Raw genomic sequence first — 142,516 nt, 5'->3', positions numbered from 1 at the left:
TCTTTATTGTGCTTCAGTTAGCCTTGTTTATTTTCAGGTAGCTATATAGCGCTTCAGTTAGCCTTGTTTATTTTTCAGGTAGTCTATAAGTGCTTCAGTTAGACTTGTTTGTTTTTCAGTAGTCTATATAGTGCTTCAGTTAGACTTGTTTATTTTCAGCTTATATTAATTGTGCTTCAGTTACTTGTTTATTTTTAGCTAGTCTTTACAGTCCTTCAAAGTAACTTTTTTTTTTCAGCTAGTATTTGTTGTGCTTCAGTTAGCCTTGTTTATTTTTCAGCTAGTCTATATAGTGCTTCAGTTAGACTTGTTTGTTTTTCAGGTAGTCTATATAGTGCTTCAGTTAGACTTGTTTGTTTCTCTAGTAGTCTTTACAGTCCTTCAAAGTAACTTCTTTTTGTGCTTCACTTAGACTTGTTTGTTTATCAGCTAGTCCTTATTATTTCATTTAGTATAATTATTCTTTCATTTCATTCTATTCCAATTACACTTAAAATTTTCATTGAAAATTTACATTGCTTCAGTTAGACTTGTTTGTTTTTCAGGTAGTCTATATAGTGCTTCAGTTAAACATGTTTGTTTTTAGCTAGTCATATAGTGCTTCAGATAGACTTGTTCGTTTTTCAGCTAGTTATATAGTGCTTCAGATGACTTGTTCGTTTTTCAGCTAGTCTTATAGTGCTTCAGATAGACTTGTTTGTTTTTCAGATAGACTTTTCGTTTTTCAGCTAGTCTATATAGTGCTTCAGATAGACTTGTTGTTTTTCAGATAGTCTATATAGTGTTCAGTTAGACTTCTTTATTTTTCAGTTAGACTTCTTTATTTTTCAGTTGGTCTTCTTACTATTTCATTTAGTATAATGACTCTTTATTTCATTGTTTTCCAATGAGACTAAAAATATTCAGTTACAATTTACATTGTTTTTCAGTTTTACAACTTCTTCATTTTTCATTACACATCTTTATTTTTTTAAAAAAAGGAAAGAAAAACAAATGAAAAACACCAAAGGAAAGGTAGAAATGTCTAAATGAAACAAAAACAACATTAACTGAAAGAATATAAGAAGCAACTGAAACAATACTAGAATCAACTGAAACAATACAAGAATCAACTGAAGAATATAAATATCAACTGAAAAACAACATCAACTGAAAGAATACAAGTAGCAACTGAAAGAATACTATAATCAACTGAAAGAATATAAATATCAACTGAAAAACAACAACAACTGAAAACATATGTGTATAAACAACAAAAACTGAAACACAAACCCTAACAACATGAAATAAATACACTAATAAACTGAAAACATCCAAAAATAGAAAAAAAAATAAATATCTCAATACACTAAGAACTTGAAATCTACCTTGGATCATAATCACCATCTTTCTCTTTCTTCTTCCCAGCAGTAGACAGTGCCAAAATTTTTCCTGAAGATGCGACACTCTTCACCTTCTTCGACTTCGGGCTACATTACAATTACAACAACAAAAACGCTAAAATTTGAAAACAAAAAAAAAATTTGCAGCAAAAATCAAACGAAATTATACCTAGAATCATCATCTCTGATCCTCTTCACCATATTTGCGATGCAACAGTAATGAATTACGAACAAAAAAAACAAGCTAAGTTTCAACAGCAGAAGCAGAGAACAGAAAAAATTTAGAAATAATCAGTAATAATATATCGGTTTCTTTGAAAAGAAGAAGAATCAGTTTTAAAACTAGCGAGAATCAAGCAGATATCAAAAAACAGTTTCAAACTCGAAAAAGATAATGACCTAATAACCGTTAAATGTTTTTTTAAAAATAAACAAACTGCTGATCAACAAAAAGAAAGAAAACAAATATGAAAAAAAAGCCTGCGCGTTTTTGATGGGCTAAGCCCGTCCGACGGAAGGTATTGGGTCAGATGGTCTGACCCAATACTTTCACTAATCTTAAAGTTAACAAAAAGTGGGTTTTTAGCTTTCTAACTTCATAATTTGATATTATTTTTAACCTTTAAACTATTTTTTTTTTTTACAAAAAGTACAGAAATTCCGATCACCAGTCCGAATCGTAATTTTCCAAGTTGGGATGGGGGATTGGACCGAAATCTTCGATCCGGTCCAAATTCCGACCCATCCCTACCCTTTACACACTCCTACTTATAACAACCTTGATCTAGGTCACAAAATGAAATTTCATTAAGAACTTTTCGCTCTTCTGATATATAAATTTGCTCAGCCATTTCTTCCATAATTTTTATAACTTTGTAACCTACTAAATACAAACGTGAAAAAGAAAATGAAATTTTCAACCTAGTATTATGGAGTAGTAAAAAGAAAGTATATATGCATAGCCACATCAGATGTGGCATATTGAATTGGTTAAAATGACATCTTAGTTGACGTTTTGTTTTGGGAATGAAGGAAGCATAGTGCTGTCCTAATAGACAATCGACTTGCATGCTATTTTACACTATTTTTGTTGGTTCTAGTGGAATCTTTCCGACCGACCCGGCCAAAAACTACATTGCTGAAATAGGCTGCTTGTCATCTTTGTTGTTGCATATTACATTCAGTTTATTTTTCTATAGTGGATTATGGACTATGGTTGGTTTATTTTCTCGCCCTTTCGTGCAAGGAGGCAATACAAAGAGGACGACGACATTTTCGTGCCTCGTAGAAGACCATGATATCAAATATGTGTGATTTCTTCCTCGGCTCTTTTTTCTTCAAAGCATTTTCACTATCAAATATGACTATAAGTGTATCATAATGTTACACGAACATTCCCCTCAAAAAAAAAAAAAAAAATGTTACACGAACATTTTTCAGAGTAATACATAAATACAAAACACTATTAGTTACGTAATTTTGGAATTACAATTATAGAACAATCGGTGAAACTTGTACTCGATCGAATACTTTTTCCCGCTTAAGTAGACAACATAAATTTCATTTAGAGGTGATCAAATATCGGATCGGGCTGTCACAAGAGAAAAAATCTCCACTTATCAGGTTTAGTTGGGATAGGGCAAATTTCGGATCAATTTGTCTAAGCAAAATTTTGAACTAAAAAACTATTCTAAGGTTGCTCAAAGTCCAACCTAAACAAGAAATTTGGGTCGGCTCAGGCCCATAATTGGACCCAAAAATTACCCAAGCTCGAGCATTTTTCGGGTCAAGGCTTTTGATCAACTGTAGTTTTATTACATACAAATTGAAACAAAATATATAAAACGTCATCACATTTATTTATTTTTATCTATATGAGCCACGAAGGCAGTACAAAGTACAAAAAAGGGAGAGGGGGAGGGATTCAAATATATGACCTATCATTCACAACACCTCAATCTTAACCAGTAGGCAAAAACATTCTTGATTAACCCATTTATAAATATTGGTTAGAACACATATTAAAATCATTAAGTGTGGACCTTTAACTCTTCCTCCATATTCTTATCAAAGCTTGATAATTATATTATAATTAAGGCATTTGTCCAATAAACAAAAGGATAAACATATTTATGTTAATTAGTTTTCAGTTCTATCAATAGGACGATTATAATATAATGATTCAGGGAAGATTCCGGCCAACAACTTTGGTGATGAAAGCAACCTTCATATTATATGGATTTTGCTAAGCTTAATTTATGTAAAGAAATCTTTTATTTGATTTAGACCACACATTAATATGATATCAAACCTGCTACACTCTAATCCCCTAAAGTATTATTTCCTTTATAATTTAGACTATTTTCTTGGAGCTTTAATTTAGCTTTGAAGTCAAAACCCTCTTTTTTTCGCCTCCTTCTTAAATTCCTTTATTGCCCTTTCTTCAAGTCAAAAGCAAAAATTGTATCTTCTATGTTAGGAGTACATCTTATATATATATATATATATATATACCTCATTTAGTGAAGTAGTCACCCTACTTTCCTCCTTCCCTCTATTTTGAATGGTGGTTAGTTCTTCTTCTTCATGCTTAGATAATTAAGTAGCTTTGGGAGTGATTACTTGGTTCACAACTGAAGTTATACATAAAGGAGTTCCTTTGTTTTTCTTCTCGTGCTATGGTAAGTACATTCATCGACTTATGTCATTAGGTAGCTATTTGCTCGGATTGTTGTATATAAGACAAGTCTAACTGTCTATTTGTCTAAGAGTTTTTACACATTTAATTGTCGTATATGACAACTATTCAGTTGGTTTGCTGTTAGACCGTCGAATCACTTAACTTTTGATGTATTATTCATATATTTGTAAAAAATTTGAACTCTTAAACTTTTTGTACAACTTTTTCATAAGCTAAATTTTAACTAAAACCTAGTTTAACCAAACCATTTAATGATTTAATACAAGAATTTGCCAATAAACATTTACCATGACTTACTTGAAGTTTTCAATATCATAATAATTCTAAACTTGGACTTTCACTCAATATTCCTAACATTTAAACCTAGGAGCAAAATTTAATGAGTTTTCTAGTAAATACTGTTAAGGGTAATGCTATATACAACCCTTAGGTTTGCATATAAGCATTAAATACATTTCCTAAAATGGTATAAATTCTGATATTTATGATAAAATCACACATAAATCGATGTAATCAATGCATTATTTTTCAAAAACTTTCCCTTTTAAGCCTCTTATAAAGACTGCATATAGCTTTTTTCATAAATTATAATATTTTTACTACTATTGTTGCAGTCTTTTAGGCCAGTATTATTGAGGCAAATGGCAAGGGTGTTAAAAAAACTAGTGCAGCAACCAACAGCCATGATCACAACTTTGCTGTACTACAGTGATTTACTGCCACAAAACGCTGCGTTGGAGAGGATGGTACAGCATGAGATGCTACTTCATCAAGAGAATTACTTTTTCATGATCATCACCAACTTCTTGAAATGCTTCTTGTAGATAAGTTTAAATTAATGGGAAATTTCCATATTTTGATGATGAGGGAATTTTTTTTGTCTCCTTATTAAAATTTCATCATTGTATTTTGATTTTGATGGAATGAGGAAATATGGTCTTTCATGTTTTTTACCCTTCTGATTTTTACCTGCTTTAATTTCTGGGCTTTGTTTCTTTTTCTTTTTACCATGAAAATTTGTTTTGATTACTTCAATTTAAGTGGTAAAAAATATGGTGGACTGAGTAATTAGAGCATTAACAAAGATAATTAAGCGAGTTTTGTTCTTAGTCACCATAGTATTAATTTTGATATTTGAATATAATAATCGCATAATTGTCAACTTGGCATATTTTATTGAGAGCCATTTTTGTAGAAGTATTAGGTAACCACCTCTATACTATTTTCATCACTCAATTATATAACACTCCCTATGTTTTTTTATTTGAATATTTACATATAATCGAATGTATGTACAAATCAAAACATATATTGGGAAATTAAAAACATGTAAAACAATTATTAGAAACTAAAGGAGTAACATGCTAGAGACACTGCTTTTAGAGTTTGTTGAACTATGCCTTGAATGAATTATCTGTCGCTAGGATTAATCAAGCACAGGGGTATTATTATATAAACTCTATAATTAACTTTTGCCTCCATATTATGTAATATGTATTATTTCCTAAACCAGTTCTTCCTGCTGTGTAGATATATCTAACACATTAATAATAAATCATGTTAATTGCTTGTGTCAATTATTCATTAATTATTTGCTTCGTTAATTACATCTGTCACAAAAGAGTCTAATTCTAAGCCACTTGATTTCGAATTAGAGGCAATGTTTATGTTGTGGTAAATGAAAAGGATGGGGATGCATTCCAAGTACAACTAGTACAATTTAATTTCCTTTATCATTAGGTTGCTAGATCAAATTCACATAGAGGACATACATAACTCATAAGTATATAATAATTTGAAAGGTCCGCAATATTGGTGACTCTTATAAGGTGATCTTTACTTATCTTGAAAAGGACATATAATAAAGGAAACAAAAATTTGAAGGAACACACTTAAACTAACATATCTTTATTGAGCTAGTCTTGTGTGGAAATGATCGACCCTAATGTTATTATGGACCAAAGTCACTTATTTAACATAGTGATCTTGTTTCCATATAATAATCTTTTAAAAATCTTAAGTTACACTAGACAATTATTTTCTATCATAGTGGCTGTTTTTTTTTTTGATATAGTCACTCTTTCTTACATTACTTTATCATGATGAAATTTTCAGTTTGTGACATAGTAACCTTTTTTTTTCACATAGTCAAACTTTAGAATCTATATCTACTCATTTTATATATCTATTTTTTTATATATAGTGATCCATTTTTTTTATTTTTTTATAAGGTAAGGAGAAACCTTGACAAGTTTGGGAGGGGGATAAAAGGAATCCGAACTTGCTAAGGGTGAAAATCGATCCCAGGATCTCCTAGAACCGGGAGAGAAGCTCGAACCACTAGGCTATCCCTCATTCTCAACCCCTTGTCTTTCATAAATCACATGAATTATCATTAGGTCCATATAAGATTTATTCCTTATGTATAAATTACATATAATGGTAACATACGTAAAATATGTCAAAGTACAACACGTATAGATTAAAAAGAAACGAAGAGCGATATTAGCCTAGCAGTGTTTATTATTAGTGTGCTACCATGATTAAGTGAATGCCTGGTTCTATTCATGAACATTAGACAGATAACTAGACTACTAGAGGCCAGTGTCACAACTCACAAGTTCACTGTAAACTTGACCTGACTCCTTAACAAGTTGAAGAGACAAGAAGACATGTTTCGAATTCATTGACTATGATATACGGCTAAAAATGTATCCTTTTTATTTTAGCTTGTATAGTGAAGAATTTACTCAAGATTTGTTATTGGTTCTTGTTTGGGGGACGGTTCTTTTTCATTTCCATGGCAACTTTACAAATCACTCTCAGCCAAACAAAGCCGCCAGTAAAACAAGGTCCACCTACTCCACCCTTTTTGCTAGAAAACTTTGCATATTTTCAACTCCAAATACTTTTCAATTTTCATTACTGAATTGAAATGTTGTTGAAAGTTATCTTTTTATGTTCCACTTATACTTTTGTTTTGTTTGGTAATCATATTGTTATGCTCTGTTGGTAGAAACTCGAAAGATGTTAAATGCTTCTTTTAATATAGGGCATTTTACTTGGCTAATATGACTAGCTATTTGTACGTATTGATGGTTTGTATTAACTGCTTGATTCTATTGATTGTTATTAATAATAGGAAAAATTGATTCAATCATTCTTAATTACAGGGTTAACTGACAAAAACAGTCCCACTTATGGTTTTTTATTGTTCAGTCTCACATTTGAAGGGTATTTTACAATAGTAGTCCCAACAGGCTGTAACAGGTGATTTGTTTTTTTTTTTTCTATCTTCTTCCTCCCTTCCTCCTTCCTTCACTGCTCCCTCCTCTTCTCCACTGCCACCCAACCCTCTCCCCTTCCACCCCATTACCCCCTCCCCACCCTCCCTAAGCCCTAACCCATCGCCGACCAACCCTCCTCCAAGCCCCCGCCACCCATCCCTTTCCCCAGCCAACCCTCCCCCCTAAAACTCCATGCCCCTGAAACCCCTAGAGATGAAGGCGAGAGAGATATAGGGAGGATGCAGGGGATTGGGGTTGGGGGTTGGAGGGTGGGCGACAATAGTAGGGGCGTTTTAGGACTGTGGGGTAGGCGCTGGGAGAAGGTTGTGCGGGGGCGGAGGGCTAGGGGTGGTGGCAGTGGTGGCTGTATGGTGGTGGGGTGGCAGGGGAAGGGGAGGAAATAAGAAGGAGAGAGAAACACTAAAGAGGGATACAAAAAATTGGTGAAAAAAATAAAAATAAGGGTTAATTTGTTTTTTACCGGTTTAGAAAGTCACTAATCCACTCGAACCACCAGTGTAAAGGCGGGGTTAAAGTTGGGACTGAACAATAAAAAATGATAGTTGAGACTGTTTTTGTCAGGACTCCAAAATCAATTTTTCCTTAATAACATGTTAGTAAAATTTGTGATTGGTGTTAACTAATTTACGCATAGTGGAAATATTGAAAGCCAATATGATAAAGTTAGAAGTACTCAAAAGTTGGCCTTTTAACTGTTTTAAAGTCATCTATCAAACATTAATTAGTTGTTTGATCCCATAAAGAAGCTAAAGCCAAGTAAATACGATTACAAAGTCAATTAGCAAACGCTCCTATATTTGTGGTCTCTAATTCTCCAATCAGGACATTGTTTGTGCAATCTTAAAGGTCCAATACGATATTTGGGCTCAAAGGCTTGAGGGGGATTTTGGGTTCAAGGTTTGAGGTTCGAAACTCGTAGAGGAAAGCAAGATGATTGAGTTATATGTTGGTGTGCACAATGACACATCCCTATGGAGGAAGTTAAAGTTAGTGTGAAGCAGGTAATTTCTTCTGATTGAGTCTAAAAAGGACTAACATGTAACATGTTCATGTGTTGATTAACTTGCTATAACTTATAACATTTCATAGGTGAATGCCAAAAAGAAATCATTTTGTTTTACATTTGTTTCAAACTTATATAGAACCATAACTCTCACATAGAGCCGAGAGTGACACACATACTTTTACTCAAAACTATTCTTGGATGACTTATTCGTTGTCATTTTATGTACTTCTATTCAATTAAAAAAGATTTAGATTATTTCAATCCCAACTCTCGTCACTTAATAACATTGAAATTTTCGACAACATGGAGAGAATAAAATAGGGAATACTTTCGGGAAGGTGGCAAAAAAAAATTCTAGTGTAAAGACTCAATTGCTACTTTTTTTTTTTGGTAAACAAAGACCTTCATTCATTAGCTAATGCCAATAGTGTTAAAACTATTACAATCGAAAGATAATTGTTCAATACAATAACTAAGGGGTAGGGATATTTCTAGTTACAATACAAGCCGAATCCACTGCCCTACACGCCTTAGCCATACTGTCCGCAACATGATTGAACTGACGATTGCAATGCTTAATCAGAATCCTCGGGAACACCTTGAGCCATTGCATGCAACAATTCAATATATTTAGACAATATCAAATATATTCCTTCGAATGAGTTACACCACGTTCTTACAAATGGAATAATCATAGCATTATCGAAATTTCGATTCATCAAACAATACATAGCTTCCAAGATGACAAGAAGCTTCGTTGCAAGAGATAATGTTAGGGCATGTCTGGAATATAGGAAATCATTAAGGGTGGGTGTATTTAGGGGGCAATAATTTCAAGAAGAATATTTTGAGGGAGAATATTTTTCATTTGGTATAAATAGGGGAGCAGTCTTTCATGCTCTGTTTATTGCCCCTGTGTCAACTCCATCCCTTCCTTCCACACTCATAAGTAAGAATATAAAAAAGCAACATATACAATCAATCACCACTAGCAGGCAGCAACACATTAGAGAAAAATAGTTGGGGTGGAAAATTATCCAGAGGTGGGGGTGGGTAATTGGTGTCCTTGATTTGGGAGTAATAGATTACCCCATGTAATCTTTACTCTCATTCCAACCCCCAAAATTACTCAATTTTTATCCTGTTAAAATTTTCCCTTTGATCTCCGTCAATCCAGGTGACCTCTTAGTGTAGACACGTTTCCCAAACTCCAAGAGCCAATTGCCTCTACTATCTCTGATCACGCCCTCAATCCCAACAATCTTTCTAGTATCAACAAAGAAAGCATCAACATAAATAGTAAGACAACTCGAAGAATGGTCAAATCTCGAATTAAATGGGGAAAATTGTGGATCATTCCTAAAAGAGGTGAGAATCGAATCCTATCGCAGAAGTGGAAGGAGGACCTTATAAATTACAACTACTAGGCCAATCTTACTTCTTGAGAGGCGATAACCAATTAGTACTTCATCATAGACTTGTGAGTTGTGAATATTGAATTCCTCCTTGAAAACTAGGCTAATAAAGGTAAACAAACGTCGTCGTTCCTAACCCTATATTTCACTCATATCTTCTTCATCGCAAGAAATTAATTAACTCTACAAAAGAGCAACAATGGCGCGAGGAGTAGTTACCTTTCTCTCTCCTCAAATCAGAACTACAGCTGCCTCTACCATTCTCACAACTTCAATTTCAATGGTGTACCCATGTAACTTAAGAAACGGTGTCGTTTCCCTCTTCTTCCGCCGTCCATCTTCTAGATTCTTCTGCAAATGCTCCCAACTTCCTGTAGAATACACTGAAGCTTTCTCAAGAAGGATGGAAATGGCGGCCCTTAAACCCCATCATCGCATTGGTCAGTTTTAGCACTAATTTTCCTCTTTTGTGTAGCAGCAAATTTTGGGATTTGTATAAAGTTTGGTACTTTATTTTATTGGGAGATTTTAGTTATAGAATTGTTCGTTTAATTGCATGATTACACCATTCAGTGTAGGGAATTTTGTATAATGCTGTATTGTTTAATTATGTTTACATATGTGGTAATGTTAGAAAGATTGAAAGACTGAATTATTTTGTTAAGGTGTATTTTCTGTTAAATTTGAATTTGATTTAGAATTAGAATTAGAATTAGCTTAGATGTGTTGTAAATGAGTGGCTTAAGCTGAGTGTAGGTAAGTTCGGATAAGGCCTTGTTCTTTTGGACTTATTTTCAGTTGCGTTCATTTCAGTTAACTCTCTGCATTTCAGTTTCTCTCAGTTCAGTTCAGTTTCTGTGAGTTTAAAAGAATGGGGTTTAAGTTTAGATATGTTCAGATAAGTCAAATTTAGTTGCATAGAACCCGTCCTTAGGAAACAAGAAATATGGGAAGCTTGGTATTTTAAGTACTTGAAGATGTTAAGCTTGATGCTTGTGTTGATTCGGTTTTAGTGTAGAACTGAGTCGAGCTTAGGAGTATACATCTTTTCTCTTACATGCAGTTAAACTATTGGGACACGTTTCAAACTTTGCCAAAATGGTGAAAGGAAGGAATTCTTATAGTTTGAAATATACTTTAGCAATGTCGCTCAAGTGCCAAATTTTTGGTCGTAAGGACAATGATGATGATTTATACTTTTGACTGACGGTCTATTGTATTGGTCCTTTTGGTTTGATGGAAAATGATTTTTCATGGAAAAACATTTTCTAGTGGAAAACACAATTGTAGATTAATTTTCCATTTTCTGGTTGCTTGTGTGAAGAGTTAGAGAGAATAGGAAGGATTTCAAAGAAAGGAGGGGTGGAGAGAAAAGAAAGAGGAAGGTGAAGAATAAGCAGGAAAATGTGGCATTTCTTCCTTGAAGAAGGAAATTGTTTGTAAGTTGCAATACTTGGAAGAACTATTCTTCATTATTTGTATTTTCCACCCTTTAGAAACCAAACATGCATAATGGGACAACCACTTTTAAGAGAATTTGTTTTTCACCGAACCGAATGCTCTATTATAGACTATAGTAGTAAGGAGAAAAACAATGTCGACCGATGGAGTTGTGGATAAATGGGAATGAACTGAAATTAGCAGTATATAAAAACTTCCAATAAGAATTCTCTCTGCACCTAAATTCGCATAATCGGAGTCTTTTCCTTTCACTTTCGTGAAAAATTTCTTCTTATCGGAAACTTAATCAAATATAAAGTGATAAGCAAAGAAAGCAAGCCTTTTGTTGATATATGTTCAATTACTCTCTCTGTGCCCCTTTTCACGAAACAACACATGGTTTTTGAACTTCTACTTTACAAATATTATAGAAGTTGTACAATTATAGTATCCGTTATAAGTTGTGCTTCATGATTTTATATTTTCAACTTCTACTATTTTAGTTTATTAAGAGTTATCAACAATCAAAGTTCCACCTCGAATTTGTGCCATACTAAAAAGAAGGAAGGAGTGTTACATTTTGTTGTTTCTGCTGACCTTTTGTTCTTTCTTGATACTTCTTTTTCTAGCTATGGGAGTCTCTGGTGGTGCTGACAGTATGGCCTTATGTGCTCTGATGGCACATTGGAAGACTTTTCCCAATGGTGGTTGTTTTGACAGTTCTGGCTTTGTAGATGGCTTACTTGCTATTATTGTTGACCATGGGCTCCGGTTGGAGAGTAAAGAAGAGGCGGTGACTGTTTCTCGCTGGGTTTCTGACATGGGTATTAATCAGTTTTGTTTGCCTCTTAAGGGATATTTGTTGGATTCCCATGAATTGTTATGGTTTGAGGATCTTTTTTGGGCGGATTGTTTTCTTATGTGGACTCCTTTTAGGAATCAGATACAAGATTGTGCGTTGTGATTGGCCTGATGGTCACCCAAAGGTGGGGCACTTGGAAGAAAAAGCTCGTGATATGAGGTGAGGTATTTAGTTCCTCCAAAATTATTGAAAGATATAGCAGATTTTTTCAAATCCCAACGTCTATTTTACAACACGAGACTATGAGAATGATGATGATCTCTCTTCTGATTGTGTAGGTATAATATTTTTCAAGATGTTTGCTTCCAAAATGAGATTGGTGTACTACTTACTGCACACCATGCAGATGATCAGGTGCAGACTCCTGTAATATATTATATATCTAGCTCTGCAAGCATTTTACTGTCTGAATTTCAGTGTGTGTTTTGGCTGCCTTGCAAGACTAGAAACACTAAAATATCTATTTTTCAATATTAAGATTTTCAAGTGGCAATACTTATTTTTGGGCACTTGGTAGTACAGCAATGTGATCAAATGTATCAGTTCTATACTAATTTCGTTAGTATTAAATTGATTTATAGGTTGATTACATGTGTAAAGTTTATTAACTTGATTAGACAATTATGCAGGCTGAGTTGTTTATCCTGAGGCTATCTCGCAATAGTGGAGTGCTTGGACTTGCAGGAATGGCATTTACTTCTCAGTTATTCTGTAAATTTCCATGTTTTGTTAGTGGTTCATTAGACTATCAAGGCATTCTATTGGTACGGCCCCTCATGGAATTTACAAAAGAAGATCTATACAAGGTTAGTGACAGCTTACATGAATGCAAGAGATTTCTTCTGCATTAGCTTCTTTGACTGTCTTATGTAGTATTTCATCCTCTTTCCTGGACCTTGAAGCTTCCCTGGCTAGTCCCTTTGAAAATTGTGGATGAAGCAAACAAGAGGAACTGGTAATAAATTTTGTCTGGAAAGTAATGAAACTTGGAAATGGCATGTAAAATATATGATGATCAATGTATACAACGAAAGGGCGTTCTTGTTTGTGGACGTTGCTGATGAATAACTATTAATAGGTCTTGTTCTAATATGTATTTCTGCTTTTCAATTAACCTTAGTCGTTATCTCTGCTGTAGTCTTTTTTAATTTCTACATAGCAGGTAACACTTTACTTCTGCAGATATGCACTACCGAGGATCAAAAGTGGGTCGAAGATCCCACAAACCGAAGCTCATTATTTGCTCGAAATAGGATTCGTATGGAATTACAAGATACGAAAACCTGTAAGCTTTGGATGAAGTGCTGTTATGTAGTTATTTATATGACCTGCTATCATATCTGATTCGTTATGTTTATGACAATTGATGATTGTTTTGACCCTCTGACTTGTATGGTTTGATCATATGCCCTCATTATGTGACCTAATTTTAATTTATGAATTTTCGGTATCTGCATTATGGTTCGTTTTGCTGTCTGGATTTACATTGTCTTAGAAGGTCAACATACTTCTTCCGCTTCCCTTGACTCTGCTTCTGCCTGAAACTTGGTGGGATTGTTATATATGCTGTCTAAATTTTTTTATGGTAATACATCTGTGTTTGTAATCTCAATCATTGGTTGTAGTAAGTAATGACTCGAGTTCTCTTGCAGGTAGATTCAGATCTGAACTACAAGGAGTAATTGCTGTTTGCAGGTGTACACGAATGTATGTTGATCACATTTGTCGGGTTCTGTTGGATGAGGTTGTGACCATAATGCCTGTAAGTAAAGCAACCAATCATATACCCGAAATATTTTTTCATCACCATTTTGGCTTTTACTCAGGCTCGTGTAGTTTTGAAAATCTACCATCTAAATCTGAAAGTAACAACAATATATTTCATTTTCAGATGTGTAATTGATTGTTCAATGACTTTTACTTCTATGCATTCATAAGAATCCAACCCTTATCTCCCTAATAAATGCTTGTTTATGGCCCTTATCTATTAAATAAAAAGTTATGTCTACACACTGTGGCGTTTCATTGGTCCAGGCATCCAGCTTCGTCTTCTTAGTGCAAAAGCCTTTCTATGTGCTACGAACTGACATATCTGAGAAGATGCTGAAGAGATGAAATTGGGGATACTGATACATAAAGCTGTAGATTCAGAAGTTAAGAGTAATTCTCAAGCACTTGAAAACCTTGGATCTCTCCCAAATAAAACTACAACTTCACATTGTATTTTCTGCTCCCTCTTATTCTCTCCTCTCATAAGGTCCTTCTTTTTTTCTCTTTTCCCTTCCTACTACCTATTGATAACATCTAACAGACTAATGATGATATTCTTAGAGTGCCCCCCATCAAGTCTGGCCGTTTTTCTTTACTGATGGATGTTATTGTTACTTTATAGTGTAGGATGCCGAAGTGCCATCTAAATTGAGGAATTTAAGTGTTTAGAAGTTTCATACCAGCTTACTTACATGTTTGTGATCATTCCATATAAGATTATCTTTTGTTGTTGATTGCAGCATGGCTATGCTGTCATTGACCTGGAGAGTTTGAACCCAATGGAAAGAGAGGATATCTATCTGTCTAGATTTTTGGCTCTAGTTTTGCAGGTAATATGCTAGCAAAGTTGCCTATCTGACATGTTCACAACAAGCTTTTTATGTGCAGAAGCCTTTTTGAACTGATTGCATTCCGAAAATAGTGAAATTTCATACTAATTGAAGTGTATTCTTCGACCTTGCTATTTTAGTTCATCTCGCAGAGGCATAGGCCAGTACGTGGAAGTGCTTCAAGGCTGCTGCTCGACTATATACAAACTTTTCCTTGCAAGGTGCATGTACTTTGGAAGCTTCTACTTCCTGCAATGTTTTCTTGGCAGTTGCTCAGTTTTCTTGTTCTTTTACTCATTATAAGAAAAAGTTCATACATTTTGCAATGCTACTTCCTTGTCCACCTTGCTTAATATCAAACACCACTCATGATTTTCGATGTTGCTGCCCTCGATGAAAGTTGAATTGTTCCCACTTAACTTGTTTCATTACAAAGGTTAGTATTGGATATCTAGGTCTTCCCTGTAATGAATTAGCCTAATGTGGAAGGGTAGTAAAGGTATTGCATATTAGTTTGCTAGGAGTAGCTTGAGGAAGAAGGAAGGGGAGTTAGCTAGAGGACAGAGAGAGAGGACAGAGAATCAGAATTCTATAAATAAGGAGAGCAAGGAGAGGGAGAGGTATGCTGAAAATTCTTAGAGGTATTTTTAGTTAGTTGTTGGGAGTGTTCAAGCCACTCGAATGCTTGATTTATCCTTTTAATTTTCTGTAATTTCCTTCTAATCAATACATATCCATCTTCAATGTTTAATCTCCTCTCAATTCTGATTTAGCTAGTCAGTTCATAGCCTTCTCCTAATGTGGACTATCGATTAATATCATGCAGAATCAATAAGTCATGGATGTTGTAAGAAAGAATAGCTTTTTATCTATCAACACTAGATTTGGCTTAGTTTAGTAGATAGCTTTTCCTGTGAGTTGTAAAACAAAAGGGCATGTGATTGAAGTGGAGAGACCAGCTTTCAAGTTCAATAATATAACATCTGAGCTCTTGTGGAAAAGCTTTCGAAGAAATTCACTTAAAATAACACACCTCATTTGGGTTGTAATAGTCTGTAAACACGGTTTTAATTTAGCAAAGTCTGAATAATAGTTAGTTTGTACAGGAAATTTTGGAGGGAAAGGAAGAGAAGGGAAAGCGAGTGACACATTTTCCCTTGTTTGGATACAACATGAAGGAAGGCTAGGTAAGGGAATTGAAGGAAAACACAAGCTCACTCTTCCCTCCTGCACCTTTCCCTTTATCATTGCTATCCATAAGAAGTGTTAAGTATTACAATTAATGTCCTTATATAGGCATTTCATTTACCTGCGAGAGTTGAGAAAGGACATGCCCCTAACATATTTTTAACAAAAACTCTTACCTTAAAAACAGCCATGCCTTGGCGCTCAAGCAGCCTGCTACACGTGTAATGAGTTTAGGAAGCGAATGGCGCTCTCATATCCTAACTAATCTAATTAAGCATAAAACACCTAAAACCCAACCTAGGTAGGATGGTAAAATTGTCTAAGGAAATATCACTAAAACGAGCAATCCTAAAGATAGTAACTTAATACTACTTTAATTCTATGTCCACTTGGAAATAATTCTTAATCACCAAAATGGACATATGTACATGCTTGTAGATTTAGGCTCTGTTTGGTTGAGAACACAAATTCAATGGAGAACACAAATTCAAAATTAGTATTCCGTTGTTTGGTTTCATGTAAGAAAAATGATGACATGAAAGGAAAACGAAAGGGAAAGTAAGGAGGTATTTAGAGGAGTGTACAAGAGAGACAAGGAAAAGGAAGGAAAATAGTTTTCCTTTCGTTTTGAGTGGAAAATGTTTTTCCATAATTGGGAGAGCAATTTTACTCCAATGGAAAATAGAGGAAAACAGTTTTCCAGGATAGTGTTTTACGCCCTACCAAATGGAGCCTAAGTACTAACTCTATTTATTAACTTTGCAGACCTCTCTCACAGCAGCTGGTTGTTATCTCTGTGCAGCTCCTGGCAGCAAAGGAACCAAAGTCCTTGTTTGCTGCTCCGTTCAATCTGCTCTTCCTGCAAAAACAGAATTATATTCCACATATTCTGGCCAAGGGAGGAAGCAATGCTTTTCATATGATGTGGAGCAAATAGTCGTAGATCAAAAATCTCTACTAGAGCACATGGTTCCAGATGCTTCACATGTTCATTTTCTAGATGCGGTGTCTTCTGACTCTGTTCTGGCTGAATCCCAGCAGCTCAAAATTCTTAGCGAGTCAACCTCCGAGTACATCTCACAGTTGCAGATGAAAGAGAAACAAATATTTAAGTCTAAGTCAGAAATTAGATCTAGCAGTGATTCGAAGAATGAAGTAGAATTGGTGCCTATTAAAGAACCTTTTCAACCAGGGCAAACATGTTACTTTATGAACAGGTTCTTTGTGACATGGATATCAAATGATGAAATTGATTCATGTTATAATTCCTTAGAAGATGGTGACCAAACAAGGCATCAGGATTGCAGTGTGTGCAAGATGGGTGACATGGTAGCTTATGTTCGTCACATGATTGATAAAGACTGGCTGTTTCTTGCAAAATTGTCAAAGGCTCAGGATTCCTACAATTTTAAACAGCAGCAGTTCCTACTTAATAATGCAATGGAGCAAGTGAATGGGAATATGAGCTTATTTTGCAACTATGCAAGGTCATCAGCTCAACAGGCCCTAAGAAACTTGAAATCTATTCCTGTTGCTGCTCGAAGAGGTTTACCTGTCGTAGTTAGCGTGGAGGGTATCCTGTTAAGCATTCCAGTAAGCAGTTTTTTTTATGATTCTAATTATAGTTTTCATTTGAATCGATCGTTATAAATTGATTTGTACATCACTTTACCTGATGTTTAATGAACTGGAATTTCTTTTCATGATTAACCTGATATAAACTAATTAAAACTTTATTTTACCTTTTTACTGTATTAAAACTTTGTTTTGCTGATCCTCTTTGTCTGTCTCTTATATAATTTACTGATTAAAACTGAATCTTACTGATTTAAAGTGACTTTGCTGATGGAAACTGATCTTTGCTAATGAAAGCGGATATTTACTTATCATAAAAATGAACAAGGCTTTGGTCATCAATTCTAGGCTTTGAGTCTTTGACCAAATAAATACTTTCCAGGATGTCGGCTTTCTTTTTCTTGTCGATATTTCTGTTGCTTAGTAGATTCAGTCACTAATATGCTTTTAATTTTGTCCCAGAGCATCGGTTTCAAGCGATGTCCGTCCTTGTTGATATCTGCAGAATTCAGTCCCAGAGTACCACTTGGTGGAGGACATAGTTCTTTCATTTAGTTCGCTAATCTTCAGTTTATGTGACGACAGGATCATTTCAACAGTTGCTCCAGCGTAAGAGCTGTAAGTACTCCAATATTAATACTATGAATTATCTTAACTACTGCATGCTTATTATCATATGAGGTTCCAATAAATATTGATCTCTCCTCATAAACTGAAGATTTTGGCCTTGGCTTATTTAATCGCTACAAGCCTACAATATGCAAGATTGCCAAAGTTGAAATTTGCTTTGTATTTCATTGGATTTTGTGGAAGGTTGCATGACATTAGTGTGAAGGAGTGCACTATGAGTGTTTGCTCCCGTTAAGACGAAGCATCCACTCAAGGTCTTCTGAGGCTGTGAATAGCATTTAAGCGCCCGCTTGCAGTTTGATGTGGTTTTTCGACTTATTAACTTGCCCAATTGCAACCCTAAGATAAACCATGTTTAGGTGGTTGAGACTTGAGAATTAATTCTCAATTCTAAGATTAGAGAGGTTTAGAGGATGCTAAGAGATGTAATTCGCTTGTATCATCCTCTTATAATGCACTAATGTCCTAGTGCAATATGGTGGTTTTTCATCCCAAACTTGGGTTTTCATGTACATATTCTTTGTGTTATTTATTGCTTGTACTTTATTCTTTGAATTTTACATATTATACTTCAATTGAAGAGTTATTTCACCTTTATCTCCCACAGATTTACGGATTTATTACTCCTTGCACTGCTTAATCTGAACAACATATTTTATAAATCAGCTTCATCTAAACAACATATTCTAAATTAGCTTCATTCTAGGACACCACCAAATTTGTCCTTAAAATGACTCCAAAAGTAAGTCCACTACTCCACAAACCACATCATGTTTATTCTCTACTAGAAGTCTAGGAATATAGTAACTATTATTGAATTTGGACGGATCAGATTCCATGTAAATCATATATTCTCTGGACGATTGATCAGAGTTATGGAAAGAGAAACACAATATATTCTTCTTCCACCCCTATGTTGATTATAATCTCACACCAAAAAAACAGCGAGAATAATAATAATTACTCCCTCCGTTTCAAATATAGTTCCCGATTCTAATTTTTAACGAAAACTAAGTTGAGTAGAATTTAAGAGTGATAGTAAAGATTTTTTGTTTATTTAAATAATTGTTGTATGGAAAAAAATAATTTTAGGTGAGAGAATATAGATAATTGGTGAAAGAGATATTATATAATTAAATTATGACACTTGGGTTGAATAAACAAAGCAAAATACTAATTTCAAGACGCAAATAAATTATGGGAACAAGGTTTTCCTAAACAAATTATGGAAAACGTGGAACTAAATATAGAAACAAAAATAATATTTTGGGACACTTAAAATGAAAATAGGAAATATATTTTAGAACGGAGGGAGTATAATAGGTGAACAGAATTTTCACCAAGTCAAACGCGTCTACATGATAGCATTTAAGGTTGCGTTTTTGCTAATGGCTTTTTCTCTTAAATAAATATTGAGGAATTGTTTTTATATTCATTACATTTTCGTAAAAAAAAAAATATAATTCTTCTATTATGAAATAAATGTAACGCTTCTCTCTTTCATGTAAGAGCTTTTTCTAAAAGCTAAAAGCTTACAACGAGCAACAATTTTTTTTAAAAGCTAAAAGTCTAACTACTAGTACGCTAACAATAGTAGCTAGTTATAACAATATACATCAAGTTAAGTTTGTCTAAGTGAGAACAATTGTACCTTTCAACATTAAGGTTTAGGGTTCAAACCCCGCCATTAAGAGAGGACATTGGGTGAAATGGTTCCCCTTTACCTTCCTCCCCTCCCTTCCAAAGTAACTAGTCTACTAACCGGGTTGCTTCGACTTGTAAGAGATTCCTTCTTAATAGGACTCTTCATCAGTATATAACTTCTTACTATTATAAATTTTTCATTATAAACCCAAATATTACATCCAAATTTTTACAACTATATTTGTAATTTTCTTTAAAATAGTGGGATAGAACAATAATTTCAAAAAAAAAACAACTACTCTCTATGCAAGTAGTTTCTCCGTTTAGAAATAGTTGCACCATTTCATGTTTTCACGCTTGTCAATGTATGTTTTCAACCACTAATATTTTTGATTATCAATACGAAAAAATTGTAAAAAGTAGTTAATATAAAAAAGATATATGTCGAGACACATCTAACAAAATCCCACATGACCATAATTTTTCTACCATATAAATCACTAAAAACAATTAAAGTGTAACATACATGTGAATAATAAATATTATTCAAACGGTGAAACTATTTCTAAACAGATAAAGGATATCATAATTATTGTTTTCTTAACTGAAACGAGAACTATAAAATGAAACCGGGAGTCGAACTTAAGTCCAACTTCCAAGTGCTTTATTGAGAAATAACGGCTCGCAAGCAAAAAGAAATTAGCTCCACCAGCTTTTGCGCACCAGCTCAGCACTACTTTGTACTTTCAACGATTCCTATTTCTTTCTTTCTTTCTTTCTTCTTCATATTGCAGCAGCGCCAACATCCTTTATCCGCTCCACTGTAATTGTAGTACTAATCATATTCTATGCTTCCCAATTCAACGGCCGTGATCTTATCTACCGCATTATAATTCGCCTTACCAAACGCATTATTGCCTTGTCTTTTCTCTTTTCCTAATATACCCTCCTTTCTTTTTATTTTTCTTTCATAAACAAAGTGGACATTTAACTCATAATAAGACATGCACTTTAAGTCTTCTGCCGCGAATAAATATACATCTTTATGAATTTTTGTACTCCATTGTTACAATTATTAATCATTCATGACATTCCTTATTAATTGTCATTTATGGTTATGCACATGTGAGTATGTGACAAAATTGTATAGATATCAGTTTAGTTAAAGCTTGTTCGTTGTCGTTTTTGTTTTTAGTAGGGTTCGTTTGTTAATGTTATCATTTTTTATTTTTAGTTTTCATTTTTTTAATCCAAAAACAAAAATATAGAAAATAGAAAAAGTAGTTTTCAGTTTTCTAATTGTTAGATTTCAATATTAACATGTTTAGTATAAATTAACATGTTTAGTATAAAATAACATGTTTATATTCATGAAATCAAAAATCGTAAATTTTGGTTTCATGAATATATCTCTTATATCATATAACTCTTACATTCATGAAACCAAAAATTGAAAATTTACAGTGATGCCAAATAGGGAGGTAATTCCATTTTTTTTTTTTTGTAAGTCTTTAAAAGTGACATGTTTGCTATAAGTATGACTAATTTTAAGTATATTCATAGCACCAAAAAGTGAAAATTGATAGTGATGCTTAACGAGCACATAATTTATTTATTTTTTTGATAGGAACGAGCACTTAATTAATAGAGTTCTATGTGGGTGGTACCCAAAATATGCGATTTTTTAGATGAACAAATTATAATTCAATTTATGCATTAGATGATACTACCTCCGGTTTTTATTTACCCGTATTTTTTTGGAATGTCCCTTATTGGTTTTTCCATTTATTTTTTTTCTATTTTTGGAATGGGATCACTAACTTTACATCATACTTATATTCAACTTTAATATAAAATAATAGTTTTTCTTTCTATGTCTCACAACATTGATCTCCGAAAACTTTGTGCAAAAAAAATGGGTAAACTAATAAAAACCGGAAGGAGTATAATCCACAATTCTACACCACACTCCTAAAGACCACGCCAATGCTATGAACCAATATAACCTCATGCGTGCCTTGCCTACTATCCAAATATATCAATTGTTGGTAACAGTGGGTATAATCCAATCCGATTCGAATAAAATTTGGATTTCAATTTTTCAATTTGAATCCGAACCAATTTGAATTTTAATCCGATCCAATCCAATATGATTTTTCATACTTGATACTAGATTTGATCCGAAAATCCGATTTTTTAAAAACTCTAGTTTTTTGATGAAATAAATCAAGCACAACAGCAGTCTAGTAAATTTAGGAAATGAAAAATTAAGTGCAATTAATGTTTTAGGGGAAGGGTTGAAGTGCTATGTATATTGGGTTATGGGGTAGGTTTTTTTATATAAAAAAATCAGTTAAGCACTTAAGCCCAATCCAAATACATAATACAAGGCTATTTGTATCATACATCTGGTAAGAAAAGAGAAGATCAATTGTTCACCTAATCTCTCTTTACAACAAAAACCTACACCATATACTGGGGTGTATATTATGCGTTAAATACGTTCTCAAAAATATTATTATTTAAGAAATATATGTCACAATTACGCGTCAATCGAAATAATTAATGCTTACTTATTCTTTAAATTGTCCATTTTTAGCTTCTTATAGGTAGCCCCTAAGACTGCATATATCATTTTTCAATATGAACTTTAGGAAAAATTGATAAAACAGTCCCAACTATTGAACATCTTCCTTAATCAGTCCCAACTTTTAATTATTTTATCCTTCTCACAACAAATCGAGATTAATTAATACCAATAATTAATATCTCTTGCCATATAGCTAAAATTTAGGAGTAAACGTATCATTATAAGCTACTTTACGGTGCTAATCACATATTCACGTGGGATGATGGGAAGTTGAGAAATCACTTAATAATTTCTTTTAATAGATTGACTCAAATATATTCAGAGAATTTCCTAATACCGGAAAAACCGATTTAAGAAAAAAAACAAAAAAACAGAGGACAGGTGAATAACATAAAGGGCAAATTCGGAATTGACCAAAAGAATAAAACCTCATTAGTAAACGCAACTTCTTCCAAAAGCGTCATTAGTCTAAATTCTACTGTCTTCCACGCAATCTAGAGAGAGAAAGAGAGAGAAAGAGAGAGAAAATAGAGTGAAGAAAGCGAGTGAAATATCATCAAATTTCTTCCATTTTTCGACCTTCAATTGCTTATTATTCACGAACTTTTCTCTATTTCTCTCTCTTCAACTTCATCGATAAACACCAATTCCATTTCCAAAGAAGCGATCGGAAATTGAAGATGTTAGACGGCTTGCTTGGAAAAAGTGGATTCTACTCTAAATGGTTTGTTGCTCAATCTCTCTCTTCGATTTAAATTCATTTTTCTGGATTTTCGATTCATACAATTTTATAGATTTTTAATTTTTTTTGTGAAATTGCAGTAAATCGTTGATTAAGCAGACGAGAACTCGAATCGAGGTTGTGCGAAGGAAGCGAAATGCAACGCAGAAGTTTCTGAGAAAAGACATTGCTGATCTATTAGCTAATGGACTCGAGAAGAATGCTCTTGGAAGAGTAAGTTTATATTTTATTTTTTCAGCTCGAAAATTTGAATTTGAGTTAGATTTAATATTATTATATTATTTCGAAATGTTTATTTGATTTTCTGTTTTGAAATCTGAGTGGAGAAGATAGTGTTATACTGTTAGTGTGATTATCTGCTGTTATGTTTGGATGCTGAGAATTTGTCGGTGCTTTAGATTTTTAGAGAGTTTTTTAATTTTAATTTTATGAATTTTGTCGACTAATGTTGATGGATGAGTAGTATTGCTAGCGACACTTTTTGATTGTTTTATTTGTTTGTAAATTCTGTCAATTTTGTAGGTTTAAATGAATTGAAGTTAAAATTAGAGAAATTCATAAAAATAGCGTTTCTATTTGTTTTGCCAAAAGAAATTGTGCACCACATGAATACATTTTGGTTAAATAATGGATTTAACAATAATTTGAGGTGAATCTATCTTGTTCTGACTGTTTGTTCCTATAATAAGTTCTTTGGCATTCCGATAATAGCATACAGTACTTGACTGATTGAGTAGTAGAATTATATCTTAAAATAGCAATGACTCTTGAAAATGGATGACTCTGGCCGTCTGATTTATGATACTTGATATGGCACTCGGCTCATCTTTAAGTTTTAAAAGGTATAAGTTGTTAGCGTTGTTGATATGTTGCCTTGTGATGTTTTTGCTCCATATATGATTATCTCGAAAACAGTTTATAATTAATACATTAATGTTACATTGTTCTCTTCACCTTAAAAGAATAAGTTACACGGCAGATTAGGTCTAGTAAAGGCTCATGAGGTGCAATCTGATCCAGTCAGGTGTAAGTGTGAGGTGAAATCAAGGCTTATCAAGTCTAATCAAGTTAATAGTTCACTTGAGATGAAGAGAACACACCTTTAGAGGGGATATAGTGGCAAGCGGAAAAAAATGTGATGCCTCTTTAAGATATTGTTTGCAGTTTCTCCTTGGTTGTATTAAATCGTCCTGAAATTTAGAAGTAAGACATAGAATAACTTATTTACGTTGGAGTGCTTCAATTTCTTTGGCTCTCCAAGAAATTGGAGGCGTTCTCTTATTTGAGATGTTGTGCTACAATTTGTCTGCATGTCATTATCTTGCCTTTTTTATGATCGCAGGCTGATGGATTGATATCGGAGCTGATTCTTTCTTCGTGCTATGATTTTATTGATCATGTTTGTGAACTCATTTTGAAGCATCTTCCAGTTTTGCAAAAACTCAGGTACAAGTTGTTTGATTTTTTGCTTTTGTTATGCTTTATCACTAATCTGTTGTGATAGAACTTAGAAACTGCTGTTCCACTTTGCTCTTTGCATGATATGCTGTGTGTCTTGATGTAGCTTGGTTGGTTGGACAAACTAACTTCAGGCTATTCTGACGCTAGGCTGCTTTAGTGATGTATTCCTAGTTTGGTCAAATTTCATCTCTTCCTCAAATCAAAATGACACAATCTAGAGTTCATTAGTTAGCTAATGCTATCATTTATTATGCTCTTGGGATAGAAGTAATTTCTGATCCTGGATTAACAAATGAGGGTGTATAACTGAGAACTTGATAAGATAGCAACTGTTGCAAAACCATGTTGCCTTGACACCCTTTTTTGTAATTAGAGTGTCTGAGCTGTTCTTTTTGTGGCGTTACTATTTTTCTTTGGATCATTTTGGTATCCTTTCTTTCTGCTACTTGCGGTATTTCTTCCTGTACAGTGTGCTGTGCTGTTAATCTATTGAATGCTGCTCATATTGGTTCACCATGTGATGATTTCCTCATCACAAGTTAATGCATAGATGTCAAGCATTTTCCAGCATGAACAGTATGTGGTAATATTGGTAAATCTGGGGATCTTCCCTCCAACCTTGGACACTGGAATGTTGCTACCCTGTGTAGTCAAAAGTCACTGCGGTGTAACTTCAGTAGGCTTTAAAATATTGTTAGACATTTACAAATTCATGTACGGATGTACCTTCAAGCTGTCTAGGAGAGTGGAAATTTAAAAGGAACATCCTGTGTGTTGGTCTATATGCAAATCATGATTCAAAGTTCTCTTTCCCTTCAAAATGATTCGCTGCTTTGCTACTGAAGGTTATTATATTATTTGATGAATACTGTTAATAATTTCCATGTTTCAGTGGACCTTATAGTAACCACCTGTTCCATCCATTTTAGGAACTTGTCATTGTTGATAGATTAAACTTATTGTTTTAACTTCCCTGCGGATGACAGGCAATGCCCAGAGGACTGTAGGGAGGCTGTAGGATCCTTAATTTTTGCTGCTGCCAGATTATCAGAATTACCCGAGCTTCGTGAACTCAGAGACTTGTTCCAGGAAAGATATGGAAGCTCCCTGGAGTACTATGTAAATCAAAAGGTATTCATGATCAGACCGAATTAATACATGCTCATCTTGCTCAAGTTTTGCAAATAATATGTTTTATTACTGCAGCTGGTCGAGAATATAACTCCTAGACCACCATCTATGGAAAAAAACATCCAACTATTAGAAGAGATAGCATCTGAATTTTCATTGAGGTGGGACAGTAGGGGATTTGAAGAGAGAATGGCTAAAGCTTCCGTCTCCGAGCAGGTAATTTTCTCTTTCAATGTTCATTCAAACCCAGATATTTGTTTCCGATGTCCTTAATGTTCTGAGATATTATGTACCATGAATTCCCTTTTTTTTTTTTGAAATATAAATTAAAATTTATGACTTTAAGAGAACTTCTGCTGTAAATTTTTTTTTTCTGTTAAAAATCCTGCAATCTTTTTGCTCCTCAAAATTTTTTATGTATGATTTTTCTATGCAGAAGCACCAGCGAAGTCCTGAGACTCTCTATGCTGCTCAGAGTAATATTTCAACACCTCTCGCTAAAGATACTGTTCAGAGGACAGTCAAAGCTGAAGTTTTGCCAAAGAAAAGGAGTGAAGCTACTTACCAAAGTAGAGAAAGACAAGTTGATAGCAGACATCAAACTGAAACCAGCAGAGACGGTAATTTTGACAGAAAAGATGAACTGAGGTATGATGTTGCACCAGAACTCACCAAAAACAGGTACAAGCCACCTTCTGTTAAGGAAGAGAGTCATCAGAAGAAAGAGGACTACAACAATAATTTTCAACGGAGAATACAGAAGACTGATAGATATGTTTCTGAAGAGAATAATGCTGAAGAAGTTATTCAAGTCGGCAATACATCTCACGGGAAAAGATCGGAATCTCTTGATAAGCTGGGTAGACATAGGCAGGATGATGAGTTAGAGATAGATCTTTTAAAGATATTATCACAACAAAAACCTGATCCACGACCAGCCAATAATGGATTAAGATCCCCATCTTCGGTCCATAATTATCCTGCTGAAAACATTCATGTAAGATCCATGAGCAAGAAGCAAGAGGATGTGACAGATGGATTGAAATCCAATTTCAGGGGTGGTGTTCCGCCTCCATATCTGAAACCAAGAAAAAGCAAGCATAAAGTTGATGTAGAAGAGAATGACACTTTGACCTTTATTCCAGCAGGCAACAGCAACAGGTTAGGAAACCCCCCAACAAAACCTGATTTACCTGATGCCCATGAAAATGTGGATGGGGTAGAACGTGTCACAGAAATTTACTACAAGGATGAAAGTGGTGTTGAATCCACTCCTAGACGAAGATCACATAGGAGGAGACACTCACGATCTGCATCGTCCCAAGATGCTAAAGTGAATGGTGAGGTGGGAAATGAAGAAAGGGTTGTCCGGCGTGTTTCAACTAGCAGGAGGAGACACGAATCAAAAAAAGGTCTCCAAATTCTGTTTGATGATGACCATGAACAGAAGGATGATGAAGAGAAGATGATTGACAAGTTGTTGCTTCACTACAGCAAGAAGCCTTCTTCCAGTGATCCTGGAAAGCCGAGGAAAGAGACTAAAAACAGAAAGAATGATGCAATTAAATCTCCTCTTCATAAAGCTGCAGTTGGCACTAGCATGGATGAGGAGGATTCAACACCGAGGAAAGAGACATCTAGGTCGATGTCCTTTCCTTCTCGACCAGTGACCCAATCTGAGCCACAGAAGGTATTTGCTCGTGCTGCTTCCTTCCAGCAGGAGGCTCCTGCAAAGCATGTGCACCCAAAGCTTCCTGACTATGATGATTTAGCTGCAAGGTTTGCTGCCCTCAGATCAAGTAAAGACTAAAAGCTCCAAATTTTGGTAACAATCTCAAATCATTCCTTGATTACTACACTATCTGCCTATTGCATTCACTAAGCATTCCTGCTGCAAGAGATCTTAGAAGTTCTATGTCGAATTACCAAGGTCGAGAAATGTTCTTCGAATTATATGCAGACTCGAACCCAGCAGGGAGCGTTTTGGTTTCCTGGGAAATGGCGGTATCATTGTACCATATTCAAGAGTAACAAATTGTTGACCATGTAACTACTATACTGTAAAATTGATGTTACCAATTGCATGTTACCATATTCAAAAAAGAAAAAAAAAGAACTCTTTAACACGGTTTAAGCTTCATGATTTAATACAATAGTAGTAGTTCAATTTTTATTTCATATGGAATTAGAGTATCACATTTATATTCACATCTAGATGTTTGTAATTATAACGTAGTGATAATGGTAGTATAGTAAGTATTAGTAAGTCCAGTAGCGGTCAAACCAAAGTATGCTTACTGTTTAGTTTCAGAACAAAAAGGGGTATCGAAGTATCTTGCAGATGAGAATGACCATTATACCCTTCGCTGTCCTCCATAGACCATAAGCCATTTTGGCTAACGAGTCCTTCTATATGACTCGCCTTCCAAAGTTTCCAGTCCTTTTACCTGCCATATGCTAAGTACTCTTTCCCGCCAAAAAAAAAGGTATCCCATGAAAAACCCACCATTTATAGTGTTTCTTTTAATCTTTGTTACTATTTCTCATTTGGTCATTCCACAACGGTACTCTAGAGAGAGAAAAAGAGAGATATGAAAGGGTCATCTAAGGTGATAATGGGAGCAACAATGGCAATTGTAATTATCCTTGCCATTGTTTTAGGCTTAGTTTTGGTACTTCTAGCTGAACTTTATTGTTCTCTTCTACTCCGGCGACGAAAGCTCAAGGCCGAAAAACCCGGTTCGATACCCGAAAATCCTCCGATTTCTCAACCTCAACAACCTCAAGAGCTTTTGGTCCCTTCTCCTCTTAGTAGCTTTTATGCTCAAGGAGTTTTAGATGCTCCTAGAAGCTTCCTCTTTCCTAAACTCCCTAGTAAGAGAGAACAACGAGCTGATTTTGATGACATTGAGAGGCCAAAACATGGGAAACTTCACCAGTTTCTTAGAGTTCAATCCCCACATCAAATTGGCCTTACTTCATCTTCATCTCCCTCTCCTTCTGTAATGCCAGTTATACAACAACCTCAACAACCACCACCTAACAAAAACCCCGGAATCAAACTTGAAGGTGGTTGTCCTATTGATGATGAAGCATGCTGTAATGGGAAGGGGAAGGATTTCATGTACATTTCAAACCCTATCTACGACAACGATGTTGCCCGTCCTAGCCACATCGCAACCCCGTTCGAGACTCCAGACAGCTCGCCGTCTCAATTGAATCGAAGCGGGTCATCAGGGAGCGAGGAAGAGGAAGAGGAAGAGGAAGAGGAAGAGGAAGAGGAAGAGATAGGAAATGAAAATAGGGAGACTTCAAGCCCATCTTCATTGCCATTAAGTCCTATAAAAGAACTCCCTACTAAGGCTGCTTCTGTTTCTTTAAGGGATGCAAGGTCTTTAGGCCCTTCTGCTAGTGAATCAAATAGTCATATTGGGCGTTCTTCTACATCTTCAGATTCACCTCGCACATCACCTTCTTGGTAAAACATTAGTAACAATTTTTACGTGCCAATCTTGATTATTCTCTGGGAATTTTACATGAATTTGGTAAAAAATGAAGTACATTTAAGGTAAAATGATGCAAGGGCCAAATTCTATGAAATGTTCTATGTAACATAGTAGGTACATCATCCAAATTGTCCCACTAATTTCGGGGTAAAAATATTTCCCCCATTTTTCTCTCTCCTAGTACTAGGTAGATAGTAGTAGTTTTGTAGTAAAAGATTAGTTAGCAACTTAGCATAGTTGTGGAGGAACTTGTGCTTTTGAGAATGGCACGTGAACCCATGCCACGCTTCACCTAACTTTAGCTCTTTTATCTGTCTTGAGGTCTTTTGTTGTTTTGGATAAAGTTTTCTTCAATTAATATTATGTAAACTCTTAATAGAAAAATGTTCTTTTTTTAATTCTTTTGCTTGTCTTGGTGTTTTTTTGTGAAACAGATGTTTTTGTCTGTTTAAGATTCTAGGAAACAAAGCCTCTTGTCTTTTTTTTTGTTTTTTGGGTGTTATTTCGTTTTGGGATTGTGAAGATTGCATGTGACTTGTGAGGTGCAAGAGGTTCTGGAAATTTACATAAAAAAAGATGAGGAAGAATGAAGGAAATGAAAAACATGAAAAAAAAAGATCTGATTTTTAATGGGGTGGCTAATTAAATGGTGATTTCGAGGGCATAGAAGCTCATAAACAAAGCAAATGTTTCCTACAAATTCAAAGCATTTTGTCTATGTGCCCAACAAAGAAGCTTCAGATCCTTCTAGCCACATAATTCTACCAATATTAGTAAATAAATTAAGGTAGTACTTCCTCCGTTTCATATTACTTGCTATACTTTTCAATTCAGGATTCCTAGACAATTTTTGGAGATCAGAGAGGTAGAGAGTAAAAAGATAAGGGATCCATGTGAAATGAGAGAGATAGGGAGAGTTTATTATCCAAAAAGGAAGTGTAGCAAGTAATGTGAAACTTCCCACAATGAAAAGTGTAGCGAGTATTATGAAACGGAGGAAGTATAATTGTTTGAAGGAAATGTAATTACTAACCTTTTGTTAATTAGGTTACGTTACTCGACAGTATAAAAAAATTACAGCCATTTTCAAGCCGATTGAACTTGCAGTCTTGTGCGTGTTATTTTGTACTTCCTCCGTTAAATAGTTGCACCATTTGTATAGTATTTACTATTCACATCTTGCACTTTGATTATCTTTGGTGATTTATATTTTAGGAAAAATGTAGGCATATGAGATCTTGTTAGATTCGTTTCAATATATATTATTTTAACATCAACTTTTTATAATTTTTTACTTATTGATAATTAGAGATTAATGTTTGAAATAGTGTATTGGCAAACGTGAAAACATGAAAGGGTGTTTCTAAACGGAGGAAGTAACTTTTAGATAACGTGATAACGATTTGGACATAGATTCAATAATCCAACTCAAAAATTTTAACAGTAGGAGAGAATTTGCTTTCATTAATAACATAAGAAAGAGCACAGCTGCACAACATAATGCAGTTTGTAAGAGAACTAGATTCAGAATTTACACAATATAGTTACACAAATATCAGCTTATGTAATCACATCTGGGTTATGTTCCAGCCTCTGACTTTGGCATGTTCTAGCATCTACCCATGGAGGCAATGTCATTCAGCATATCCTGAAATTTTTTTAAAAAAATTACAGAAATTCAATTATCATACTACCATTTTAACATCAAGAAAAAGCAATGGAAACATGAATTAAAGGTCTTAAAGCTTCCGACGATAAAAAGATAACTTTCAAAGTGGATCAATTACATACAGTGAACATGAGCATTGTATCAATTGAAGCAACAAAATGTTGTTCTTCCTTCGCGTCTGTTCTGCAATTTCATTCCACTTGTACGTGGTGGGCAAGTTTTTGCCAATGTCGTTGCTGCAAGACAGAACATTTTTATTAACATACGGATAGTAAAACATTCGTATAATCATTCTTCCGCCCTTCTCTCTCAAGGTGCATTCTCTTCACTTGAACTTATTTGAATTAAACTTATTAGAGAATTCGACTTAATTAGTCCTAATAATTTACCTCATATTTACATCTAATTAGCCTTGAATTAAGTTGAAGAGTACGCACCCTGAATTTTCTGTCTGGTTAAAGAGTGTAGAGAAGTAACCTGTTTCATAAAACAGTTCATTGACATTCTGTGCAGTTTTAGCAGATGTTTCAAAGAAATGCAACCCATTTTCTTTAGCATATTGTTCAGCTACCTGCAAGAGTTATTAGTCTCATTAACATCCTTCTGCTATATCATTAATTACAAATGTATTGGGTATTGTCTCAATCTCACTGCAGTTGCAAGTACAGGTTTCTTAAGAGAAAGGTCAGTGTTACAACATTCTGACTTGTCTTAATAAGGCTTTGAGAAAGAGAAGTGTCATTTTATGATGATTCTTGTGTTGGCACGGAAAATCCAGCGGTCTAGACTTCAATATTTTTAGATTTTCATGGTTATATAATTGATATGATCCACCAAAGAATCATCCACGATTTATATAAACGTTTAAGACATTAATGCAACTGATTAATTAGAGGATCTTATTTCATACAGTTGCCATTTGTTTCACCAAAGCAACTTTTATATAATTTTCGCTCTCGGAATAGTATCTTCTAAATAAGAACTTTCCCATAGCTTGATGAAGTACATTCCTATAGAAGCGCAAATTAGATGGTAGACACGAGTCTACCACCTAAATGGCGTGCATCATTCAATACAATGAACAAAATAACATCCTCAATGAACAAACTAAGCAAAAGAACAACACACGAGACTCAATGAACATCTAAATCAGCAATGAACATAAGAGGAAATATCTGATGAACATAAGAGGAAATATCTGATGAACAACTACTCAACTTAATGAACAGACAAAGAAACACAATAAATAAAGAATTATCTGCAATAAACAACATAAAGATATACGTTATCAAAGGAGAATCGTCGAAATCGATGTTCATTGGAGAATAGTTGATGTACATTAGTTTCACATGTTCATTGAAGAGCAGTTGATATACATTAGTTTCACGCGTTTTATGTTTTTTGGGCTGTATTTTGGCCCGTATCTAGACACTAATCCATCAACTACCAATTACTATAGAAGTTGGTTTTACGTGATCCCTCCATCCTGGGATATGCATAATATCACTACAAATTTTCAAGTATTGTCAAAATACATATACCTCGTTATCGACTTCCCTCTTCTCATCAAGGTCTGCCTTATTCCCAACCAATGCAGTGAACATATGAGGGCTTGCTGGTTGTGTGGAAAAGAAAACAAATTGTTAAAATGAACTAATCAAAATGCTTATAAATAATCAGCATTTGTAGCAAAGCAGTTTCTTCATCTAAGTGTGGTAGTGATAATTCATTATTCAAAATGTGCAGCCTTTGTAAGTTGAAAATGTGTAATTAAATGGCATATATGTTGTTACCTTGCCTCTGCAATTCCTGTGTCCATCTTTTCGCTTTCTCAAATGATTCCTACACCAATAACCAGGTTTCATGCAAGTCAGTTTTGGTCTTAAAATTCATTATCACATCAGCTCATGTAATTTAACTGGCTGGCAATGGAGCTTCTTTCTCTATGAATCTATGTATTGAAAAACCGAGTAAAAGGTTACTTAATAAACAGGATTAGCAATATATAATGAAGCATTAACCATGAAAGAGTTAATGTGTTAAGCGATTATCCATTATTCGTCCATCAGGGCCATCTTAATGCCAATAATCGGTGACCACAAAAATGAAAAATGACTTAAATGGAAGAGAAAAATAATGGGTTTTGCTGTTCTGCATTGATCACTCTTTAGATGATCCTGCTACTGTATCCTACAATTACCGCGCTAGTAATGTCATAGACGACAACAGCTGCAGCTGCACCACGGTAGTACATAGGAGCTAAGCTGTGGTATCGTTCTTGTCCAGCAGTGTCCCATATATCAAGCTTAACAATTGTGTTATCTAAGGACAACACCTCAGTGAAAAATGCTGCACCAATTGTTGATTCCTGAAGGTTATGCAATCACCAAATTAGTAATCATTTGTAAACAACTAGCACGAACAAGATTGCTACTCGATATCAAGTGTGAGAAGTTGTTTAAGAGGGTAACCTGATAATCAAAGAATTGGCCTTTGACAAATCTCAAAACTAAGCTTGTTTTTCCTGTTCCCATATCCCCAAGAAGCACCTGAAGATAATCAACCAATTAGCCTTTGATCAACAACAATATTCTTATTCTATCGTGTCTTCTCCACTTATTAAAGTAAGCGCATATTAGAAATTTAATCATAAACCATTACTATTTTAAGAAAGGTGACAACTTTTTCGAGATTACTTAAATAATGTAATGATACATATGACAATGTACGAGTTCACTTCTCACTTCTGTGTACCCAAACGACGATCAACGGTGGCGGTACTAGAAAGCAATTAGATTGACTTGTACAATTGTACTACTACTTGGATTTACTTGTTATACTACTTTTAATTTCGGATGGTGGGAGTATTACAACTTTACAACATTGCTACCTTTAAAGACGCAAGAATGGAAGAATGTGCTCATTCACCAAAGGAGCAATGAAATGATTATCTAATGGAGAAAGCTTGCCAGTTAGCATAAGCATTGGTAAAAGAAATTTGTACTTAAAAGTCACATGGTAACCTATATTGCTCGGACTTTCATTTCACCTCAAGTATCAGCGTCGGATCCTCAATACTCGAACATGAGTGGGACACTTAGGCTATGTTCGGTTCATGCTTATATTTAAAAATCAATTACTATTAAATATCTTTCATTACATATTAGTAAAAATTATAATAATTAAATATTAATAAAGTACTCATTGAGACGAATCAAACAAGACCCTACATGACTATATTTTTTCTTATATATTGAGAAAAATCTAAAAGATAAGATCTTGTAAATCAGATCAGAAAAAATAAGTTCAGATCAGAAAAATTCAGGTGAACTAAACGTAGCCTTAGACATTTCATTTTGGGTTAAGAATATTGAAAAAGTTCCAAAAAATACCCGAGTCGGACACTTGAACATATATCCGTGTCAGATACGAGTCCGAGCAACATAGATGGTAATCATATAAATAATCAACCAAATATCATGAGATCTAGCTAGGAATATACTAAAATAATGCAAGATAAAACTTAATTACTAAGGTTTTATTATATACAACTAGTTTAGTCATCTCAAATCACAAAAAATGTTGCTCATTTAAGAAGACTACATTTTATACTTGTTTAATATGTACTTTGAACTTAAATATTTTATGTTCAAAATGACAACAGAAAAAAAAAACTAGAGATGCAAGATTATAATTTAAAGATTGTGACAAATTAGAGAGCTTAAAAACTATGTTACATTACAATTGATTTAACAATTTAATTAGTAAGAAGAGAAAACATACCCACCAGCTTGGCTTGTATGTTCTTGTTACCCATGTTGGTTAGATCAAAATTTGATCAAATCTAGAAAGTGTTGGTAATTTGAGAGCCTGAAAGAAGATTAGTATAATCCAAGATAAAAATGATAACAGTCAGAAAAATAATATGGGAGAAAAGGGAAGAAATTAGACTGGTAGGTTTGACTGGTAAGTTAAACACTTGTAGATTGAGTTTTTTTTGCTGTTTGTTTTTACCTTTTCAGGTGTTATTGGCAATTTGGGCTTTGGTGAATGATTATCTTAGATATCAAATTTTCATGTACAATTTCTTTGGCGATAAGTGGAGCTACCAAGTTTGTTTGGCAAAACTAGCGGTTTTAGTAGCTGTTAGTTGTTGCAGTAGCTGTAGTAGCGGTTGGGGTAGCTGCTAGCTATCTACTAGTAGTTGTTAGAGATTAGCGTTTACAGTAATTGTTTAATTGGAAGTTTTTGGCAAAAGTAGCTGATGAGATTCTAAAATACAATAAATGACATTTATTATATATTGTTTATTCGCTAACCGCTACTTATAAATCTCAAACGTGACTTGTATTAACGTTGTACAACCGCTACCCATAATCTACTTCAATCGCTACCCGCTAATACAACCACTATCTCGCAAACACTCATCTTTTTCTTAAATAGCGTTTTGACCTTGTCCAATCGCTATCCTCTACCTAAAACGCTATTGCCAAACAGGACCTAAATGTAAAATCAACATTATACCCACTATTCCTTTGAATAAAAAAGAAAGAAGATAATATCAACTACTATAAGCAAAGCATCTCAATAGAAGCATCAGTATCTCAAAACGGCCACCTGTTATAAAGGGTTCGAAAATAAACTCTTTCTACACTTTTGAGCGATCATAACTCATACAACACCACTTGAATCTCACCAAACGCTAGTTTTGCTGGTATTATATAACATTGAAAATAGATTTTCCTAAGAAGTAATAAAGAAAAGTGAAATTATTTGATTGACAATATATAAGAAAAGAAACTTTATGCGCTTGCTAAAAAATATTGCTAAGTACAAAAATTGATTTTCAAGATAGCATGAAATCTTAAATAATTTATTTCTTCACTTAAACTTATGTAATGAAGTTTCCTATTCGACCTTGGCCAATGTTTAGTACTTCCTCCATTTCGAATTAAATGCAACAATTCCACTTTTTTACTATTCATATTTTTCACTTTGACTAAGATTTGTGATTTATATACAATGAAAAACATAGTCAAGTGAGATCTTATTAGATTCATCTCTTGACGTACTTTCGTAAAACGTAATTTTTATAATTTTTACTTATATGTAATTATAGATATTTGTAGTCAAAATAATGTCTCGGCATGCATAAAAGTGGATTTGTTGCATTTAATTCGAGACGGAGGAAGTATGAAGTTTTGCATTACTTCAAAGTTCAGTTCTTTTAGGTGGTGTTTCATTATAGAGACACCTCATAGTTTTCTTTCCTGATAAAAAAAAAAAGTTCAGTTCTTTTAGATACAGTTTCAGTTTAATTTAGATAAGTTAAGCTCAAAACACAGGAGGGGTGTTTGGCAATTCGAGTTTTGGAGCGAAAAAAGAGGTTTGGATCACTTTTAGAGTTTTGACTAGTCAAAAACTCTAAAAGGGGTGTTTGGTAAAAGAGAGTTTTAAAGAGTGTTTTGGAATAAAAACTCTCAAAATAAAAAAGCTCTTATTAGGAGCTTTTTCTTTAGAAGGTTAGGTAGAAATATGTTTAATGACTTTTTTGCCTCTAATAATAATACTACACATATGTATTAAAATGTCTATAAATGTCATTTTACACAAACAAATGACAATAAGCTTTAAGTAATCAGTTAATTTTTCCAAACACATTTATAAAAAAAAATTGTCAAATTTGCTGAACAAAAAGTTAAAACTCTAACAGCAAACTCTAAACTCTAACAGCTAAACTCTAAACTCTATTTACCAATCAGGATCAGAATCTAAAGAGAGATTCATATATCTTTACTAAAAAAAAAAGTAAAACCTACTCATCCTCAATCCTCATCCTATGTGACTTTGATTCGACCCATTGATGATATAAGATTCACAACTGAATATGGCTTCATTGGGAAAACGATTGCATAGATATTAATGGGCTCTATCTCTTAACGGGATCGGGCTTGGGCTTATGAAATTGGTTGATATCCTATTCCCAAATCCCAATGATATTGCATTATCCCCAACGAGCTTGTCTTGGCAACCAACCGTTTGAGTCTTTTAGGAGACTCAAACGGGGGTAATTTGGTCATTTTATGCGTTGGAAGATTTCACGTGCGTGTGGCTGACATTTGCTTGGTACCAATGCTAGGTTATAATAGTACCATTCTCCGAAAATATTGATACCTTGGTACCAGTCCTGATAACAATTTGATACCAATGTCAGGTTATAATGGTACCATTGTGTTTTATTTTGGGTGTTTGAGTCTTTTTTGGACTCAAACCGTTGGTTACCAAGCCTTTCTCTATCCCCAACCGCATAACTGAAAAAGTTTAATTAGTTGGTCAACCGACTCAAACTGAAAGTTAGCCATCAATTTCATTGTCACTTGTTCCTGGCTTGCAGCACATAAGATAAGTTGCAAGCCCCCATGCATCACGAATGATGATGATGATGGAGATGGTCGGAGATTTCAATACATTTATTCACTTGATAGACTATGGCTATGTTTAGTTCACCTGAAATTTTCTGATCTGAACTTATCTGAACTTATCTGATTTGATCTGAACTTATTTTTTCTGATCTGATCTGATCTGATCTGAACTTATTTTTTCTGAACTGATCTGATTACAAGATCTTATCTTTTAGATTTCTCTCAATATATAAGAAAAAATATAGTCATGTGGGATCTTATTTGATTCGTCTCAATGAGTACTTTATTAATATTCAATTATTATAATTTTTACTAATATGTAATGAAAGATATTTAATAGTAAAAATAAGTTTTAAAACTGACAGATCTGATCTGATCTGATCTGAACTTATTTTTTCTGATCTGATCTGATCTGATCTGATTAGATCTGAAATAAGCAAAAATAAGGTGAATTGAACATAGCCTATATAGAAATAGATATTTAAAAAATGGAAAAAACTAAATGCAGTCCTAAGGGCTGCATATAAAAAGCTAAAAATGAAAAAAATAAGCATTAATTGATCATTTATTATATAAGGTAATGCAAACTTTTGTCATGAATTTACAATTAAATTTCTTTTTAAGCAATGTATTTATGTCTTATATGCAGCCCTCTGCATATAGCATAACCCTTAAAAAATAACTAATTTTGTTGAGTTGAATTTCGTTATTTATTAATATCTATATTTAATGGGTGGATTAGCCATTAAGCAGGTAAAATATTTTCCATAAATGGACTAATGGGTATTTTAGTTTAGGCAAAAGCTAACGGATGCCCGGGGTACTAGATAAGAAATTTATTATTCTATTTAATTACTCATATTTATGTAAAATAATATAATAATATATAATTGCATTTAAATACTTTGCATTTGAATTAAATGTTTTTCCCTTTCTTTTTGAAAAACGTTAAATGATTTGCATTGGAATTATACATTATTCTATTATTTTGTATAAATATGAGTAATTAAATACTCCCTCCGTTTCACAATATAAGGCACGCACGATATTCGAGGTCGAACTTTGACCGTTAATTACTCTCAATTTATGTTGATATAAAATTTTAAAAAATAATATTATTATAGTATTTTTCAAGACGAATCCAACGGTATAATTTTTATAATTTTTACTTATCATATTTGAGAGATATTTGTGGTCAAAGCAAATTTTCGTAAAGCGTAAATGACTTATATTTTGAAACAGAGGGAGTACAACAATATATTTCTTATCTAGCGCCCCGGGGCGTGGTGTCCGTTAGCAAGATCTGTTTAATTTATTAGACTTACGAGTATCTCTTGGGATTTGGGACATACTTATTCATGGCAGGTTTGTAGTTTATTTGGTTTCCCCTTTAATCTTGTGGCATGTAGTCATGCTTTGGCTTAATTGGCACGCGTTTGATCAAGTAATTCTAATTGTTTACAAAAGTACTCCCTTTTTATTATATGAGTAATTCCATTTTTATTATACGAACAACTCAATTAATTCATACTAGTAATGTCGTTTAATCTATGAGTAATCTCATTTAATCTTATAAGTAGCTCAATTAATTCATACTAGTAACCTCATTTATTTATACAAGTATTCAATAAATCATACGAGTAACCTCATCATACGAGTAACTCCAAAGGTTCACAAAATTAACCGCATTTGCTTATAAGAGTAACCACATTTCTTTATAAGAATGATACTCTTTTATTGTTAAAAGTAACCACATATTCATACAAGTAACTTCATTTGGTCATAAGAGTAACTTCATCTGTTCATAAGAGTAACTCCATTTGTTTATAAGTGTTTGTGCATGAGGGTCAATTTCAAAAGGTCATATCTCACAGCACACTTAATATTTTGGGAAGATTCAAGTTGGAGATGAAAATTTGGCTTGATAGCTTTCCAACGCCTAGTCAAAAGCTCGATTTCGATGAAAAATGAGTGAGATATGACCATTTGAAATGAGCTGACGGGCTAACAGCGTGTCGCGCGCGCGGCCTATTTTAGAACTATAGATTAACAATAATCTAACAAGATTCCACTTGATCATATTTTTTTTTTTATAAAATACAAAGAAGGGGAGGAGGATTCGAACATGTGACCTATCGTTCACAGCACCTCAATCTTAATCACAATCTTAATCATTATGCCAAGACATCCTTGGTAGGTAAAGGCTCCATGTTGGTAATGGTAGATGTTACAGGTTAGTTATAAGTCGCGTAATTTGAAGAATCTAATCAGTGAGTAGACTAAACCACATGTATATTGTATGTTCCCACATGAAAACATCATCTAATCTTTTCATGCAACCACTCACGTCGCTTTGTCATTCTGTGTCATCTTTTGGTTGCTTCCATCTTTACATTTCTTGTTTTTTCAGGCTACATCTTTTGTTTCTTTCTTAATTATGTAATTACGTCTTTTCTTTGGCAAAATTATTCTACTATCGTGCTACAAAATTTGTGGAAAAAGAAAAGATAGTATTGGTATTTCTTTGGAGATGTACTTACTGAAAAAGAAAGGATTAGATTAGGACCTTTGCATAATAACAGTGTTCAGAAGAATATCTTTAGATCAAATCTAACAACATAAAGATTGATTATTCCCACAATATAGTGTCAGATGCACACCATGTATATCGATGAGTTATAGGGGGCGAAGCCAGGAAATTTTTATGCGGGGCCAAAACTTGGGAATTCAAAACAATAAACAAGTTAACAAAAGAATGAAATATCCACAAAACACAAACGCTATAATGAGATTTGAACTCAAGACCTCTCCAAACAACTAAACATATTCAAAGTGCAACCAATTGACTGAATTCGGCCATATTAATTATATGATTTAAAGTAGGAGACTAGGAGGTTTATTATTAATAGGATTTTTAAGCTAAGGGGGAGGCCGTGGCCCCCGCACGCCCCCCATTAGCTTCGCCCCTGATGAGTTAAGAGGGTAATTTATGTGAAGTAGTGGCGGATCTAGAAATAATATTTAGTCGGTTCAAAGACAATGTGATAAAATTTATTGAAGTTAAGTGGTCAAATGTTAAGAACAAATTGAAAAATCCAAAATTTTATAAAATAAAATTTTCATTTTTCATATTTAAGTTGGGTCAAGGGACCCCACTTGGTCTAATATGGCTCTGCCGCTAATGTGAAGGTCATTAACTTAATATTGCTAGATTTATAACGAATAATATGTTTTTTTATGATAACACATGTTATCTTGATATATCAAAGTTTAATTAGTCATAGATGAACACATTGTTAATAGAGATGAGTTAACTCAAATTTGTACGTACTAGAACTTCGCGGCTTGATTAATCTCCTAAAAGCAATTATGGATAGAGAAGAAAGATTAGCTAGATTGTACACAGGGCCGTCTTGAAAAATTTGGGGTCCCAGTTCTAACATGAAAATTGGGCCCCTAAATTTATAGAAAATAAAGATGGAAGGTTAGAGTTCTAAAGATAGAAAGTTGAAAGGCTAAAGATAAAATCATTGATAAATTTATTCAGAGTGGAAAACAAGGGTGATTTCTTCAAATATGAAGTAAAATTATCAAAATAATATATATATTTTGGGACCTTTATAATTTTGGGGGCCCTGTGTTGTTGGGCTCCTTGCACACCCTCATCTACTCTTCTGATTGTACAGATAACAAATTATATTGATAATCTTCTAAGGAATATGCCATAAACATCTAATAGAGTTGACGAACAAGCTAAGGGAAAGAAGATTCTTAATACCAAGGCGAAGAATCCGATCCAACATCATTCATATATGACATCTAATTGAATCGTATTGATATTTACAGATATTGAAGGACTCAAATATCGACTCATTAAGAGTATTGCCATTGGACTCATAACTACATATATTATTCTGCCACGCCCACTTATATTATACTTTTATGTTCCACATTTTGTGTATTGCATTAGTCTAGTAGTAGTCAAATTGAACCAAATTAAAATTTTAGGAGATCATAGTTTGAACCCCAACCTATATTTTCAAAGTTGCATGTATGTATAATTTATTTATTTTAGTCAATATATCTATCACACCACCCTAAAGAAAAAATTGGGGATCAATTGACTCATCCTAACCAAGATCCATTTATGCAAGTACCTTATAAATAGAGCTGATCATTTTGGCTCGGCTCGACCCTCTTTTTTGGCAGGTTTTGGGCAGATTTTTTGGCCCGCGACTAGACCCGACCCGATTTTTTTAAAAAAACTTTTGGCGGGCTTTGGACAAGCCAAAAATGACTTTTTAGTCTATTTTTTTGCCCGAAAAGCCCACTCATTTTGGTTCGAAATAGCGAACTTTGAATACAAAAATTTGGCCCCGCCTGGCCCATAATCACCTCTACTTATAATAAAAGCATAAACTCCTAGTTATTGCACCCAAAGACAAATAGAACAAAAACCCAATTATTGTTCAAACTAAGCTTTATGGGAATATATTAATTATATATATGTATATCTCTTTAATATAGTTGTTGATATCAAAAAATTTCTGGTGGTGGCCATTACAATACCTATAATGACCTCAGAATATACCCACATAGATAAAACCTCCCCTACTATAACCCCCACCCCTTAACCACGCACATCATATCCCATACTACTACATAAACAACTTGCTTCTACATATTTTTAGTGTCAAAGAGAGTATCTTACCTTAGTATCTTCAACTAAAAACCTCACCCTTTCCCCCCAATAATAAGATGCCTATAACATCTCCAAAGAGTGTTGATGGAGAAAGTGTTACAACAATCAATAGCAACAAAGGAGGTCATTGCTTATGCTCTCCTACAACACATCAAGGCTCGTTTCGATGTCGATTTCATCGATCGAATTCTTCAACTTGGACGATGAAGCGTTCAAATTCCATGCCTATTACAAGACCTTCAAAGAGTACTATTGCTACTACTATTGATCGTACTCATCCTAGTCACTTTACATCTTACTCTCCTAAATCTACTGACTCTCAACCTCTTGAGTCATGATACATTATATTATACTTTCTTAGTTTCATAATCCTGGCTACTCCAGAAATCGTCTAGAGTCTGTTAATTGAGAAGTGTAGCGAGTAATGTGAAACGGAAGAAGGATGAGGATTGATAATCCAATCTCTAAGAGTGGACGTACAAACTAATCCACTCTATAAGTATTTTGATTTTTTGATCAATAGTTAAAAATTGGAAAAACAAACAATTTTTAACTAGTGATTTTTTAATCAAAACTTCCTTATGAGTGTATTACGTTTCTCTATTACAAATTGAGAAGTACTTCCTTGATTGGTATATTTTGTTGTATGCAACTTTACCATAGTGTAATGTGTAGTTACTTGGCTGTATATCAACTAAAGAGATAGTACAGTTTATGATTTCTCTTAGAACCAAACATTAGTTGTAAACTTAATTAATTAATTATAAGCATAGTACTCAATCAATAGTTTAATTATAATGTTTATCCTTTCCCTTTTTTTTATTTGTTGGCTATGGATAAATATATGATGTATGACCACTATATTGTTAATTTTTAGGTGCGTAGAGAGCCATAAAATATTGTGGTATAAACATGATTCAATATTTCAAGTTCACCTATCATTCTAAAACTTTATCAATTAAATTAGTTGACATTTTAAATCTTATTTTATGTATATAAAGCTGAGTGAATAATAAAAGTAAATATTTATGTAATTCATATACATTAATGTTATTTTTTAATTTATAATTACTTTCTCCAAAGAGCGCGATTCAAACGGCATACACGGACTACTTAATAGTCAATAGAAATAAGAACCTTTCTTTTATCGGCCCTTGTACATCTTTTCTTCCATAAATCCATCATGCTCTATCTTGCAACTTGCGAGTTGTATTCCACATTAGTGTAGGTAAGGGTTTATTAGTAACTTCCAAGATTCGAAAAGCTATCAAGAAATGTGGCACTTTCTTGATTTTTTCAAGCTATCTCATATCCTTGACTATCATAGAATAAAAGCATAAAATATAAAGTAATAAGACCGACTTAAATTAATTTATTGTAATAGCTAAAAAAAATTAGTCCTTTATTAATCAATAATGTAACAAGTAAACTTTTGAATCAGAAGAGCAATACGTGACTGAGTTCGTTGATGCAAGACACTAAATGGTTACATGCCAAAAAAGTACTAGTGCTTATTAGGGTAATGGATCATGTTTGTGTCGGATTTCATGTCAAATTAGAATTGTTTATAAAATATATCAAAATTATACGTCAAATAGGGTAATTGTATGATATGACAAATTGACTAAATTGGTTTGAGTTTAGGTTGATTTCATGTTTGTGTCGTATCGGTTTTGTGTTAATCACCGTAACTTCGTGTTCAAATGATGTAGGTTTAAGTCGTGTCGTCGTCTAAAGTTTGAAATTGACAGGCTCTAAAGTAAAATTAAAAAAAAAAAAGCCTATTAATAAGTATATGTACAGTACAACGTTTTATAATAAATTTTGGTGAATCTTCTACATATAAGATATTAAATGCCTAAAAACAACTATTATTGTACTCCGTACTTTTGATAATAATATACAATATATATTCTGTTGTGTAATTGCCTCATACAAGAAACTTACTAAAATAATATGTTTATTTATCACCTATATTACTCATTAATTTGAGACCTAATTGACGTAATTTCAATTACATGAATTAGTAAAATTTTGAAGGTGGTACTCAATACGTTAACCTAAGATGAAATTCCAATAATACTACAACTTCTTGTAGCTCTCTCTAATCATAAAAAAAGATAGAGGAACATTAGTGCTTCATTTACTGATAACAGGATCAGAGAATGTTACGCATGATGCTTTGATAACCTTCAAACACATTTGATCACCCTGAAAATAAAAAATGCATCAACGGTGATTTATACTCCCCCGTCCCATAATATAGTGCTGGTTTCTTTTTTACACAGTCTTCAAGACGTAACTTTGACCTTTAATATCTTCAATTCCGTATTAATAAAAAATATAAAAAGTTGATATTATTAAACTATACATTGAGACGAATCTAACAAGATCCCACATGAACATGTTTTTTTATATATACAAATGAGAATATTTGGTCAAAAATTTTAAAGTTTGACCCATAAAAAATGAAATAGGCACTATATTATGGGACGGAGGGAGTACTCATATTTCTAAGGACACCTATGTGTGATTGAAAATAGTGTTTAAGGGAAGATGAGCCACAAAAGCTCACTTTAAGGTCAGATATTCGGATGCTTCAATGTGCAATTGTGCTTCTTTGTGATGCTCATGCATTCTTGTCTCCCTACATTATTCTTTTGGTCTCCACATCCTCTTACTATACTTTTTTATCTGACATAATAAATTGGATAAAAGGGGGAAGTTGAGAATGTAATTGATTTGTTAGTAAATTGATTATAATCAATTTGATCGTCATCAATATTAGAACTTACTATATAGAGACAGAGTTTACTACTCTTTCTTTAGAAATTTTTGTCATACACCAGAGTATAACGTGAGCATGGTACATTTAATGTTATTCTTTTATTTATTATTTTTTATTGCAAATGAGTAAAAAGTAATAAAAAGGAATTTCAAATAAGCATAAATTAGTCTTGGATGTACCATGCATGATACATCCGAGTATATGATGAATGAACTCCTTTATCTTAGTCCTACTTTCATTACCTCAAACATTTCTTACACAAGTCAAAAAGAAGAGAAAAAATTTAGGTGAATATAATATATATGAGACAAAGAAAGTACTAATTTACAATATTTCATCATTTTCCAAGATTACCTTTTATTTCATTTTGTCCTCCTAAAATGAGTGAACGGAGCCACGACTACTATAGCATTTGGTCTACTATATATTGATGATGTACCTATTTTTGTTGCTTTTAGGGCAAGATATTTGCTTATAATGGAGGTGATCAACATAGGCCCCGCTTAAAAATGGGCGAGTTTTGAGCACAAAGCGGCCCGCGGTGGGCCTGACCCGATCTTTTGGCAAAAACATTCGGACCACGGGCAACATACATAAATATGAAAAACCAGGCTAATTTTTTACCCAATCCGAATTATCGAATTTTGACGGGGGAATTTTGGCGCGGGGCCTGGCCCGATCCGAGGCTTCAGCCCGAAACATGACACTTTTTTTTTTTTGCCAAAGCCCAGCCCGACCCATGATCACCTCCATATATGAACAAAATGGAAAAAAGTTTACTTTAGATGTTGCTAAGCACACCCGAGTATAAGTAACAAATCCTAAGGATGGAAATGGGACCATTAAGGCTCTTCAAGAAATGTAAGATACTAAGGTTAGTATGGATGGTTCAACTAGGCTCCGTTTGGTAGGGTGTAAAACGTTTTCTCGGAAAATTATTTTCCTCTATTTTCAGTTTTACATTGTTTGGTTGACAAAAGAGTGTAAAACCATATTCCCTTGAGGTAAAATTACTCTCCCAATGATGGAAAACCATTTTCCTTTCAAAATGAAGGGAAAACTATTTTCGTTATCTATCTTGTACACTCCTCTCATTACCTCCTTACTTTCCCTTTCATTTCATCATTTTTTTACATGAAACCAAACAACGGAAAACTAATTTTGGAATTATGTTTTTCATTGTAAATTGTTTTCCATGAAAATCATTTTACACTGAAAATATTTTACGCCCTACCAAACGGAGCCCTAATACAATTTGGAGTGCAGATGTCCGCCAATGCATGATAAAATCAACAGCTCGAACAATCCACTCAAAGAAGAAGAAGACAGAATAAATGCTACGAGCGAAGAGGAAAATAACTCGTTTGTAAGGCGAACAAGATCGGTTGCACGAGTCAACGTCATGCCAAGCTCGAGTTGCTGAAGAAGGTTTAGAAAAGGATAAACAAACGTGATGTCTCTCAAGTAGGATCCAAGCAAAGGAGTATCACTTCATCCTCGTCGGATATCTCTTTTCATATTAGTAAAAAAACATGTTAGTTTAGTCTATTATTGTTCTAATACCTGTATCTTTACGTGTTGTAACTAAGTCAAACATTCGCTAAATCTAGCAAGTGGCACTACCATTATTTGAATCATGAATAAATATTTGTATCCTATAATACAAATTTCCCGATGTCAAAAAAATATACCCACCCAAATACATAGATCCATTTAACTCAATCCACAATCAAATACAACGAAGATAACCTCAACCGAACTCAAACCAATCCAACTAATGAGTCGAGCCAACCCAACCCAACCTGAATATCCAAATCAAGTCATCTCCAAACTTCTTAGACTTAATAGACGCAGATCACACGAACCTCCATTATCAAAAAAATGATCCCCAAACCAAACCCAAGCCTCTACACACCCCTACCACCCGAACCAACTTACGTCGTCCTACAATTCTACCACCCTCCAAACCACCACCCTTACCTCCGTCGTACCCTAATCTCAATCTCTCTCCTCCTTCTCATCTTTACCATCGTCTTCCTCCTCTTTCCCTCCGATCCACACCTCCAACTCGTCCGAGTTAAGCTCAATCACGTCCGAGTCAACTCGTCCCCTCACCTTTCCCTCGACCTTTCTCTCTCTCTCCTCGTAAAAGTTTTCAACCCTGATTTATTCTCCCTTAATTTCGACTCACTCGCTGTTACGATCGCGTATCGAGGGCGAGAATTAGGGTTTGTTGAATCTAATGGTGGGAGAGTGAAAGCGAGAGGTTCTTCGTATGTTAATGCGACGGTTGTTGTTGATGGATTTGAGGTTTTGCATGATTTTTTTTATTTGGTTGAAGATGTTGCTGCTGGTAAAGTTCCGTTTGATACTGTTTCGTTGATTCGTGGTGAGATTGGTCTTTTCTTTGTGAAGATTCCAATTCAGGTATGAATTTGATTTGATTTTTAGAGAATTTTGGAAGTATGTATGAAATTGAAGTTTTGTAATTGAATTGTTGGAGTTTGTTCAATTTGTGGTGAACTTTGAATTAGTTTTGGAATTTTCAGGATTTAGGATATTGTTGTTTATCACTATTATTGGTCCATTACTTGTTCGTTTTCAGCTGGTATTTTTGTCAATTCAGACAAAATTTGGTAATGCAGATCAATTTTTTTCAATTTTTGGACTTTGGTGGTGGTTGTTATTTGGCATTTCTGGAAGAATTGGATGTAATATTATGTATACATGAGTACATGACAATGAAACTTGGTAATTTGGTGCTGAGTGTGATTTGAGCTGTTTTCTTTGTTTAGTGGGATAGAAATTGCGAGTGCGATTTTGGTCTTTTTATAGTTTTGGACTTTGTGGTAGTCGTTGCTCTAAGTGTTGATCATGTAAAGAGCGATGTTTGGAAGAGAATGGAGAGTTGGGACTAGGGTGTATGGGAATTTAAAAGAAGTCAAGGGAGGCTAAAGGTGACTTCTATGGAGGTGAAGAAGGATATGAACGGAATTGGATTGCTTGAGCATATAACATTAGATAGAAGTGAATGAAAGAAGAGGATATTTGTGTAGCACATAGCACTTGATAGAAGCGAAAAAAGAAGAGGATATTTGTGGACGATCATACTAGATAGACTCTTGGTCTCTTGTTCATAGAGCTGACTTCATCATTTGGGATAAAGTTTTGACATGTTGTTGGAGGGGAGGCCATCTTTACATTGTCTAGGCTAAGGTGATATTTTTTTTGTGTTCCTTGAAAATATCAACTCCCATCAGCAGCCATTATATTTATTTCAGGCTATCCTGAGTTCTTGACTCTAATTTTTCGTGTGTTCCTTGAATCAATGTCGATCAACAACCATTATATCTCTTTCAGGCGATCTTGAGTTCTTGACTGTTACTTGTAGGTGTGGTTTTCCTGCCATGCTTATGAACAACCCTTTCTAACGACTGAAAAAATGTTCTAGCAAGTGTGTGGCCCTGCTCCTGTCATAGGCTGACAAATGGCAAAATGTTACCCCTCCCACCAGTCCCCCGCACCAGCCAAGATGAAAATTGATCAGGGAAATGCCCCTGGTAGGTAGGTGCAGCTCTGAATGAGCTCACCTTATCCTTCATCAAGAATTGCAAAACGTGAATTGGAAAAAGGGTGAAAAACTGCTTTTTATTTGCATACTTGGTTGTGTTTAATGTAAATTTTTACATGGCATGGACTTTTGAATATGTGAATTCTATGCTTATGCTATGACAAACTCTTGCAGTTGCTTTTTATCTTGAGGTATGCTTAAAATGATGTAAGAATATTTTGTTGTTGATGTTAAAGCGATGTTAGTAAGACTTGCTTTAAAGAATTAGGTGTAGATCCAAGGGTTACACTTGGAGATTTTCAGGGGTTATTCTTGGTGTGCGTTGTACCCGGATCACCTTTTTTGGCATGGGACACAATTAGGGTATTTAGATTAGAGTAGTGTGATTAATACAGGTGGTATTGATGTTTTACTTTGTGACTTGCTGTGGTGTACCGGATCACCATTTTTGGCATGGGACACAATCTGTGTATCATGTCTTCTCTAAATTTCTTTTTATCTAAATTTGTTGGATCTTGTTAGACAATACAAAATGTTAGAGAGCGGTCTTAACAAGAGTCACCCCCTGTGACATGTAAGAGAGAATCCTCAATAGGCACCTACGTTTGAGGATGGACATTACTTCACAGCTATCAATAACGTGACCCAAGTTAATCATTGAATATATTTCTTGTCCTATTGGTGTGTGATGGAGGGCCTCTTTACCGTCAAGACCTTTTGAAAGCTTGAATCCGGTTTCAGTAAAGCCTCGGATGTAACATACCAGTACTGCAGTAATAGCTTAAAAGTTATGTTAGCTATGCACCTTATGGAAAAATGATTCTCTCCTCTAATGTACCCAACTTGTGGTAAATCATCCTTTGCTATGTTTTCAGAGTTAATAACTAGGTGAGAGCCTCATCGAGTCACCGGATTGCTGTTGTTGATGTGTTATTTCATGCTAGAGAGAATTCATTGTGCCTATTTACTGGACTGGGTCTTTGAGGACATTTCTGGAAAAAAAACTACTTGGTTTTGTCAGTGATTGACGTTGAAGATTTTTTGTGCTATACCGCTCCAATACTTGCAAAGAGGTGTTGCTTTTTGAATTGTTAATATGCACCATAGAAATAGAGATCACCAAGGTTTTTCTACAGTTCGATTACCCATTCTTATGATGTGCTGTCTTAAGTTGATTTTTTCTTGGGTATTTATCATGCATGTGTTCTTTGCGAATGATTATGTACTAAGTACGCCGTCACCTTTCAGGCTAAAGTATCATGTGAGGTAGATGTAAATCCGAAAGACCAGACGATTGTTCATCAAAATTGTTATCCTGAGGTGAGTCATTGAGTTACATATGTCTTGTTTTATTTATGCTCACCTTATGCTATAACAACTGCATTCACCTATTAATTTGCTTATTGTTTTATCTAGCAAATATGACATAAATTACCTAAGAGTTAATTGCTTCACTAACTTCTAGTTACATTTTGCAGTGACACAGGTGGTTATACAAGAAGTTGCAGTTATTCAATCACTAGATGGTGATGGCGTGATGCTGCCTGCTTAGTAATCTTCAGGTGCACATCATTGCATTTTGAAAGGTTATTTTGTGGTTATCAATTTGCTGGATTTTTCGCCAAAGCGTATCATGTAAATTATAAACTACTTATATTAGATACTACTGTACAGGAGTTCCCGACATAATTCGAGAATTTGGAGAATTTCTTCTCTCTTTTTACCCTCTCTTGCCATGCTCTCGAGTTTTAGATTGAATGTTCTTGGAAGAGGTTTCTAAAAATACCCAAAGTTTAACAGTGTAATGTTATTTACCCAATAAAAACAAAAGCGTGCCTATACTGAATTTTCATTCTTTTTGGGTTTAAAAATTATTAAAAAAGACGGTCTAATTGTAACATAAAAGTAGACCTAGTCACTAAATGTGTCAAACTAGTCCTCGAAAGTAATTAACCTAATCATTATTGGACTAATTCTCTTTATAATATTGGGCTTACCATTGCTTAATTTTAATTTAAAAGTAGACGGTCTCTCTCAAGACAAACTCTTTTGGGTTTATAGTGTCATACCACAAAGGCTAATATTCAATCCCTGATCTTATGTATTATTCTCACTAGACATTACAAACTATCTGAGTTGGCATCTATAGCATGAATCACTATGACTTTATGAGTAATCCTTTTTAGGTATCTAACAGGATTAAATTGATCAAAATATCATTTGAAAGAATTAAATTAGAGATAAAAATTACTCTTAAATCAGGGAAAAAGAACTTTCAACTATTTACCTAACTCCTTAGGCAAGAATTTAGTAATTAGCCCCAGTTTTGGTAAAAAAAAAATTGTAAACATTCAAGGGTTAGATACTTAGATGTCTTAAAGGTTGGAAAAATGTCCACTTAACTTTACTAATATGGTACTCCCTCCGTTTTTTTAATCTACGCACTTTCTACTTTCTGCTCTTTTTTCACCCATATCATTCACTTTTTACTATTTTAACCAATATTTTTATTTCTCTCTCTCTTTCAGTTTCTCTCTTCACCTTTTCAGTTTATCTATCATACTTTTACATTTCCTCCTTGATTCTCCCAAAGTAAAGTAAGTAAATTAAAACGAAACAGAGGGAGTAATTTGCATTTACTCGTACTATCTACCTTGATTCATAAATCATAGTAGCAATAAAAACATTTCATATGTTCTGTAAAGTACTTCATCTCATCATATGTTTTGTTAGTCATCAAGGAGTAAGTGGACCTCTATTTATAAACCAAATAATACGAAATTTTTTCGTGTAAAAAATCTTGAAAATAGAAGGGCATCCTTTATCCACGCTGTCTTTTTTCAAGCAGCCATCTGTCTTCACTTCAGCCGAAATCAGGCAAATGGATATTAACATCGGCAGCTGCATTAATTTCTGCCAGTTTTATAGTTATCCACTTTTATATTCTTCAAGAAACTAAGCTATTTGTGTTTCATATGCATGGAAAACAAATTACAGATGAAATAGATTGACTCCATAATAGTTAGTACCACTACACTACAGCTTTCTTTTGATTCTCTTCCCTTTTTTCTTTCAGAATTATTTGCTAAGATGATCAGAGGAGTAGTTATGAACCCTGTAGACCATCCCCATGGCGATAAAGGGCATGACTCGGTTTAGCCGAATCCGGGCTGAGGTTAAACAGCCATGTCCTGACCATGAATCAACCCGAAGCCTTAGACACAGCCTCGGTTTAAAGTGGACCTTTTCAAGCCTGGTTCATGAACTTTCTAAATTTTTTTTAGTTATTCTGTTTGGAAATAAGTGAAACGTTACTTCCAAAAAAACTCTCATATAAAGGAGAGAAGCGTTTCATTTATTTCAGAACGTATTAAAAAGTAAAGAGAATAGACTTTTGCAATCAGAATTTAGACTAAAAACACTATATCTTGATCACAAATAAGAAACATACAATATTACAATTGCACAGGTTTTCCTAGTAAACTCTAATTCTTGAGCTACTTTTAAAGCTGAAATCGGGGACTTAGCTGCTTCATGGTGCACCATACATAATCTCGATGATGATACCGGCATCGAAACGAACCTGGATGCCTAGTTGGTGAACATAGACAAACCTTTTTATTCCTCACACCACCACCATCCACACTAGTATCCACCGTTGGCTGCGGATTTCTGGTAAGCTCCACTGCCAGCCGCGGCGGTCGGAAGGGATACGTACGAGTCCTGGTTGCCAGCCCCTCAAGGCTAGGTAAAGGAAACCCTGCTTTGAGACACATGATGATATGTTGTTCTTCTTCTGCTCCTTTCTTTGTTACAAGAATTTCTTTTTTGGCAAAGGAATATGTTCTCTTTGTGGTTTTGTTACTTTGATAGTATATATATAATGCACCACAAAGGTTAGAAAGAAGAGTAGTAGGCTAAGAAAAGTTGGGTATCAAAAGAGGACAAAGAAAGAAGTGGCTTTAATTTGATTCTTAGAGGAAAAGGATCGCTTTTTATTAGGGGGATTTCTCGTTGTTATGCTTCCATGATGTGTACATCTTGTGTTGAGTGTTCGTGTGTTTTATCAGGAAGTTAAGAGAAAGAAAGAGGATGACTGTGAAGTTTGTCATTCACTTTGGCTTTTTCCACTTTTTGGGTCCTTAAATCATGAGGTTTAGACTTTAGAGCGCCTAGTAAAGATAAAAGTAACCACATTGATCATTTAGCTAAATGTTATCCAAACTTTTGCCAAGGCAGTCATACAATTCTATAATCAAGTACTTGTAATTTACAACACATGTTTAGCTCAACTGGTAAGGGAGTTGTTCTAGCTTAATCAGAGGTCTCGGGTTCGAACCCTGAGAACACAACAGTGTGTGTTGGGAGAGCTTTCCCCCCAATTGGGGCCTGACCTGGCTCGAATCCTAATTAGTCGGATCCAAAATGGATTCGAAAACTGGATAGGGTTCACCGAAAGAAAGTACTTGTAATTTTGTAAAGTTGTTTTTGTTCATGTGCTTGTTTGAGAGGTTCCAAATACTTCATTTTTTTTAAATGTTACATTTTTAAAATCATAGATTCATATACAATTTTTGGAGAGGAGAGAGAGAAAGAAAATAAAAAGATTCCATGTGAATATATGATAGGAGAGAGATAGAGAGAAGTTATTACTCAAAATGAAAGTATAATATCTAGTTTGAAACTTCATGAAATAGAAAGTGTAACATGTAAAAAGAAACGGAAGAAGTAAGAAAATTTTAGCATGACGGGGAAATTCAAATGAGCAAATTTTATAAGTGTAACATATTAATGTGTACATTCGGGTGAACAATGGGAGATCAAGATTCAAATCTTGGTGGAAGCAAAAATTTTAATGTTGTGGGGTGGGAGATCGAGGCTTATTAGGCTTTTGGATGAGTATACCATGTAGGAGGGAGTCTAGAGGAAATTTTTCTTACCACTAGGTTTTCGAAAGGAGGCCTGAAAAAAATATGTCGAAGCGTTATTGTCGATCGGTATTTATAAGATAATAACTACATGGATATTGGATACATTCACAATTACAATTTTTACAGAATTGTCTGATGTTTTAATGTCCATGCAATCCTCCTAAAAATTTCCTTGGAATTGGAATATTATTGTTAAAAAATAGTCTTCCAAAAAGCCTATAAGATTATTTATTAGTGCTCGTCTCTTAAGAAGAAAGAGTTATATAGCAACCCAACCCGGCCTGATAAATACAACATATTTTTTGTCCAAACTGTTGGCTGGGTCATATTTTGGTCGTGGCCCAACCCAAGTAAACATTCTAGACTTTAATATTCTTTTCAATTTTCAATGGTAATCAAATAAAATTAAAGCGGAGTGGTTACGAATAAGGATCTTGTTAGAATATTGGTTACGTAGTAACATATGTTAATTAGCTCTCAAATAGGAAATAATACATACATATCTCTAATCTCCATAATATTCGATATTCTAGAATCTAGATTTCTATCACATAATCTGTCATCTCAAAACTCCATGCATATCAACACCACAAATATAAAATATTATTATTAATAATACTAGCAGTGAATACAAGTAATCTATGTTAGATGTATGATCAACAAGGGAACGGGATATACCACTTTAAGGCAAAATCGTATTATTTTAACCGTCAAGTACGTGTGTTGTGTGTTGCATGTTCCTACCATATATCAGTCTATTGCCATATTCACATAGTTTAGATTCCTAAGCTTTCAAAGATCCAGCTTGTTTATATTACTGTCCATTATAGCGTCTTATGGACTAAAAAATATCTTTGAATGTATTGGAATACATACTAAGAAGAATATTAAACAATATATGTATGTTGATGTGTTGATTTTTGTATTTCGAGGAGTCTAGGTCAAGACTTTCTAATTTATATCACAAAAGTCAAATTATCCAATTGAAAGGAAAAAAAAGGGAGTACATCACTATTTTGACCTTCTAGCTTGATGTAATGTTGAACTTTTATTTCTTATTGGTGTATAAATTCACAAAAGAGATGACGATTTAAGACTTGATATATGTCTTGGGTCCTATTATAACTTTACCAATAACATTACATAGCGTTCATCTCAAGTACATGTGTGCCGGTGTATCATCTCATAGACATACTATTATGCATCTTCATCACATTTGCCGACATAAGTAGGCTAAACTTCCTAAGAATTTAGAAAATAAATCTACACTTCGACTTTCAAGTTTGACAAGAATGTACCATTATTTTTTTCACCTGAAAACTCTGAATGTGAACTTACTAACTTACCTTTAGATGTACATATGTTGACTTATACTATGGCTCCGTTTGGTAGGGCGTAAAAACGTTTTTCCGGAAAACTGTTTTACTCTATGTTCAGTTTTACATTGTTTGGTTGGCAAAAGAGTGTAAAACCATTTTCCCTTGGGGTAAAATTACTCTCCCAATGATGGAAAACCATTTTCCTTTCAAAATGAAGGGAAAACTATTTTCCTTATCTATCTTGTATACTCCTCTCACTACCTCCTTACTTTCATTTTCATTTTTGTTTCATTTCATCATTTTTCTTACATCGAACCAAACAACGGAAAACTAATTTTGGAATTGTGTTTTCCATTGTAAATTGTTTTCCATGAAAATCATTTTACACTGAAAATATTTTACGCCCTACCAAACGGAGCCTATATGTGAATCTTATATGAAAAGAACAAGGCATCAAAGCTGGAATGGAATATTGGATTTGGTATGTCTAAGGTACAATTTTTTTTATAGTGCGTTTGTTATGTATGTGCATTTGTTCTTAAAAAGTTAAATCTTAACTTTGCATCTTTGTATGGCTGAATAAAGCTAAATGACCGCGTATAAGAAAGCATTAATGCAAAGTGACTTTGCAATTTGCAGATGCGTGAAAGCCATGCTAAATTGCTAATGTGAAAATGTGGAACCTCGTCGATATTCATCTTTGCTAACTACTCTTCTATGTTTAATGGATCGGAGTATCATTTAAGCACTTCCAACGTCAAATATTTTTTTCTTCCCTTTTATTCTTAAGCTTTTCCTCCCTTTTTGCGATTCGATGATTAACAAAAGTCGGACATAAGATGATACATGGATGATAGATTACTCTCTCGGTTCATCTCAATGTGTATTTAAAGCACTGATTTTTCAAATACGATCTTCATCTATATTTAATTAAACATAATTGATCCTCATGCGTGTTAGAAATGATAAAAGTCATATTTTGTAAACAAGAAGTAGTCCATTTGGATGCTTGTTTTACCAAAAGAAAAAACGAACACCAAGGATGTCTTGGTCTAGTGGTTAAGATTGAGGTGTTGTGAACGATAGGTCATAAATTCGAATCTTCCATCCTTTTTTTTTGTACTGCCTTCGTGACTCATAGATAAAAAAAACGAATGGATAGACTCTTAATTGCAAATTTAAGGCTTTTCAACGCCTGTATGTAACATGTGACACATTATACTACACTTAAAATGTATGTGATCTTAGAATTTAGATGCTCCATATATTCCTTAATATTCATCTCTCTTTCCATTTTAATACGTTTCACAAAGTTCTTTACTGTTTAACTTTATTTCTTATTTCATAAATGATTAATTATTCCAAGGTGTTTCTCCGCTTCTTTTAGGGGTTATCTACTAGATGGATCCACGTAATGGTGCAGTCTCTTTGTTGTTCAAAGGGCAAAAAGGTTCCTCTTTCAGATTGTCTCTCCACTATGTGAGTTTGTACTTAGGACAAAGAAAAATATTGAATAAAGAAATTGTGATAATATTCGAATATATGATCACATGTATATACAAGCATGTAAAATATGTTGTTTCAGATGAACAACTACTAAAGTGGGGAGGGATAGTACTAGAACGAACTCAATGACTACTTTTTGTGAAATGAAAAACAATAAAAAAACGAAGAAAATAAATATTTATACAAGGAAAACTTAATTTCCTAGATCCACTAGCAAGGGATTATCAATCATGTGGTATTGTGACTCAATTATTATATTATATAGGACAAATGACTTTGTTACAACCAGCCGTTAACTAAAGCCATATCTATTATCTAAGTTGTCTTATTAATCAATAAACCTTATATACACCATTATCAATCAATGAAATATTATACACATAGTTTATATAACAAAATTATATTGGATCAACACTCAATTCTTGTATTGCATATATCCAAACGGCAAAAGATTGAGGGAACACGTGAGTTCTTAACAACAAATTAATCTGTTAATCTGTCATGTTTAATAATTAGAAGGAAGTCTAATAATGATGGATAGCTTTTGACAATATAATTTGGTAGCCGTCAACTCTGCCATGACGAAAAATCTATGATTCCCTTAATAAAGAATAGTAGTATTAGTGGTTGATTGATCTCTAATTCATGACTACATTTGTTAATTTTGGGGGGGCAATCAATCCACAACAACATGATACATGATTATATATGTTACGTATGCCGTTTTTTTTTCATTGCTACAAGTCACATCTAATTAAGCATTACTGCATGCATTAGCATATATGATCTGGCTGGTAATGCACAATATCTCATCTAATGCAACAACCACGGTTGATATAAACTGGGGTTTTTTTTTTCAAAAGAAATGACAAAATTAGTTTACAATCAACAAATTACCCAATTTTTGTTTTGTAGAAAATAACTTGAATGATATGAAATTAATGATATATGAGATTCATGTAATAATTATATATAGTTCACTTCATTCTGATTGAAGTGTATGTCATTACATATGTTAAACAATAAGTTATGGTATAACATGTGATTTAAGTGCTCGCCTGGGTTCAAAGACTGCCATTGAAGCAGGATACGTGCACCTGATCTTGGAAGTGGACAACATACAGTTGTTTACTCATCTGAAGAGCCGACGATCCGAGCCTACACCTTTTGGGAAAATCGTCCAAGATATTCTGAATTTTGCAAGTCAAGGTGTCCATGTTTCTTTTAGTCATGTAAAGAGGAAAGGTAATGAAGTTGCACATAGTCTAGCAAAATTATGTAAAGCTAAGGAGGGTTTTAATGTGTGGCTGGAGGATTTTCCTTCAGAAATAGCTAGTACTGTAAGTGCAGACATGCGTTTGGGCCGGGGTAATAATATTTTCCTCTTTCCCGTCAAAAAAACATGTTACACATCCAAGACACACTCATTAGTTTGTGCAATGATTTGAAGACAATATTATCGAAATTTATAGACTCTTGTGTTTAAGGTATGTCTTAATAAGAGGGTCAAAGTAAAACCTAGAAGTTTTATTTTAAAAAAAAAAAATAATATTTGGAGATTGTTTTTTTAAAAGAAGGTTTTTGTGGATTTCGACAGTAAAAGTTGTGATGAATACTTTTTTTCCTTCTAGCAACTTTTGACAATATCATTGACTTTTTATTAACTATTCCTAATGGGTTAAAACTTATACTATCAAAGATAGTTATTTTTTTTAAAGAAAAGGGATTTCATTAATATTTCGCCAAACGGCACTTACAAGTCATTTCTGAAAAACATAAAATTCTAATAGAAATACATATCACCCTAGAAATATAAACATCGCAGATTTGACTTAATTTTGCCTTAATAAAAATCTTCATCTGAAGCAATGCAATCTGTGAGTTCGCTCTGGTTCGGCATACGATCTGTAGATGCGGAAATTTTGGGATGAACATACTCCAATAGTCTTCCATAATTTTACAGAAGTTGTGAAACCCTAATTCTTCATGTTGAGTCTCGAACTTCAACAAATGAGAATACTTTCTCATACCTAAAAACAAAAGAATCATACTCACTACTCCCATAGGGGAGAAGGAGATTTCCAAAACATAAACTAAAAACCCCATAAAAGGGTTTGAGAAAATCTCATAAAGAGATACTAATTTATTGAACAAAACAAGAAAATGAACTAAAAACTGAAAATAAAAGGGAAAGAGGGGCTTACCATGGATGAAAACATCCATGGCAGCCCCCTAATTGATGAAGAAGGGGTAAGGGAGACTAGGGTTTTAGAGAGAGAAAAGGAGAGGGGAGGCTAGCACTTTTTTTTTTTTTTTTTTTGAGGGGAGGGGAGGCTAGCACTTAGTTGAATAGTTGATGAGTATATCAAAGATAGTTATTAACTTGAGAGCGAGGGATAGCTTAATTCGTTAACGCTTCTTGATTCTAGGAGATTCTAAATAGATAAGAAAATTATATAATAGTTAATGTTAAAATAAATAAAATAACTAGAAAGTCAATGATGTTTTTTTTTCCTTTTTACTAACCTTACTCCAACCACTATTTCATTTTTCTAGAATATTTTTCAATTCAATATAATTGTCAAATAATTGACATCTTAATTTTTCTAATTAAATCTTTTCTGTCATATACAGACATATAACTCCATATCCTCATCTGGACTGATCAATTTGCATTCCAACTTTTGTATTGTTTATGCACAAAACAACAACTTGCACATGGCAGAGACCAATATGGTCCTCTTCTATTATTCCTATTTTTATCTCCCCCTCTTTTCAATTTCTTCATTCCATGTGGTTAAGTCCTGCTCACTTGCTCGCTCAGATTTTTGCAGAAAAAATCTAGCTAGGTGTCACACTTCATTATATATTTTTTAAAATAAAGATAAAAATTGGTAATAAAAAATCTTCTGGATTACCCTCGCACAGGTTCCTCATTCAAAGGTCCATTACAAGTCAAACATTTCCAATCCCCCTTTCTCTTAAATCCCATTGCTTGGGGAAAGAATTGAACCCTAGACCTTTCTAGGGAAGATGAAAAAGTTCACCACTTGAGCCAATTCCAATTCCTGTCACAATTCATTATATATTTTTTTTAAAAAAAAATTGGTAAGAAGAAATCTTCTTAGCTGTCCTCGCATAGGTTCTCCATCCAGAGACTCATGACAAGCCAGACACTCCCCATTCCCCCTCTTCTTTAAATTCCAAGCAAATGCTTGGGATAAGAATTGAACCTTAGATCTTGATAGAGTATAAATCTATTTTTGGGGCCGCCTCAACCATTAGCTTAAGCTTTCGGTTGAGTTGGTCCTTTGACATGGTATCAAGAGCCAGCGTGACAAAAAGGTCACGGGTTCGAATCTCATCCACCCCTCTTTTCTCAGTGGAATATCTAGCGCTAGGTATGAGGGAGACCTGTGCTGCATCCACACTTCGAGCCCAAAGGGCTCTTGAGTGAAGGGGCGTGATAGAGTATAAATCTATTCCTGGGGCCTCAACCATTAGCTTAAGCTTTTGGTTGAGTTGGTCCTTTAACAGATCTTTCTAGGAAAGATGAAAAAGCTCACCACTTAAGCCAATCCCATTTCCTGTCACAATTCCTTATATACACAAGTTTTTTTATCTTTACTTTTTCTTGGGTATTTCCATAGCGAAACAAATTTGACAAGTCAATATGCAACTAAAAGTCTTGCCCTTATTATTTGGGTCATACATGATGCAAGATAATGGTAAGGCTTGTAGAATTCACAATTAATTATAATATGGTTAACGTATAAAAATAGTGACATGAAAACAACTTTCTCCGTCTACCTTTTATTTTTAATCAACTAAAAGTGACATGTATAGTTCGTATGTTTAGTTTCAAATTTTGTACGTAGAACTCAAAATTTCTAGATGATGATTTTATTATAGTCAACATAAACATGATAATCGCGTGTACAATGAAGTACATTGTTATGACTTATGGTTAGTGATATTGATACAAATCAAACTAGGAAAAATATGTATTGAAAAAATATCTTATTTAAATTTTGTAGATAAAGTAGTTTCTAAAATTTAATAAAAAGATGTATTTGAAATTTCCTATCCTCCCTTAGTTATCTAATTTTATTCTTTGTATATGAAATTATTTTGAAAATAAATAAAGTTAACTAGGAAGAACAAAAGAGAACAAAGGGAGTACTAGCAATCTTATCTAGAATTCCAATTAAATATTGTAGAAGTTTTTTCTTTTGATAGGAAAATAGTGTAGAAGTATTATATTGAAGGAGAAGTACAATTGACATAAAAGTATAAAATAATTATTGAATTAATAAGAAATTATTCAAGCAGATAATATTATCGATCAATTGTGATGATTTTCTCATAATAATCTTAATTATGGGCTATTCAGTCGTAATTCCAACTACATACGGAGTGACTTTACAATATGATTTGGTGACTAGAATATAAAACTCGTTTGAAATATAAAATAAGAATATGTCAAATTCTAACTACATAGGGGAGGGAACATGAGAAAGGAAGGAAAAGAAAAGACAATATATTAGAAAAGTTTGTTATTGAGAGTAATGGATATCTCATTTGGTTCGAGCTTCTCTTTCGATTTCAAAAGATCCTAAAATCGATTATTATGGGGTTGTTTGACAATCGGTTGTTGGCTGTTGGCTTTTGGCTGGTTTGGTTGGCTTGTTTGACTGGCTGGAAGCATTGGCTGTATGTATTGGCTTTTAAAGTTGGTTGTTTAAGCCAGCTGTTTGCAAAAGTGTTTGGCAAATTTAATTGTGGTTGTTGGCTATTTATTAGAGAGTTTGTGGGCCAACAAGCCAAAAACCAATCCAAAAAGCTGCTCCAGACAACTTTTTTATTTTGGATTAAAAGCCAGCTTTTCAGCCAACCAAAAAGCCAATAATCAAACACTTTTTTTGGCTGTTTGACCAAATTGAAAAGCCAAAAGCCAATGAAAAAGCCATTTACCAAACATGGCCTATAACTTACCTTTGTGGCCTTTCTAAACACCCAAAAAAGCCACAAGTATCTTAGACTAAAAAAAAAACCATTTATAAGATAGTTAATAGGTGAAACATTATAAGAACACACATGATTAGAATCATCCGACTATTCAGAATTCAGTCTAACCTTTTTTTATTTTTTTTTAAATTTTTTTAAAAATAAGCAAAAATAAGTTGACGAGAATAGTTAAACTTATAATAGAATTCAAATCATTCATTTACTATTGCTAACAAGAGTAACACCCTTGTGTAGTTGTGTAGATTTGTAGTTATGTTCTAGATATTCTAGTCCAAGTCAACTAGCCGCCTACAATTACAATTTCCTCCTTCAGTCACCAGTCAAATTTCTTACACTACCCGAAAACAAAAGAAAATTAAAAGATAAAAAATAAAAATAAAATCCAAAACAAATCCTTTTTAGGTTCCAATTTTTTTACGCGTTCTTTCCATCCTACTCTTAACTTTCCTCTCCTAAAAAGAATCGGAAGTTCCACATTAAATTTCCTGCTCAAAAACTTGTATATATATACACCTTCACATCACTTATTTGCCTCATCTATTTCAACATTATTCAACATTCTTTGTATTCACCAAAACAAAGAATTTTTATTCCCTTACAAATTCATAAAAAAAACAATATGAATTCCAACGCTCCATTGATGAGATTTTATGCATTACCCATAATTGGAATTTTAATTATGGCAATTCTTAAGGTTGCTCAAGGTCAGATGATGGTTCCTTCTCCTGCTCCTCTTCCTCCTTCTAATGATGGTAATTTTATTCCTCTTTTCTTCATCAATTTTTTTAGTTTCTGATTGTTGTTCTTAGTTTTTCATTGAAATTAAAACAATAGTGTTTGATTGTTTGATCTATAAAATCATCAACAAGACTTTATATTTAACTCGATACCCTATATGGATCGGGATGCTGTAAGCATATCGATGTAGACGAGATTCGATTTCATGTCTTGGTATCAGTTTCACACGACTTTACCAACTAAACTAGATGATATCAGATGAATGGAGTTAGAACACCCTTCTCTCAATATTGTACTACAATGTCATTACACTTTTATTCTACACTTCTATTATGAGGATAGTTATAAAAATTCAAAACCCGAAATAAACCCTTTTAAATAATTGATCCGAAAACCAACTCAATTTGAACGCCATTAAAGCTCTAAATATCTAATTAGGATCATTATGGGGTGTGATTTGCTGTAATATATCTTGAATTTTTATTATAAAAGATGGGATTTTTCTTGATTATTATTAATTGGGAATTTTTTTATTGTGCAGGCGCAGCAATTGATCAAGGGATTGCTTACTTTCTATTACTGCTGGCGCTAGCTGTTACTTATCTTTTTCATTAAATTTTAATGCTTTGGAATTTACTTTTTCTCTATTTTTTGTTTAATTTGTTCTATGTGATGTGAACAATTTTAGGTAATAGATTAAATCAATTCTTTAGCTATTTTTCTCCCAGGATATAATTAATATTCAATGGAGAGGAATTGCTGTATTCTTTCAGGTTTCTTATAGTAGTAAATAAATAAAAGTTTTGTTTTTGGCAAAAGTATATGGTTAATTACAATATAATTGAATGAGTATATGATTATATGATTGAGATTATCATGTCACGTCGTCTGATTCACTAAGAGTAATTACATTCGATTCTCTTTTATGCAAAGTTATTAATTTGATTGAGTCAGACGGTCTGATACAAGATATTGCGAGGATTTGCAAATTGAGATTGTCATTGTGATTACAATTGTTTTAAGAATTGGTTGGCGAAGTAAAGTTTAACACATTCACGTTGGTTGGACTTTGGAGTAGGTATTTGTCCACACCATCTGGAATGTATATGTTTTGGTATTCCTATGTTGCTCTTGGTCTGTAAATTGAGTAATTTCCACTTGCCAACTGGAAGAGTGGATGTTATGTAATTATCGGTACCAAGCCCACATTGCGACTTGTAAGCCAGCGTTACATAGGTGTCAATGATAGATAAGTTTTACTATGTGTTTTTTGGTCTTACTATGAGGAGTTTTCCACGGCCTTCGGCGAGTGGACTAATCTCCTGCGGAAATTTGCATGGGTACTTCAAAGGGCAACATTCCTTCCAACAGGAATTTTTTTCATACCCAAGACTCCCGAGACCTTGGTTAAGGAACGAGATGCTCTTAACCACTCACGCCAATCCCAATTAGTTTAAATTTTACTGTGTGATAATATGAAACGGGATTTTTTTAGGCTGACATAATTTTTTCGGAAACGGGTCATGCTTGGACCACACATTTGTATCATTGTGGGGCTAGTCATACCCCAACTGCTTAATTACATAATAAGTTATTAATCCCACAATTGTGCAATAATTGATTCCTAAAACGGAGTATAGTAAGTGTATAGCTGTACATCTTTGTTTAAGTGTGTGATTTTAAATTTTAATCAGTATATGTCTCCCCTCTTTCTGTGTCACGTTGTGTTAAGGTTGTTATGTTGATAGACATGATAGTCAATATCAATAAGTAAATATAAATCAACTCATGTTAGATATGTTGCCTTTATAGGTTTTTCTTAAAAGACAAAAAAAAGTTCTTACTGGTCGTAACATGTTTAGTGAAGAAAGTAGTTGAAAATAACGAGTTACAATTTGATGTGATACTTTACATATAGTGATGTTGGTTGGTTACTACGTAACTACTAGTTGGGAAATAGGGGAAGATAATGCTTTGGAAGAGTTGGGAGTGTTTGAGCTTGATGACTTCATATGCTCTTGTAGACGTAGGTTGGATTAGGCCTCTTTGGACCTACATGCTAAGTGAAATGAGTGACAAATAAAATTGTCTTTTTAAGACGACATATCTTTATAAGAGTCCAATTTGTATATAAGATAGTTATCGAGTAGTTTATAATCATCAAACATCATCAATATACATTTATTTTTGTGAAAGTATTGGGTCAGACCGTCTGACGTACTGTTTACCGTCAGACGGGCTGAGCCCAATACATCTCATTGCGAGAACGTATTAGGTCACCATAATGTGTCCGTCTTCAGTGCTCACATACAAGCACATCATAACACAAACAGAGTAATCATAAGAACCCAGTAACTACTTCCTCTCCACAACTGAAAGTCCTAAACTCTAAAGTCTAAAGTATAAGTTTACCTTAACCATTAATGCGCAAACTCTAAAGTATATCGTTAACCATAACTTTACCTTAGTACTATATCGTTATTTTCCCCAAACTCTAAAGTATAAGTTGGTGGTCTAGTTTGTTTCAATAATGCGCAGTGTGCATCTGACTGTAATTGGAAGATTTTTCATGAAAGAAGAAGAAGGAGAAAGTGAGAGGAAAGCAGAGGTTAGTGTTTTGTTTTTCAGTTGGACTTTGTTTTGTTTCAGTTGGACTTTGTTTTGTTTCAGTTGGTTTTCTTTCAGTTGGACTTTCTTTTCTTTCAGTTGGACTTCCTTTTCTTTCAGTTGGACTTCCTTTTCTTTCAGTTGGACTTCCTTTTCTTTCAGTTGGACTTCCTTTTCTTTCAGTTGGACTTTCTTTTCTTTCAGTTAGACTTTCTTTTCTTTCAGTTGGACCAACTGAAAGAAATAATGGGCCAACTGAAAGAAATAATGGACTAACTGAAGAAAAATGTAGACTACCTGAAGAAAAATGTAGACTACCTGAAAAAGAATAAAGACCAACTGAAACCCAAGTAAGTCTAACTGAAGCACAAAAACCCACTGAAAAACAAAGAAGACTAACTGAAAACAAAAAAGAAGCTACCTGAAAAAAAATTGGAACCACCTGAAAAAAAAAATGAAGACTACCTGAAAAAAAATTGGAACCACCTGAAAGTCGTCCGACCAAGATTATGGTCGGACGAGTCCGACACAATACGTTCTCTTTATTTTTTAGGGAATCATGCAATATATACATCACAAGCAGGGGCGAAATCAGACTTAGTTTATGGAGGCCAGGGGGCAAATTTAACAAAAAATTCTAAACATGATTGTTAAGAGAGGTCAATTTACCTATAAAACAAGATATAACTATTGATTTTCTTCAAACTTATGTTGGGGCTGCAGGGGCCATGGCCCTCTTAGGCCCCAAAATAGCTTCGCCCTTGATCACAACCTCTTTATATTAAAGTTCAAACTCGTGAGTCATCACATTGAATCCCAAGGTAGCTAAAGTAGTATTCCTCAAACTTATTTCATTTCCAGAAACACTATCACAACATCTATTTAACACAATCACCAAACATACTTGTAAATTCAAAAAAAAACATATCAATCACAAAGACATTCATGAATACTCATAAGGTATAGGAACTAAATGCAATTCACATTTCCTCCTGACTGTTATCCCAAACAATTCATCCATGTTTAAATCTTCATGCCTAATTCCATTAGGTAACTTCCAATCAAAATGGTATAGCAACATAGCTAGAGGGAGCTGAATATTTGCAACACCTAATGCCATACCAGGGCACATTCTCCTTCCTGCACCAAATGGAATGAACTCGAAATCGTTACCCTTATAATCTATTGAACACCCCTCAAATCGTTCAGGCTTGAATGTATTAGGCTCCCACCAATACTCAGGATCTCTTCCGATTGCTCGTACATTCACTAGGACTCGAGTTTTCGAAGGTATATCATAACTACGTATTTGACATTGCTCAATGGACTCCCTTGGGATCAAAAGAGGTACAGGAGGGTGTAGTCTTAAGGTTTCTTTGATTACCACTTTTAAGAACTTCAGTTCATCTAGGTTTGTCTCATCAATTGTTCCTTTTCCTTGATATACTTGTCTTACTTCATTTTGTGCTGTTTCCATTGCATTTGGATTCTTTATCAACTCTGCCATCACCCATTCTATTATTGTTGAAGATGTTTCAGTGCCAGCACCAAAAATTTCCTGCACCATTAGTGAATGTATTTATATGTTATTAGGATTTAGGAGCTAAAAATTATAAACATTTTTAAATAAACCACATAAGAAGGAAGATCCATATTTTTTCCACCTGGCACCAGGAGGGAATTTCCCGTCATATTGTTGGGAAAAGAATTCGAACCCTGGGCTAAGCTCTAGAATTTGAGGTGGTATAGTGGTACTCCACAAAGTTACCACCTTTCCCAATTCCCTCAGAAGGAAGATGCATATGAATATGATTAGAATAAGGTACGTGCTATTTAATTTAAAAAGGATGCACATGAAACATATTTTTTACTATGTTACATGGACTCGTATACCCATGTCTGACACAGATATGTGTTTAAATGTCTTACTCGGTTAATCTATGAAAATTTTGAATGATTTTGGCCCAAAATGAAATGTTCATGTCCACCTCCAAGTGACAAGGATCTGACACGGATACTTGAGGTGAATTGAAGAGTTCATGTAATTAAGATTTTTTCTATGATCATAATATATCTATATCATCTAATATTCATGTTACTCACTACTATAAAGGAGCAATTTATAACAAATTTCCTTACCAAGATTATTGCTTTGATGTTGTTGGTGGTCAAGGAGAATTCAGAATCATCAGGATCATCTTTGTGAAATTTTAACAGAACATCCACCAAATCTTCTTCTTGATGTACTTTGCCTTCTTTCATTTTATACTTGTGTAGTTGAATTATGGGATCAAGTATTCTATTTGATTCCTCAACCATCTCCTTTACTTTTTTCTTCATCCCATCGATTGAATGGAGTAATTTGATAGATGGAAAAAGGTCAGCAATTGCAAAACCAGATGACACCTTTGACATTAGTGTTGTTAATGCTCTAAATGCTGCTTGATCTTTCCCCTTCTCATTGAATACAGTTCTGCCACAATATTAAAGTACGTTGGTCATAGAAGTATAATAAGAAACTAAAAGTAGTACTCACTCCGTTTCTTTTTAGTTTACTTACTTTACTTTGAGTAATCCTGAGGAAATATATATCTGTTTTCTGCAGTGAACTTTCTGAGAAGTTGATCACATTTTTACTATATTGCCTAGTTTTTCTTCCTGTTATATCCTTATGCCAACTTATGTCTGTTTTACTCAACTCTCAGTTGTTACTCTCACTGCCCGTTTGGTAGACGTTAATAAATTGCTGTAATGGGAATGAATTTTAAGTGTAATTTTATTAGGGAATCACCCTTAAAATCTCCATGGGGAGACATTTTTTCTCCATGAGCAAGCAATCTCACTCCTAAACTTGTGTTTTTGTCTCCAAGGGTCCAAGGGGAAACAATTTTCATTACCACTCATTACCACCTTACAAGGTGGTATTGGATGGGAATGAAAATTCAAGAAGGAAAGTGGACATTTTAGGATAAATTAGCATTACCATAGGAATGGACAATGATATTTTTCACAAATATACACACAAATTCATTCCCATTACCATCATTTATGACCAACTACCAAACAGGCCGTCAGGCCTCAGCAGTCAGCACATAATTCTCATCTCCATACTATTATCTCGGTGACAGGTAATCGCAATACTATAGCTGCAATTCTACTACAGTCTAAATGATCAAAAGATACTATTACTGTATTACATACCTGGATGTAAGGTCGAAGATAAGCCCAAAAACTCGCTCACTAAGATTAACCAACCCCCCTTGAGCAGCCTCAGATGCAATAGACTTAACAAAGTTAGTAGCCTCTTCCTCCCTCATGTCTCGAAACACCTGCACTCGCCGAGCTGTAAACAACTCGAGGGTAGCGATCTTACGTACCTGTCGCCAATACTCGCCGTAAGGGGCGAGTCCCATGTCGGAGTAATCATAATATAGTTCCTTCCCCATCATAAGCTGAGGCCGAGTGGCGAAGTTTGCATCATGAGCACGCATTACCAGCTTTGCTAAATCAGGTGATGAGATTACTACTGTTGGAATTTCCCCTAAACGAAGGTGCATTATAGGACCATATATCCCTGATAGTTCCTGTAGGAGGTGGTGTGGAGGAGTTTTCTTAGATGCAAGTTGGTGTAGATTTCCTATGATGGGTAGTTTTCTTGGTCCTGGAGGTAAGTTTTGTTTTTTGATGGGTTTTAGTGATCTTAGAATGATAAATATTGGGATCAAAAGGAAGAAGATAAGTGAGAATAGCCATGAAATCTCCATCTTTTTTGATTCTTTTTGGTAGTTTTACAAAAGATGTTTTCTCGATTTGTAAGAAAATGTTGGGATATTTTACTAGTTTGTTAGTTGATTATACTAAGATTAGAAGTATAATCAAATATCATCTCAAACAAAAACAAAAAAGAAATAGAAATGAGATAAGTATGACCATCAATTTCTGCACCCCAAAAGAAATTCAATTTCGGTGTGCCATTATTACATTACATAAATTAACAGATATATGATCTTTTTAAATTTGTTTGGCTTGGAGCGTTGGAGGTGGGCACGATTTGGCTAGAAGCGCTCCTCTATCTCTCTCCTATTACACGGACTTTTAATCAACATATAATAAATGAACATCTACACTTAAGGTAAAAGAACATATATCGTTTAAATTTAAATTTGAAAAAGGAATCTTTTGTTGCAAAATTTAAGGAAGCAAATAACAATAATTTTTTAAAATTATAGACTCTAAAAATAATAAAACGACGTAGTTTAGAAAAGGGTGCAACATGCTCTACATGCACTTGGGTGCATGTACTTATTTGCGTTTAATCAATTGATCACATTGGATCTCTCTCCTAGTCACATGTATATGATTTGATCCCATGACCTTTACGTTTATATATTCAAGTTTTAACCTAAATCAAATAATATTGGTGATATTATTTTAAAATAAGTTATTAATAATGATAACTATCATGCCTAACCATGAACCAAAAATGGTTCATAGCCTTGAACCATTTTTTTTTTGTTTTGTTAATCACCAAAATGGTTTGTACATGAACTTTTGTTAAATGGCAATAGGTCTATTTCTCTGGTCACGTGCATTTCAATGTTCATAACTTCTCTGGTAAATACTTTAAACCATTGTCTATTGTCAACATATTGGCTATGAACCGCTATGAACATTTCTATGCACGTAACCCAATATGTTCATAGCCATTTCAATGCTCGCAATAGACAACAAATGCCATTTCTCTGATATTAGACAACAAATGCACGTAGCAGAAATTCAAGAATCTCCATAGTCATCTCTGGCTCTATTATCTCTTGATTCAGCTGAGTAATCCATGACTAGCACAGTACGTAATACCATAATGATACTTCCTTCTTTCTTGCTTGTGAATGAAATGCACCCTTAAGCTTTGTGAGTTTGTTCCTATACTGGCTCTGTTTGGCATTACTAGCTGAAAATAAACTGAAATTGATAAGTTAACTGAAAATAAAGCTGAAATTGATAAGGTGCTGAAACTGATAAGGTAACTAATTAGTTTAACTGTTTGGCAAAATTAGTTGATTAAGTTGATAAATTATTTTAGCAAAATTAGTTGTTGTCAACATTTTGGAAAGATTTTCTAAAATTTCAGTCACCTGATTGTGAAAAGGTAAATTTTTTAACTTATCATTTAAGTCATTTTAGCGACCTGAAATTTTATTTTAGATGCTCCCCAAACACTACTAATCATTTTAGCACCTAATATATGTTATCACCTTATCATTTAAGGTAGCTAAAATGCTTCCCCAAACAGAACCACTGCTGATTATCTCCTTTGTTTCTTGGAACAATATCCATCCACCTGATCTGACAATGCGCTTAATTTCACGTCAATGATGTTGCACCTGAATAATAAAAAGAAGGAGAGGAGAAGAACATACGATTGAGTTGATTCACTTGATTGCAGGGAAGCAACTTCAATCACAAAGAACATAAATTTCTAGAAACATTTGAACACAAGAAGGTAACAAACAATTTGCAATTTTTACCTATTCGGAAGATTGTTGAAAAGGAAAATGGAGTCCAGGAGATCATATGTCCGCAGATAAGTGTTAAAAGATTCACACCAATCATGATAAACTCCAATCAACCTCGGTCAAATATTATGGGAAGTGTATCCAGCTCATGGACTTGGACAACATTCATCACCCACAACGACATATTAATAACTATAATAAGAAAGAAAAGACAAACAAGAATCTAGTAAGTACAGATGCAGGTGGCGCGGCGGAAGCTTGAAGCGCAAGATCCATGATGAACAAAAAATTAATTTATTTTTAGAAAAGATAAAAAATAATTTTGAGGAAAAAAAAAATCTTGGCTATGATACCATATACAAGTATTGAGAATAATTGTGTTAAACTGTTGTAGGTTAACCTGGCATTCAATATTTATAATGTTTACAATACATACCTATGACTAGTAAAGTATCATTCTATCCTTTATAATATAATATTATCCCTTTACATATAATATTATCCAATACATATATATAGGGGATGAGCAACAGCTATACTTGAGCACCAAGATATAAATTTTTGGCACTTTTTCTGTCAACTCAATGCAATTGATGCAAACAGTGTCCCAGAACCATAGCCTAGTTCTTCTTATCTATGTACGGTGTACATAAGAATCGTACTTCATATTCTGAGAAATTAACTAAAATCTCTGCGCAAACATAAAATTAGGATTTACCATCCGCATCCAGAAAGGCAGTTTCATGTCCCTAGAGTCCACTAACTGATGAGAGAAGAAAATACATTTTTCTTCTCCTCAATTGGAGAGACGTTAATCAACAGCATTGCGGCGGTCTTCTCATCCACGACAGGAAGAAGGTGTGACGGACCTGGTAATGCAAAAGTTAGGCGGCTCAGTGACGTTGTTTAATACAACCCGCATATTTAACTTCCCAGTTTCCCAAGAAAAATCGACGATATCTCCTGCCCGGATACGGTGGTCGTTAACGAATGTTTTCCAACCAACCCGAAACCACTGTCTGTACGCTATCGGTAGACGTGACCTAAAGATGTAGGATATCACGTAATTTTTGTTGTATTGCGGATCAAATCCTGGGATATCGAACGAACCATATTGTTAGAATATGTGGCGCACTCTGAAGTTTTGATGGACCCGAATAGTATCATAAAATTGTATTTTCATTGATAATTAATTGTACAAGTGTGTTTGTGAGAACTCATGTCTCTAATTCACCTTGGTAGAACCATTTGTTTCTACCTTTCCTAATATCTTGTATGGAGCTCACTTGTTTGGCTCCCTTTTCAACTCATGCAGATATCACATATTTATAGTTGTTGTATCCTAGCTTCTAGGTTTTTCTTTCAAGTACAAATATATTAGATTTTTCACAAGTTAATTCTAAATACACCATTAGATATTTTTCTCACACTTTTCATCAAACATTTAGAATTTTCTAGATTAATCTCTAACACTCCCCCTCAAACTTGAAAATTCTTGTACTTCAGCATGCTTCTTCCAAAGGTCTCTTCAAAGTCTTGTTGATGCACTTGTCATCAACTATCTCCAAACTTGATTCTTGAAATTTTCTTCTCGTCCTCGTCGGTGCCTATGTCACCAACCACCTTGATCTTCCATTTTCTTTTTTCCATATAGTTGATTATCACTCCTTTGTGGTGGTACCCTTGTTACCAACCATCCTACCTTTGTTTCTTCATCACATTTTCTTGATCTTCAATGTTTTGTGTTGGTACCATGTTACCAACTTACTCCCCAATCTGAACTTTTTCTTTTTTCTTCCTCACATATCTTTATCCAATTTCATTCTTACCTTTCTCTTGAACTTTTTTTTTCTTCTTTTTCTTTACATTTTGTTTTTTCTTTCTTCTTCTTCCCAACTATTGATGCTCTTGTCACCAATATTCTCCCATTCTTTTATTCTTTCCTTTTCATCCAATGTTAATTTCATTTGTTTATATTCATGTCATCAACCATCCAACTTATCCTACATTTTAATCTTCAACATTTCTCAAAAGATATCTCATCCTTTTTTTTTCTTTTTTTTTTTCTTTTCTCTCCATGATCATATTTTAATTTCCGAACATATCTTTGATTTTTGTCTTCTCCTAAAACTCTTTTATTTCATCTCCATACCTTTTGAATTATCTTCTTTGAAATTTTGTATTAGATACTTATCTTGATTGAGTCCTCCAAGACTCTTTTACAAGCTTGATTTACATCTCTCGGGCCTTCGATCTTCTTCGTAATCACTTCTTGCGGCTCTGATACCATGATAGAACTGTGGCGCACACGTAAGTTTTGATGGACCCGAATATTATCATAAAATTGTGTTTTCATTGATAATTAATTGTACAAGTGTGTTTGTGAGAGCTCATGTCTCTCATTCACCTTGGTAGAACCCTTTGTTTCTATCTTTCCTAATATCTTGTGTGGAGCTCACTTGTTTGGCTTTTTTCAACTCATGCAAATATTACATATTTAGAGTTGTTGTATCCTAGCTTCTAGGGAGGTTTTTCTTTCAAGTACACACATATTAGATTTTTCACAAGATAATTCTAAATACACATTAGATATTTTTCTCACATTTGTCATCAAACATTTAGAATTTTCTAGATTAATCTCTAATAATCATCACACAAAAGTTGTTGATCTTGAGACAGACTGGGAGCTAAATGGTTAAGACCTAATTTCATGGTTGAGAGAGAGAGCAATGAACCTTTTTCTACTTGGTCATGGTTAAGAAGTGAAAATAGAAATGGTTTGTAAAAATGGTGTGGATGAGAGAGAAAGGATGAGAGAGGAGGATGAACCATTTTTTATGGTTCATGAACAAGGATGCTCTAAACCCGAGGCATAGCCGGCCCCTACAAATTAGTGTCTTTATTAAAAGATGTGATCACCTTAAATGTTGCAATAGAAAAAAAAATTATGAAGAGTATATTGGATAAGTGGATATAGAGAGGCTAGTAATCATTTTTTTCTCAACCATTTAGAGACACATTTAGAGAGAGCTCTTAACCATTCTGTTATTTGTTGTCTATTGCATTTGTTGTCTATTGCCATTTGTTGGCTATGAATGGGGATATTGGCTATGAATGGTAAAAAAAAATGAACATATTGGCTTTGAACCGCTATGAACATATTCTCTGGTAAAGTATTGCTATGAAATTTTGTTAAATGGCCATTCTGTTACGTGCATTGGCAACGTCAATTGGCAATAGGAGGAGTAGCCCGCTTGGGCTATGAAGTGAAAGCTCTTTGCTTACTTTTTCAATGTGGGACAAATACTACTCACACTTGCACCTAACAATCTCCCCCTCAAGTGTGAGCCTATACACTCCCCCCTTGAACAGATTCGTACCCAAAACCTACAGAGCTTAGCTCTAAGGCAAGGCGACACTCACAGACCGGCCTTAATGCTATAAGACCTAACACATACCGTGTCCCTAACAGATGGTGCGACAAGATCGAACCTGGCTCTGATACCACTTGTTATAACAGATTGGGGAGAACAAAAAGGAGAGAAACCCATAAACCCATAAACCAGAGCCCACAACGAGGTTCCTGACTAAACCCAATTGGCAATAGGAGGAGTAGCCCGCTTGGGTTATGAAGTGAAAGCTCTTTGCTTACTTTTTCAATGTGGGACAAATACTACTCACACTTGCACCTAACACATTCTTTTAGTTGTATACTTTTTTTTTTAGGTTGTATTTTTTGGATTATTTTTTCCGTATTAGAGTGTAGGTATTGAGATTTACTTTCTCAATTGCCCCCTTTTTTTTATTTGGAAAGATAATTGGTTCGAATAACAACCTCTGCTAGTTTACTAGCATGCAAGCACACCAGCTCATAGGCTGGATACAAGGTTAAACAGTCCAGAAGACAACATGCCTGAAAGCATACTACCACCACAAGAATAATCCCCAACTTAATGTTGGGATGACTGGATGAGGATTCGAACTCAAGGCATTACCCTAGAATTCGGGGTAGTACTCCATTGAGCTACCACCTCTCTATCTCCCAATTGCCCCTATTTTTTTCTGTTGACGAGGACCCATCCACTTAGTGAATGGTAAATCCCGGAATATATGGGTGAAACCCACACTCTATGTAACCAGATCAATATGGAGGACAAGGAGGGAGTAACTACCACATGAATTCATTACTATGGTGACAAATCTCAATTACTCGAGACTTCTTGTATCACATGTGACGTTCAAATCATTTTGTTTTGATAAGAGGGTAATGGCCCCTTTTAATACTTTGAAATCATACTTATTCCCTACTTTTTCTGGAGCCACAAATTCCTACTGCCTCTGCCAAAACTGAAGAAATCCTAATTCTGAGAGCATAGCCGAAATGAATCTGCTGGTGTGGAAAGAAAGCAAAGTGAGAAAAAGTTAGTTATTGTCAACTTTTGTTTTTATTAGTTACTTTTGTCAAACATCAAATCCTTTGTAAAACATCCTAATTCTGCCTAATCTGACTTCCCAATTCCCTAAGTCACGTGATTAATCATGTGAATTAGAATTATATATACATTATTAGGATCCAAAAATTGCGCCATTATCGTCTGACCATACCCTGTATCCTTTATTCTTTTAGCTGTATAGTAGTAGTGGTTGCCATTATATTCATACATACTGATTTTTTCAGTAAAAAAAAAACATCCGTCTCATGATATAGTGTTTATTTACTTTTTGTACAGGTCTCTAAGTTATACATTTGAACTTCAATATTTTTAATTTTTTATTGATAAAAAGTTACAAAAAGTTGATATTATGAAAATATATATAGGCGAACCTAATAAGATCCTACATAAGTATGTTTTTTGTATGTATTAATGTAAATATTTAGTCAAATATGTTTCTTTGTATATATTAATTTGAATATTTGGTCAAAAAATTTAAAGTTTGACCTAAATAAAGAGAAACAACCACTATATTAGAGAATGGAAGGAGTACTTAAAAGAGAAATTATAGGGTGTTTTGGGGATCATTTATCCTATGTGGCTCAAGTTTAAATAGGTTTATCCCAAACTTTGTTTTATTTTTTAAAAAATCTACTCAAAGGGGATTAATTAATTTAATAAATTGTTAGAAACCAAAGTAATGGCAACATCCATAACATCATCCCTGTAGTTGTTCACTGCATTTATAAGGTTAGAAATTAGCTAATTCATGAGCAATTTTGTTACTACTACGCTTAACAAAAGACCACATTATATCGACAAAATGTGAAACTAAATCGAGAATGTCATTTATGATTCACCGAAATTCACCGGAAGTTTATCCCAAATTCTTGCAAATTGAACAAAGAGATTGTCCTGCTAGGTAATGTTCTTGAGCAATCCTCTCAAACAGTTACTAAAAGAGATTGTCTCCTGTTCTCCCCAACTTATTTTCAGTTCAGCTCTGAACAATACTTTTATTCTCACATATCACTATTTATTTTAGTTCAGTTCAATTCAATTCAGTTCAGTTGAGCTGTTTTATGCCCAAGATAACAGACCCTAAAGCGATTATCTAAATAAAGAAGGTAGGAAAAGAAGTTGTCAAATGATAAGAGCCTAATCAGTCTAAGTATATGATTTATAATGGTAAATTATAATAAAGATAAAATTATACATAATTTGTGGGGGTATTTTCGTCCATCCATGTAAATGACAGGGCCCACCACAAAGAGGGTGCACACATCAATACTTCTTAATCATATAAATAATACCTAAACCAAATTAGTAGGGTACTAGCCGTTATTGTATTATTATTATATAAGGTCAATCAATATTCGGTTGCACTCTAGTCTAATACCTAAAAGGTTCCATTTTCTTGTTATGAGTCAGTAGTTGCACATTTTGATTGTAGTAACTGTCTGAATAATTTAATATAAGATCAATCTTAAGTGATTTTATGCTTGTTTTGTTTATGCTAGTCACATGATAAGAGGCTAAGAGCTCATAGTCATCCATGAGTCAAGTGGGGTAGAAGCTCGAAAACCTAGTAGTTGAGCTTGCTCATATGAACATGCCTTTCGTTTAGGATAATAATCATGGATTAATATTTGCAAAACATGTAGGATTTGGTAGGGCATTGCTTTCAAGGATGGAAAAGAGCAGCAGATTGATTAGCTAATCGAATAATTATGGAGTGATTTAAGTTGATCAAATTATAACCTCTAGTTTCAAAGCTAATTCTTTTAGTTTTTTCAAAAATAGTACTAATAGCAATGAACCACTAAAAATTGTCTTAAAATCGTTTCATCGAATACTTTTTTTTTTGTTTTGTTAGAGTTTTGACTTGGTAAAACCTCTAAAAATATTACTTGAAATATTTATTATTGTTGGCAAACACACCTTAATTGGCTCCGATTACTTTTTTTTTTTTTTTGAATAGTAAAATTAATTCATTAATAAAAAGTCATACGACATCTACATAAGCAATCGAATCAAACAAATACATAAGTTGAATCAAACAAAAATTTCCTTCATAAAAACTACGATCGTCAAACAAATCTTGCAATGTGGAACATCTCCCGCTTATATCGCTGGAAGATACAGCCTTGTTGGAGAGACAATCTAACGATCCCTTGTAGTCGTGAGGATGATTTCCGTCGGATTCATCTGACCGTATTCGAAAAATTGATAACCTTTGTGATCCCGCATAATTCTTCACCAACAACATAATTTCACGACAATCCATTAGATCTAGTATCCCGGATTGTAACCTGTAGAAATTCCCCTCTAAAAGAGGAGAAAAACCCTGTCTTTCGAAGGAGGTCGAAAAACCTTGTCTTTCGAAGGAGATTGAAAAACCTTTTCTTACGAAGGAGATCGAAAACCCTGTCTTTCGAGGGAGAAATCGTTATTGGAAACTTAAAAACAAATAAAAAACAAAGGTGGGGGCTTTCCAATGGTAAAAACCGATGGAAGCCCCTTTAAAATCAACAATGGAGGCTAGGGTTTTTGAAAGTAGAGAGGAGAGAGGGGAGAGAAGAGAGAAACGCTTCTTCCTTTGTTAGCTTTAATGTAACTATATTGGCTCCGATTACTTTTTGAATCATTTTTGGTATCGATTTCAATCTTGGTTAAATAAATTGAAGGAGACATCATAAATTTTATTTATAAGTAGAGATTATTTAGAAGAACGGGTACTTGAACTTGATATTCCTATGATAATACAATTAATTCACTAAATAAATAGAGATCATATGTTTGGTGCATGATATCACTTCATTGCCACGTGTTTTTATAATGCATTAAATATAATTTTAGGTACACTCATGCAATTCATGCATATGAGAGTCGAATATAGCAATCAGAAAACTTGTGTATTTTTCTTTTATTTATTTTTGGCTCAATTACCTCCCTCAAATCTCTTTTTTGCAGAAGATAAAATTTTGTTGATTGATTAATTATCCTATTTTTAATTCTGATCTCCATGATTAAAAAGGAATACTTATGGCCTTGCTATAATTACAGGGGAGAAAATGAGAGAGAAGGAGTTTCCCTCGTGATGAGAGAGAGATAGAAAGGAAAAGCAAAAGTAGAAAATATTGCAAGTAATTAATTATTTCTCTTTTAGAAAAGTGTTGCAAGTAAAAAAAAAGGAGGAAGTATGTTTTGCTTTTTCTAGTGAAAGCATAGCAAGCCGATCTATGGGTTGACTTGCAATGGTTTGGTCAAGCTCTTGCTAAATTTCAAAAAACGATGTTCATATACGACCCACAGTCCACCACTAGGGTTGTTGTAGTTGCGGTTTGCAAAGAGCCCTCCACATAGGTCCTTAGTTCAAAAAATTTTGGTTTTATTGGAAATGGCTCAATTTGAAAAATATCATGCTTTGTATGAACGGCAAATACTCCACATATTCATCTCCAGACTTCATAATTCACGCTATCCCCTATCATCTTGCTTAGTCTCTTTCACCAAAAATTCAACCTCCCATATCTTTAACTTTAGTATTGTCATCAATACTTTTTCATAGAGAATCATGTGGGAGCCTAATGGTTGGAGCTCCCACTTCCCAACTTCATGATCGGGAGTTTGACTCTCATCCTCACTACTCTCTATGAAAAATTATGATCCTTTTCTTTCAGAGAAAGAAAGGGCCTAATTTCCATTATAAAATAGAATCCCATAAATATCCACGACGGCCTTGTCCACCACCATACCTCTTGTATCAAGCCAATCTCAAGCCAGGCTGCATAATATATTAACATTAGTTAAATTTTATTTTATTTTTGATCCATATGAGCCACGAAGGTGGTACAAAGTACAAAGAAGGGGAGGGAGGATTCAAACCTGTGACCTATCGTTCACAGCACCTCAATCTTAACCACTAGGCCAAGACATTCTTGGTAACATTAATTAAACTATAAAACAGGCAAACAGCCACATTTATTTATCTTGATAACTAACAATATAAAACTTGAAACTGAATTTTCTGTTTCCTAAATAAAATAAACATCCTAAAACCAAACACACCGGCCAAAAAAAACTGCAAAATACTATAACTCTACATCTCAAATTCACATTTATAAATGTAGTGAGTGAGTGGTGAATAAATTAACATTTACGCATCCCCTTTTTTTTCCCTATATAAGCCTAGTCTCATTCTCACAATTTCTTCCTATTTCCCTCTTCCTCCTCTCCTTTCAACTCTTTCTTCCTCTCAAATAACACTCAAAACTAGTATCAACCAACATCAATGGAGCTCAGAAACATCTGCTGTTCAAGTTCTAGCACAAAAATCATACAACTCGGCCGTCGTTCGACGAATCTAGACCTTCCATTGAAGGTCGTAACTACTACTACTGCTACTACTACTGCAAGATCAAGATGGAGATCATTATGGAAGAAACTAATGAGAGAAAAAAGAAAGATAAGAATATTTGATTGCTCTACAATACACTCTTCTCAAGTGCATTTACCTGGTTATGACCCTAAAACTTATGCACAAAACTTTGATCAAGGTCTTATGTCGTTAGATGATGAACCTGATGCACTTTCTCGCTCTTTCTCTATGCGTTTTGCTGCTCCTACTAGATTAATTACTACTACTGCTACTATTAATTCTAGTAATAGTGTTGTTATTAAGAAGAGGAGCGTTTCTCATCATGTGGGTCATGATCATAATGTTGTAATTTGTGTTTTTTGACACATAATTTTATTGACTTTTATGCTTATATTATAGATTTGGGATTCCTTTATTTTGAAGTGAATCTTTGATAAAGTGCCATGTTCAAATTAAAGCATCAAGTCATTCAAATGTAGATAAATGAAGTATAAATATATATATATATATAATTGTTGTTTCTTTGCTATAGCATGTTTGGTTCAACTTGACCTGCAAACTTGGCTTGTTAAATCTGTATAAGTGTCAATTCAGTAGGGTCCTTTATCTTACCAACTTAAAAAAAACTTGTTTGATTCAACATTTTTATACTTTAAGAAACGGAATTAACTACTTATACTCTTTCTTTTACTTCGATTAGTTTCATTTTCTATTTCCATGAATTAAACCAAACAACTAACATAGGTGATAGTTTTTGTTATTAACCGCCCTTCCTGTATTTTTTGGGTGTTTGCACCCGGTTCACCCTTCGGACTACATCCGAATCAAGGCCAAGTTCGGGGTGGTTAGATTTCATTCCTCTCCCAAGGATATTGCGGGGATTCGAACACGAGTCCGTCCTACCAAAGCCAGTCTCCATCACGTGTATTTGATTTCATTACCTTTTTATTTGATGGCTTGAGCCAAACTAATACTTAATTGAAACACATTGATAATTAAAGTTACAGTTACACCTGGTAAAGTTTGAGAGTGGAAGTGACGTATTAGAAATAAATGAAGAGCTTGATATGGGAATTTGCTATATAAACAGTCAAATTGACCATTTAACTATGCACTATCTAAAGAATCTTCACACTAGCGGCGCAATTTTCTAATGAAATGTTGACTAGTTTAAGTTAATTTCTTAGAAATATAGATTAATTAGGAAATGAAGATCATATCAATTTGTTTATATACAAGGTATTGTTTTATAATGGTATTAGATCAGACTTTTCTAGGCAATATAATTGGGCAGATTTGGAATCATTGACGAAGGTATTCTGGCGAAATAACAGCAGAAATGGAAAATGACGTTTTTCGCCCATGTTATCTTTGCCAACCCCACGCTATAATTTTCTAACCAATTTTTCCAGTATGTCGTTTGGTTGTTGGTTGGGAAGTTGTGGGCTTGCGTCAAAATTGTTGGCGTTGTGGTACTACCATTTTTTGTCTTTTAATTGAGAGGATGGAACAAGTTTAGGACTTAAGGTGTCCATGTAATGTTGTTGAAGTGATGTAAAACCCTTTTGTCCTAACGCGGCGTTAGAGATATAGATATAATCAGTATCGAAAAATATATATATGATATACTTTTTAATATGGAAAATATATCATATATATATATATTTTTCGATACTGATTATGTCTCATACCTCTAATACTAGGGCTACTAATAAATTTTCTAACACGAGTAAATTTACATGTAAAATTAATTGAAATTTAAGGTGTCATTCCATGTCTTATCACTTATCTTTTCTTATGCAAAGCTAAAGAGCTAGTATACCTTGATGTAGATGACTACTTGTGTTAGGCGATAGGGTACTAGCTATTAGCGGTAATTGATTGTTACCAGTTTGCTGTTGTATTAGGTTGATTTGACTACTTATTTGTATTGATTGTTTATATTGATTGGTTGTTTATTGATAACGTGGTTGGTAAAAGTGGATGTTAGTCTTGGTTGTTTGATGCAAAAACTAATAAGCAAAGGCTAATACAAGAGCGAGCAAAATCGTTTTTTTAGTTTTGCCTAGATAATTAGCTTTTTAGCTACCTTTAAAGACATTTATTAAACACTCTTTTGGTTTTTTGACCAATGAGAAACTCAAAAGCCATTTATAGTGTAGCAAAAAATGTTTTTGAATTGATAAATACACCAACTATATATGGACATACAATTTGATATTTGTCACAATCTATCATATAATTTTATAATTTAATTTAATGACAAAAAATTATTTTCTCTAGAATAAAGTTGACTTGTATACTTTATGCTTGACTTCAATTATGGAAGCAAGGTCTACATGCTATCAATCATTTTGGTTCACATCACTTATAATCACCATTTGGTTTGTGACAAAGAACATGAGTGGAATTGACATACAAACAATTAGAAAATAAATTGGTAGCCACTTTCTATTTTTCGAGGTTAATTGATAACCAATTAGCCATTTCATCTTGCTGAGTTAGGTTATGGTTATTGGTTCAGGAACTTAACGTTATTTTGTAAAACTTAAGCTTTTTTTTTTTTTTTTTTTTTTTGTATACATTAGAATCCTATTTTTTCTAACTCACTAGAAGAGTAGAAGTATGGCAAGTACCTGACTAAATTAACAATTAGTTCAGGGCCCGTTCGTTATCGTTTTTTGTTTTCAATTTTCAATTTTTTTGAAAACTAAAAACCAAAAACAGAAAACCAGAAAAAGTGGTTTTCACTTTTTAGTTGTCAGTTTTCAAAATCATCATGTTCTCAATAAATTTGACTAATTTTTTATTCATTATTGGATATATATCATATGACTTTGAAAATCTAAAACCCAAAAACAGAAAACCACAGTAATACCGAACGGGCCCTGAGTGTGTGGGTTTAGTTTCAGTTTATCTTTTTATGTAGTCTTTTCCTTAATTTGTAATCTCGGTTTTAATTAATGTAAATTTTTAAATATTAAGAAAAAGTGACTAAATTAACAATCTAGGTAATCATCTTTATCCTTTCAGAAAAAAAGTAATCTTCTTTATTAATACAAGGGCTCTTCCTAGTTTCTCTTTTTAATATAAGGCAATCTTCTTCATGCCCCTCTCCTCTCTTATGATGAATTGATAATATTAAAAAGCGTCTCTAAACAAAGAACATCGTCATTATATAAGATTTGATCCCATAACTTCAAGTTTATATACTAAAGTCTTAATTATTAAATTAAGTGATATTTAGTGTTATCATTTTAAGGTAAAATATTAATTAATAAAAAAATATAATTGCTCGAGACATAGTGCAAACCTAAAATCTAGTCTACATATATCTAAAACCCAAGACACACAAATGCCATGCTACCCCATGTACTCTTCCTTCCCCCATACAATCAAACGAGACATTAAACAATAAAAATGTGTGTTTCAAAACTCAAAACCATGACCTCTCATTTGATATGCTAATGCACTAACCAACTACACTATATTACTCAATTGATCATTTTGGGAAAAAATCATTTAAAGACAAGGTAATATTTCTATTTTTGAAGACTTCAAATACATATTGATAAATAATCTGAAACATATCGCTCGCTCGAGACAAGAACTAGTTTTGACCTAAAACAAGACATCATTTACTCTTTGAGTGATAAAGAGGCTGTATCTGTATCCAGTTAGCTACTCTAGCCAGTAAATTGGGCTGGAGTGCTGGACTTGACTTCATCGTTCCATACTATTTCCGGCCTTATTGGGCCAATTTCCAGAAATAATCATTATCATCTTCAACACTAAACTTTCTCTCTCTTCCATTTTCATCACCTCGTATAATATCTCAAAAACTCCCAACACAAACAAATCAATGGCGACGACAGCAGAAGTAACCTCCATTACCAAAATCCACAACCTCTTCAACAATCTCGAATCCCAAAAAAACCTCCTCTGTAAATGCACTGACCTTTACAAAACCCTAACTTCTCATTTCTCCACTCTCCAACAATCAATCGATTCCAAAACCCTAACCCTAGATTCCAAACTCGAATCTCTCGATTCAATCCACCATAAATCCCTCGACGAACTCCATGAACGCGAGATTTCTCTTCCTCATCGACTACTTTCTCTCTCCTCCGAAATTAAAACCAAGAGAGAATCCGCCATTGCCGAACTCCAGAAACCTCTAAACGAATCTTTGCCATTGTCAGAGGTTCTAAGGTCGTTGTGCAGGAGAATGGATTACAGTAATTTAATGAGGTTTTTGATTTGTAAGAGGAAGGAAACGACGACGTTGAGGGGTGAAATGGGGGAAGCTTTGAAAGAGTGTGTGGACCCTGCGAGGATGGTTCTAGAAACTGTGAAGGAGTTTTTAGAGGCGAAGAAGGTAGGGAAGAGAGGGATGACGGATAAGAGGTGGGCGTGTGGGGTGGTTGTGACGGGGTTGTTTCCGCCGGAGGAGTTGAAGGGGAGGAATAAGGAGAGGGATTGTTCGGGGCCGGCTTTCGGAACGAAGACGGTTGAGGAGGTTGAGGAAGTGGTGAGGGGTTGGAGAGAGAAAGCCGAGGCTGCCGGTGATCATGATAATGATACTAGAATGGGGTCTGCTGAAGTGGCAATGTTTATGCAGGTGGTTGTGGGGTTTGGGTTGAAGGATATATTTGAGGAGGAGTTTTATAAGAAGGCTGTTATGGAGTTTTCTGGTAGGAGAGATATGGCTAAGATTGCTATTCCCATTTTTGGGGATAAAATTGGAGGTTGGTCTTTTTAGTTTACAGTAATATATTTACTTATAATGTTGTTCTGCCCAAATTAGTACATACACTGGTACACACGTCCGTGGGTTGTGCACCATACACATGATGAACATCAAGCATTAGATTATGAATGTAAAGACCAATGCCAATGAACATGTACTAATAGAGATAATACATATATTCATTTGGCTTGTTAATCATGTACATGTGTTTATTTGACTTGTTATTCATGTACATTTGGCTTGTTAGCCATGTACATGTGCACACTATGCTCTGTATAAGCATGACTTTGATTGTCTTATTGTATGCACTTATGTTATCGAAGAGCTTATATATCATGTTCTTGGATAGGCTTTTCGATGCCAAGAATCGTTCAGTATTGTAGATTAGATTCACCACAATGTTTGTGGTTGGTGATTGTGTAAGAGAGTGAAGGGAATTGAAGTTGATACAGGGTTTACTCTTAATTGGCAGTTGGCACTCAGTATTGCTTCTGTAAGTTGAGTTGAATAAGGTTGTGTTTCGTCTATTACCTTTGAGTAGTTCTAGGTTAGCAGGGGATTTTTTGAAAGGCTGTGAAGAGGTAAAAGGTAAAGGACTTGAAAAGGTTGTGGAATTTGTTTGGAGAAGTTTATGACACTGTTTCTTCTCTTTGAAAAAAAGCTGTCGCGTTCTATGGAAACCTCTAGGAGGTTCTAAAGAGTGGAAAAGATCAGATGTGCTAGGCAATTATGGAGTTTAGTTTTGATTTGGAGGGTGGGAAGAGGAGCTGGAAATTATTGAATTAGAAAGATTGATATGCTTTGGGAACAATAAACTGTTAACAGATATGCGCCTGAACAGGAGGTACTCCATATTGGTAAAAATCGATTTCGGTCAGTTTATGGTACCAATATCTTATCATAAGTACATCTATCTAGCCACTGGATTATAACTTTATATGCAAAACTAATTGTAGTTATGTATAACTGGGATCCAAGGGAAGCCTATGGGCTATGGTTGGTCTGCCTTCTTAACTTCTAGTCATTAAACCTTCTAGCACTCCTTATGTAGAAAAATATGAATAACTATCGTAATAGGGTTTACTGACTAAAAGAAGTATTTGAACATTAGATGGCTGTACGTACGATTTTGTTTCCATCTGTATTTTTTTGGGTGTATCACTGACCTTTACTGGTGCTGCTGCTGTCGCATTGCACGATTGTTTCTGTGGTGTGCTGCATAAGAAACCATTATATGTGAGAAGCATAATAAGCAGTAGAGGGCCTAGAGGCACATACACAATATGCATTCTTGCAGCCTTATTACTTTAATTATATTTTCTCATACAAATTGCTCAAGGAAACATCTTCTGCAGATCTAATTGATGAGCTGGTAAAGAATGGAAAGGAAGTTGAAGCAGTTTATTTTGCGTCAGAGTCTGGCTTGACAGAAAGGTTTCAGCCTGCTTCTCTTCTCAAGTCTTATTTGCGCAATTCCAAAAAGAATACTGCAGAAATACTGAAGAAAGGCAACCATAGCGCTGGTGCAACAGTAAGTCAACTTGGAAAAATCTTGTTTTCCTCCTTCGGTCAGTTTAGTGATCATTATTGCCAACATGTTAGGGGTTCAAAGGTTGGCATGGGGCTTTATAGGTTGGGGAGGGGGGGATGGGGGGTGGGGCGCTATAAATTGGTTGGTTGTACCTGAGATGGAGGCTCAGTCCTGGCCCAGGTGTACCTTGCCAAAAATAATATGTTGGTGATTATTTTGTTGCCAATTTCTGGTTCTGACGACTAATATATAGCTTGACATATCAGGATGAAGCGAACAATTATGAGATAAATTACATCAAGTCTATTGTCAGATGTGTGGAAGACCATAAGCTCGAGGCAGAATTTGGTGTTGATAGCTTGAAGAAGAGACTTTCTTCGCTGGAGAGAGCAAAGGTCGATAAGAAGAGGGGTTCTGCAGCCAACTCCAAACCTTCTAACAAACGAGTTTTCAATACTGGGGGTCCATCTCGGAGCAGTGGTCCACCACCTCCGCGCCCTGCGAAAAGAGGTAAATTTCCGAGTTCCTACCCATCTTATGGTAAGCGAGAGGCAGTCTCACCGCCCCGTAGCCCAGTAGCAAAATATCTGGGCCCATACAGCTTATCAAGTCAGAGTGCGTATGATCCTGGACTCACTGCTTCCACTTATGGGATGAGGTATGGTGCTTCTTATGCTCCAACCACTGACCAGATCACTCAACCACACCAGATTTCTCAACACCACCAAATCACTCAACACCACCAAATTACTCAACAACATTATGGTATACCTGGTGGCAGTGCTCCTAGTCCTAGTGCGGGGCCTCGGCTTGGCAGTTCCTATGGATTGCAGGCAGCATATGGCGCTTATGATTATGGTGCCACTACGACATCTACATACCAGCCACCTCCGTATGCACAATAATTTCCTGCTGGAGGAGCAGACATGCTGTTCCTAAGACCATACCAGCATAGAGTTAGAGTTTACATTTTCTACATTTTTGTCCAGTTGGTGGATTTTGTACATTCTCTGTACTTTGGAGCTGTATAATATTTCTTTTTGCGGAAGGTGTGCATCAAAATTAGGAAGACCTTTTGATGCTAACCCCTACCCTTTTTTATATGGGAAAATTGTAGCATGAAAATGTCGTTTGCCTTTAGCTTCCAAATCTATGTGATTCTTTTTTTTTTTTTTTTTACCAAGGAAAGAAAAACTAGGCCAACTCTCTACCGTGGAGGCCAGCTCAAAATGTCTTTTTAGACCAATAGAGAAAAATCAACGTCAAAAGGAGGAAAGAAAATATTGTAATGGTGATCTTTAGAAGCTATAAATTAGCTATTTTATTGCCTTCCCTTCCAATATGACGAAAAGACTGCAACCTCTTTACAATTAGTGGCACAGCTTTCTGGACTTGGATGGTCGAACAGATATCCTATGTGTAACAAAGGATTGCCAAGGAGGAAAATGGGCATGAGAGCAACTTTTCAATAAGTCAAATGTGATGAGGTAAAAATGCCAAACATATTATATTATTGTTGTGACTTGATGAGTTAGACTTACAGATGATTTGATGAATTTTGTTAAGAGGTAGCGAAAAAATAAAATTTGGACTAAAGTTTAAGGTTCTCACTTCTGTATAGCAAATTATACTGTTCATATTATTTAATCCAATTTTCTTACTTGTACTTATTTAAAGAAGAAAGAAATGTTGCAAGGTTTAGCAAATTTTCGTTTTCTAGAGTGAAGCATAACATGAATGGAGCACGATTTCATTCTTTATTATTGATAAGGTGAACAACAAGGTTAGATATATAGACACATGATGAGGCAGGAGACACAAGTTTCAGGGTACTTCTTTCTCCTTTTGTTTGTTTCATTGAAGTTTGGTTAAAATTTTAAAGTTTGTTCTCCGGGAGTGTTTTTTTTTTCTTGCCTTTTGGTGTTGGATTTGTTTCCACGAAGTTCATTTAACTAAGGGCATATTCTCCCCAGCTTATTTTCAGTTCAGTTCAATTAAGTTCAATTCAGTTCAGTTTAGTGCAGTTCAGATCAGTTCAATTGAGTTCAGTTCAGTTCTTGACAAATACTTTTACTCTCACATATTACCATTCATTTCAGTTCGGTTCAGTTCAATTCAGTTCAGTTCATTTCAGTTCAGTTCAGCTGTTTTATGCCGAAGAAAACAAGCCCTAAATATAGTAAATTTGAGAATAAAGTTCTAGTTTAAAATGATTATTTTGAGTATGAAACAATCCCTACAGGCTATTCCGATATAAAAAGTTTGGGCAAAACAAAAATAGATGAAGGGAATACATGGAAATAGACTAATGTAATTACGATAGAGACAGAGAAAAACATTGACATATATTATTAGAGCAAAATATAAAATTTAAGGAAGCTACTAGTCATTTTATATGGTATTTTAACTCATGTTGCTCTTATAAATCATGTTCTTATTCTTTTTAATATATTATTAAAAAAATAATATGAGTCACTAAAAAATTGGCTTTTTTGTAATCACGTCATTTTAAAATGAAGGAATATTATATTAGAGATGATTTCAAAATCATTTCATAGCGTAAATTATAGAAGATGATTTTAGTGCCACTTTATAAATTTCTTAACCACTAGATTATTTACCATAACCTAAGATTACTAGAGTTAATTCCAAAAACTCCTCAAACCCAAAAAAAACCTCGAAAGTGGCTCTTAAAAATGGCGCCAAAACATTTTTCTCTCAGAATTTCAACAACCTCATATAACTTCACTCTCTCCAGTCTCCTCCATTCTTCTTCTTACTCTCTCTCTCTCTCCTCACCATGCAACGGCAAAGCTCAATCCTCTCATTCTTCCAGAAACCTTCGCCGGAAAACCAAAACTCCGGCGACGGAATCCGCCATAGCTTTTCTTCGCAACAGAGCTTCAATGGCGGCGATACTATTAAACCTAACAACATTTCTTCTAAATCTTCTGCTGCTTCTTTGCTTGATGAAATCCGAGGAACCGATACTCCTCCGGAGAAAACACCTCGTCAGGCTGTTTTTGATAATTTAACTCCTACTGGTGAAAAGAAATCTTCCGTTTTCTCTAGTATTATGCACAAATTTGTCAAGGTTGATGCGAATAACCTGAATTCTAAGCGGTTTGTTTGTTTTCTTACTTAAACCTCATTTTCTAGGGTTTTTGTAATTTTAGTTTACTGTATTTTAGTTGATTTGCTTGGCTAAGATGAGTTTTGTTGTGATTATTGTGTTGAGTATCGATTAATTATCTAATTGAGTACGCGAGTGGTGTTGAAAAGAAGTATGATGATTTGTGGATGTGGTGTTGTAAATTATCTTGAAAATGAATGAGCATATTTCTTAGTTGGTTTATGTTTTGAAATTTATAAAACTTCATCCGTTCCGTATTAAATGAAACGTAGGGCCTTGGTATGTGGATTTAGGAGAAGAGAGAGATAGAGATGAAGAAAAAGAGGGATTCATGTAATGAAGAGAGATAGGGAGAACTAAGTACCAAATAATCAAATATAGTAATGTTTTATTTGTTTTGAAACGGACTAAAATGGTAAGCGTTTAATTTATTTTAGAACGAAGGAAGTATTGGTAGAACTTATGAGCTACCAGTTCTTTTAATCATTGCTTATATTAATTGCAAATTCTGTGTTTAAGACATATACTTGAATGAAGAATGGGAAGAGGAATTTTATTTTTGAATTATAAATTCTATTGCATAAGTAAATTGGAGCATTTCAAGATAGAAATTCATAAGCTAAGTTGCGGAAATCTTTGAAATATCTAATGTTATTGATGTTTATTTTTTCATTTAGAGAACAGAAGTGTAGCCACTTCGAGTCTGTGATTTCAGTAATTCATGTATGGTTATACTTTGGAATGTCAGATTTTTCAGCTGTCTGCCATGTGCACAGTTGTATTTTTAGCAGCATTTTGCTATGTGGTACATATTTCTTATTTTGGTACATCTGGTACACTTAATAATTGCGTGACACTTGCAGGAACGAAGACAATGGTGCTTCTTCAGTTGTTTGCTCGATGTTTGATATATTTAAAGAATGCAATGAAGTGCTTAAGGAATCTGGCTCTTGTAAGATTTCTGAGAATAATTCTAACAGGATGTTTAGTGCCTGTTTAGGAGATAGGAAATGTGATGTCAATCCTGTCCAACCAGAAACACCACTGGGCCGACCATTTGTTCCACGCTTGAAGCGAATTCAAGACGATCGTACTAATTTTGATGATAAAACTGACACCAACCTGACAAATCCTAAGAAAAAAGTGAAATTCCTTGAAGATCTGAAGTCAGGAAACAAAATTCCCCGAGATGCTTCAGAAGCAGTTAGCAAGTTTGAATGGCTGCATCCTTCCAGAATCAGGGATGCGAATGGAAGAAGGCCTGATGATCCTCTTTATGATAAACGGACACTTTATATACCACCTGATACGATGAAGAAAATGTCAGCATCTCAGAAGCAGTATTGGAGTGTGAAATGTCAGTATATGGATGTGCTGCTCTTCTTTAAAGTGGTAAGCAGTATTGACGAAAATGCCAACTGTTGCGACTTGATATTTGTTCAGCTGGAAATTGCAACTAGCTATATTAACTGAACTTATTCATGGGGCTTCCAATTTTTTGGTGTCTTTGTTTTGGTATAACAAGTTGTTAAACAATAAATTGCTTTCCAGTCAGCCACAACATGGAGTATTGTCTGTGCAGGAATCCTAACCTTAAGATAAGTATCAATTTGCATATTTGTCTCTTTGTGTGTTTTTTTCCGTTCTATGTAGAGCAACTTGGACAAGGTATTATTTGGAAGAAGAAATACATATGAGAGGACGATTCCAGTGGTATGATTCAAAAAATTAGTAACCAAAAAGAAGTAGCTGGAGTTGAAAAAAATGTTGGAGCAAAAATGGTTTAGTTGGGATGCTTCGGTTTCTTGACACTGCAGTTATAATTATATGTGTGTGCGGGGTATCTGTTTGTATTGTAATGTTAATTTTCTCTCTTTGAAATTTATTGACTAATATTCTGCACATTATTTCATGTAGGGTAAATTCTATGAACTTTATGAATTAGATGCTGAAATAGGACATAAAGAACTGGATTGGAAATTGACCAATAGTGGTGTGGGAAAATGTAGACAGGTATTTGGTTTGCTCTTCCACTCTTTGCTATTGTAATTAGTTATATTATGTATGTAATGTGAAAATTCTCCTTGACTCCTTGATTGAACAGATTTATGTTAACTTGTCATTTTGTCCCTTGTGTTCAGGTTGGTATATCTGAAAATGGCATTGATGACGCTGTGCAGAAGTTGGTTGCTCGAGGGTAGGGGGTCTACTCAGATCTTTTTCCTTTCTGTTTGTGTATGAATGTTGACTAATCTGTTATAATTTCCTCTTTTTTTTTTTGACTTCAAACAACGTAGGATAGATTAATTAGTGGGCATAACCCTATTGGAGTTTACAAGTCTGCTATTTGTGCCATCCAAGTTCGGCCCCAAAGAGCTATCAGTCATAATAAGTTTAGTGCAAGCCGGGTGGTGGGTTGAAATACATTCAAGTTCATAAAGCTACGAGTGTCTTTTCTTGCTAGTTTCGCCATCTCATCTGTGGGTCATTGGCTTCTTTTTTTTCATGCATGAGTTTTCCTCCATCCTGCTCTAGGAGCATCCTGCAATTTTTAATGATTCTAGTTAGTTGATCCTTACTTTCCTCTTTGGAATTGATCTTGGTCACTGCTTGGATGCAGTCCGAAGCAATGATGTAGTTTGTCCAAGCTTCTTCTCGTGACCATTGAAGGCCGATGAGTATAGCTTGGATTTCAGCTGTTTTTGAGTTCCTGCAATAACTTTTTGCGATGAATCCCTTTATCCATCTTCCTGTATCTGATCGGCATGAACCTCCAATACCTGTTACAAAATTCAAAGCCATAATTTCCTCTTTGGTGTGAGTCTTGTCCATTCTTTTATAAACTTTAGATTTTAGTTTTGATTCCTGTTGATATTGATACTGATATTCTTGCTTGTCTAATTCCTAGCTTCAGCATTATTGCTTGCACTGTTTGTTTGTCTACTCAGAGATGGCATCTTTTTCTTCTGTCAAGTGGAAAATTGCCCTAACTTCTAAAAATACTCGAGTTATTATCTTCATTTACATTCACAGCCTCATCCTCTCCACTATCTTGAATGTTGGTCTATTTATTGGACAGTTTAGCGAGAAGCTTTCCTTTCCCTATTTTGCTTAATCCATCGCAGAGCATTATATGATACTCGAACCAAACTTTGATGTTAAGTATTTAGTCTATTATCTTACCTGCATTCCGTTGTTTGGCTTGTCCAATACCTTATACGATTTACTTCTGCATATTCTTGCTAGTACCAACTAATCCAAAATTTTGTGCGCATAACAAGTTTCTCTATTGTATTATTGTATACTTCAGAGCTTGCTTGGTGAGTTGACCAATTTTTTGTTCGCATAATCACATAAATGTCTGAAGGCTCATGTTGTCATTTTGCTTTCGTGTAATATATCTATTACTTGTAAGTTCGTTTGAGTTCTTTTTGTCAATTTGTTTATATTAGAAATTTGTTGTTGAAGGTATAAAGTTGGACGAATTGAGCAGCTAGAGACATCTGATCAAGCGAAAGCAAGGGGTGCAACTGCTGTAAGTCCACTTAGCCCTGTTTCAAGGGTTTAGAACTGCAGTCTTTATGACAATACCAGTGGTTGGACTTGAAAATTTTGATTCCTTGCAGGCTAATACTAAACCAATCTAATATCCAATCTCATTTCCAAGTGTATTTTGTCTTGGCCATCAAACAAACAAACATTGTAGTGCCTAAGGATGAATTTAGTAATGAGTTAAGTAGACCCTTTAGCCTTTGAACAGCACCCAAAGGGATGGGAAAAACACTCATAGCTTTGTTTTGCAGAGTACCTGAGAAGTTGCGAATTTGGATACTTGAATTTATTAATACATTTCAACCAGTGTCAAATATTCCCCTCGTTCCAATTCTTTGCTCCATTCTATGTTTTGGTATTGTTTCTATAAAGTTTGGGCTCATACCCACCTACTCTTCTCTCTACATTTTATGTCTCCTTAAATGCTTGGAAAATGTAAATGTAGCAAAATTTTGTGAAATAAGTATGGTAGCTCTATTGATACTGATCAACTCTATCATTCTGCAATTATGATTTAGCTCAATGTCATGGAAGAAAAGTGTAAATGATACTACTATCTTTACAGTTTACAGATATATCATTTCTTATTGTTTTTCTCTTCTCTGTACTATTTTCGTCTTTTACATTTGTTGGAAATTCAGATTTATCGATAATATTTACGTACTTCCTCCGTTTTATTTCTAGTTGTAAGGTTGTATTATATTGACTTTTGACGCTATTCACAAATTCCATTTGACCTTGTTTTATTATGTATACATAAGGAAAAACAAAGTCATGCGGGATCTTGTTAGATTCGTCAGGTTATATGATTTCATAATATCAACTTTTTATAATATTTAATCCTACTTACTTCCTCCGTTTCATAATAAGTGAAACACTTACTATTTTAGAACGTTTCAAAATAAGTGAAACATACCTTAAATGGATAAAAGAAAGTGACAAAATGACAAAAGTGCCCATCACAAACTTGTGTGGTTTGCTTTTCTCTCTCCTCCTTTTGATAATAAAAAGGGTATTTTATGACTTTTTTTTGGCTTTTGAAAGTGATGTTTATTAAATCTTGTGCCCAATCCCTATGTTTCACTTATAATGGAACGGAGGAAGTAATTAGGGATATTGATGTTCAAAGTTCTGGATTGGCAAACATGCCAAGGCCGTTGGGTACAACAAAAATCAACTGTGCACCTTTGTCTGGTCTGCATTCTGCCTGAAAGTATCATATGCTAAACAGGAGCCTTGCCTAGAGACTGAATTTAGCATGAATACCAACATGATCGAAAAATGAGCGTGTAGACGAAGATTATAGAAGCACCTAAACTCAATTCAAGTGCATCTTGAATTTTTTATGCATACTTCTCTGTTTCTTGAGATTGTTGTGATGGTTATATCTTTAATCAATTGATCATGGGTTTCAGGTTATCCCTAGGAAGTTGGTCCATGTGTTCACACCATCAACGGCAGCTGATGAAAATATTGGCCCTGATGCTGTCCATCTTCTTGCAATAAAGGAGGTTAGTGCACTTAGTTCCAAGGTCTTCAGACACCTCAGCTTCATCTTCATTATATCTCCTTTCCAAGTTTAGATATGTTGAAAATATTTTCCCAGTGTGGGTTTTTCAGCTCTGCAAACCTTATTGTAAGGCTGCAGTTGATTTTTCCCTCAACCAACCAGTGACAACATTCATGTTGGGCATGCTTACAGTTGTGTTCTTATCTTTTCTGCCCCTCTAAATTCTCTAAATTTCCTTACCCTTTTATTTTGAACTCTTTTTGTTTGTGGGGGGGGGGGGGGGGGAACAATCAATGGTGACTTAAGTAATTAACTAGTGGAAGCCTTGACCTAAAACCTTCAATCACAATAAGATATTCCTTCCTTCCATGTAATATTTATGAAAATAAGGGATGTTATCAAAAAGTTTAGCTGGATCAACTTTTTATGAAGGATTAGAAAATCCAGCTGTTCTTGCTGTTGTAACTTCCGTGAATATTTTAATATCAGAATAGAAGTGAGGAAAAAACAGCTTTACTTCTCACAAATGTTTCCAGTTCTTGGTTTTTCTATTGCATGATACTTGATTGGAGAATTTAAGTGGCAAAAGTGTTCTATTGAGAATGTCTAATAAGTATTTTATCTGGACCCTTCTCTATTGGTATTCGATAGATGGTTTTGGGTTTCTGGTGTGTGATTTCAGTTTGTGGCCTCCCATATTTGAGAGGTTTGCATAGTACTAGCTCATTCATGCATTTATGAGGAAAACTAATGAAGTCAAACTTTTGTGCCTTTGACAAATTTTCTGAATCACCTGAAGTTGATTGAAGTAAACTATCTGCCTTTTGCATGTGTCTATTGCACATCTTCTTACTTTCTTTTATTTACAATGCCAATATCCATGACCAATAAATTTTCAAACATTCTTCTGTTAAAGGCTCGCTATAGCTTAGAGGATTTTGCAAAAGCATCATGATAAGCCAAAATTTTCTTTATAGGCAGCCAGTGCTGTAGCTTGTGCTCCATTTTTGATTTACAACGTGTCAATGATGTCATGATATAGCACCAATCAATAGAGATAATGTCTTCACGAGTTGAGTACAACTTTAGGGAATTATTGGCCTATGATTTAATGGTTGAAACCGTGAACGGTAGAATTACCTTCTGTTTCCAAACTAATGATTGTTGCCTGTTCACAGTCTTCAAAACCGGCCTTTGCTGTTATTACTTGCTCCTCCTACTATATCAATGAAATTATACACTACCTTTGCCACTTATGTTTTTCATAGAAGGAAGTGGCACATATTAAGGAAGAGGGCGGATATGAAAATGACCTCTACTCTAGGAATTGCAATGACTGAACATGTTCTGTATTTAACTATTTATTTTCCCATGTCAATGTTCTTAATCCTTTTCTCTTCTAATTTGCATTTTTATGTAGGGATCTTGTGGGGATGGTGGTACTACAATTTTTGGGTTTGCTTTCGTTGATTGTGCTGCACTGAGGATTTGGATTGGTTCTGTCAGTGACGATGCCTCCTGTGCTGCTCTAATGGCCTTGCTGATGCAAGTATGTTCTTGGATCTCATTATACATGCACTTTTGGAAAGGCGTGAAATATGCAATTGAAATTTAACCTTAGTATTCTTATATCTTTTGGATTTAGGTGGCACCCAAGGAAATAATTTATGAAAGTAGAGGTAAGCGTTTCTTTGGTTTAATTAATATACACTCTTTTAAATAATCAAGGTTTTTTTATCCTCGCCTGTTAATAATCAAGTTTTCGGTTCCTATTTTGCATCTCATTCTTTTTCAGATTTATCAAGAGAAGCTCAAAAAGTGCTCAAAAAATATTCATCTACAGGTTTTTACAACTAAACTTGCGGGTCAAAAGTAGATCGCTTTCTGATAATTCTTTATTTCGTAGCATTTCATAACTACCTCTATTCTCATGTCTTGACTATGATATTTCCCCACTCAACTGGTTCTGATGGAGAAAGATCCATAAACATTAGCAGGTCAATTTTAGAACTGGCTAGTCAAAGGACTGTATGAATTTTGTGAACAAAGGGGATGAAAAAGGGAGTCGATTGTGCATGTGATAAGTGAAATTAGATTGATTAGATTTCCAGGAAGTCTAATAGGCTGACCACATTCATTTTTATTCCACTTACATCCCTTGTGAAGGAGGTTGATTGCTTCCTGTCTACCATAGTATATTGCGGCAAGATTAAGGCTCTGCTTGGTTGGATGAAAATAATTTTCAATGGAGAAACTTTCTATGAAAACTAATTCCAAGGGGTAGATTATTGTTTTTCCCTATTTTAGTTTCTTACCAGAAAAGTTAGAGAGAAAAGGAATTGAATTGGAGGTAAAGAATGAATTAGAAAAGAGAAAGAGGAAGGTAAGGAATAGAGAAGAGAATGTGGTATTTCTTCCATGAGAAAGGAAGGTTATCAATCCTTAGGAGAAATATATTCCACGCTTGGGGAAACTGTTTTCCACCCTTAACAAACGAAAGGAAAATGAGAAAACCAATATATCATGATATTATTTCCTCCCAACCGTACATTCTCTTAGATTGTAGCAGAGCTGGGCAAGTCAAGCCCCACTGCCCCAGAACTCACTTAGCTGGCTCGGGTGTGCTGTAGTCTTACTCTTGCATATGGCAGAATAGTGGATGGTGGTGTCGAAGTGGAATATTCCCCATTATGAGAAAATATTTTCGGTACTTCCCTACTAGTTGTGGATCATCCCTAAATTTATTAAATGTTGCAGGTTCCAATTGTGTACAGATTACACCTGTGCTTCCAGTTAATGGTTTCTTGAGTGCCGCAGAAGCAAAGGATGTAATTCAGTCAAAGAAATACTTCAAAGATTCTCGTGACCTGTGGGATCATCTTCTTGATGGTGTTACAAATCATGAATTTACCTTATGTGCTTTGGGCGGCCTCATTGATTATTTATCCAGGTTGATGGTATGTTTGTCGTCTATTTCTTGGTCCATTGCAATAATATTTGTGTTTTTTTTCTGCATTACTGATGCTTCCTCTTTATAGTTGGATGATGTTTTATGCAATGGTGATGTGCTACCTTACCAAGTATATAGGGGTTGTCTCAGAATGGATGGACAGACACTTATTAATCTTGAGGTTTTTCATAACAGTGCTGATGGTGGTTCAGCAGGTAATCCCCGAAAACCCTTCATTACATGAGAAAATGGTCAGCAATATTATGGTGTTTCATTGTGTATCTGTAGAGTTTAATGCTTTTGTTTCCAGGTACATTATTCAAATATCTAGATAATTGCATAACTCCTTGTGGAAAGCGACTTCTAAGGAGTTGGATTTGTCATCCATTAAAAGATGTTGAGGAAATCAATAATAGACTTAATGTCGTTGAGGCTCTTATTATGCGTTCAGAAATTATGTTGATTGTGGCACAATATCTACGGAAGATTCCAGACTTAGAAAGATTGCTCGGCAAGGTTAAATCAATGGTTCATTCACAAGCTATACTCATGTTGCCCTTGGTAGGAAAGAAAACATTGAAACAAAGGGTAAGGATGCTTTTCTTATATATTAGGGGCACCATCTTGATGAAATTCTTGCATTCTGTGACCCCCAACTTTGTTGCTGACCTGTATTTATCTCTTCCACCACTTTTTTGTCACTTCTGAGTTGATGTGTTTTGTCTGGCAAATATAAGCAACATGAAGAAATAACTAATCTAGCCATTCGGGTTCATAGACGATGCTGCAACTTATCACATAATTTAAGACTTCATTTTGGTTCCCTTCCTTTAAGTGCTGAACATATGTGAAGATTTGAGGACCCTAAACCTTTTTCCAAAAACTGAAGTCCGTATTGAGCATCTTTGATTACAATTTTACTTCTATTAATTGTGCTTATTGAATTTATCTTCTTTCCTACCTGGTGGAAGGATTGATCAGATAATATGTGAAATTTAGTTGACATTGTCAATCTTTCTCAGATATTTGAATGTGCCATTTTCTGAAATCTATATCACCGTGTCAGTTCTTTTATATCGCCTTTAGTTGTGTGGAATGTGCAATGGTTCACTATGAAGCCATGATCATTAGTGGTGAATAAGAAAATATCTGCATTAAGTTCCTTTTGCATGCCATTATTATCAATTAGGTGCACCAAACAAAATCTTAAATGAAAGCGTTAAATGTTATCCTGTATGTAATATGGTCAGCTTGCGTGTTACTGAAGTGGCTGAATTGCCCAAGTGTAGCTTTAAGGTATAATGTTCAAGAATCTGTGTCCTGGCTTGTCAAGTATTCATCATATGCTGCTGCCTTGCTTGGCATTGCCATCCTTTTTGTGGAATTACCATCTAAAAGCATTGTGTTTGCTATGGTGCACAGGTAAAATCATTTGGATCTCTTGTCAAAGGTTTGCGGATTGGGATAGACTTGTTGATTGTACTAGACAATGAAGAGCATATCAAGTCATTGCTATCAAAAATTCTGGAGGTTCCTGAGCTTAGTGGGCATAATGCGCTCAGTGAGTTTCTTAACCAACTTGAAGCGGCTATAGATAGTGACTTTCCCAAGTATCAGGTCAGCTTCCATTAGATTGAAGCATATTCACTTTTAGAATTCTCTGCTAACTTTGCAAGGATATATTTTCTGCATTATGTTTTTGAGATGAGAAAATGACAGTGATATCTGAAATCCTTGCTATTTTAAAGTTTAGAACCCCCCTTCTGTCAACAGTCAATATATGCAACCAAGAGATAGTACCCTTGTAGTTTTTTTTTTCTTGCTCAATAACTAAGCTATGATTCTACATTTAGAAAAATTGGTTACCTTTACCTTAGAAATTAAAAAAATCTTTTGATGAGTGCCATACAATGCATCGTGTCTTTAGTCTATATGCATGAGCACAATTCTGTTAATACTTAGGCTCCGTTTGTTAGGGCGTAAAACGTTTTTCTGGAAAACTGTTTTCCTTTATTTTCAGTTTTACATTGTTTGGTTGGCAAAAGAGTGTAGAACTATTTTCCCTTGGGGTAAAATTACTCTCACAATGATGGAAAACCATTTTCCCTTCAAAATGAAGGGAAGACTATTTTCCTTATCTCTCTTGTACATTCCTCTCACTAACTTCTTACTTTTTCTTTCATTTTCCATTTGATTTCATCATTTTTCTTACATGAAACCAAACAATGGAATACTAATTTTGGAATTGTGTTTTACATTGTAAAATTGTTTTCCGTGAAAATCATTTTATACTGAAAATGTTTTACGCCCTACAAACGGAGCCTTAATATACCTTTCTAATTAACAAAAGTTTGTTGGACTGTTCTCAATACATATTTATGCTCTATGTATGGCCTAGTGCTGAAAAGAATTAACATGTTCTTTGGTATCAGGACCATGATGCAGCGGAAGGCGATGCTGAGACACTGTCTATTTTGATTGAGATGTTTGTTGAGAAAGCTAGTCAATGGTCTCAAGTCATATTTGCCCTCAGTTGCATAGATGTCTTAAGATCCTTTTCTGCCATTGCTATCGACTCAAGTGGATCTATGTGTCGTCCTTCTATTCTACCACAGTCTACTTCTGTTACACTTTGCCAAAATAACAAAGGACCTGTTCTTAAGATCAAAGGATTGTGGCATCCATTCGCTCTAAGAGAAAATGGAGTTCCTGTGCCAAATGACATAGTATTGGGAGAGGATACAAATGACCATCATCCCCGGACTTTGCTGCTGACTGGACCAAACATGGGAGGGAAATCAACTCTCTTGCGCGCTGCCTGCCTAGCAGTTATATTGGCGCAGGTTCTATTCTTTTAATTAAAAACAGAAACCGATGCAAATTTCCAACTTATCATCCGCTCTCTTGCTCCTCCTAATGGTTACATGTATCTGATATCATTCTTAAATTTTTTTTTTATCTTTTCAGCTTGGCTGCTATGTGCCATCTGAGATGTGTGTTTTATCAGTTGCCGACATTATTTTCACTAGGCTTGGTGCAACTGATCGGATTATGACTGGAGAAAGTAAGTTTCATGAAAGCTTTTCCCACTTATTTTCTTGACTCAGATGCCATTAGATTAGAGTTGGGCTGGATTCAATGTAAAGATCCAAGTGCTAAGCCATCATCCAATTGTGTTGTGTGGTGGTACAATATGAACTTTGCTTATACTATTTTCTAATAGGTCATCATCTAATTTACTCTTTGTGAAGTTATGTTGTGTCGAGAAAAGGTTGGTTGTCTTCAATATGGTTCGTATGATCCATATCTGGTTGATACTGCCAGATTTTAATGCTTATAGAGTAAACATTGAACAGCTTTTTTTTTTATTCTGCTCTTTGCATATCATGTTCTTGATCCACCTTACATTGTGGGGGAACCATGATCAAGGAAAAAAGAGCTGGAGTCCATGCTTGGGGTCCTGTGAAGTTTTCTGTTTTTTCGGGTTATGTATTATTTTTGCACGACCTTGTTTCGAGCATTAAGTTGCAAAATTTTATCTTTAACGACCTTCTTAATTACTGATTGTGAAATATTCTGCAGGTACATTTTACATTGAGTGTGCGGAAACAGCATCGGTTCTGCAAAATGCAACACAAGATTCTCTTGTCCTTCTTGATGAGCTGGGTCGGGGAACAAGTACATTCGATGGATATGCCATTGCATATGCTGTGAGAACTTAATGCTCATTTTTTTCAGTAATTTTTTTTCCCCCTCAATTTTTAGTAATTGATCCTGAAAAGAAACGTTCTTCCTTGGTTTTAAACCTGTACATGATGTTAATCCCATATGGATTCATGCAACTTTGGTCCAAGATTACGACATACTAGCTATGGGAGTAACCTAATCTTTTAGATCATACAATGCCTAAGAAGTTAATATTTTGAACTCATCAGGTCAAAATTGTGATTTTTGATCCATCTTAAGTGATCGTTTTTCCTTTTGTTGGTTATAACAACAGTATATGTTTATATTGCTAAATCTTGTTCGCAAGTGCATATTTGATGAATACACATCACCAACGAAGTTTTAACATTTTCCAAAGATTAATCCAGAAATGATTGGATAGAATTGGTTTTTCCATGGTAAAAAAAGTGATGTTTATGTGTACGCTGTAGTTATGCAATCAAAATCATGAATATAGTCTGGCAATGAAGAAAATAGTAGAGTAATGATTGTGACTAATTCTCTGGTTTAGATTCGATAATTGCTTGGCCTTGATTTCAGTCCATCTTCAGGAAAGAAAAAGAATCTGATATGGTTTGCCTTTAATAAATACAATCTTCCTGATCATCTCTGTAGGTATTTCGCCATCTGATTGAGAAGATGAACTGCCGTTTACTGTTTGCCACTCATTACCACCCATTGACTAAGGAATTCGCATCACATCCTCATGTTTCACTGCAACATATGTCTTGTGCTATGAAACCAAGATCCTCCTCGGGAAAAGATTTAGATTTGGTATTTCTCTATCGACTTGCATCTGGAGCTTGCCCTGAAAGCTACGGCTTACAAGTGGCTCGTATGGCTGGAATTCCTGAGCAAGTGGTTAATGCTGCTTCAAATGCTGGTGAGGCGATGAAAGAAATGATAGGGGCGAGCTTCAAGTCAAGTGAGCAGAGATCAGAGTTCTCAACTCTCCATGAACAATGGTTAAGGACCATTCTGTCTCTTACATGTTGCGAAGAGAGCAATATTGATGATGATACATATGATACCCTTTTCTGCTTATGGCATGAGCTAAAGACCTCATATAAGAATTCCTTAACCCTTGTATAGAACAATGTACAATAGCAGGCAAATGTCAGTTATTTTGGTCTTGTGTTGGGTGGAATGTTTGTAACTCGGGTGGTAATTTTGTCTGATGTATGATACTTCGTTGCATTTTAAACGAAACAGAGGAAGTATATAAATCAATGTATGTGTGAAATTCTACAGTTATGTAGTACAAACGAGGCAGTGACTTGCTCTATCTCTCTGACTCTGCCTACATTTAAGATTTCTTACTTTCTTGACAGCATATTTTTGTAAAAAATAATTGGCTTTCAGTTCTTTCTTTCTCCAAGTACAAAAAATTCTCCCTCTCAAATTTTCATGTTTTCAAACTTATCAATAATTTTATGCATTATATTTTTTTGAAAAATGATACGATTACTCTTTGTTACTTGTAATTACTACCTTAATCTGAATTAGTATGGCAATTTCAGAATCAATGAGCCTCTTTAGCAAATTCGGTGACTAAGTTACATCACCCCTAAAAAAAAGAAAATTTGACTTAGTGATATCTTCCTTTACTTTTTTTTTTTAGACTAAGCGCAAAAGGTGTTTAGCCCATCCAAATATCCAATATGGAAGTTGTATTAATGGAAAGGGGTTTTTTTGGGTCTTTGTAATGATGAAACAAGTTTTATTCATCTTATTTGAGGATGGTGGTAATTTTTTAAGATAAAACATATATATTAATAACAAAAATAACAATTGGGATTTCGCCTCGTCTTAAAAAGTACTTACAGATATGGTCTATCATGGTAATATGAGAGCAAGATTTCTAAAATAAATTTTATTTTCCAATATTGCTATTCAGCAAAATAAAGCAAAAATGAATTCTTTCATGGAGGAGTTTTGGCTTGAAGTTTTCATTTTTCAATAATTTTACAAAATTCAATTTTAAATAAGTGGTTAGGGGCTTCTTATCTCAGAATTTCAAGGTAAGAAAACTTGATAAAATTTATAATCACAAATCCAAGACCATTTCTCATTACAAATAAAGATTAATGTGAAAACTAAACAACCACTTATTTAGCAAATTAAAATAGTAAGTCCTATTTCTTCTAATCATGCAACTAACTTTCTCAAATTTATCCACTAACAAACCAATACACCTAAAAACAAGGAGGGAAAAAACAAGAAAGAAATCTAAGGCAAAGAGTAAATTAAACACAATTGATGAAAAGAAAAGAAAATTTCCATGTCAAGATACATAAGAAAAGAAATTGGTATTTCATGCACCATTAACACAGAAGTGGGTGCAGTTTTAGCAGCATTAAGAAACATATATGAAACTTCAACCACCACAGAAGATTATCACCATGACACAACAATCCAGCAACAATCTCTAAAATCCTTAAGAACACTAATTTTCAATCCTCAACAACAATGGCAATACATAGATCCTTCAATTTACCTCTCCCCATTCTTAGATGTAATTCAAAGCGACGATGTCCCAGCATCAGCAACAAGCATTGCTCTTTCATCGCTCATCAAACTCTTAAAACTCCAAGTTTTCGACGAGAAAACTCCAGGAGCTCAAGAAGCCATGAATTCTTTAGTAATGGCTTCCACAAGTTGTCGGATCGAAAGAACGGATCAGATGAGAGAAGAAGGGATTCTAATGAAGGTTCTCCAGCTTCTAAATGGCATCATGACCCACCCGGCTTCTTGCCTTCTGAAAGATGAATCTGTTTGTCGAGTGATCAACACGGCTTTTCAAGTGGTTCAACAATCATCAAGTCGAGGCAATTTGCTTCATAGAACTGCTAAATTTGTAATGCTTGAGATTTCTCAAACTGTGTTTTCTAGATTGAATGATATACAAGTGAAAGAAGGAGAGAATTCAGAGTCGGATTCAGAGGAATTGGATGATAAAAATGAGATTGTGAATTCTGGGTTTAGTCTCCGATGTGTGGTGGATATTTTTCAGTTCTTGTGTTCTTTGTTGAATGTGGTTCAGACTGTTGAGATTGATGGGATTGTATCTCAGAGTACTGATGAAAATATTCAGATCTTGGGTTTGGTGTTGATTAACACAGCATTGGAATTGAGTGGAGATGGATTTGCTAACCACCCTAAACTTCGAAGGATGATGAGGGATGATCTCTTCCACCACTTGATCCATTATGGGACTCGGTCTAGTGCCCTCATTTTGTCCATGATTTGCAGCACTGTCTTGAATTCATATCACTTCCTTCGCGGGTTAGTACTCGCTTCTTTGGCTACACCTGCATCATAAAATTAAACTCTGATGACATGTTTGGTATACATGACAATTTATGGTAACAGGACCGGCCATGTACGACTACCATTAAACGGGACCTTAGTCAGTAAACATGAACTACTATTTAACAACAACTAATTTTTAGAGCGAGAGGTTATGGGATCAAATTTTATAAAATGCATTTTCTAATTTTTTTATTATATGCGTGTTTATATAAAATAAACACACTCATACACATGCTCATGGTCGGACTTGTATGGTAATGAGTTTGTGATAATTTTGTGAAAGGAAGCCTTGTACCAAAGATTTCAGCTAAACACCAGACAATTTGGTGGAGAACAAGACAAAGCTTGGATGGTGGACCAGAGACCACCTTCCTCTACGTGGTCTTACTCCAAAACACATCACTTTAACTATCGCAAATTTGCACTATAGGAAATTAATTAATTAAAAGAAAAATTGTAAACTCCAAAAAATCCCGCTGAAAACTTGCTTTGCAGTTAACTACTTTCCCACTAAAATAGGAGATAGGTTTCCTTATATTTTTTTCCCCAAAAACAAGAGATTATAATTTATAAGTTTCCTTTACCACCTACTTTGACTTTATTTGATTGTTACATTTGGTATATTTATTTTCTCTGTCCAAAATATCTCAAAACATGAAGCAAAAAACCTAACTTTTCCACTTGTAAAATAAGCGGATGATGAAAGAAAAAGAACAATAACTAAATTAAAGGAACATATTATATAAGTGAAAAAATACATATTTTAAAATTATTTCATTCTATAAGACAAAGAACAAGATGATAATGGACAAAAAATGTGAAAGAACATACTCAATTTCATCAAAAGAACATACTATATAGGCAAAAAGAACATATACTTTAGAACTAGCTCATTTAAAAATAACATAGCTCATATTGCAAAAAAATAGTAAAAGAACATACCTAATTACGTGCATGAAAAACACATATATTTTCTAGGTAAAAAGAACATATTGTTTAAAATAATCTCATTTCTCTTGTTAAAAAATCTCATTTTATAAAAACAACATAGGTCATAAAAGATAAAAAAATATAAAAGAACATATCTAATTACATCAAAAGAACATATTTTTTAGGTAAAAAGAACACGTAAATCAGATATCTCATTTAAAAAGAACATAACCCATAATGAAAATTAAAATATCTGTAAAAGAACATATCTAATTACATTAAAAGGACATATTTCTAGATAAAAAAAACACGTGGTTAAAATTATCTCATTTTATAAAAAAGAACATATATCATTATAGAAAAAAATATCAGTTTTCAAAAGGGAAAAAAACCTAATTGATCAAAAAGAATCATATTCTAATATTTTTGACTTAATATAACGAATCATTTTTTCTTCCAAAAAAAAAAGCCCTTTTTTATATAAAAGAAAGGAAATTAGCCATACCAAACAAAACTTGCATATAACTGCAAGATATGCAACTAGCGAGAATTGTGGAGGATTTGTGGAGATACACTTGTTTTTTTTTTAAAAAAAAAAAAAGTAGTATTTGAAAGCCTACACACACCAAAACGACGTAGTTTAATTCGAGGTGCATGAAGAGCTACATGGACATGGGTGCACCTACATATTTGCGAAAGACACCGCACCCTCATTATAAGGCTATATAAAGGCATATTTGCCCTTGGTTGGTGACCATGAGGAAGGGCTGTCATTGCAACTTGTTCTACACCAAACTATATGATGTTTTGTGTCTTTCCAAGCAGCCTGTGGTGATGCAATTTTACCTCCAATCCAAGTATGTGTTTTTCTTTATTGATTTCATTCTCAATCGATACCACGTCTGCAATGGTGATGAATGAAAAATGAAAATTAAGAAAAACACATATTTGATACCAGCGTTGCATAACCACAAGACTTTTCTTACAAAAATACACACAGAACTGTTACCTTATGTCATCTATGACTAACAACAATAAATAAGTACAAAAGAATCTAAACAGGGTAAGCTATTTTCATAATCTTGCAGGTCACTTCGGCTCCAGCTTGAAGCGTTTTTCACCTTTGTTTTATTCAGAGTAGCAAAATTTGGCAGTTCAATGCAATATCAAGAAGTTGCACTTGAAGGTATCATCAATCTATGCAGACAACCCACATTTCTAATCGAGACATACGTAAATTATGACTGTGCTTTCACGTGCTGCAACATGTTTGAGGAAATGGGTAAGCTGCTCTGCAAATTGGCATTTCCTATGACTAGCCCTTTAACAAGTTTGCAACTTCAAGCCTTCGAAGGCTTAATCATAATCATCCACGCCATTGCTGATAAACTAAACAAAGCCGGAGAAAGAGAAGGAGTTTCCTTTGAACCATTCCCAGTTCAGATATCAGAGTATTCACCCTATTGGGAAGAGCCAGTGAGAAAAGAAGATGACTTGGAAAACTGGGTATATACTTTAAGATTGAGGAAAGCACAAAAGAGGAAACTATTGATTGCTGGTACACATTTCAATCAAGATGAGAAAAAAGGTCTTGAGTACCTTAAAATTTCCCACTTAATTCCAGATCCACCAAATGCAAAAGCTTTTGCTTATTTCTTTCGGTTCACTCCAGGGCTTGATAAGACTGCCATAGGAGATTATCTAGGTGATCCAGACGAGTTTCACCTCGAAGTGCTGAATGTATTCACAAGCTTATTCGATTTTACAGGTGCAGTTCTTGACACTGCATTGAGAACCTTCTTAGAGACTTTCAGACTGCCCGGGGAATCCCAGAAGATTCACAGGATACTAGAGGCTTTCTCAGAGAGATTCTTTAATCAGCAATCATCTGAGCTCTTTGAGACCAAGGATGCAGTGTTTATCCTTTGCTACTCTCTCATCATGTTAAACACCGACCAGCACAATCCACAAGTAAAGAAGAAAATGACGGAGGAAGAATTTATCAGAAATAACAGGGCTATTAACAATGGGAAGGACCTTCCTCGGGAGTATCTATCAGAGTTATTTCAATCCATTGCCACCAATGCAATTGCAATATTTGCTCAAGCCAATTTATTGGTTGAGATGAACCCTAGCCGTTGGATTGATCTGATAAGTCGATCCAAGTATACGACTCCCTTCATTGCTTGTGACTTTGATCATAGACTAGGTAGAGACATGTTTGGCAGTATTGCGGGTCCCACAGTTGCTGCTCTATCTGCAATATTTGAGCATGCTGATGATGATGAAGTCCTCAATGAGTGCATAGAAGGGATAATTTCAGTGGCTAGAATTGCACGACATGGGCTAGAAGACATCCTCGATGAGCTTGTAGCTTCACTCTGCAGATTTACCACCCTGCTAAATCCATATGCATCTGCAGAGGAGACACTATATATATTTGCTAATGACTTAAAGCCGAGAATGGCAACCCTAGCCGTTTTCACTGTTGCTAATAAATTCGGAGGATCCATCAGGGGAGCCTGGAGAAATATCATCGAATGTCTGTTGAAACTCAAAAGGCTTAAGCTACTCCCCCAGTCCGTGGTTGACTATGATACCTTAGTTTCAGCAGAGGGTGGGTCCCACTCAAGATCTACCAGCGAGGATTCCAAATTTGGGAGTGGCAGAGGAAACAACTCCATAGCAGCAGGTCGGCTTTCAAACTTGTTATTGGAGAGTAATGAAGACTCACTAGTTCTTGGTGGAAGTGAGTTTGAGCAGAACCTGAAAGTCATACAACAATGCAAAATCGGGAAAATTTTTAGTGATTCGGTTAATTTACCTGCAGAAACATTGTTGAATCTGGGAAGATCTCTAATCTTTGCAGCTGCAGGAAAAGGGCAGAAATTCACAACAGCAGTTGAGGAGGAAGAAACAGTCACTTTCTGCTGGGATCTAGTAGGCGCTATTGCTTATGCAAATATTGACAGGTTTTCCACTTTCTGGCCCGCTTATAATGACTACATTATTCAAGTTACTCAGTTCCCTCTTTTTTCTCCTGTGCCATTTGCTGAAAAAGCAGCACTAATCCTCTTCAAATTGTGTGTCAAACTCCTTTCTTCTCACCAATCCGACAAGTATCCTGAAGAAGTAATGTTTAGATCAATAAACTTAATGTGGAAACTTGACAAGGAAATTCTTGATACCTGCTGTGAAATCATCATCCAAACAGTGTGCAAAATTTTGATCGAATACCCAGGCAATGTACAAACCCAGATCGGGTGGAAGACACTCTTGCATTTGTTGTCAGCCAATGGTCGACTTCCTGAAAACTATGATCAAGCAGTTGAGGCAATAATTCAGCTATTATCCGACGGGAAAAACCTGTCCCGAATAAATTATACATATTGCATCGACTGTGCTTTTGGCTTCGTTGCCCTGAGAACCAGTCTGGTGGAGAAGAACATACTAATAATGGATCTAATGGCTAAATCTGTCAATTTGCTGATTCAATGGTATAGAGATCAATGTGAGCATGAAAGCAGTATGAGCAATGCAAGCATGACAAGCAGTTCTTCATTGGAAGACGGTAAATATGGCAATTTCACCTTAAATCTGTTTGTCAAGCTAGGAGAAGCCTTGAGAAAGACAAGTCTAGCACGACGTGAAGAGGTGAGAAACCAAGCAGTAGCAAGTCTCAAAAAAAGCTTTGAACTAGCACAGGAACTCGACTTAACATCAACTAACTGCATCAATTGCTTTAACTATGTGATCTTTGCAATGGTCGATGATTTGCATGAAAAGATGTTGGATTACTCGCGGAGAGAGAATGCAGAGAGAGAGATGAGGAGCATGGAGGGTACCCTGAAGAACGCCATGGAATTCTTAACAGACATATTCTTGCTATACTTGAAGTCAATATCAGAAAATCCGGGATTCAGGACTTTCTGGTTAGGGTTGTTGAGGAGGATGGATACTTGCATGAAAGCGGATTTGGGTGTCCACGGTCCATCGAGAATGCAGGAAGTAGTACCAGATTTATTAAAAAAGATGATCGCGGCAATGAAAGACAGGGAGATTCTGGTGCCAAAGGAAAATGATGATCTATGGGAGATAACTTACATCCAAATTCAATGGATAGCTCCATCAATGAAGGGGGAGCTCTTCCCCGATGTCCCGTCTTAATAATGATTTATGTTCGCTTAAAATTTCTGATCTTATAAAGAGTATATAATAGCACAGCAGTCTCCTTTCTTGCTTACATTTAGTTTTCTTCTCAAATTCTATCTCTTTATAGTAAAAATATACAAATATGATATTGAATATTTGAAGAAATCAGATGGAAATCTCAAACAGCAGTCAACTGGTACTGTCGAGTATGCTTATATAAATTATTGATGTAAAAAATTTCAATAACGTTACACTTTTGTTAAGAAGAGGATTCATAGAAATTAGAAAGAGAAAAGAAACATGGATCATAAGCCTAGGCGCAAACCAGAAAATACAAGTTAAGGATTCTAAGCAACTGCTTTACACATTTAGCCTTTTGAGCCTGCGGAAGGTACCTATCAAACCTGCCCTTCGAAGAGGAACTTACAGCAGCTCTCATCAATTTCGTCCTTCTGAGGTCATCCACTGAAACAAGTAAATCTTAAGGTTAGATTCATTATTGCAGACAGCTACAAAATGTAAACAAATAAGAACAAGATTGCAACACTTATTACAGAGATATATACTCAATATGCATTCCGCTTATATGGTAGCCAGTAATTAATGGTGGTAATCGACTAATGGTAATGAATTGATCTGAAATTTTAAGTCTCGTGCAATTCCATGGTGATAGAATCATCAAAACTCAGCATGAAAATGGCATTTCCAAGTTTCATGAAACAAAGGATATCCGACAGGATAAGCTGCACACTAGAGGATGCCAATAAAGCAATGCCAACATATATACAAGAAAATGGTCTTCTGTAGAATGCATTACATCCAGGGATTAAGCATTCATATCAAACATGTTCTTCACATAAATAGTACAAACTTGCAGTCCAAAAACAAACACAATCTCAAAAACCAAAAGTAGAAGTAAAAGATACTCATATCAAACATGTTATTCAACTCTTCAAATAGATAGCTATCTATATTGATCACCATCTTACCATTTCTATCCTTAAACTCAATCTCGACTTCAACCACAACTATATATACAAGAAAAACATTTACTCAACATAACAAAAAGAAAACTACAAAAGGATCAGAAATACATCACTCACTCACATTTTCAACAGAGCAATCACTATCATGATCATCCTTTACTCCTAATTTCGCAATCTCAGCCTTGGTTCGATCCATCATATCCTTCTTTTGCAACTCCAATTCTCTCTGATACTCAACCCTCATCTTCTCCAATTCCATCATATGTTGCTTCTTACTATCCTCAATCTTCTCATATATCTCTCCAACCCTCTTAATTGAATCCGACAACATCCTATAAGACTGCTCCGCCTCTTCCTCATCCTCCTCTTCATCCTCCTCCTCATCTTCCTCTCCCTCAGACTCCGAATTCCCAGGACTATCCCTCATCTCATCCGAGGCATTGGAATGATCCAAATAAACTCGAGGGTTCATAAACACGAACTCGCCCGAATCAACCCCACAAGCCAACCCACATTGCTCTTGCTGTTGTAGCTGCCTTGGTGACATTGTCATCAATACATCCATCTTCTTAAAATACACCCACTTGCTAATCCCACCTCCTAATCCAATCACTTTAGTTTTTTCTCTCTTATACTTCATCTTCAATGCGTTCAACCGGTTTCGACAATCCGAAACGCTTCGTTTCATTCTTGTCGCCTCCGAAACTCTCTCTGCAACATCACTCCAATCCTCACTCCTCAAACTACTCCTCCCTAATTGAAGAAATCTCTCTCCCCAAATTTCTAAAAGCGCAAATGTACCTTGCTCCGACCAATCAGAAGCGTTTGATGAATTAGGGCTTAATTGGTAATTCCAAGTCGATAACTTCCGTTGTTTCCGACGATGACGTGTCGGTGTGCGACGACGGCGGTGACCATTGAAGTCTTCGTCGTTTTCGTCGTCGTCTTCTTCTTCATCGTCTGTGTCATCAATTCCTGCTAATACGGCGTCGTTTTCATCGTCGTCGTCGTCTTCTTCTGCGTAACTTTTTGGGGGTTTTGGTCTGCGAGAATATGGAAAGTTTGATCGACGATCCATGGTGAAATTGAAGGTTAAAATTGATGAATTTGGAGGAGAAATTGTTCGAAAGAAAAAAAACCCTAGGAGAGAGAATTGTTTCTTCACGCCGAGAGGTGCACGACGATGGCAGTTTTGCGACAGTAATCGTACTTTTCTTTATTTAGTAAATAGTTTCCGGTACTTTCTCTATTAGTATAAGGATTAACTTTTCACATATGTCATTGCATAATTTTAGAATTTTTTCCTTGGATAATGTACAAGTGGGTTTTAATTCCCAAAAAAAAAAAATTCCCTGCGTACCGTCTATGTATGATGGCATGCGAGAATTTTTCTTTTTCCCACTTAAGTAAAACCGCTACTTGAAGTAGCGGTTTACAAGTGCCGAGAAATTTTCTTTTCAACTTAGGTAAAACTGCTACTTTAAGTAGCGGTTTACAAAAAAAAAATTGTTGTTGTGTAAACCGCTACTTCAAGTAGCGGTTCATTAATCAAGTGAAACTGATATGTGCTTACCATATTTTGAGCAGGTAAACCGTTACTCAGCGTAGCGATTTATATTTATAAACCGCTACTTGAGATAGCGTTTTATGTGTATAAAACGCTACTCACAGTAGCGGTTTATTTTAAAATAAACCGCTACTCTGAGTAGCGGTTTCGCGTGCCATCCTACGTGGGCGGTATGCAAGAAATTTTAATTTTTTTGGACATATTTTGAGAATTAAAACCCACTTTTGCATTATCCAAGGAAAAAATTCCATAAGTTTAACTGCACTTCATAAATAATCATAATGGAGATAAAAAAAAATATAAACAACTATACTTAATATTCCCTCCGTTCCAATTTAGTTGCTACATTTTGACAGTAGGCACTATTCATGTCATAACTTTGACTATCTTTTACTTCATATACATAAGAAAAAACATAGTCATGTTGGATCTTGTTTGATTCATCCCAATTTGTATTTTCCAAATATATAATTTTTATAATTTTTTCATATATGTAACTCAAGATATTGATGTTTGAAGTTGCATCTCGTAAACCGTGAAAAAACAAATGTTACAACTAAATTGAGACGGAGGGAGTATTATATGTTCATTTCTAAAAAAAAAAATGATATTGTTGGTATTTAAGGAAAAACATCAAGTATTTGAGTTACAATGAACCAAATGCACTAACATATATTAATGGTCAATTGGTCTTATAAGAGATTGCATACTTTTAACTTTAAATTAGGCACGACTCAAGTCCAATATTAAGAAGAAAACATGCTATCTTTTTTTAATATAGTGGCTAGTCTAATTTGTTTAGGTATTAGTTTAATCTATTTCGTAATCAGTTTAATCTATTCAGCAATGACATTCTTTAACCCATTCAATGACTAGTTTAAACCATATAATGACTAATTTAATATGTTTGGTAAGACTACCAAGTAAATCTTTTTGAAATTATCTATTGTAGCTCAAGAATAAGGAAAACAAAGGAAGGATAAGAGAAAGGATAATGACTAGTATAGTGTTGAGTTATAGTGAAATGGGAAAGGCTTATTAGAGAAATTCAATTTTGAATTCGTCTAATTTTATGTTAAAATTAGACCGTTCATTCTGATAATTTGTGCTTTTTTTTATCTCTTACACTAACATGTTTTTACACCAAAGTAACACTATATATAAAATCATCACGACATACGTTGTCAATAATTTAGAAAATGTAGACTAAGAATTGGGGTTGGCTTAAGTGTTGATTTTTCTCATTTTCTCTAGTACACTCTATGGTTCAATTCCTATCCCAAGCGTTTGTTTAGAATTTAAGGGGGAGAGGATTGGGAGGTGTATAACTTAAAATAGGCCTCTGAATGAGCCATGTGTAAGACAGCCTAGAAAATTTCTTCTTATCTTAAAAAATTTAAAAGTGTAGAAAGTCGAGGTATCCTCCGACCGTTCACTAGTTATGTTTCTGAATTACAATGTAGATATATACACAAATTAACCAAGCAAATTGCACTATCCTACACTTGCTCAACATAAACTCACCCAACACACTTAAACAAAAGAACTGGCCCATTTTAGGCTTAGATATTGGAAGGAGTGAGAGTAAGGCCAAGATAGAAACCCATAAATTGGATTGGGTCAAACCATGCTCGAAAATCTACTACCTAACCAAATCAGTTTAAGTCCGAAGCACTAGGACCGTATTAACTGCATGCTCCACCCGTGTACCCCGCCTCTCAACCGCTCTCAACCGTCACCACTCACCTGGAAACCACCTTTAATACTTATGAAATCTATACCTATCTTTGTAGTAACCTATATTTCATCCGTTCCAAAATTTAGTTCCTGTTTCTATTTTGGAAGTTAAAATTTTATAACTTTGGCCTAATACTCTCACTAATGTATATATAAAAAAATATATTCATGTGAGATCGTGTTAGATTCGCCTTAATATGGACATTCATACTATCAACTTTTTATATTTTTACTAATACGGAATAGAAGATATGATAGCTAGGTCAAAGGTACGTATTGAAACATGTGCAAAAAAAGAAACAAAAACTATATTTTAGAACCGAGAGAGTATTTTGTATAAAGATCTAAGCTCTTATCATTAAAAATAATTTTTTATATTAAATGCAACAATTGAATCTTTACATTCACACATAACGGCCGATTATATCTTGTACTTTAGGACATCTCTAGCACATATTGCTGAAATATACATGTTACGGATAATTTTTATTTGAATTAGCTGAATGTGTTATATAATTAACATATCCAAAGTTGATTTTTTTACAGAATAGGAGAAATCCAATTGTATAATTGTATTGGACTCCTATGTCCTTTCTCCCTTAATTTAAATCATCGTACTAATAGTATACTTTTATGCACATATACTTATTATGGACGTCAAATCCTTTTGCTCTTGAGGTTGTGAATGAATAAATTTTTGGTCCTTTGAATAACCTATTTCTTGAGATTAGGTGGATACTCCATGGAGTGCATTTATTTCAACATGTGCATAATTAACATATGAGTACTCTTGTAACTTTGTTTCATTAGAAATCTTGGTTTTATAATTGGAGCTTAAAATTAGAGGGAAATTAACCTACATTATTAGCTTCTTTTTTATACGGAAGATTGTAAATGAGAACGATCTCTTATAATTTACTAGACTTTTATTGATGATAAAAGCTAGCGATGCTCCAGAGACCAGCAGCTGAAGAATTGCACCAAGCAAATGCATTTTTCTCACTAGCTAAGCACAATCGTTATAAGATTATTTGATAGTGCGAAACATGATGAAAAGATTTTAGGCAAACACCATTTACAATAATAAACTAGTGTTTAGGCCCGGACGTTGTTCCGGGTTGTATTGTGTTTTCGAACTTGATATGTTTCCACTAAAATATATCAAGGAAAACTCAACATTTAAAAGATATAAATATAATAATGTGGACACTTAAAGCATGATTAAAAGTTGATTGAGATGGTAATTGTGTCATGTTATAATAGCAAAAAGTCACGGGTACAAATTTTGTTGCAAGCTAATTTTACTTTTGTTAATCGACATAGCTTAAACTATTCACTGTATTCAAAAAGTGGTATGTTCTCTTCTTAATATTGAACTTGAATAATTGCCTAATTGAGGTTGAGGTGTTGGAGTAGTGGTATCGCTTTCCATCCATTATCCCTGAGGTATAGGAATCAAACCTCATAGCTAGGACTCATTTGAGTAATTTTCGGTATCCCCCCCCCTCACATGAGTCCCCTTCATCTTACCAAAAAAAAAATGCCTAATTTTATTTTAAATTAGATGGTATCTTATAAGACCAACTCTTTCTGCACGTAGGCCATAATTTTTTTGTTTCTATCTTTTTGCTTTCTTTAATTCCACAGTCTCCGTCAACATCTTACTTAATTTAGAATAGATGATGTATGATAATATTAAATGGTAAAGAACTAAAACTCCTATAATACACAAAAGTTTACATATTACATATTCGTACATGAGACGAGGCTACAATATACTTCCTACGTTCTTTTCATCTTACAATAATTACTATTTTGGGTAGTTTCACATCTATTGCAACAATTCCAATTTTGGTATAAAAAGCAACTTTAATTGACAATATTGCCCTTATTTTATCTTATTAAAACCATCATTAATTACTCACTTTGCCTTATAAAATTGTTTTTATTTTCTAAGAATGATTTCTCTCCTACGCTAGTTAATTAAAGAGTTACTTTTATACTAAACTACTTATTTGTTCCAAATCCTTAAAATTTGTGTCCAAACACATTGTTGTAATAGAAAAAGAATGGAGCTACGTAGTATTAGTTCGGCTAAATTTTAAATAGATTGGGTCACCTTTAGTTTTTACTACTTAATTATAAACTTCAATTTTGACTGTTTTTTGGGACATTTTTGGACTTCTCTGGGTCTGGCCATATTTTCTCCCGAAACATTCATAGGAAATTTGATGTAACTTGTGACGTTGCGCATGTGCTTGGACCATTTGTGTTGCCACGAAAAGCCTCTGAACACCCCATTTGTTCATTTCTCATGAAACCCAAAATTACCTCACAATGAACGTAAAATCATCCATGTATTCGTTCCAAGCCACAAGAGTCCTTTCAAATGACCTCCCATGCATGTCCCTAGGAGGCATCCCGTGGAGTTCGAAACTCGGGCCCCGGGAAAGTCCGAAAGCGTGTATTATAACCTTCAATTTTGGCTGTTTCTGCGACATTTTCGGACTTCTCCGGGGCTGTTCATATTTTTTCCTGAAACATTCCTAGGAGTGCCAATGTGACTTTCAACATTGCGCGTGTGCTTGACACCATTTTCATTACCTCGAAAAGTCTCTAAATACCCCATTTGTTCATTTCTCATGAAATCTAAAATTGCCTCGAAATGAACGTAAAAACATCCATATATTCGTTCCAAGCCACGTGACTCCTTTCCAATGACCTCCCATGTCCGTAGGAGGCATCCCGTGGCTTTAAGAGCTTAGGTCAAAGGAAAGATCGAAAGCTTGTATTATAGCCTTCAATTTTGGCTGTGTTTGGGACATTTTTGGACTTTTCCAGGCCTGGTCATATTTTGTTTCTCGAAACATTCCTATGAGTGCCGACGTGACTTATAATATTGCGTGGGTGTCTTGCACCATTTGCATTGCCTTGAAAAGCCTCTGAACACCCCATTTGTTCATTTCTCGAGAAACCCAAATTTGCCTCGAAATGAACGTAAAGGCATCCACATATTCGTTCTAAGCCACACGAATCCTTTCCAATAATCTCCCATGTCCTTAGGAGGCATCCCGTGGCGTCCGTAGCTCGGACCCAGGAAAAGTCCGAAATCGTGTATTATAACCTTCAATTTGGGTTGTTTTTGGAACATTTTTGGTCTTTTTCGGGCTTGATCATATTTTTTTCCCGAAACATTCCTAGGAGTGCCGATGTGACTTGTATCGTTGCGCGGGTGTGGCACAATTTGCATTTCCTTGAAAAGCCTTCGAACACCTGATTTGTTCATTTCTCGTGAAATCCAAAATTGCCTCGAAATGAACGTAAATGCATCCAAATATTCGTTCTAAGCCACATGAATCCTTTCCAATGACCTCCCATGTTCCTAGGAGGCATCCCTTGGCATCTAGAGCTCAGGCCTTGTGAAAGTACGAAAGCGTGTATTATAATCTTCAATTTTTGTTGTTTTTGGAACTTTTTTGGACTTCTCCGGGCCTGATCATATTTTCTCTCGAAACGTTACTAGAAAAACCGAAGTGACTTGTAATGTTGCGCATGTGGTTGGCACCATTAGTGTTGCCTCGAAAAGCCTTCAAACACCCCATTTGTTTATTTCTCGTGAAACCTAAAACTGCATCGAAATGAACGTAAAGACATCCACATATTTGTTCCAAGGCACATGACTCCTTTCTAATGACCTCCCATTCCCATAGGTGTCATCCTGTGGCGTTCGGAGCTCGAGCCTTGGGAAAGTCCAGAAGCGTGTATTATAACCTGCAATTCTAGCTGTTTTTGGGACATGTTTGGACTTCTCCGAGCTTGGCCATATTTTCTTCCAAAACGTTCCTAGGAAAGCTGACGTGACTTGTAATATTGTGCGGGCGCTTGACATCATTTGTGTTGCCTCGAAGAGCCTCTAAACACCCCCATTTGTTCATTTCTTGTGAAATCTAAAATTGTTCCAAAATGAATATAAAGGCATCCACATATTCGTTCCAAGCCACATGACTCCTTTTCAATGACCTCCCATGTCCATATGAGGCATCCCGTGGCGTTCGAAGCTCTATCCCCGGAAAAGTCCGAAAGCGTGTATTATAACCTTCAATATTGGCTGTTTTTGGGACATTTTTGGATTTCTCCGGACATGCTCATATTTTCTTGAAACGTTCCTAGGAAAGCCGACGTGACTTGTAACGTCGCGCAGGTATTTCACACCATTTGCATTGCCTCGAAAAGCCTTTGAACACGGGGTTTGTTCAAATCTAGTAAAACCCAAAATTGCCTCAAAATAAACTTATATGCATCCATATATTCGTTCTAAGTCACTTGAATCATTTCCAATGACATCCCATGTCCCTAAAAGGCACCCCGTGCCGGATCTCGAACCATGAAAAAGTACGAAGCGTGTATTATAACCTTCAATTTTGGCTGTTTTTGGGATATTTTTGGACTTCTCCGGGTCTGGTCAAATTTTCTCCCGAAACATTCTTATGAAAGCCGTGTGACTTATAACATTGCGCAGGTACTTGGCACATTTGTGTTGCCTCGAAAAAGCCTCTTAACACCCCATGTGTTCATTTTTTGTGAAATAAAAAATTTAGGATTAAATAATTATTGTTATATAGAAATCCGTTGTTGTTTTATTTGTTTATTACCGATTAAATATGTATATAATAGGGCATAAACTATAGAGTTAGGTAAGAGATTTTTAGTTGAGAAAATATCATTTTGTGATTGAAGATCATTGAGGCAGGAAACTCGCTGGTCTTTCAAAGAAATTTTGTCTTCTCAAGTTTCGAAAATGGGAAACATCATCTTCATGAGAGTTTCCATGCTAAAAAGATTTTTGATTTTTTTAATGTTTATTGATTTACACATCCTTACTTCCACTTCTGTAGTTCTGTAAGGTTTTCTTTTTTCATAATGCAAAGCAATGGCCTTCAGGTTTATTTTTACCAATGATTCTCTGGTGGCTTCTTATTGTATAATGTCTTTTACTAGATGGTAATTTAAATTTTATTGGGGACACTTAAAGCATGATTAAAAGTTTGTTGAGATGGTAATTGTGTCATGTTATAATAGCAAGAGGTCGTCACGAGTTCAAATCTTGTTGCAAGCTAATTTTACTTTTGTTAATCGACATGACTTATGTACACATTGGACAATTCTAGTGGAGTAACAAAGGTGACATGTGACGTGTATACATTGCTACACACGCCTTATAATATATTTGTATAAATGGCTCTAAAATCTGTAACATAATCAAATCTTATCCATGATTTATTAGGCCCTAAAGTTACTTTTATAAGGTTCAGCAAAATTTTACACTAGTCTAAAATCTATACTAATATATTAAAAGGCGTGCGTAAACGAGGAACGGTGCCATGTGGCGCTCTCCATAAGGAGTTTTAGTTCATGTAATCCATGTACAATAAAAAAAATTAGAAATTGCATAGTATAGGTTTTGATCCTATGACCTCAAGTTCATGTACTAAAGTTTTCACTAGACCAAGTTTTATCTAGTGTTATCATATCAAAATACAATATTAATAAATGAAAATTTTTCTTACCCGGGACATAACTCGGGCCTAATAACTAGTTAAAGTAATTAAAAACTAGTAGTATAATAAAAAATAAATTTAATTTTCTACATCCATTAAAAAAATTAATTTTCTACGTATTTTCGCACGCATCGCGTGCATATAAAAACTCGTTATAATAACTTTAAGGATCTTCTCAGTTCTCACTAGTTTTTCCAATTGCCCAGTAACTGTAATTCTGTAAGTGTACCAGCCAAAATAAGTACTAACCTGTAAGTTGTAACTAGTTATATATGAGTACAATGATGAAACGACAGTGAGTTAGTTGCAGGTTGATCCACGAGTTCTCATGAGTTCCAATTAGTTGCCTCAGTTAATTGCAGAAGAGAGAGAAATTAAAGAGGGGCCGGTTACGTACCGTTACTCCATGAATGCAAAATTGAATGCATGCAACAACGAACATCATGTAGATATGCATGGATTATTGGTGTTGCTTATCTGGACATGGTTGTAAAGCTTTAGATCTCCCCAACTATCTACCTTCATATCAATTACTATATTCATATTATATTATCAACTACTATCATTTATGTTTCAGTTTTTTGGCTTTTCTCCCTAATAATAGCACATGTATGTAAAGAAGAAAAAATTACTCTTCGTAGGAAACAATTCAACTACTTTAATGGACCGCATTTAATTGTTAATTTCTACAACTCTAGTAGTATATATTCGTGAAGTAGATGAATGATAGTGCTCATTAGAATTTCATACTGTAGTCTACTATATCAGTTATGGCAATAAAAGTAGCTTTAGTTTTATGGCTAATTGTTGTAGTGGCTAGTTCTCTAAGTGTTGAGGGTAGGGAAGTCACTAGTAAGATAGGAGGTGAAGGAAATGTGAAGAAGCCAGAAACATTTTGGGGTGGAGTTGGTGGTGGAGTGGTTGGATGGAAGAAGGGGTGGCATTTTGGACACTCATTTGGCTATGGAAAGGGAGTTGGGTTTGGGGTAGGACATGGCATAGTGTATGGCAAGCCTGATTGCTACGGAAAAGGAGGTGCTGTTGGTGGAGTAGTCGGTGGTGGAGTTGGCGGTGGTGTAGGTGGTGGTGCTGGAGGTGGTGTCGGTGGTGGTGCTGGAGGTGGTGTCGGTGGTGGAGGAGGAGGTGGTAGTGCTGGAGGCGGTGTTGGTGGTGGTGTTAGTGGTGGACATGGGAAGGGTGGATACTATGGAGGTGGGGGTGGACATGGAACAGGTGGTCATCATGGTGATGGTACAAAGCACCATAGTGGGAAAAAACATCATAGTGGAAGTAAAGGCGGAAGTGTAGTTGGAGGAGGAATTGGCAAAGGAGTTGGAGGAGGTGTAGGAGGAGCAGTTGGTGGTGGTGCTGGAGGAGGAATTGGCAAAGGAATTGGAGGAGGTGTTGGTGGTGTTGTAGGAGGCGGCATTGTGGGAGGAGTAGGTGGAGGTGTTGGAGGAGGAATTGGAAAAGGAATTGGAGGAGGAATTGGCAAAGGAATTGGAGGAGGCATTGGTGGTGTTGTAGGAGGCGGTGTCGTTGGCGGAGTAGGTGGTGGTGTTGGAGGAGGAATTGGCAAAGGAATCGGAGGGGGAATTGGCAAAGGAATTGGAGGAGGTGTTGGCGGTGTTGTAGGAGGTGGTGTTGTTGGAGGAGTAGGTGGTGGAGTCGGAGGAGGAATCGGTAAAGGAGTTGGAGGCGGAATAGGCAAAGGAATTGGAGGCGGTATTGTTGGAGGAGTAGGTGGTGGCATAGGAAAAGGAATTGGCGGAGGAATCGGGAAAGGAATTGGAGGCGGTATTGTTGGAGGAGTAGGTGGTGGCATCGGAAAAGGGATTGGCGGAGGAATCGGGAAAGGAATTGGAGGCGGTATTGTTGGAGGAGTAGGTGGTGGCATCGGAAAAGGGATTGGTGGAGGAATCGGCAAAGGTATCGGAGGAGGTGTTGGTGGAGGAGTAGGTGGTGGCATCGGAAAAGGAATTGGAGGAGGAATTGGCAAAGGAATTGGAGGAGGGGTTGGTGGTGTTGTAGGAGGTGGTGTTGTTGGAGGTGTAGGAGGAGGAATTGGCAAAGGAATCGGAGGAGGAATCGGCAAAGGAATTGGAGGCGGTATTGTTGGAGGAGTAGGTGGTGGTATTGGAAAAGGGATTGGAGGAGGTGTGGGTGGCGGAGATGGTATTGGTAGTGGTTTCGGAGGAGGAATAGGTAGTGGTGGCGGAATAGGAGGAGGTATTGGTAAAGGAATCGGTGGAGGAATTGGAAAAGGTATTGGTGGTGGAATAGGTGGAGGCATTTGGAAGGGAGTCGGTGGAAGTATAGGAGGTGGCTTTGGCAAGGGATTTGAAGGAGGAATTGGAAAAGGTATTGTTGGTGGAGTAGGGGGTGGTATTTGGAAGGGTGTAGGAGGAGGCATTGGAGGTGGGTTTGGAAAAGGAATCGGTGGTGGTATAGGGGGAGGTATTTGGAAAGGTGTAGGAGGTGGTATTGGAGGTGGCTTTGGCAAAGGAATAGGTGGTGGGATGGACGGAGGTATTTGGAAGGGAGTTGGTGGAGGAATAGGCGGAGGTATTTGGAAGGGAGTTGGTGGAGGCATAGGAGGGGGCATTGGTAAAAAGTTCGAAGGAGAGAACAAAATTGTTCATAAATCACCAACACAACACTAAAGAACTATAATCATGAAGTATTTTTAGTTTCATTTCTGATAATCATTCAATTTGAAGTATCATTCCTTAGCAAACTTTGCTACCAATTGAATGTTTTGTATTTCCGTACTTCATTTCAGTAAATGTACTCACTAGTTACATTTGCATATAATAGTATCATATATGAATGATAATAGCACTTTGTGAGCTGTGCTAATTTCCTTTTATATCTTACACCTTGTTAATTACAAGTCTTTCAAATAGCAAATGATCTAGTACAAATTTGATTGATGATGACAATATTTCCCTAGACTAAGAAAATTAAAACCTTATGTTTCATCAAATTTGATTGATGATGACAAATTTGATTGGCCATTTGGGTGCCACCTTCATCAATTGGTTGTTATTACTGTTATCTCCCACTATCTGTTAATTTAACATATAAACTAGTCTTACATGCACGCAATGCGTGCGATAACGTGTGAACAAATGAAGTAGAAAATAAAACTAATTGGGTTGAATAATTGTCTTTACATTTTATTTTATCAAAAAACTGATATTTTAAATGTCCTAATTTCCCCCCTTTTTTTTCAAATGAAACAGTTAGTTATCCTCTATTTTTTTTTCTTTTTTTCCTTTTTTTATTTTTTGGTGTCCCCCATGTGTTACCTTATAGAATAGAGATTATTCCATAGCAACCAATAAAAAAAGTGACACACAGGTAGTATATAAAGTTATAAAAAAAATATTTTCTCAAAAAAGAAGTTATAACAAATTATTTGGATTCAGATCAAGATAATTCTAAATTGAAAGTTGGATTTAAATCACACATTTTTTTTGCTCTGATAGTTTAGGCTATGATATAAATAAGTTTACGTAAAAAAAGACGCCCTACACCATACGTTGTGACAAGAGGGAGCTTACCAATCAGCCTACTATGTTAAAATGTGAACGTCCAAGAACATAGGAGAAAATGTTACGCGAGGAACTCGTTTAAAGACTAAAGGAAGAAAAAAGCTCAACACGCATTTTTTGTAATATAAATCTGATATTTCTTAAGCTCTAATTGACAAGTTACTCCATAAATGATGAAGTTCTTACATCTTTACAATGTTAAGGAATCAGATACCACAAATCTAAGCTAAGCCATCCACCTTCTTCGAAGTTGTCATATCCAAAATGGCTTCTCCAACTGACATGTAAACCCCATTATTAGAACCAAATAACTCAAGCACCTTTGACTTGTGAAGCTTCTCCATTACACTCCCAACAGGATTCACAAGAGCCAACTACAAGAAATACAACCACGAATCTCGAAAATGAGTTATTTCCTTGAGAAAAATGAACAACAAAATTCAAACTTAAAAATTCATGTTAATCTAATATGCTAATCACCTCTAATGATCTGTTTCGGATGCTCTTTCCGAGCTCATTAATGGTGTCGATTCCACTCGTATCAATGGCTGTCACCGCTGCAAGTTAATTAAGCACTGCTTAGATTTTTAACTCATTTTAGGAGGCTTGACATGCTATTTGTATAGCTTCTTCATTGACTAACTTTTTATTAATCTTTTGCATTTCTCCTCTTAGTGTATATTCTCTTTTATATAACTCGATCAGACTGTCTTACACAAGAATTTGCGTTATATAAAAGCTACGTACAAGAGTATAGTTTACCGTCAGTGATGTACCTGTCATGTCTAAAACTACATATTTCAGCATGGGATCGCCGTTGGATTTGATCATATCTTCCTCCTCTCTGATGGACCTTAGTATTCTGTAACATATTTAGCCAACATTTCTTAATCTTTTACATTTAGTAACACACTTAATATTAAATACACATATATATCCCTTTATAGAAAGAAACTACTTACCGTTCCTGGAGGTAAGTTGAATTTACAAAGTAAATTGGAGCTTCAAGCCCTATAATGAGGAACGAGGGGATCCTTGAGGCATTCTTGTAACGTTCAATGCTATTGAACATTTGAGTACCTGGGATGTTGCCTAAGGTCACGATGTTTGGTCTGGTTATATGTAGGAGAACCTTGAATACCGATATTCCAACCTGAAAATCATTCATTTAGATTAACTTTCATTCCAATTTGAAGAAAAAAAAGTTGTTTAGATAACTGTTCTCTATAGAATAAGAGAGTGGAGACGAGGATATGAAGTCGAATGCAAATGTAAATTACAGTCACCCCTCTCTTTGTTATATAGAGAACCACTCTCTTGATAGCCGCCTACCTTAGATAGGAACTACTAACAAAAGTTGACTCAGTCGATAAGAATCTTACTTCTTGTCCTTGAGGTCAAGGGGTTTGATTCTTGCCAACTGAGGGCGCTCAGGGATGGGATTCCTTTACCTTCCCCCCACTCCCAGGTGCTTGACCCACAAAACATGAATAAAAAATAGCAAATTTTCAAATTCGGTTGGGGTCCACTTTATCTTTACAGAAAAAAAGGAAGGAAGAATTCAAGATTGTAAATAGAGAATTACAGCAAGGGCAAGCCCGGAAGGCACTGAGATGAAGAGAACTCCAAGAAAGGAGCACAAACAAGCCACAAAATCAAGTTTGTCAACTTTCCATAATCTCAAAGCACCTTCGTGGTCTATCAGTCCAATAACAGCAGTTATAATGATTGCTGCTAAAACAACATTAGGAGTGTAATAGAAGAGGGGCATCAAGAAGAGTAGAGTCACTAGTACTGCAGTTGCCATCACTATGTTGGAGAAAGCCGTCTTTGCTCCAGCATTATAGTTCACAGCAGATCGCGAAAATGCTCCTACAAGTTTAGCAAGAATACATGACATTGTACAAATTAGCCAACTGCTGTCACTGTCTCACATAAACATATTAACTTTTACGTATGTTGCTTAATTTAATTTTTAGGTTTCTTTTGCATTAGACCTTATGACACAAGAATTTGCAATTTTTTTTACCTGTAGTCACGTAGCATGAGGAGCATGAACCAACAATGTTCATTGCACCTATTGCCATCATTTCTTTGTTCCCATCGACTTGATAATTTTCTAAGGATGCGAATGTTCTACCAACCGCGATTCCTTCCTGAAACAGGTAACCAAATTGAATGAAGATTAGCACTACTTCGGAAAGTCCAAATTTCAAAATCAAGTGGAATCTTATGATTAAGGAAGCGAAGAGGGCAAAGAATTAACTAAATTAGGTGAAAAGTTTATGACTTACAGTTAGAGACAATATACCAGTTATGAGACCTGTTTTTGCAGCAAGAGCAATATGCGCAGTTTGGAAGTATAGCATGTTTATTGATGGAGGATTCAGACCCTCGGGTAGTTGACCAATCTGTTTGACAAACAATATGATTCAATAAGCACAAACCAGCATAAAAAGTTGCTTCTGAAAGTTTGAGATGTTATTTACCGCGAATTTGTGCACTAATTCTTAAAACTAGCAATAAAATCAGCTGCCAATCTTTTACTTGGTTACGCTAACCACTTAGAAGTAAGAGGTTTAATAGTTCACTTGACTTCCCCTCAAAAAAAAAATAGTTCACTTGACTTGTTTAACCAGCTCATAGTGTTAGTGAAAGTGGCACTGGGCCATGCTTGTGTTGGGTAGGCCGTGCTGGAGGCTTGGTCAGGCACAGCCCAAGCACAGCATGCTTGACTCACACCCATGCCGGCACATGCTGGTTGTGTCAGGTTGTATCATGCTTTTGTGCTAGGCTGGAAACCGTGATTTTGCCATGCCTTTTCGTACCAAAGTTTGTGCTACATTTTCCCATATGAAAAGCGGGTTGGGCATGGTCCACGGCCCAGCATGCCCTATGTGACATATCATTCCTACCTTGTGTCATGTTGTGTTGTGCCGTGTTTCAGTCCAGCCTGCCCAGTGCCATCTTAAAGTGTTCGTTCATTGTATATTAGTTGGTCAATAAAAATACTGTCTTACCTTATCATTTGAGTTACATGGGTCACCTTAAAAGCAGCATAAACAAAAAGTGACCTCATTAAAATAGATAAGGAGATAATCTTAAAGTGAGACCCTCGCATTTGATGATACCTATTGTAATATTAGTTGTTATAATCACTTAATAACATTAGCTCATGGTCATGGAGAAGACAATATTTGGTATTATAAAATGTTTGTCGTTAGCCATTATATGCAAAATAACCAACTTTCAGACAACCGGTTACCAAACAACACCATAAGTCGGTCATGGAAACGTTTTGTGCACATGCTTACTTTGAGATAATTATTACTATAACAGGAGATGTGACCTTAGTGGAAAAGAAATTGACATGATATACAGGAATGATCAACAATGATGGTACCGGACCACCCAGTAACTTTACGTGGCCAATATTCAGCACTCAGCAGGCCAAAAACCTTGCATACTTTGGTTATAAAAAAGACAAGCTAAGAGATTCCAAATCTTTTGAAAAAAAAAAAGTTGATTAAGTAAGATTCAAAGTTCCACTTCTATGTTCTATCTCCTTTTGTGGCATGTATGTGGCCTGTGAGCATGTAAAGATTCAAAGTTCCACTTTCATTTCCTTTTGAGGCATGTAAGGGACACAACACAAAAAAGCACTACAGTTTTCACTGGATAAAACTCATCAACAACAACCAATGAAAGGAAAAACAAAAAAGATAGATGATCCTTACTTTGGCAATCTTATCTCCATTGGACCTGAGACAAAAGACTAAAAGAGTTGATAAGATCACAGATGTTAATGGAGCAGCTGCTGATATCCAGAAAAGTCTAGGCTTTTTTGAGCTCTGAAAATTAAAGTTGAAGAAAGAAAACAACAACAAAAGAACAAATTACAAGAGAACAAAGAGAATATGAACCATGAATAATTATTAGTGCAATTTGTACATAAAGGAATGTAATCTTAGCTAGTCTAGGATATGAGTGGCTTACAATGTATCGTGCTGTTAGTAGAAATACCAGAAAACTGATTCCCATAACAATTGTTTGCCATGACCACTGCAACCATCAAATTTAGAATTGGTTTAGTTAGTAATTGTACTCAATGGTGAATGCTAATGTATCTTTTCGGTATTTCCCTCAAAAAAATTTAAATGAGATAATAAAGAGTAGCTACACTGCAAGCAGATTTAGTGGTCGTTTGATTTAATGTAGGATGTTGCACCATCTCTCAGAAAATATAAGTTCTATGACACTACTCTGTCTTTTTGTTAATTTCCTCGGTGCAGTCGTGCAGAGATTATAATTTCTAATAATGTGTTATAATCAACGTAACAACTTTATATTGATTCAACCCCATGGAGTTCAACTTCGTTGTATTTCCAAGTCAACCTAATGACCATATAGAAGGATCCAAGCAGTCTACATAACATAGGAGATGCATGAAGAACTGTGACATTAGTCATTAGTACCATGTACAGATGAGAATACTAGCCACTAGTTTATGATAATAACTTAATAAGCTATGGAAACACATAAATGGTTGGGGATTCGGACACGAGGTTTAAACGTTTGCATTTCGAAATCCTAAGCATGGAAATGGCTGGCACCTGAAGTTTCGTCATTCCGAAACTCCAATTATCTTTGTGCTACATGGATGATAACTACATCCTACACTCATAATTATACCTTTTACATAAGTTTGAAGGAGTTACCTCATTTTTGTGGCTAAAAACAGAATACATGACAGGGATAATCTGCATTTTGTTGGTGAAATGAGTTATCCCAAGCAAAGCTTTGAGCTGCTGAAGAGAAACAATGATTGCTGCTCCAGCCATGAATCCAATCAATGTGGCCTTTGATAAGAAATCAATTATAAAACCCAACCTAAAAATCATCAATTAAAATATCTATCAGCAAAACAAACACATCAATATCATACATGTTATTCCAACAGTAAAAGTGTAAAAACACAACCATTATTCATATTAATTGTCAAACTTCTCATTAGCATTTTATCAAACACATACAAATCAAAATTCAATTGGATTCCTCAGCACTAAAAACCCTCATCAATTTTTATAATATAAAAGATACCCATTAACAAAAATCCACTAAATTCTGACTTTATGAAACTTACGTATATAATTTGTACAAGAAATTCATCTAGATTCTATATCAATCACCCATATCATTCAAGCAAAAAAAAAAAAAGAAGACAACTTTAACTAAAATAGACTGTTTTTAAAGGTACCTGAATAATCCCAAAGATGCCTGAAATAAACCAGCAAAGAAAGTAGAAGTGAAAGCAAGTTTAAGATAAAGCACAGGTTCATCAGTTGGAGAGATGAATTCACTTAACATTGCACCCATTACAAGTGATGCTATGGAAACTGGGCCCACACCCAAGTGTCTGGAACTCCCAAGAACAGAGTATATAATTGGTGGTACAAAACTTGAATCTGCAGAAATTAGGGTACAAATTAGTGAATTATTATCAGAGGAAGTTTTATTATGGATTAGTAGTGATTAAGTGCTTACATAGTCCAATTATAGGAGGCAAATTTGCTAGCTTTGCATAACTTATACCCTGCCATGCAACAAAAGCAGATTCATTAACTCTATTTGACAATTTTTATTTTTTTTTGGGTAGAAAGAGGAGAATTTGACAATATTTATCATTATAAAATTTTTAAGTCAAACTTCTATAATTGGCATTCTTCATCATAAACTAATATTTCATTTATTTGGAACTGCTCTAAATTTATAAGTGTTTCATTTGAAATTGAAGAAGTATTTATTCATGTGTGGAGTATGTAATGCAGGAGAATCTGGGGGAAATATATCAGGTTCAAAATACATTCGGATGTATACGAATGAACTTAAACCTTTTATACATTAATTGAAAGTCATAATAAAATATTTTAGTTTTTATAAGCTGTAACATCAAGGTCGTCTATTAGGACGTGTAAAGAGACGAACAATACATGGTTCCTTGTTTTATAGGACCCGACATTTTGAAAATTATTGCTTACTTTAATCATATTATCCTAATCCTCATGCTTTAGGTACTCTTTTTTTTCTTTTAGAAGTTAATAAATTATTTGAATTACTTTGAATTTTAAATTTTTCTTACTATCCAAAATCTGCTTCACATAAAACTTGAAACCCAAGCTAAAAAAAATCACAGGGACGAAAAAAATTTGAACTTTTAAGATGACGTTGAAATATAGAAAGACTACTCTAATATGTACACAATACATGCGAAAACTAATATACACGCAATACATGCGAAAACATATAGTAAATTAATTAATTACGTTAAAAAATTGTCTTTGCATTTTGGATTTTCAAAAAACCGTTGTTCAGTTTAAAGGTGACACTTTATTTTCCCTTTTTTTCGTTTAAATGAAGCAAGTAGTTATCCCTTTTTTTGTTTCCTTTTTTTTATTTTTTGTTGCACCCCCCATATGTTGCCATATAATATGTTGTCATATAATAGAGATTAGGAACCACTTGCTATATCAAGTTTTAGTCATTATACTATTGAGAATAATTTATCGTCAGAGTTCGACCTCGAATATAGCAAATGAGTTACTTTACTACTGATCTCAGGGGCCAAGGGGGAGCGTTTTACCCACTTGAGCTAACTCCTATCCATACTGGATATATCTCAATGAGGAAACATATTTGATATTTGTATCATGTTGCTAAAAGATCATTGTTGATATCATTTGAGATTCTAAGATATTTAAACAAATAATAATAAATAAATAGAATATTGCACTTGACACTTTATAAGGAGAATCTTCATTTCCAATCATGACACGCCGGCTATGTTTAATGATATTCTAAAAAAAACTTTAAATCATATCACTTATATTCTTAGATAACACTTACTAGTAAATAATTAAACTTACTCCTTTCACGTATGTCAATGCAAAATTCTAAGCACTAATATCTCTCACTTTAACTCCTCAAAGTTAGCATAGATCACATAAAAAAAAAACCTAAAATATGAGACATTTCAAGTTTTAATATCCTACTATTACACTAGGAAGTTGGCATGTCCTACTTCCCATACCAAAAACAAGCAAAAATGAATAAAACAAAAGGAACATATAAAGAATGTAATATAATTCATTACCTATTAAAGTTTGATACTTTCCATTTATAATATCAATAGATAATATTTCATTATATACCAATATCCAAAAAAATAACATAAAAAAATACCTGTGGAATTGCAAGACTAGCAATGGTGAGACCAGAAACAAGATCAGATCTAAAGAGTTGCAAACTATAAGTAGGCAGCCATTGAAGAATAGGGAAAAAGAACTGAAAACCCAAAATAATTTTAGTTCTTAAACTTTTGTTCTTGAATTGGTAAAGTGGATCATCTGGGAAGAAAATTTCAGTAAGTTTGAGTTTGAGTTTTTGCAATGTGGTTTTTTTAGGTGGTAAAGGAACACTATGTATCCCTAAATTTGGTACACTTATTGCACTTTGTTCTATGGAAATTGAAGACATTTTTACATGATCAACTTCTTCTGTTTTCATGCTAAATTTGCACTCTTTTTTTCTCTGTGTTTATTTTTTTTTGGTGGAAGAAGTTGTATTTTACTATACTACGTACTTAATTTTGTAAGGTATATATAGACTATTTTGGGACATCTAGAATATAAATTGGTTGGTCCCATCTTATGTTTTTTTTTCTGGGTGGGTGTGTTTTTTTTGGGAGGTGGAAATGTTATAAGTTATTAACCGTTGATGAGTGAAGAAGGAATCAGATTTAATGTGCTGCTGTATTTTTCAGAAAATTATTGAAAGTTAAGTAGGAAAAAAATAATAGAAGGAAGATGAGGGAAGCAAAAAATTGTAACCGTGCATGGGGAAAAATGGACTGACTCAACTACCTCTGTTTTTGAAGTCAATGAATTTTCAGTGAAGACTTGAAGAGGTGGTTGTTTCAGGAGAATAATAACTTGCGTGCATTTAAACAATTGACATTCATGGACCACGATACATTTACATTTCTTATTAGTAGTATTATGTTATTAGTTGTTAGACCGGGACGATATCGTAGATGATTTGATAAGAGTGACAGATGATAGCCTACTGGTGTTGGCATCACTTCTGATTTTAAAGATTCTAGGATCAAGTCTGATCCCTTGTAAAGAGGGATCCCTAGCTAATTTCCCCCCTCTTTACAAGGGACTTCATCTTACGTTAAAAAAAATAATTTGATAAGATGTAAAAGACTGTTATAGTTTAAGGTTAATATTTTGTGAGAAGTACACATCATAATTTAGTGGCAAGATCATGACATTACAAGTAAGAATCATGGGTTTGAAACGTTTTATGCAAAATTTTCAATCATTTTCCTAAGAGAATGTTATGTTAGCGTATGAATGTCATGTCGTTATACATATTCCTGTTATTCTTTTTTCTTTTCTTTGACTTTTTGGTCAAATTTTTAAAACATTGACCTTTAATATCTTACAAAGTAAAATAATTTATATTATATATATATATATATATAATTGAAAATTTATATTATCCAATAGTTATAAATATATAATTTATAGAGTTTTTTTGTAGAAACAACCTTTTAAAAGTGTCATTTTGTGAGAAACAACCTTATAAATTTTTTTTGTGAGAAACAACCTTAAATTCTTGTCAAATCAGACTCTTCGACCATTTTCCAGCAATGACTTGATTTTTCCAACGAAGACTTGGATTTTTCGGCAAAAACTTTTTTTACACCCTTTTCCTTCTCTTTTCCCCTCCAATTCCTTCGTACCAACCCCACCTCAACCTCCAGCCTAACCCCCATTCTCCATCCTTCATCCTCACCTCTCGCCTTCTCCTTCGCACAATAAGCCACCACATCGGCACTGCCTGGAAGCCTAGGGCAGAGCCCCCTATTTCAAACCTAAAGGAATCATTCTCTCTCTCCTCTCTTTCAAATGTCATCCCCCATTTGAATCTCTTGTGAACTTGCCATTTCATCTCTATCTCACCATGGTTGCACAAAAATTTAGCTTGTTGCCATTACCAGTAAGAAACCATGGCCCTCCAATGTTGTTAATTTAAGAAACCCCCCATCTTGTGTTGCCATTAACAGTAAAAATGGAGACAGAAAATAGAGGCGACAAATTTGGGAGAGAAGGAAAAAGGATGAGCAGTCGTGGCGGTGTTCAGTGGCAGCGTTCAGCGAGGGTGGATGACAGAGAAGGAGAAGGGGAGAGAGATGTTGCGTGAGAGAATGAGGGGTCAGGGAAGGAAGTGAAAGAGAGGAGACAAAATGGTTTGAAATAAGAAATTGGAGGGGAAAAAGGGAGGGAAGGGGGTAAAAAAAGTCTTTGCCGGAAAATCAAGTCTTCGCCGGAAAAATCAAGTCAATGCCGGAAAATGGTCGAAGGGTCTGATCTGACAAGAAAATCGCATTTAAAGGTTGTTTGTCACAAAGAAAATTTTATAAGGTGGTTTCTCACAAAATGACACTTTTAAAAGGTTGTTTCTGACAAAAACTCTAATTTATGTTATAAATATATAATTGACCTTTAATATCTTATAAGGTAGATGAACTATTAGATGTTAGAATTACACATCTAGAAAATTGACGAAAAATTGCATAATAAAACTTAATTAACTGAAAATTGAAATCACACCGAATACAACTCCAAATCCATGACTTTAGCTTTTGTATGCGTAAATATTCCATGATTCTACATCTTTTATCAAAAGGAAGACTTATACAGGTCGTACTATATAGTTGCTTGGATTACAATACTCAAGTAATAAATTTAGATAAGTTCACTTCGTTCCCTTTCAATAGTGCTACCATTACCATTGTTTTTAATGCTAGTATGCTACTATACATGCAAGAGAGTGGAGCTTAATAATTGCCACTAGTAGAAAAATGATAATTACGTCAGCCTATTTGCGTCGAAACGCTAGAAGAACTGGAGCAAATGCTCAGGAAGAGCTCATTTGCATCAGACATAAGAAAACGTCTGATGCAAACAATTGCAACAAATGAGTGGTAGGGTCATTTGCGTCGCTTGATAATGAGGAAGCGACGGAAATGACGAAAACGATTTGCGTCGAATGTGTGTTTACGTGCAACGCACATGGTTGGATCCATGATTTGTGTTGCGTGCCAAGGAGATGTGACACACATCACTTCAGTTAACACGCACATGGTTGGATCCCCTATCTGCATCGTATGTTGCTCTGGTGCGATGCAAAAAGTAATTTTCGTCGGACATTTGTCCCCATTCGACGCAAATGATGTAGGCCTAGATTATTTTTTCCTACGGCACACTTATTCGAGCACTAAGCATACTCACTCTTAAACTCACACTCTCACTCTCTCTCTATCCTACGATTGCAAACCCTCACCCTCGCCGACAATCCCTCAATCAAGAAACTAGCTAGTTAGTATATCAGTATTTGTATCTGTAGGTTGAACAATATTTTGATGATTTGACCTTGGTTGGTTGCTTCATAGCAATATTGGTTGCTTGATTGATATGTACTGGAATAGGTTTTGGTTATTTATGAAAAAATTTCCCAACGATTTCTTAGGTTGTCCAAAATACAAAGGAGATTCTGCCGAATTTTCTACTCATAATTATTAATATATGTTCGTTTAGTTTTAATGTTTGATGTTTAGTATATGAAAAAAAGATGGTAAAAAATAAAAAATAAAAACAAATCCTTATCATCTGAGCTGAACATAGGATTATATGCGACGCAGATGAGTAACCATTTGCATCGGATATTGCACACATGCGACGCATATGACCTATTGTGCAAGGACTGCTAGGCTGCTAGCTGCTAGTGTACGGGGTTGTGGAGATCATTTGTGTCGCATGCTAAGCTAGATGCGACGCTGATGAGTAACCATCTGCTTCGTATGTAGATCATAATGTGATGTAAATGACAGACGCATGAAGATGTCTGGTGCTGGCTAGGTGGATCTTATGCGTCGGACTTGTGTTGCATCCGACGCAAATAGCTCAAAATTTAAGTCGTGCTCTTGTCTGATGCAGATCATGTCTCCCAAATTTGCGATGAGACCTGTGGTGTCGGACTGATGTCCGACGTAAATGATGGTCCTAGGTCTGGTGCAAATTATGATTCTGTATTAGTGTGCTCTTATAAAAGCTAAGTCAGTTTAAGATTTACGGATATCGAGGTAAATTCAAGTAAGAAGTGAATTTTTTTTCAAAAAGCAGTTTGTGTTGGAATTTTAAGGACGGACTGAATGACTTAAACCATATGTTGAAGCTTCTTCTAATTGAGGAGTTTGTATGTTGGAGCTAAACATTAGAAAACAAAGTATTATGGGTGACATAGTCAAATGGTTTCTTTTCATCGCTTTCAATTTGCTTAGGCACCGCTTTAAAATTTTGTTACTTTCCCCTTGGTTTGTGCACAACAAACACAAGAACTATAGGACAGAATAATAATTTAGAAGACTCAATTTTTGTATAAACTATAATTGATATGCAAAGATTCTCTTCTTACACACACTTGAATAGTTAGATGTAGGGTACATATGTTTTTTCCTTTGTATTTTTTGGAAAAGGTAGATGTAGGTTATGTTGTTATAAGTCTTCATCAACTCAAAACCACATGATCAATCCATTGTTAAACGAATATATAACTTATACTTTCTCTTTTACAATAAGTGAAACTTCTGTCTTAGAAAACTCTCACATAAAAAAAGTAATATTTCGATCACTTATTTTATAGCGAAGGAAATACTATTTTTATACCAAGTAAATTTTTTTTTGATCCATATGAACCACGAAAGCAGTACAAGGTACAAAGAAGGGGAGAGGGAATCGAATATGTGGTCATTGTTCACAGCACCTCAATCTTAACAACTAAACCACGACATCCTTGATTTTTTCATACCAAGATATCAAAGGTAAGTTGCACATCATATATAACTAACTACTAACTATGGTAATACCAAGTAAGTGTTGGCCCAGTGGTGATGGGGACTGGCTTTGGTAGGACGGACCCGTGTTCGAATCCCCGCAACACCCTTGGGAGAGGAATGAAACCTAACCACCCCGAACTTGGCCTCGATCCGGATGTAGCCCGAAGGGTGAACCGGGTGAAAATACAAAAAAAAAAAAAAAACTATGGTAATTAAGTGTATTTCTATCATGTTGTCCCTTTTGGTAAATGTGCTAAAAATAAATAGATAAGAATCACAACCACCAAGTTTCCTAGCTATTACATTGATTCGTACTCATCACTATTTAGACCCACGCACTTTGGTTGAAAAACCCCCTTATATCAATGTATTTAGTCATAACATGACACATGGTGATCTATTCTATCTATTTTATCTACTACAAAACGAAGACCCCTCTTTATATCCATATCATGCATGCTTTCAAATTGAATGGAATAACTCCATGTCGGCAAATTATCAACACTTTAAAGATATAATACGAGCAAAAAGGATATACATCCTCTTAAAACTTTAAACTATTGCCATATAAAGGCTAAAAACATGTATTATGTGGTAAACCTAGCTAGCTAATACATTTACTTTCATATAATATTGTTCACAATTTTGCTTTTTTTTTAATGAAAAGGAATTAAATAGTTTATTAGTTGTATACACATGAATTAACACCTTTCATCTCAAATTACTCTTTATACATATAAGTTACTAGAGCATGCATGCAATGTTAGATGATAAATTATTGTTTAATGTTTTTTTTTTTTTTTTGGTAAGAAAAGAAATGCATTACTTAAATATGTTCGAACACAAAGTTATTACAATCCGCTACAAAGTTACTTATACAACAATTCGGGGGAGATAATGTTAGATGAATAAGTTCTATTGGATATAAGTTACTAGAGCATGCAATGTTAGATATTTATTTTATTGAAACGGTAGATGTGATCGGAGTTAAACCCTATTCACTTCATAATCATTTATTGAATAGTAATTATTTAATTATATTGATTCTCCATTCTTTTTTTTAATATAGTTTATTGATATTTATTAAAACTTAATTTATGTTTACAAAACTTAACAAAGCTTTAGTGGGGTATTATCTCCCCTCAAATAAAAGTGGGATAGTTTCTTATTTAGAGGAACGAGAGCATGAGACCATTGTTGACAAGTATTAGAAAGATTTATATAATACTGGGTTGTATCCAAAATTAAAAGTGAAAGAGTGAAAACGTTGGCTAATAAAGTTTCACAGAAGTTGTATTAGAAATGTGAGCTCAATTTCATTTGCATTAATCTCTACCTAGAAAACATACTCTCACTTTTTTATTGTGCATTCTTCTTATCACATTATTATAATTCAAAATGATCGTTTATTTATTATCATATATACATCTTGGTCACTTTTTCTCATATTATATAAAGTTAATTAGAACATATCATTCAAAACAGATAGAGTATATGTATTATATAATTAAGTTTTTTCTTTCGCAATCTTTGCATTATTTGATTCCAATGGATTAACTATAAAGTATAAAAGATGACACCAAACTTACAAAGAAATAGTTCACCCGAATGGAGAACAAAAATTCCATTATCATATAAGCACAATGATTAATTGAATACAACCAATCAATTAACCATTTATATCATTAAGTATGACTTAATTAGTAAGCACTTAATTACAAGATACGAGTTTAATTAATTAATGTTTAAACTTTATCTTGGAGTGCATAGCTTCATATGGTACGTAGGAATTCCTTTTAGTAGGTCCAAGAAAACACTCTATCTAGTAGAGGATTCCTTGATTCTCTTGTACGTGGTTGTGTTTAGTTCATTGGATTTTGATCATGAACATCATCCCGTGATTTTCTATTCCTTTTTCTTGTTGTTAAAAGACTAAAAAAACATTCTCCCGTGAATTTAATTTACTATATGATCTTTCTTAGAAATGACAAGTTGACAACCTTGAATTTGACAAATGACAAGTTATACAACAATAATATATGTGCATATGCAAGTTGAAGTACCGGATGTATGTCTTTATGTGATTGTGATTTGTGATCAATCTTGTCCTTCCTGTTCATATATATGATCGACCTCGTTTATGTTTATCTTTGCCTTCTCACATGCATTAGGCTCTATGTGACAAATAACTTTTGTGGTAAATTTTCGAATTTTGATCCTTCATTAATTTTCACCAGGGAAAGAAAAGAGTAAAAAAAAACCTTGAGCCAACTAGGTCAGTTTCAGTTCGACCCATTATTTATTTACAGGTTGGGTATCAAGAATCTTGACAAATTTTGTCATTGGACCTGCACACACCCACGTCAGAGGAGAGAGTGACCACACACAAGCTCTAATGAGGTTCTCTCCTAAAACCAATTGAGAATAGGAGGATTAGCCCATTAACCTTAAATGTTAGTCATTCTCTCTCGTCAGAGGAGAGAGTGAACACACACAAGTCCTGATGAGGTTCCATCCTAAAACCAATTGATAATAGGAGGATTAGCCCATTAACCTTAGATGTTAGTCATTCTCTCTCTCTTTCTTCAATGTGGGATAAGCTCGCATGTGGGTTAAACGTCAGAGAGTGAACACACACAAGCTCTGATGAGATTTCATCCTAAAACCAATTGGCAATAGGAGGATTAGGCCATTAACCTTATATGTTAGTCATTCTCGCTCTTTGTTCAATATGGGACAAGCTCAAATGCGGGTTAACACCTCAATAAATTTCAACTTCTATAAGTAAATATGTTGAGAACATATTGAAAGAATCTCAATTCATTTATACCAAAACCTTAATCCGACCTCAAATTGCTCTATCAACCTCTCTTCTTCTGCTTTTCCATTACTAGAAATGCGTGGTGCAACAAATTTGTATAACAAAGTATCATAGACAGAGGGTGGTGACCGTTCAGAAACTTGGATCTTTATAAGAATCCATGAGAAATGGGATTTCTTCAAGACTCATTGCATTGGTTTTTGTTGAGTATATATATTTATGAACGGCATAATTAATGTTCATTGGATTTACGTTTGTTTTCTTCCTGCCTTTGTAATTTGGTTCTCCTTGTAGTATCTTGCTATCATTTTTGTTTAGAGTTTGTTGTACTTTTTCTTTGATTTCACGAGAGTCCATATGATTGTGTGTTCCTTTTCTTTCTTATTTATTAATGAGAAAATGTGATTCAATAAGTTTACGAACTTTAAAAGGTTAACATGCATTTTTCTATATGTACAGAAATATTGAATAAAAGAGAATCAAATTTTAACCTAATGAAAGTATTAAAGATCATTACGTTTAACTTACAAAAAGAGAGAGTAACTTTAAAAGCATCTATAATTGTTTACTAAACTAACATCTACTAAATAAAATTAAACTTTAAGTATCTAATCTTTTACTAACCTCTTTTAGCTAACAAGTAGCCAAACAACTAAATACAAGATTTGGAGTCCACTCATGGTACACCTGGGTGTACCATGAGCATGGTACACCTAGGGGGATTTTCGTGATTAATTGGAACTTTAGGGGCACGTTCGTAATTCCGAGTACTCTATCTCCTCTTCCGCGTATTCTCCTCTTCCGCGTGCTTCGCTGCCATTTTTTCCGGCGATGCTGCCGCTACTTTTGTTGCTGCTCATTTCCGTCGATAAAGCGTCGTCTTCTTCCGGCGAAAACGATGGTGGTTGCTTTCTCGCTCTTCTTTCTCGCCAAATCACGAAATCAAAACTTCTAGATCTAGATCTGAAATTTCGAAATCAAAATGATTCGAAATTGTTTCACAGGTTGCAAGTTATAGGATTTGATGAATATGATGAGATTGTAATTTTCTCTCTTTTCTTCCTATATTGATAATTTGATTTGCATGTTATTATAATACTAGTTGTGAGGAGAGAGAAAGTAGTTTGTTCATGGTGGTGGTGGTGTGGAGCAGTGCTCATTTACATAATTTGTGCGTATTCAAGTTTTGCTCATTTTCTTAAATGAGTATTTGTGCTCATTCAAGTTTGCTCATTTTCTTAAATGAGTAGAAATACTTGCTCCTGCTCATTTTATTCATTTGCTCATTTTGCTCATTTGCTCATTTGCCCATTTTGCTCATCTGGGGAAAATAGCCTTGGGTGTACCATGAGCATGGTACATGGCACACCCAGGTTTGCTATAAAGATTCCACAAGATTTGCACAATATAAGAAAAAGGAATTACTACTTTCTCCGTTCCAAAAATATCTGAACAATTATTGAGATACGTAGTTTAAGGTGATAAGTTACAATATGATTATTAAATGTTATTTTTATTAAAAAGTAGATGTGATAAGAGTTGGTTAAGTATATTTTATTGAAGGAGAGAAAAATTAGGTATTTTTTTATTGACAAAGTTAGCCAAAAGATTGTAAGAAAAGTAATTAATATAAATGAAAGTGTTCAAATTAATTTGGGACTACCATAAAAGAAAAGTGTTCCAACTATTCTGCAATGGAGGAAGTATTAAGAAGTATGCTTTGATATTTTCAACTAGATACAAAGCAGTATAGTCTCCTAAAACATTTCCTCTTCTTCACGGGAAAGAAAAATATTTATTTTTTGTTTAATATAATGAAGAATATGGCCTACCACATATGTGAAAGTATTTTCCTTGTTAGGAAGTTTCACATTCGTCAATAATCCTAGACGTAATAGTTATAGTTCTACAAGTTTGAATTGCATAAATAGTAATACTCCCTCTAATTCATTTAATTTTCTTATATTCTTTCTTCTTGATAAAGAGAAAAAACAAGTCAAATTGAAAAAAGAAACGAAGAGAATAATAATTTTTTGAGAAAGAAGAGAATAATAATTAGAAGAAGATTTATCAAGAATTCTAGCTAAACTTCTGTCCAATCTGAACTTGTTTGCTTGATAAGTACTTATTGCTCCTAATGTAACTTCATATTGGTGACTTTTATGATAAGTTCTTAAATGTCACTTCAAAAATTTCCTAAGAATTTAGCATGTAAGAGGTCATCTCATTATCTGTCTTGGATCGTGCTTGTTTTTTAGGTTCCACTTTTGGGATCTGACAAATTGACAATTTTGTTGTTTTTATTCCAAAACCAAATTAATAGTACTACTACTCTCGTAATTATACTGTGCCATGAAACATTATAGGGATAGGGATGGAATACAGAAATCTGAAATCATTATTGTGCTGAGAATCACATAATGAAATCTGATGAGTCTTGCATTTGTGGATAAAATAATTAGGGTATGATATCTTCACCTTAAAAAATTAAGTTTTAGGTCGTTAATAATATTAAATGAGTTTCAAATTTTCATTAACTAATAAGTTGTAGGTCATTTTAGTTATGGTTTTTTTTTATCATATATTCCTAACAAATCAAAAAATTCATACTCGTTTCAAATATTCACCATATACCCCTTAGTTTCCAAAAACTTTCATATACCATTTTTCTAATGGTAATGGATATTAACTCGTTGTTTGTCATTATTTACGACTTTGCCAATGTTAACCTAGTTACCCCAATCATTTTTTTTTTATAAAAATCGTCATCTTTCTCCTCTACTAATACTGACTAATTATTGTCGTATTAGTACATGTTTTGATGGACTAATTATTGTCGGTGACATCCGTTTTTGAAAAAAAAAATCATTTCGACCGTGAAAAATCGTGTCGTTTGATATCGCCTCGGAAAACGTGTCGAGAATACTGTCATATTGGTACTCTTCGGCTTCTTGAAATTCGTGTTCCTTGAGGTTCGTCTGTGGCCTCCTTTTTTTCAAAAAAAAATATCGATCGTTTTGGTGGTGAGATCGGCAGTTTAAGATCGTCTCGAGAAGCGTGCCCAAAATAGTGTTGTATTAGTACTCGTTTTGATAGGCTTCTCGAAGTTTCCGTTCTTTAAGCGTTGGCGTCTGTTTTTATAAAAAAATCATTTTGGAGGAGAAACCGGTCGTTTAAGATCGTCTCGGGAAACCAGTCCAGAATACCATCATATTGGTACTCGTTTTGATGGGTTTCTCGAAGTTCGTGTTCCTTGAAGATCGTCGGTGAAATTCGGTTTTTTTAAAAAAGTCGTTTTGGCGGTGAGATATAGAGTTTCATTTATTAAGGTTAACTAGTTAGGGTTAAGGGCATTAGTGTTAGGGGGTTAGGTTAATTAGGGAATTAGGGTTAGGGTGAAAGGAGGGTTAATTAGGTTAATAATGATAATATTGTAAATAATGCAAATAGGGACTCAACCTCCATTAGGAAAAGGGTAGTTCGTGCACATTTTTTTAAAACACAAGGATATATGGTGAATTTTTCAATTTACCAAGCGTATATGGTGAAAAAACCGTTTTAATAACTTTGGATAAGTTTCGATAAATTCTGACTTTATAAAATTAGTTTCAGTAATTTATAATAAACTTAAATAAGCTCTAACAAAATCTAATATGCTCCTATAAATTGATGAATTTAGTTTTGATAACTTCGGGAAAAAAAAAATTAGAAGAGAACACAGCCTTAATTTTTTTTTTTCAAGTATTGATCTTGAAACTCGGCTTTCCTTGAACTCCCCATCGTTAGCAATCGGATTAAGTAGGGATCTTCATCTTAAGTTGGCCATCCCATGCTTAAAAGGTCAAAATGCAACCTTAAGTTCTCGAAAGAAAATTAATATTTGACAATTAAGTATGCGGTCATAGAAATCTTTTAGAAAAACTTGTACACTTTACCCGGCCCCATATTATAATATAAAATATTGTATGATGGAATATTTGGTTTATTGCTGCTGTTCTTAAGGATATGATGCATAACTGATAACACTTTCATTTAAGCCTACTTTTATAAACTCCTTTTTCTTAAGAAAAAATGGGAGATATTTGAAACCAAATAACCTTATACGATTAATAAAAAATGCAATTTCTGTCAAATGACCAACTTAATCAAAAGTGTAAGTTGATGGTTGAGGCCTTAGGAATAGATCTATATTCTATTACGCTCCCTGAAGCAAGAGCCCTTTGGGCTTGATGTATGGATGCAACACATGCTCCCTCATATCTGGCGCTAAATATTCCACTGAGAATGGAGGGGTGAATGAGATTCGAACATGTGACCTTTTTGTCACGGACCAACTCAACTAAAAGTTAAGTTGATGGTTGAAACCTCGAGAATAGATCTATACTCTGTCAGTTTCAATTAAACAGGAGACTCTAACTATCTTCTTTAAAAGTGTTGCTAGGTATTGAGTTGTTGACCATGTAAATGTTATCTGATGGTATCCATGAGTCATCCTTGATGGTTCTAGCTTAATTACAACCATAAGATTAAGGCTGAAAATTTTGGTAATATTCCACAAATAGAATTTCTTCTACAATTCACTGGCTTCAGCAGGAAAAAGATTTAGTCGGCCATACTTCACATAATCACTCTGTCTACAAATTAAAGTAGTCAACAACGATTCAATGTGAAAGATCAATAATATGCAAGTAATTTGTCGAATTTTGTAGTGGGGTCACAAAAATTATTGATGAGAATGAACTTAAATAGTGTTGCCGTTTCTTTCAATGGTTGATTTAGAATCTTTAGCTTCTTGGTTGAATTGTGAATTGTCGAGTGAAGAAGGTGGCTCCATACGGAATACAATAAGATACCTTGATAGATAGACGAAGTTATTGGTTGCATGTTTACTTGTTTGCTTAAGGAGGAGTGCTAAGCATGCGGGAAGGAATTTCGCTTTTTTTCGGCAAGACGCGCCGAAAAGGAACGCCCTCATTTAATTTCCTTACGGAAATTGAACGGGCGACGGCTGGGGATCAAATCCCCCCTCCCTCAGACCCCCACTCCCCTATTAAGCGGAACGTTACCCCCTAAACCCTCAGGGGGAAGGAAGCAAGGGGCAAGAGAAAGAAGTTAAGTTTGAACTGTTATGATATTTTTTCTTGATGTACAATCAGCTACAAGTAAAAAAAAAAAAAAAAAAAAAGTAGTGATATATACGAGACTCGATGTCAAATTATACGCAAGGAGTAACGTTCCTACTCCAAAAATAATCACACGCAAAACCCTAATAGGCTAGAAAAATCTTTATGTTGACTAATTATCAAATGTCTCATGGATGAATTGTGTGTATGGAGTGAAGTGATGAAGGATACATGGGTGGCATATGAATTAGCTTTTCTTTAAGCTTATTTGACAATCTGGCCGGTAATATTAACGGTTCGTATTGAACGTTTAAATCCATTGACAACAACGGCGATCTTTGATTATACTAGATGAAATCGTTGATAAGTTTGTGATGTGTTAGTTATATGCTAATTGACCAACTTTTCTCCTTTGGTTGAAATTGAAGTTGCCGAATAAACTACTCATTCATTTCTTTCTCTTTTCTTTTCTCAAAAAGACTTTCAACGCATTGAAAAAAAGCTACTATGCCTAAATAAGAATATATGTATATAAAATCTTTATAGTGATCACTCTCAAATTTGTTTGTACATTATATATTTTGCTTATTTGAGTAAATTATGTTACAAATGTGCGAAAAAAATGTGATCGGGAGAACATAATTCTAGATGATTCGCGAAACACTTAATACATGTGTATGTACACTTCCTCCAATCTTAAATAAGTGAAACGATTCTATTAAAAAGCTCTCACAAAAAAGAGATAAGTATTTCACTTTTTTTAGAACGGTGGACGTATATATATAGTTGAGGCACAATTAGAATATGGGTTTTGGGATGGAATTTGGGTTGGCAAGAATAGGGTTTACAATTATATAGTTGAGGCGC

At 34.7% G+C, this 142,516-nt stretch overlaps 12 protein-coding genes and 2 long non-coding RNA genes across 25 annotated transcripts; 10 read left to right on the top strand and 4 right to left on the bottom strand.

Annotated features, from left to right (window-relative positions):
- The first annotated feature begins 3,923 nt into the window (after positions 1-3,923).
- LOC104902190 (uncharacterized) lies at positions 3,924-5,036 on the top strand. Its single transcript, XR_791345.3, has 2 exons — positions 3,924-4,063; positions 4,698-5,036. It is a non-coding gene; the product is annotated as an uncharacterized LOC104902190 (long non-coding RNA).
- Positions 5,037-9,862: 4,826 nt separating this feature from the next.
- On the top strand, positions 9,863-18,704 carry LOC104902189 (uncharacterized). 4 transcript variants are annotated; one of them, XR_007269214.2, is made up of 12 exons: positions 9,864-10,252; positions 11,882-12,076; positions 12,189-12,273; positions 12,393-12,468; positions 12,744-12,920; positions 13,297-13,399; positions 13,767-13,876; positions 14,625-14,714; positions 14,855-14,935; positions 16,668-17,495; positions 17,940-18,095; positions 18,291-18,704. XR_007269214.2 is itself a non-coding variant. In XM_048635210.2 (11 exons), exons 1-11 carry the CDS (start codon positions 10,012-10,014, stop codon positions 18,030-18,032), a joined length of 2,079 nt encoding a protein of 692 aa, XP_048491167.1. In that variant the 5' UTR covers positions 9,863-10,011; the 3' UTR covers positions 18,033-18,189. The 4 variants fall into 4 exon arrangements, 1 of the variants encoding a protein (XP_048491167.1); XR_007269215.2 differs by having other exon boundaries at positions 10,112-11,251; XM_048635210.2 differs by lacking the exon at positions 18,291-18,704 and having other exon boundaries at positions 9,863-10,252; positions 17,940-18,189.
- A 4,068-nt stretch (positions 18,705-22,772) lies between these two features.
- LOC104902188 (hypothetical protein) lies at positions 22,773-27,853 on the top strand. Its single transcript, XM_010689888.4, has 6 exons — positions 22,773-23,065; positions 23,164-23,296; positions 24,426-24,529; positions 25,531-25,675; positions 25,751-25,891; positions 26,112-27,853. Exons 1-6 carry the CDS (start codon positions 23,022-23,024, stop codon positions 27,483-27,485), a joined length of 1,941 nt encoding a protein of 646 aa, XP_010688190.2. The 5' UTR covers positions 22,773-23,021; the 3' UTR covers positions 27,486-27,853.
- A 128-nt stretch (positions 27,854-27,981) lies between these two features.
- Positions 27,982-29,579, top strand: LOC104902187 (hypothetical protein). Its single transcript, XM_010689887.4, has one exon. The coding sequence runs from the start codon at positions 28,267-28,269 to the stop codon at positions 29,155-29,157; it is 891 nt and encodes a 296-aa protein (XP_010688189.2). The 5' UTR covers positions 27,982-28,266; the 3' UTR covers positions 29,158-29,579.
- Positions 29,580-30,616: 1,037 nt separating this feature from the next.
- On the bottom strand, positions 30,617-34,825 carry LOC104902185 (ras-related protein RHN1). 3 transcript variants are annotated; one of them, XM_048634644.2, is made up of 8 exons: positions 34,634-34,825; positions 33,322-33,399; positions 33,051-33,218; positions 32,644-32,692; positions 32,392-32,465; positions 31,288-31,421; positions 30,973-31,086; positions 30,617-30,829 (listed from the first exon to the last, which is right to left on the bottom strand). In XM_048634644.2, the coding sequence occupies exons 2-8, from the start codon at positions 33,382-33,384 to the stop codon at positions 30,820-30,822; spliced, it is 612 nt and encodes a 203-aa protein (XP_048490601.1). In that variant the 5' UTR covers positions 33,385-33,399; positions 34,634-34,825; the 3' UTR covers positions 30,617-30,819. The 3 variants fall into 3 exon arrangements, with proteins under 3 accessions (XP_048490601.1, XP_048490600.1, XP_010688186.2); XM_048634643.2 differs by having other exon boundaries at positions 34,638-34,825; XM_010689884.3 differs by having other exon boundaries at positions 31,328-31,421; positions 34,638-34,825.
- An 11,647-nt stretch (positions 34,826-46,472) lies between these two features.
- Positions 46,473-51,799, top strand: LOC104902184 (hypothetical protein). 3 transcript variants are annotated; one of them, XR_007268915.2, is made up of 4 exons: positions 46,473-47,189; positions 49,582-49,653; positions 49,812-49,895; positions 51,410-51,799. XR_007268915.2 is itself a non-coding variant. In XM_010689883.4 (3 exons), exons 1-3 carry the CDS (start codon positions 46,644-46,646, stop codon positions 49,812-49,814), a joined length of 621 nt encoding a protein of 206 aa, XP_010688185.2. In that variant the 5' UTR covers positions 46,474-46,643; the 3' UTR covers positions 49,815-50,056. The 3 variants fall into 3 exon arrangements, 1 of the variants encoding a protein (XP_010688185.2); XR_791342.4 differs by lacking the exon at positions 51,410-51,799 and adding an exon at positions 50,008-50,056; XM_010689883.4 differs by lacking the exon at positions 51,410-51,799 and having other exon boundaries at positions 46,474-47,189; positions 49,812-50,056.
- A 9,280-nt stretch (positions 51,800-61,079) lies between these two features.
- On the top strand, positions 61,080-62,673 carry LOC104902183 (uncharacterized). The gene is made up of 2 exons (XR_791341.4): positions 61,080-61,869; positions 62,397-62,673. It is a non-coding gene; the product is annotated as an uncharacterized LOC104902183 (long non-coding RNA).
- A 2,611-nt stretch (positions 62,674-65,284) lies between these two features.
- Positions 65,285-68,444, bottom strand: LOC104902179 (desmethyl-deoxy-podophyllotoxin synthase). Its single transcript, XM_010689880.4, has 3 exons — positions 67,664-68,444; positions 66,602-66,935; positions 65,285-66,020 (listed from the first exon to the last, which is right to left on the bottom strand). Exons 1-3 carry the CDS (start codon positions 68,224-68,226, stop codon positions 65,406-65,408), a joined length of 1,512 nt encoding a protein of 503 aa, XP_010688182.2. The 5' UTR covers positions 68,227-68,444; the 3' UTR covers positions 65,285-65,405.
- Positions 68,445-82,517: 14,073 nt separating this feature from the next.
- On the top strand, positions 82,518-86,243 carry LOC104902178 (FRIGIDA-like protein 4a). The gene is made up of 3 exons (XM_010689879.4): positions 82,518-83,540; positions 84,898-85,073; positions 85,340-86,243. The coding sequence occupies exons 1-3, from the start codon at positions 82,655-82,657 to the stop codon at positions 85,976-85,978; spliced, it is 1,701 nt and encodes a 566-aa protein (XP_010688181.2). The 5' UTR covers positions 82,518-82,654; the 3' UTR covers positions 85,979-86,243.
- A 1,538-nt stretch (positions 86,244-87,781) lies between these two features.
- LOC104902177 (DNA mismatch repair protein MSH7) lies at positions 87,782-101,229 on the top strand. 2 transcript variants are annotated; one of them, XM_010689878.4, is made up of 17 exons: positions 87,782-88,196; positions 89,070-89,598; positions 90,124-90,219; positions 90,348-90,403; positions 91,675-91,741; positions 93,174-93,269; positions 94,689-94,817; positions 94,914-94,947; positions 95,064-95,111; positions 96,026-96,225; positions 96,307-96,433; positions 96,529-96,806; positions 97,641-97,835; positions 98,651-99,061; positions 99,186-99,282; positions 99,801-99,928; positions 100,560-101,229. In XM_010689878.4, exons 1-17 carry the CDS (start codon positions 87,874-87,876, stop codon positions 101,034-101,036), a joined length of 3,291 nt encoding a protein of 1,096 aa, XP_010688180.2. In that variant the 5' UTR covers positions 87,782-87,873; the 3' UTR covers positions 101,037-101,229. The 2 variants fall into 2 exon arrangements, with proteins under 2 accessions (XP_010688180.2, XP_057247149.1); XM_057391166.1 differs by having other exon boundaries at positions 88,082-88,200.
- A 975-nt stretch (positions 101,230-102,204) lies between these two features.
- Positions 102,205-110,555, bottom strand: LOC104902175 (trihelix transcription factor ENAP1). 4 transcript variants are annotated; one of them, XR_008967183.1, is made up of 3 exons: positions 109,442-110,555; positions 105,308-108,803; positions 102,205-103,255 (listed from the first exon to the last, which is right to left on the bottom strand). XR_008967183.1 is itself a non-coding variant. In XM_010689876.4 (2 exons), exons 1-2 carry the CDS (start codon positions 110,400-110,402, stop codon positions 108,777-108,779), a joined length of 984 nt encoding a protein of 327 aa, XP_010688178.2. In that variant the 5' UTR covers positions 110,403-110,553; the 3' UTR covers positions 108,459-108,776. The 4 variants fall into 4 exon arrangements, 1 of the variants encoding a protein (XP_010688178.2); XR_008967184.1 differs by having other exon boundaries at positions 105,786-108,803; XR_008967182.1 differs by having other exon boundaries at positions 107,011-108,803.
- On the top strand, positions 102,226-108,353 carry LOC104902176 (ARF guanine-nucleotide exchange factor GNL2). The gene is made up of 2 exons (XM_010689877.3): positions 102,226-103,229; positions 105,275-108,353. Exons 1-2 carry the CDS (start codon positions 102,226-102,228, stop codon positions 108,351-108,353), a joined length of 4,083 nt encoding a protein of 1,360 aa, XP_010688179.3.
- An 8,401-nt stretch (positions 110,556-118,956) lies between the features above and the next one.
- On the top strand, positions 118,957-120,849 carry LOC104902174 (glycine-rich cell wall structural protein). Its single transcript, XM_057391610.1, has one exon. The coding sequence runs from the start codon at positions 118,957-118,959 to the stop codon at positions 120,847-120,849; it is 1,893 nt and encodes a 630-aa protein (XP_057247593.1).
- Positions 120,850-121,834: 985 nt separating this feature from the next.
- Positions 121,835-129,672, bottom strand: LOC104902173 (probable sulfate transporter 3.4). The gene is made up of 13 exons (XM_010689871.4): positions 128,983-129,672; positions 127,288-127,336; positions 127,001-127,208; positions 126,462-126,633; positions 125,740-125,805; positions 125,481-125,594; positions 124,038-124,154; positions 123,773-123,899; positions 123,329-123,615; positions 122,706-122,896; positions 122,520-122,605; positions 122,224-122,300; positions 121,835-122,117 (listed from the first exon to the last, which is right to left on the bottom strand). Exons 1-13 carry the CDS (start codon positions 129,304-129,306, stop codon positions 121,965-121,967), a joined length of 1,971 nt encoding a protein of 656 aa, XP_010688173.2. The 5' UTR covers positions 129,307-129,672; the 3' UTR covers positions 121,835-121,964.
- Between the last annotated feature and the right edge of the window lie 12,844 nt (positions 129,673-142,516).

The sequence above is a fragment of the Beta vulgaris genome, chromosome 8, assembly GCF_026745355.1.
Source record: "Beta vulgaris subsp. vulgaris cultivar EL10 chromosome 8, EL10.2, whole genome shotgun sequence".
Taxonomy (NCBI): domain Eukaryota; kingdom Viridiplantae; phylum Streptophyta; class Magnoliopsida; order Caryophyllales; family Amaranthaceae; genus Beta; species Beta vulgaris.
The sequence above is the reverse complement of the archived record's forward strand: the minus strand, read 5'-3'. Positions and strand labels throughout refer to the sequence as shown.

What these genes read in the sequence shown, in the direction of transcription:
- LOC104902189 (XM_048635210.2), top strand. Translation starts at nt 10,012, where the DNA reads ATGGCGCGAGGAGTAGTTACCTTTCTCTCTCCTCAAATCAGAACTACA. An exon ending in CACACCATGCAGATGATCAG is followed by an intron (nt 12,469 to 12,743) that starts GTGCAGACTCCT and finishes ACAATTATGCAG; the next exon opens with GCTGAGTTGTTTATCCTGAG. An exon ending in GTATCCTGTTAAGCATTCCA is followed by an intron (nt 17,496 to 17,939) that starts GTAAGCAGTTTT and finishes ATTTTGTCCCAG; the next exon opens with AGCATCGGTTTCAAGCGATG.
- LOC104902188 (XM_010689888.4), top strand. Translation starts at nt 23,022, where the DNA reads ATGTTAGACGGCTTGCTTGGAAAAAGTGGATTCTACTCTAAATG. An exon ending in CCAGTTTTGCAAAAACTCAG is followed by an intron (nt 24,530 to 25,530) that starts GTACAAGTTGTT and finishes TGCGGATGACAG; the next exon opens with GCAATGCCCAGAGGACTGTA. An exon ending in AAGCTTCCGTCTCCGAGCAG is followed by an intron (nt 25,892 to 26,111) that starts GTAATTTTCTCT and finishes TTTTCTATGCAG; the next exon opens with AAGCACCAGCGAAGTCCTGA.
- LOC104902187 (XM_010689887.4), top strand. Translation starts at nt 28,267, where the DNA reads ATGAAAGGGTCATCTAAGGTGATAATGGGAGCAACAATGGCAATTGTA.
- LOC104902185 (XM_048634643.2), bottom strand. Translation starts at nt 34,667, where the DNA reads ATGGGTAACAAGAACATACAAGCCAAGCTG. An exon ending in GCCAATTCTTTGATTATCAG is followed by an intron (nt 33,219 to 33,321) that starts GTTACCCTCTTA and finishes CATAACCTTCAG; the next exon opens with GAATCAACAATTGGTGCAGC. An exon ending in TCTATGACATTACTAGCGCG is followed by an intron (nt 32,693 to 33,050) that starts GTAATTGTAGGA and finishes TTATTGGTGTAG; the next exon opens with GAATCATTTGAGAAAGCGAA.
- LOC104902184 (XM_010689883.4), top strand. Translation starts at nt 46,644, where the DNA reads ATGATCCCCAAACCAAACCCAAGCCTCTACACACCCCTACCACCCGAA. An exon ending in TTGTGAAGATTCCAATTCAG is followed by an intron (nt 47,190 to 49,581) that starts GTATGAATTTGA and finishes GTCACCTTTCAG; the next exon opens with GCTAAAGTATCATGTGAGGT.
- LOC104902179 (XM_010689880.4), bottom strand. Translation starts at nt 68,226, where the DNA reads ATGGAGATTTCATGGCTATTCTCACTTATCTTCTTCCTTTTGATCCCA. An exon ending in ATCTTCGACCTTACATCCAG is followed by an intron (nt 66,936 to 67,663) that starts GTATGTAATACA and finishes ATATTGTGGCAG; the next exon opens with AACTGTATTCAATGAGAAGG. An exon ending in ACATCAAAGCAATAATCTTG is followed by an intron (nt 66,021 to 66,601) that starts GTAAGGAAATTT and finishes CTAATGGTGCAG; the next exon opens with GAAATTTTTGGTGCTGGCAC.
- LOC104902178 (XM_010689879.4), top strand. Translation starts at nt 82,655, where the DNA reads ATGGCGACGACAGCAGAAGTAACCTCCATTACCAAAATCCACAACCTC. An exon ending in TTTTGGGGATAAAATTGGAG is followed by an intron (nt 83,541 to 84,897) that starts GTTGGTCTTTTT and finishes CATCTTCTGCAG; the next exon opens with ATCTAATTGATGAGCTGGTA. An exon ending in ACCATAGCGCTGGTGCAACA is followed by an intron (nt 85,074 to 85,339) that starts GTAAGTCAACTT and finishes TTGACATATCAG; the next exon opens with GATGAAGCGAACAATTATGA.
- LOC104902177 (XM_010689878.4), top strand. Translation starts at nt 87,874, where the DNA reads ATGCAACGGCAAAGCTCAATCCTCTCATTCTTCCAGAAACCTTCGCCG. An exon ending in TAGCAGTTATATTGGCGCAG is followed by an intron (nt 99,062 to 99,185) that starts GTTCTATTCTTT and finishes TTATCTTTTCAG; the next exon opens with CTTGGCTGCTATGTGCCATC. An exon ending in GATATGCCATTGCATATGCT is followed by an intron (nt 99,929 to 100,559) that starts GTGAGAACTTAA and finishes TCATCTCTGTAG; the next exon opens with GTATTTCGCCATCTGATTGA.
- LOC104902176 (XM_010689877.3), top strand. Translation starts at nt 102,226, where the DNA reads ATGTCAAGATACATAAGAAAAGAAATTGGTATTTCATGCACCATTAAC. An exon ending in TCATATCACTTCCTTCGCGG is followed by an intron (nt 103,230 to 105,274) that starts GTTAGTACTCGC and finishes ATAATCTTGCAG; the next exon opens with GTCACTTCGGCTCCAGCTTG.
- LOC104902175 (XM_010689876.4), bottom strand. Translation starts at nt 110,402, where the DNA reads ATGGATCGTCGATCAAACTTTCCATATTCTCGCAGACCAAAACCCCCA. An exon ending in GTGATTGCTCTGTTGAAAAT is followed by an intron (nt 108,804 to 109,445) that starts GTGAGTGAGTGA and finishes TACTTGTTTCAG; the next exon opens with TGGATGACCTCAGAAGGACG.
- LOC104902174 (XM_057391610.1), top strand. Translation starts at nt 118,957, where the DNA reads ATGGCAATAAAAGTAGCTTTAGTTTTATGGCTAATTGTTGTAGTGGCT.
- LOC104902173 (XM_010689871.4), bottom strand. Translation starts at nt 129,306, where the DNA reads ATGAAAACAGAAGAAGTTGATCATGTAAAAATGTCTTCAATTTCCATA. An exon ending in TCAACTTACCTCCAGGAACG is followed by an intron (nt 122,606 to 122,705) that starts GTAAGTAGTTTC and finishes AATATGTTACAG; the next exon opens with AATACTAAGGTCCATCAGAG. An exon ending in TCCGAAACAGATCATTAGAG is followed by an intron (nt 122,118 to 122,223) that starts GTGATTAGCATA and finishes TATTTCTTGTAG; the next exon opens with TTGGCTCTTGTGAATCCTGT.